Below are 121,429 nucleotides of genomic sequence, written 5' to 3'. Positions count from 1 at the left end.
TAAATCAACAACCTCTGTCCATGAACAAGTATAACAAGTGAAGGTATGGTCATGCAATTTAGCCTGCTGTTTTTCTAGACTAGATAGTGTCTCATTTTATATTCTTATGTTACGTGTTTAGGCTCGAATAAACAGTACCACACGAAAGAGTATTTTAAAAAAAATTTGAAAAATTTAACAAATAATTAATTTCCCTGAAAAAATACTGTAAAAATTAAGAAAAAAATAATAAAAACTTACGGATTTAAGAATCAAGTCCAAAAATAATTCTATAATAATCCACGAATTAAATTTTAGAAGTCTTAATAATGAAATGTTCTAATGAACTCAAGTTCGAGTCCCTACGAAGAATCCAACATGGAAGACGATGACGTATACTGTATCCTTTGTGGTGTTGGAATGTCTGCAGTTCGGTGTACAAACAATAATCCGGTGTTTGAATTAATGAAATGTCTTTGTCCAAGAATTCTGTATGAGCACTCATGTATTTCCAAGAAAAAGACTTATCCTTTAGAATCCAAATAATGCGAATAAAAATTAAATTTTAACTCCAACTGACACAACAGACACTTTCTAGTGTAAAGTAAAAGCCCTAACCGAGAGATATCTCAATAAATAATGATTATACAGTAACTCGAAATGCAAAACAAATTCCCGGAGAGGGTAAACTTTCCAGAACCTTGAGGAAGTATTTACGTATAAAAGCACGTAGTCCCAATATGACCTTGACAAAAACCAATCATTTTACTCTAAGAATAAGATAAAATATAAAATGTTGTTTACTTCTCTCACTTGATTTCTAAATGGGAACTAGGTCAGCGTTAGGTGTTTACAACTGAAGAGTAACGGTCAAACTATTTTCTGAAAAATATTGAGTTTCCAGTTTAAAAAATACATTATTTTGACATGTAATGAAATTAAAAATATAAAAATCAAATATAAATTAAATCCAATATACGAAACAATATTCACAGCATCAAAAGTTTAAGGTCAGAAACAAGGAAAGTCACTGGCCTGCTTCCTTACTTTGACGGTCACTTTTTAATCACTTTATATATTTTGATGAATGTTAAGTTCCCCACGTTATGATGCAGCTGGCAGGTCTGTAGCTCTAAGATCAAATTTACTGGTAAGGAAAAGAGCACGAGATGGGTATAGAATGCGCCGCGTGCTACTCTTATTACTTAAAGCTTCCTGGTTTTGTCAGATCTCATCTTTTTTGTTGTTGGTACCATCTTCAAAATCCAAGTTATATACTTTGAGAAGGTTTTTCAGCATACTTTTTCCATTAACCCGTGTGACACTAATGAGAAATAGTGGGTGCTTTGAATATATGCAACTTAGTCACCTCTGTCTTGTAATTTGTATCAATTTTCCGTGCATGCAGCTATGTAAATATAAGGGTAATAATATTAATCTAGGGTTAATAATGCATAAAGGAAAATTTATGCAGACATGCTGGTTTTAGGATTTATTTCTTAAAACAACTTTCCATTAATTTCAATATGACTAAAACTTTGGTACCAAAGAACCCTTGACATGAACATATTTGTGAAATAGGCTTAGAATACGAGGAGTGTTTCAGCTGCTGAAGGCTCAGAGAAAATGAGGTATGACATGTATAGTATCATAAATTATTTATTTATCATCTATCCTGCATTAGCTCACGAAGTGATACATATTTAGATCCCATAATAATCAGATTTAGATCCCATAATAATCAGATTTAAATCCCATAATAATCAGATAAATAATGCACTTTCACATATAAAGAAATGGCTATCTTTGATTAAACACTCGAAGAGTATTTTAGGCAAGTTTTCTTTTTAACAGCTTCCATAGCAACCACCAAATCTCCATTGCAATTAAGTATGAACTATGTTTCCAATCTTCTCAAAAATATTTTTATTAAAGTATTGGAGGAAATATTTATTATCTTATAATCTACAAACAAATGTGTGCATCTTGGTCTCCATGACAGCCAGGCGAGAAGCATAATTTTCTTTCTTTCCTGAAAACCACTTCAATTAATGCTGTCAGCTTTCAAGAAATGTTCAGTATAATATCATTTTAGTTAATGTTGTTTCATTTAGCCTCCCTAGCGTCCAAGTATCTTTGACATCATCCAGATAGAAACTGGTCTTAATATTTAAAAATAAAATATTCTGGCAATTTCAGTCAAACTTAATTTTAAAAAAGGAGAAATATTTTAGCCCTAACTATAATTGCTGTATGTATGGATTAAAAGAAAGTGTCTGTTAAGGGGTCAAGCAAATACTTTTTCTCTATTAATTAGTTAATTTTTTTCAGCTAATATAGTTGGATATAATATGTTCTATTTCCACAAATTAGAGTGAGATTTTTTAAAAGCCATATGAAGGTTAAAGTTTATAGTTTGGGGTTAAAAAGTTCACCCCACCCCCTTAAAAATTAAATGGTCAGTCCTTGAATTTAATGCGACTGGGAGGAAAAATATCTGAAACAAGTTTAATCTGTATATTTTTTACTCTTATTACTGTTATTTCAATAATTTAATCTAAGCCTTAGTGAGCCAGACTTCTTTCTTTTAGAGTATGTTTCGTTTATCCTAAATAGTTCTTTTCATTGTTTGGAAAGGAGTCAGGAGTTACAACCTATTAAAATATTTCCGTTTATATTATTATAATATCATGTCATTAAGTTTGCAATATATAAGATTTATTTATTCGGGATGAGTATGTGTGTGCACCATAGAAGTAAACAGACAGAGAGCTAATCCTTTTATTCGGAGAGAGAGAGAGAGAGAGAGAGAGAGAGAGAGAGAGAGAGAGAGAGAGTGTCTGGACAAAGTTTATGTTATGATGATGATACAATGTAAACTTTCCATCTATAACACCTTGAGGTGACCCCCAAGATCACATTGCACAACATATTACTTGCTTTATCCACTGCTCTAAAACTGCATATATAAACTGATTTACTTCAGGGAGAGTATATAAAATTGTTAATGAGATCCTCGTGAATATTAATGTTTTGCGAAAACGAGGCTAAGCTAGGCAGATCGAGAAAAAATATGGCGTCCTGAGTAACAATCTGAGCTGTTTGCCAGATATTTCTTTTGCATTCATTGAGAATTTCAAAACGGGTGTCTCCAAAATGAAAAAAAAAATAAACTATGAGCTGATTGCAATAATTAGTTGTAAAAAAAAGAACAATTATTTCAGCACAGACCTTTGAAATTATATCACTGTAGTATAAAAAAAAGCCAGAATATGCACGAAAAAAGGGAGGAAAAATCACACACACACACACACACACACACACACACACATATATATTTGCTTCCCTTTTTGTGTCATTCTCTGACATTAACTTACTACAATGATAGAATGTCAATGGCCTATGATTTAAGTGTGCATTTTTCCTTACGTTTACACACATCAGTATGTTTTATCAACAGTTTCATTAATTCTTATCCAGTCTCTCTCTCTCTCTCTCTCTCTCTCTCTCTCTCTCTCTCTCTCTCTCTCGTAATTTCATTCAACTTGTCCTCTCGTCGTGTTCATTTTACTGGTGTTATCTCTCTTCTCTACCCAGGTCATTTTCATTCTACTGTTTCTATTTATTTTTTCAACGAGATAATAAAGTTCACTTTTTCTGTAATTACTACTCGTACATCAATTCATAATCGCTGATAAATGCGCTGCGTGGAGGTACGCAGAGATTTCGATGACCCCGCTTTGTGGAATGGGACTGTGGGCAACATGGAAACCTGCCATTATAAAACACACATACATACACTCATTTGCTTCATCGACAGAACCTATTTTGCGTTTAGATTTCTCTTTACAACATCATTCAGTTGCAAGAAAATACAAACACACCAACAATCATCCAGTTCTTACCTTAAAATTCGGCCCCTCATCATGACCAATTGCAACAATCCATTTTTTACGAAGCTCCATCTTCCTCACTGATGGAATATGGTGGAAGCTTAAATCTATATGAATTCTGTTATTGCCATTGCACAAAGGAACACAACAATATTCGTCACAATTTTTTCCCTTGCCAGTATCAATTGTTGCAGCCATGGTTGCGAGGTAAAATGAAGCTGGTGCATAGCTTAGCCTCGTTTTGGATTCGTTCACCCAAGGTCACATGAATACATTCTGAGAATGGTCTATTGCATTATGTATTTTATCTCATCGGCGGCAGCAGTACATAGTGTTTACTACTACATAAATTAATGTGAAAGCATCAACATCCACTCTCATGCCGCTTATGCTTTCGGTTACTATTTTGATTTGTCACGTGATCATAATAGGGTGGTCAAGCTCTATTTTTAGACGAGGAAAGCCCTACGTGCTATGTATATTTAATTTAACTTACAGAACTTTGTATTTATATGCTGACCTAGTTCCTGATTGATACAGAATCAGTATGGGTTCTTGTAAACAACTTCTTTTAATTTATTCTTAATGTGTGATTTATTAGGTGGAATCGAGGCCCTATTGGGAATACGTTACAAATACGGGCATCTGTTTTGCGCAGTAATTAGGTTTCATACCGATGTTTAGAGAAATAATCTTAGTTTGGACTTTTTACCTTTAACACTGAAAGGTGTTTTGTTGTGACCAGTTGAGTTGAAATTTTATTTTATGGGATTATTAATTCTTTTCTCTGGGAATATTTAAGTGCTCAGACATAATTTTTGGACAAAGACAATTATTGTAATTTTATTCGGAATTCAAGATTGGATTATTATCTTCTGTGGTTCATAAAGATATGTAGACACATCAAAACTCTACCGGTTATAGTATACGTCATCGTCTTTCATTCTGGATTTTCGTCGGGCGAACTCAAATTCATTTGAACATTTGATTACTGGGACTTCTAATTTTTAATTCTTGGATTATTCTCGGATTATTTTTGGATTTTGATTTTTAAAACCGTAAGTTCTGTTTTTCATTTTTACCTTGTTTTTTTCTAGGGAAATAAATTATTTGTTAAATTTGACAAAGCTTGTTGTCTTCACTCTTTTCTTGTTACTGTTTATTAGAGCCTAATGACGTAACATACGTTCCGTATATACTCGCTTCTACATCGAGTCCAACTGTAAACTTCAGAGATCCAGATCTGTGTCCGTGCAAGTTAGGAGAAATCGGTAGAACAAACAGCATAGACCCTGATCTGCAGACGCATTATGCTACGGAATATAAGGATATTTTTTGTTTGCATTTTGGCTCGACTTATAAGCAAGTACATATGGTATCTCTAAGTTTGGCTGTCTTTAAATATGCAATTTTCAGCCTTATTTGATTGAAAACGGCTTAATTTCAAACGTTTCGTCAGTTCGAATCAATTAGACAAAATGAAAGCAAATTAAAAGCTTTCAGTTTTATGCAGTAGAGCCCCTTTAACTAAAAAAAGACGTATCCAGGACCCGGAAAATATAATAGATTCATTGTTTACATTGAAAATTCGCGCTTTCTTTGAAATGACAGCGTTTGTGATCACCTGGAGATAATCAGGTTAGAAATTATAAACAAATGAATGAAAAAAATCACATGTATGCATTTGTTTACATTCGACGTTTTTGTTTTTAAAATAGCAGGGGGTTATCAACCGACCGGGGGGAATAATATACAATGATCTTGATAAAAAAACACTTTTTTGGGCCACTTTACCTGCGTGGATAGCATACTGACCATCCCTTTCAGAAGCTTCCGGAAATATCTTGCAATAATTAGTAAAGTATGGCATTCTACATTATTTCCGCGATAACGGTGCAAATAATGACGACTGTTGTTATTACTGTTGTTGTTGTTTTAACAAAATTTATTTCAGAATAGGGACAAATATGACGAAGTATGGATGGACAATTTCAAAAAGGTCAAGAAGGAGAGGGATAAGAAAAATATTGAAATTTTGAATCAGGACGACACGTACAAAATTACTGTCAAATTATATACCTCAATCTTTCAGTGACGGTATCTGTCAGTGTAACGTTGCCCTCTTAGTAAGAGGGGTGGTTAATTGGATTTGGCTGGGGTTATCTAGAGGATCACCTCCCTCGATATTATAGCCCGGTGGGAGTGGAAAAATAGAATTTCAACAGAGAACTGAGCAAGAATATTGGGAAACAATATTGCAATACGAGCCGCCTTAGACAAGAAAAATAACAAATTAAACCAAAACAAATAGCAGCAATTCCAATTCAATCTAAATTATGTCAACATAATTTAACAACAGTGTCTAATTTGGATTGATTTCATCATAATAACGAGTGGTGAAAAGAGCGCAATGTCCACGACTGATTGCATCACCTTCCTCCTGTGACCGTGTATCAACGTTTTCCTATTTCCTCGAGCCTTCCTATTCTCTACGCTTTACCCCTTCCTGTTCTTCCTAGTCCTTTATTCTGAACTCGACTTCTTTTTCGGACTTCCGTCTTCAGACTATCCCGTCTCTCCCCATAAAGTTGTACCTTAAAGGACAAAATTACCCCTAAATTTTTGTATGTACCACTTTCTACACGTACATAACTTCCATCATTTACATTACTCAGAAGCATACTAGCTATCCACATTGCATAAATTCTGAACCAGTCCTATAAAACATCACCCTCGCTTCACAGCGACAGGTCATAATTAACACATTAGCGGCATATCTAACGTTACCATATATCTTTACCTACGCTACCACATGCTCGATTACTATTGCATAAAGTTCCCAAAATTCTAGCTCACAGCAATCCCTAACTTACAAGATTATTTAGGGGCCCCGAGTGGCCAAGTGGTCTAAAGCGCTCTCCGTTGCGGATCACTGCCAACTCACCTCTGTCTGCGTAGGTTCGAGTCTCGGATTCGGCCAATGTGGGTATGTGAGAAAACTTGCCAGTAGCTTATCGAGGGTCGGTGGTTCTTTCCGTGGTTTTCCCGGGTTCTTCCTCCACCATTAATACTGGCCGCCAAGTATAGCCTATCGTGTGCTGAAAAATGGCGTTAAACCCTACTACAACAACAACAACAACAACAAGATTATTTAAACATCTCAAAACCAGATATACATATGCGATAATCTTTAGCTCACGATAATCGGTATCGTCCTAACAAATGAAGAAAATTATTTCATATAACCCTATGAAATCCTACACATATGAAAACTTGGATAGCATGCAATCGTCAATACTATCAATGAACTAGTAACGGTAAAATTAAAGAGATATATTGCATAAAAACTCTAGCATCAACAGATTTCCATGAAAATGAATAAACTATACATAATATGGATCCTGGTCACATCAAACACATTTGCATAAAACAAACAATTAAAAAAAAGCTAACGTGGAAAATTAAAATTTACATACCATAATGGTATTCTCTTTCAGAAATTGTGCGTCCTAGCACTAAACCCCGTCTTTTCTTACAAGACAGCCACCTGGTCCCCTTTTCTTGTTGAACGATGAAAGCACTGTTCCTTTTAGGCTTCCTCTGAGCCACTTCCTCTCTCAGGAAATTTTTGGACTAAAGAATTTCGACTAAGGTCGTCACTTTAAATTGACATTACTTTCAAAGTGCACGCCTTAATTTACTCTGGCCAGCAGCGGTTCCTAAATTATCCCAACATAATCATTTCGTCCGTCAGATTTCAAACAGCATAGAACCTGTGAAGTACGGGGCATATCAATTACCCTTTGAAAATGACAATTTTGCATGGGTTACTATCAAGTGGTTGGTAGCTCAACTGTTTATTTTCTCAGTACAGCGTAGCAATGCCCTGTCGAAGCTCATTCAGTCATAAATTTAGCCTTTCAAGTTTTAACACTGACACGGGGTGGGGAATGGTCGAAGTGACCCTTCACAAAGACTTTTCAGGCTTAAATGTGATAAAATGTTAATGTTCAATGCATTCAACTTTAAGGTTCAATTCGAAATTCGACACTTTACAGTCAGCAAGTTATGCATAGTTTCGATTTAAGTAACATATGCTTCAAATTAAACTCAATGACGACTGCCATTTCGTATAAACAGATCTAATTCGGTGAGCAACGCTGGTGTGGTCAGTCTCTTTCTGCGACTTTCGTGGACGATGTGTGAGGAAAGAATATATGGCAGTTGATCACTAGCGAATACGCTATGAAAAATACGCCCTAACAGATAACCGGTATCAATGCGTCAACGTGGAGTGAGATAAAATACATCAGCTCTTATTTCCTGGGAAAAAGGCCATCCCAGGGCCTTCGGGGGCGGGGTGGATCAGAGACATACATACATACATACATACATACATACATACATACAGACAGACAGACAGACAGACAGAGTAACATGCTTAATTATTAGGCATTGCTAGAATGACGAGCTTCAGTCTCACGTCCAGAGTACTCTCTGATACCAAAGTGAGGCTTTGTGTGGTGGTCTTTGGGATAAAAAACAATAAGTGTCCACAACTTAGTGTTACACGACAGGCTGGCCGGTAGGCATGCAGACAGCTAGGAAGATAAATGGAATGAGATATATGTGTGAATGCGTCAATGCGGTGCCTGTGTCAGTCGAAGCAAAGGCGTAGACGTTAACAAAGTAGTTGCAATTGACGCATGTTTTCTTTACTTACCGAGTGTTTATTGTTTACATGTTCAACTTATTCATCAAATAAGATTTCGTTAGGCTAAGTCACAAAGTGAAAAAAAAAAATCTTTTTCTCTCACGATTTGGCTGAAGCTTTGGGGCAAGTTGTTCATTAAGGGGAAAAATTCTGCATTCGCCTAGCTTCTCTGGCACCGTTTATAACAGGGCATATCAGCGAGTAATTATTCAACTCCATAATGGTTACGTAACATTACTGTCATGATTCGTTAACTCGACTAAAATTATTCTCAGGCACTCTTCTTATTCGAGTATCAACAACAACAAAAACGTCCATGAAGGGATGCATAAACGGAATACTTTTCTATTCAAACAGGTCACAATAACCTATATTTAAAGAATACGTAACAGAGAGACAATAATTTTAACAAACATGGTTTTTGCTGTGCTGGTTACGTCCCCTGAATATGCATCTGGCCTCAGAACAAAATTAATTTTCTTACGTAATCTCTGTGGCTCCAAGCAGATGTATGTATGCGACAGCGACCACACAAATGCACACGGCTTCGACAGGCGGGCTAAACCAGGTGAGAGTACCCGATGGATCTTAAACCCTCGGTGAGCTAGGGATTAGGCTGCATCCAGGGCGACTGGGCAGCCTCATTAGGACAGTACTGCCCACCCTCACATAAGAGAAGGTACTAGAAAAGGTGCTCTAAACAATGCCTGCCCTACAGCATCTAACCAGCAAATTATCCTAAAGGCGGTAGAATAACTAAAAATTAAAAAAATTAAAAAGTGGTTAATTTCGGAGCCTGCAACATCCCAACACAAAATAACTAGCTTGCTATCGCAGTGACATTTCTACAACAAGTGAAATATGGTTTGCAGATGAGGGTATGCTGAAAGAAGCCGGAGGAGGATTGCCTTTTCTGGAAGGGAAAAGCTGGGACCCGGGCTAGGCTGCGCGGAGTCAGAATCACGCGAGTTATGCGAGATGCTGAGTGTTGGGCCGACCACAGACTGATCAGGTCGATTCTCAAGGTAAGCTTCGTTTCCACTAATCGCACCGTTTGACATAGCGAGACTGAAACGCGAGTACCACGAGACCGATTCAAAGAAGCATTTGACGAGAATCTCATGGGCAAAGCACCCGTGGTTTATGTGAGCTCCGAGAAGTGGTACCAAATTTAAGAACCTCGTCACAGACACAGCAAAGGCCATTCTGAGACCAAAGACATGCGTGCGTCAGGATTGGTTTGATGAAAACATCAAGCGTATCACTCAGCTCATTAAGGATAAGAAGAAAGCATATATGGAATGGCAACACAACCCAAGTTCCACCTCCAAGACAGGCAAGTTCAAACAATTGAAAGAACTCGGGCGACCCTTCATCCCAAATGGTATAACTTTGTAATGATAAAGTCTGACTGGGATCACGACTGAAATTTCCTTTGCTCTCACCGTATGTGTAATTTGCTAGAATCCCTTCGAAAGGTCAAACTTGGTGACATATTTGGCATTTCCTTTCCGTCCAATACAGTCATCGATTCTAGCCGTTGGAAAGGAATGTGTCTTAGGGACATTGTTTACGTTTCTGTAATCAGTATACATAAGGAAAGTCTTATCTGGTTTCGGCACTTGAATACAAAGTAAACCTCAGTCACTTTTACTTGGTTAGATCAAGTCATTCTCCAGTAAATAATGAAATTCGTTCTTCAGATAGTCTTGTTTGAGAGAATTCATCCTGTAGGAGGTTGTTGCACATGCATAGAATTTACTGTCTCAACGTCGTGGAAGATCTTATTTGTTCGTGTTGGAGTATCTTTAATGCAGCTTTTTCAGTTCGTTCATTTCCAATGGCAGCAGATGCGAACGTTTCAGGTCTAGATTGTCCAAAATGTCTGAATTGTGAAGATTAATCAATTGAAAGTCATTAATATCCGATGTTTCATCTTCCTTCAAATGTTGTGCCGGGGGGAGGGGGGGGGGAACAGGTACTACTAAATGAATTGGATAATTTACATGGTTATATCTGTGAACATGTTCTTTTAACGTGTTAATGAGGCAAAGTTGTTTCTGCTTTCTGCCACTAGGAGTATGTATAATGTAATTCAAGTCACTCCGTTTCTTTTCCATGGTATTAGGACAAACTTATTTAGCCTGAGGAGGATTTTGGATGATAAAGCTAAAACTCTATCATCTGGCTGAGAACTCCTATGTTTTGTATATTTGTCATACCTCAGTTTCATTCATGACTGAAACAAAAAACTGAATATTAGTTCCTCGCAAGCCTTTGACTGACTGTATTTAAATTAAGAGACATAGTTACGAAGATTAATATCCATTTCTTCTTTAGGAACTTCAATGGTTTACGGACAGTATGGCCGAAACAAGTTCAAAAAATAAATACATTGATACTCTTGCACTGACTCCCTACCAACAAACAACATTAACTGGACACCATCACCCCAATCTTTTCCATTCTCAAAGCAACATGACCTAATCATACTCTTCAAAGTCTGATGAAAACTTTCCAAAGCACCATTGACTCTCAGGATGGTAGGCAGAAGATCTAATCTTTGCATACCTAATTCATGCAAGACTTGCTGGAAAATACCAGACATGAAATTGGATCATTGACCAAATGAATGTGTGTGTGTGTGCTTAATTTGGATTTTTAACGTAGCTTTAACAATTTTTCAGTCATGTCACTACGATATCTGCAGTGTGGCAGTTTATAGTGATGTCTACCACTGGGGCATCATGCTGCAGACATGTATCATGATGTCCCACCCAGTAACATTATCCTGAAACAAGGCCAACAAGTCCTAACACTAACCTCTAAATGCTGAGCGCCAAGCGAGGCAGGAGTTAGTACCATTTTTTTATAAGTCTTTGGTATGACTCGGCCGGGTATCGACCTCACACATCCGAGGCGGACGCTTAATAGTGTACAAAACTCTACCAAAGTTTTTACTATGGTTTTAGGTTTTATATTCTGTAAATGAATACCTTCTGAAATCTTGTGCACACACACACACACACACACACACACATAATCGTCAACAAGTGTTGACAGCCTAACTTGGGCTTAGGTAAAGGTCCGACAAATCTTCATTATTCTAATAAATGGATCTTCAAAAGCAGGAACAGATGACATATGAGCTTTAATTATCTTCTGATTGGGTTTTTCTATTATTTAACAAGTGCGACAAGCCCTACAAAACAAATATGCATCTCTTTAATTTTCGGCCTAAAAAAATGATTAAAGATCTTCTGATAAGTCTTAATATAAACCAGGAAGTTCAACTTCAATAGATCAGTTCCTTAATGCATACAAGGTGTGTCAGTCACAAGTGCATTAACCACTACCTTATCTCAAGCTAGGTTATTACCTAGTAAAAATGTCGGCTCTAAATAATCAAAGAAGGCACATCTCCAGTGGTCACTGGTCGCGAATCTAAGTCTGATGACAAACTAACATAATGGAGAAGAACATATCCACTTTCTACTCCCTGTATTACAACACTTTACCTAGAAGACTTCTCAGAAAAGGGCACAGTAACAAATGACTATGAGAAGCTTCTGTGTATCTTAATATCTTAATAGGAGTAGCCATATCTAAATTAAACATAAATGGCATGAATGGATCGTAATTCTTCATAACAAAATCGGACTGGGGTATGAAAGCCCCTTCAACTCAGTCTCTTTTAATACACGACCGTGACCTTGACCTCTTTGAAACAAGAGTATTTAGAACGGCTCAGTTAGAATTCTGTTGTCTATATTTCACCCTATTGGAAACATAAATAATGTGCCCCTTCCTACTGCAATAAGTGGACGCGGGAAGAGATAATGATTTCTGATCCGTCTCATCCGAAATTTGATTCTTCAGTTATACCACTTTGAGACTTGTAAGTACTCAAACGAGACTGAAATGACTTCTTAACAAACGCCTGTTTATAGGATGATATTATTTAGAACCAAAGTACCAGATACTACTAAAATTTTAAATTTTAGAGACAATCTCCAGAAAAATAAATATCTCAAAAATATTAAAAGTTCTAAAATATTCAAATAGTAATTTTCACAATAGTCCATCAAGACACGGTTTTTTTAAATAGAATAAATGTGTTTTCCTGTGTTTTCCTGTCCCCAAATTCAACAAAGAAAGTATAAATAAATCAAAATTTCTCTCATTGCTCTTACACAACTGGAATCTAAAGAATGAGAACGCGGTACTTTAATTTTCTTTTATAGTCACCCAAGGCGCATCAAATAAACAAACCTTAGTTTCTAGAAAATATTCCCGAACAATTAAATTATTTTAATCTGAAATATCTTGACAGTCAACATATAACTTTTCTAAAATTAGTTTTACCCAATCAGTTGCTAGGGCAGTCGTGACATATCCACAGTACAGATGTACCCGTTAGATCACGCTATATTCACTTGACCTTCATTCAACTAGTGCGTGGCGTACTTGACTAAATTAGGTGTTGACATGAACTTGCAACTTGACCATGACATATGAATGGAGAAAGTACAAATGTGTATTCTTCCTACAGTACAGGTCAACCAGAATTAAAGAATTAAAAAGTAAATGGCATTGACCCAAATGACTTAAATAAAACTATTATAAAATACATGATATAGATATCCGTAAAACATGGAAAAACTATTCAAGTATGAACTTTGCCGTTATTCTGTCACTTTGTCTTAGATATCAGATGTGATGAGGCAGGCAAACAAGGCCAGTCCTTGTTGATACATTGTTAAAGGAAGTAAAAGACAGTCCAAATACAACATCTTCCAAGGACCATTTGTCTTCCATTGTATTCTTCGAGGTAGGAGATTTACTGGATCGCTTGCCTTTGAATAAGGGCTCGATATTTCAAGACGTATGCAATTTGTATGTGTAGTAAATGACAAGAAAGTATGGTAGGTGCTCAAGGGTGTTTGATAGTTAACAAGTTGTATCAATTCACTGTGACGCAAGAACAGTGCCCACTGTAAACAATAATGTCTTCTTGATAAACAAAGAAAGCAAACACCGTTTCATATACATGCCGAAATAATGTCTTGGAAAGGCTGGATGTGACACCATACATGCACCCGAAGATGCAGATGTTCCTATTGTGCAGACTGCGGTTGCTGCAGCCACTGAACGAGATGTAATAGTTGCAGCTGATAACACTGACATAATTGTGTTCCTTTGTTATCATGCTAGCATAGAAAGCAGAGAAATAGTATTTCAATCATAACCAAAGCGTACCTCTATGAAAGATGCATACGCAGCAAACATAATCTTCAATGTTCACCAGCCTTCGGTGAATGTCGAGGTTCAGCTTGTATCAATGCTCCTCCTGTGGACTATGATAAGGAGGAGACTGAAGATTATGTGGACCGATGATTTGTATCATTTTGATATAAAAATCTTCCAATGATTTCTTTACAGTCAATATTTATATAGTACTCGAGACAATTTGACAATAATTACACCTGACACCAATGTCGTCAGTGTTAGTATTTGTACAAGTTCAACATTATTGGTTTGTTAAATGATTCCAGTAAATGATATTTTCTCTTATCTTGCCTTAAAAGAATATTGATGTTAAGTAATGTTTATGTGCTTTTACAGCCTGATTAAAAAGTATTACAAATACTGTATGGTATATTATGAAAGTTAGGACCTCTGACAATGTATTTACCTTAATTGAAAGTGAATTAAACATATACAACTTATTATCTTTCTTATTTTTGTTTAAACGTATCATTAAAACAGTTGTTACGATACACCCGATATGGCTTGGCTAGACCACCATAGATTCCAGTATTATTAAGGTGACGTGTTTGGCGCACCTTAGTATTCTTTTAGATATACTTTTTCCTTGCATCGCGTGACGTATACATTCCATGCGCGGTAAATGCGTAATACATGTTACCGTGCGCGACTATATATATATATATATATATATATATATATATATATATATATATATATATATATATATATATATATATATATATATATATATATATATATATATATTAAGGGTCTTGACTAGGACAGCCATTAGAGGGAATCTGTTTGTACGTTTTAGCTGTCGGGGCGGGATCGCCATTATGGTTTGCCTTGTTCGAGCCAACAAGTTGGGTGAATTACATTCTTTTAGTTCGAATTATTATTCAGTTTCGCAAAACACGTTCAATGTTATAATGTAATTACAGAAGTCTAATGTAACAGATGTATATATTAGACAATGCTCACATTAATTTTGGAGGTCGAACTGCACTAATATTATTATCATTTATGATAATGCATTCAGCACATGTTGCAATGAATAAGCATATCATGTTGTTAGCAATATATTGCATATTGTTATTTATGTTAATGAGAGACTACCTGTCCATACACATCATAACATATTTACAGTCTCTACTGAATCCATCACAGATAACAATTATCTCGTAAACAAATTTGCTTGTGCTAAATGAAAATATCTAATTCGATTTTTTGATATTTACAAATATTTCCTTGAAAATATTATAGTTCAAGTCTGTTATTTTTATTTATTGAAATATATGATAATTATTAAAATATCACAAATGTGTTGATAGCTTTCATAGGGACTGGGCAGTTCTTAAAACCATACAAAACTTTAATCAACATTTTATCTTTCTTTCTTTACAAGCATCAAATGATACCTTTCACTACTGTTTCTGATTTTTAATATACGTATCTGAAATTTACTGTCAAAGGTTACAAATAAAATTGAGAGAGAGAGAGAGAGAGAGAGAGAGAGAGAGAGAGATGTTTATGATATGGAATCTGTATAGGCATTATGATTTAGGGTCAACATTGTTCAATGAGATTTTCCTAATGTTGGGTGAAGTGTCATACTGATTATTAAGTAAATATTTAATTAATTATTTAATTAATTAATTCCACTACTTTAAAATAAATAAAGAAAAAGGGGCACCATCTTTTGTGAACAAGTGCTGTAATTTTTGTATATTCTTGTTTTGAACCTCTGAACTTGGATTTGTATGGACAATTATTGGAAAACTTATAACTTGGAAGTGTGCCATTTCACCTTGCTAATCACAGTAGAACAAGCATAACATATATATGAACTTCTGTCTGGGGTAAATGTTAGCCCCAAATGATCACGTAGCACATCTTGAGCAGTTTCTGTCCGTCTCTTCAGTTTTCCATGTAAATTAACTTTGTTGGATCGATTTGCACCCAGGTGAACACCACAAAGCTAACATATATTTTCCGCCATTGTTTAATTTTTTTGCATTCTTTTCTTTTTCTTCCTAATCACGCGTTAACTTAACTGAACGAGAATAATACTACAGAGGGTAGTTCTTACCTGTCTTGTTCGGAGTCTGCTTGTATCACGTGACAGTCACATTCACGCAGCTACAGCCGAGTCACATGACCAAGTATACCGAAAGTTTCGATTGAGCGAACGAGTCGCATCGGATTGGTTGCTCTGTGCAGTATGGTGACCACTAAAATTTGGAAATGTCAACGGTATTTAGGGTTGTGTTATTCTGCTTGGGTTTACAAGTTGTCAAACATAGGATTTGAATCAGAAATATGCTGTACATATCGAAAAAAGAACCCTTCAGCCGATGGGAGCTCAACAGCCGCGAAAAATACCGGTAAGTGTTTAAAATGTACACCAATGTGTGCAGCCAAAATGTATGCTGATAATTGCTGCTTTTAATTAATAAGTGAAATCAGCTCTAACCCCAACATCAATATCATCACGGGTGAAGGGCTGATTTATCGGCCTATGTTTTATCATAACTTTGGTTTAATTCACCAAGAGTGTATGGCTTATGTAATTTGGTAGTGAGAGATGGTACGGTTCAGATTATTGACAGGGATATGAGCATATATGCAGTACTCCTGTTTGTAGCTTATTTTGTCGCTATTATAACTAATATTGAAGATGTTTATATATATATATATATATATATATATATATATATATATATATATATATATATATATAGATATAGATATATATATATATATATATATATATAGAGAGAGAGAGAGAGAGAGTTTTAGCATATCGTGTTTTTTTAGCCAATCAATGGTATGTCATTTGTATATTACAGGAAGCTGTACATAAGAAATATTTCGGGTGTGTTGATATTGGTTAGATTGAAAAGCTCACATGTTATTAATCTGAACGATAATCAGAAAACATTATTTGGAAAGTTGTTTTCTCATATTCAGCTGACTAGGTAAGGATGACTATGTGTGGGTAACTGGGTGTAGATAACTGGGTGCAGGATAACTAGATGTAGCTAGAGTCCGCTGTAGTAAAGAGAGATGAAAGACCGCCAGAAGTACCAACGCGTGTGTGCATGCAAAGCCTGTGTGGTTCAAGTTACCGAGCCGGCAAAGCGGGTGAAAAGCATCATATGAAATGTCAAGTTAACATTGGTCATATGTATGAGAAACGTCATTATAGTGTTTGACTATAAGAGAAATGTCTATATAGTGTTTGACTATAGGGAGAAATGTCATTATAGCGTTTGACTATAAGAGGAATGTCATTATAGTGTTTGACTATAAGAGAAATGTCTATATAGTGTTTGACTATAGGGAGAAATGTCATTATAGCGTTTGACTGTAGGGAGAAACGTCATTATAGTGTTTGACTATAAGATAATGTCATAGTGTTTGACTATAGGTAGAAATGTCATTATAGTGTTTGACTATAGGTAGAAATGTAATTATAGTGTTTGACTATAGGTAGAAATGTCATTATAGTGTTTGACTATAGGTAGAAATGTCATTATAGTGTTTGACTATAAAGAGTAATGTCAGTGTAGTGGTTGACTATAGAGACAAGAGGCACGGTAGTGTTTGACTAAGAAAACGTCATAGAGTTATTGAATATACAAAATAATTACTTATTTGTTCTTCATCATTGTTATTCATTGGATCCATACTATGTACCTTTGTATTTATTTCAGTGTCCTGTTTCTTTATTTTACAATTATTAGTGCGAGAGGATAATACATTTTGTCATTGTCACTCGCATACGTGTTTGTTATTTCTCAAATCCCATTCAGTCTCAAAGGGTGATAACTCAATTACGTTACAACATTAAACTTAAATTCAATGTTAAAAGTGGCATGAAATCAATGCATCAGTGACTACTTGTAGAGATTTCTGCTACTGACTGATATTTATATCAATAAAAAAAGCACATGACATTATAAAGTAAATTTTCAATGCTTCCACCAAATAATAATAATAATATTAATAATTATATAATAATAATAATAATAATGAGGACTTTGTATAGCGCCTAATCTTTAGAAGCTCTAAGCGATTTATAACATTAGACAACACCTATAAGATAAAAAACATATAATAATATTATTACAAAAACAAACACCATGAAATTAGAAAAAACATTAAAAAATAAAAAACATGCTGAGAATATTTCAGGTAGGAAACATTATTAGGTCTTTAAGTTTGTTCTTGCAGTCGAAATAAGTGGGTTTTGAGAGCCCTCTTGAATGTGATCGCTGTGTCTTTGTGTCTAAGTTCAGTGGGCAATTCATTCCACGTTGCTGGGCTTTGGTATGCAAAAGAACGCTGTCCATATGACTTTGTTTTCATAGTGGGAATAATGAATATACGATTGTCAGAAGAGGAGCGTAAGTATCTTGCTGGTGTGTACACGTGGGTGAGATCGGATAGGTATGTTGGACTAGATTCCGACAGTGAAACGTAGCACAGAGAACAAATTTTGTGTTTGATCCTGGATCGAATGGATAGCCAGTTTAGGGTACAGAGCAGCGGGGAGGTGTGCTCTGATCTTGGTACTCTTAAGCATGATCCGAGCAGCTGTGTTTTGAACTTTTTGAAGTTTCTGGAGTAGATATTGAGATGAACCAGACAGAACTGAGTTACAATAGTCCAGTCTTGACAGTACTAATGAACAAACAAGTGTTTATTGGCATCCACTGAAAGGTATTTGCGAATTGAGCTGATGCGTTTCAGCTCAAGATATGCAGCCTTGCATATGTTCATGACATGTTGGTGCAATGTGAGAGTACTGTCCAGAGTAACACCTATGTTTCGTACTGATTGTGTGAATTTAATGTTGGCGTTGCTGATATTTATTGTTTGAGGTAAAGGATGTGAATGAGAAAGTCTTTGTGTTGTGATCAGAATGGCCTCAGTTTTATCATCATTCATCTGCAGCTTGTTACATGTCATCCATGATTTCACACCAGAAATGCACCTCTCTACACCTTGGATGGTAGCATCAACTTCAGTTGGGTGGCTAGATTTGTATATTTGCGTGTCATCAGCGTACGATTGGTGAGACACTGGATGATGATCTATGACACTAGAGAGCGACTGAGTGTACAGAATGAAGAGAACAGGTCCAAGAACAGACCCTTGTGGAACACCACAACATAGATCAACTGGGCTGGAGTGTATTCCATTTGCAGATACAATTTGTGTCATGTTGACCAAGTAGGACTTGAACCACAGTAAGGCTGTATCATAAATGCCAAATACATGCTGGAGACGGTGAAGTAATATATCATGGTCTGTTGTGTCAAATGCTGCAGACAAACCAAGGAGGGTGAGGAATGTAATCTTTTCCGTTATCCAACGCAGAGAGAATGTCATTAACTACTTTAAGAAGAGTAGTTTCAGTACTGTGATAAGGGCGATATGCAGATTGTACATTGCTAAAAAGACTGTTTGAATTTAGATGAGATACAACTGGGATAGAACAACCATTTCTAAGATTTTTTATATGAATGGGAGATTGGACACGGGGCGGTAGTTCTTTAAATCGTTATGGTCTAGTGTTGGTTTCTTCAGCAGAGGTTTTACAATGGCAGTTTTGAAAAACGATGGGAATTCCCCGGATGAGAGAGAGGTATTAATAACATCAGTTAGTGAAGGCAATACTGGATCTAAGCACTCAAGCAGCAGTGATGTTGGAATTGGATCAAGTTAACATGACTTTGGTGCACTCTTCATCAGGACTGTACGTACAAAATCCATAGAGACAGGTCAAATGCTGCTAATGGCTGCCGCTCAAATTCTGTATCCCAACTGTATGGTGACGACGAGTCAATTGAAATTGTAGTGTCAAGCTTATCTCTAATGGTTTGTAATTTGTCACGGAAGAAATTTGCAAACATGTCCGGAAGGACGACTGGAGAGAAGGTAGTTGGAAGTGGTGTTGATTTGTTCCTTGACATTAGCTTGCTAGTAATCTCGAAGAGCTCTTTGCAGCTGGAACTTTCCATGATCTTTGTAGTGAAGTGGGCTGATTTCGCTGCATGGACTATATTTGTGACATTATTCTTAGCGACTTCATAGATTTACTTATGAATAGTGGGTTTGGTGGAAAGCCAGAGCCTCTCAGCTTTACGGCGGTCTCTTTTAGCAGTGCGAAGCTGGTCCCTAACACTGCTATACCATGGAGAACACTTTTGAATTGATTCTCTGCACTTGGTAGCTGGGGCATGTTTGTCAAGCAATGAACACAGGCAGTTATCGAGTTGTTCTGCAGTAGGAGGTAAGCAAGTTGTTAAGTTAGCTTGGATGTCGTGCATTAGTTTGGTTCTATTTATCATACGGAGGTTTCTTTTAGTAGCAGATACAGGTAGAGGGTTAGGGACTGATACGTCAAGATGGCATATAATGCAGAGGTGATCTGATGCAAGGTCACGGGATACCAGGGAGGACCGTAGAATGTTATCATCAGGTCTATGAAGAATTCAGTCTAAAATGTGACCATGTTTATGGGTGGGTTGGTTAACTGACTGTTTGAGATTGAAAACATTAATGGAATCTATGAGTTTTGATGTATTTGAGTTTCCGGGACAGTCAAAGTGAAAGTTGAAATCTCCAAGAATAATCAGGTTGCCACCTATCGAATTTCCATAGTCCAGGAGATTCGGAAACTGCTCCAAAAAGAGAGAGTCAGCCAGCTTGTTTTTTCTACTAGGAGGAGGGCGGTATAGGCAGAAAAAATGGACTGACCTTTGCTCCAGTGTGAGTGTGGTTTGGACTAGTTCAAACGATGTGTGATCGAAATTGAATGTTGTGGTGTAGTTAAGACGTTTTATCATGGAGTTCTTTGTGATGACAGCAATTCCACCTCTGCGAGAATTACTGGGGAACGACTTGATGGAGTAACCAGTGGGTGTTAGATCCGCACACTTGGGTTCATCGCCTCATGTTTTTAGCCATGTTTCTGTCAGGAAAAATATGTCAACATTTTGGTCGTTGATAAAATTAACCATTTCTGTGCGCTTTTCCGGTGGTCCTACTGACTGGGCATTGAATAATGCAATGCGTAGAGGTATTTCTTGGATAGTTGACATAAAGGTTGACGAATTAATAGGGATATGAATTAGGTTATCTAAATTAACGGTCGAAATTTTTTTAAATTGTTGAGCGAAAATAGGGGAGGTAACTGTGATTCTTCTTCCTGTTCTACGCCGGCCACCTTTGAAACAACGTTTCTTTTTTCGCTTCTGTTTACATTTAGGTAATAATGAATGAAGTCCCAGTTCGTTTAGTCTAGTGCACAATGTAGCGTGGAGAGCCAAGGAGTGATCATTTAAAGCAATTAATGAGGGTCCATCGTAGCATAAACGGGTTGACTGGCGAGTATCACGTGATGGCGGTTTGTTCAAAACCAGTGGTGCAAGACAGCTGAGAAAAAGTCTAATTGTTCTCGTTTCCAAAACAAGGAGATGAAGAAACACATACGAATTTAACAGCCAATACATAATGAACACGGCACTAAAAAACGGAACAGCTGCTTTAAGCCGGTTAAGCGATAGCGGCCATCTTGGACATCAAAATATGTTATCCTATACGTTTCGTATGTTATTGGTACAATGTAGAAATGCATTCCCCAAAATATTTTTTATTGCAATATATATTGACCTCAAAATTGAGACAATATCCCTGGACTATGGATAAAGCCAAGACAAAAACCATCCAGGTAATCCTGCTCAAGGCCCAACTTCGATCGTCAGGTCATGTCATTAGAATGGATGGCACCCGCGTCCCCAAAGCATATCATCTTTGGGGAACTGGCACATGGCCGAAGTAACCAATGCCTACCATGAAGGCGCTAGAAAACGGCCTGAAAGACAGCCTAAAGTGGTACAGTCTCAAACCATCGGAGCTACAAAGGACAGTACGGGACTGAACCCACTGTAGTGCCCTCACCCGCAAAGCTTCAGTTGGCCTTGAAAATGAACGCCAGAGCCAGATTGAGGCAGCCCGGGAGCGTCACCACAGGTCAGCATCCCTCCCTATCACTACAACGGATTTCCAATATATCGTCTGTCATCGGCTGTGCAAGTCAAGACAAGGACAGCAGAACCATCCCCATGTCCACAGATCACTGCACAGAGCGAATCTTCTTCAGATTCGAATGACTACCATTATAGTCTGTACATATTTGTCAGTACTGAACTTAACGCTGTGCCCATATCGTAATAAAATGTTGCTTTAAAGTATCTTTACAGATTAACTCACGGTGAAATTCTTGTCAGAGGTTAACTGCATTATTTCCAGAGGATGGACCGTAAACAAAGCAACGTGTAACAGGTCACAAATTTCACTGCTGGATCAGTACCAATACTTCATTACTCGTTGTGCACTGTCGCCAAAATACCGACAACCACACCATAATGTTCATATTCTAAAGAATGAACAATTACCTTTAAATCAATACCATGAATGCCTGAATGTACTCTTGTATAACCACCAAATGAGAGAGGAAAATCCTTTAGAATTTAGATTGGGACTACATTTGTGGGTTCTGAAGTGAAAGGAATAATTTTGACCTAAGCCAACATCTGCAAAGGTGGACTAGAGTTGTTGTTATGGGTTTAACGCCATTTTACCAAATGATAGGCTATACATAGCGGCCAGTAGATTTGGTGGCGGAAGAACCATGGAAGACCTCAAGAAGAAGCATCGACCCACAAAAAGCTACTAGTAAGCTTTCTCATATGCCCACGTTTGCCAAGCCCGAGACTCGAACCCACGCGGAGATTGGCGAGATGTCATTTATATGTAAAGGCGAACGCCCTCGATCTCTGTCACCAGGGGCTCCATAGACAATGGTGAAGGACATGAGAAAAGTTACAAATTCCTTGATGTAAACGTGATTTGAAGAAAAATACTCCGAATTATATTATTCAACAAAGAAAGTATGTCAGTCACTGAATATTTACTCGCATTCTTCGAAAATAATTCGATTTTTAAAACGTTTTGGAGCTTTTAAATTACCAAGGTCCAAAAGATGGAAGTAGAAAAAAAAATTACTCTCATACCATCAATTACCTTCTTTGTTCGTGTTTGAAAAGAAAAAAAAGAGACAATAATCTATAATCTGGTGTTAGAATTTATTCGCTTAGTTTCGATCACAGATATATATTTTTCTCTCAGAGATAGCACCCATATATCTTAAATTGTAAAATTGTACAGTTATAACATTCCAGCACTAAGTCGATAGTACCAATTTATAACAACTTCTTTACAAACATTACTTTAAAAATTTAGTTATCTTTTAATGATTTACAAGGTAAATCAACTGCGGTAATTCTCTCTACTTCAATTCTGGCGACAAAAAGTAAAAGTACCAATGTCATATATAGCGAACAAAGTCAAAATACTCATACTGCATGAAAGTCAGCATATATTATGAGAGAGGTACGACAACTAGACAGTGAATGACGTGCAATAATTTAGCATGCTCAACACATTATGTCACTGCTAAATTGCATGGAACACATTTGTCATCATCACTACATGATTTTGTAAGAACATCTGTTCGAGATCAACCTACACAACTCGATTGGCATATAACCGAATTATATGGTTATGACACAATCTGACTGGCATGTAACCGAATTCAAGGGTTATGATACAATGCGACTGGCATGTAACCGAATTATATAGTCATGATACAATTCGATTGGCATGTAACCCAATTATATGGTTATGAAATAATTCGACTGGCGTGTAAACGAATTATATGGTTATGATACAATTCGATTGGCATGTAACCCAGTTATATGGTTATGATACAATTCGATCGGCATGTAGCCAAATTCAAGGGTTATGATACAATTCGACTGGCATGTAACCGAATTCTATGATTATGATACAATTCGACTGGCATGGAACCGAATTCAACGGTTATGATACAATTCGATTGGCATGTAACCCAATTCAAGGGTTATGATGCAATTCGAGTGGCGTATAACCAAATTCTAGGGTTCACATACAATTCGACTGGCATCTAACCAAATTCAAGGGTTATGGTACAATTCGACTGGCATGTGACGCAATTATATAGTTTTCATACAATTCGATTGGCATCTAACCAAATTCAACGGTAATCAAAGGGCGGAAAAGCTTCTTGTCATTTCAAGCAAACAGAAGCACAAATTACAAGCCCCATTTTTGTATTTACCTAGAGTGTAAAAAAACAAAAATATAACAACAAGCTGAACTAAAAACTTTTAACACTGACCTTAATCTAGGGCATGAAGTGACGTCCGTGCGTACGGCGGATATACGCGAGTTTCTGCCAAGGTCGGCTGGACGAAAATGTGAAACTGCCTCCTTTTATTTCGCAGTTTAGCATAGTAATAGTCTGTTTGAAACTCAAATAAATATAACACCCGTAAAAACCAAAATAAAATTAAAAATACAAAATGCAGGATCTACGTTAAATTTAACATTCACTAGCTTGAAACTGGGCAATGTTATAAGTTATTTATCAACAAAATTAACGTGACAAGGCCTCTCCAAGCAAAAGACAAAAGATGCATGACCTAATAGACAAAGTAATTTTGTAATTATACAAATAGCCTAAAACATGGAACATTGAAAGTTATGGTGGAAATAGAATACTAGCTGATCATAATACAAGAAATATGATTTTTCAAACACAAAATTCAAGCCAAAGCCTTGCATCCATCGACCCGCATGCTTACGGTATGATAGGTCCAATTTATCAACAGCTACTATCTAGGAAAATACAACAGATAGCCAGTCATTCTGATTTCTGAAACTCTGCTTCGTGTTGCAAAAAAAAAACCAATACATTTTGGTAAACGAGTTGATATTCTGTAATAAAAAAGCAATAATTGGTATGCATCGATTGTTTACTTGATCAGTACATTATTTTATAAAACTCACTTTACCAAGCGTCAGGAGACCACAAGAGAAACAAAGGGCTCTCGCTTCTCTAACATCAACCCCATCAGAAGAGCAGTTTGCCACAGGATCTCCTTCCATCCTTCGTTGAAGACACATAAATTGAAGAAAACAGACTGACTAGGTGTCTCTGAACTTGTATAAAACAAAACTCCTAACCACTTGGATCCAGTTACAAAAATAACATTTTGCACAAAATGCTCCTTTGATATAACAATGCAAACATATCGAAATATTACACGCTTTAAATCACAACTTAAGAAAAATAAATAAAGGCTGCCATTTCTATATGTTAAAAAAGTTTTTTTTTTCGAAACGAAAACATGACCAATAAAGAAGCACTATCAAAAACGTGTAATTATTTACTGAATATCATAAACGTTGCTAACGCTAATACATATTCTACCGTGTATAACCTTAAATGCAGCATCAACGGCTCCCTCAAAAGGAAACCAGTTATGGTACCAACCATCTTTAACACATATAAAACATAGTCACGGAAACTAGTTATGGTACCAACCATCTTTAACACAAATAAAACATAATCACGGAAACTAGTTATGGTACCAACCATCTTTAACACATATAAAACAGTCACGGAAACTAGTCATGGTACCAACCATTTTTGTGGTGGTGGTGGTGGGGTTTAACGCCATTTTTCAGCACACGATAGGCTATACATGGCGGCCAGTATTAATGGTGGAGGAAGAACCCGGGAAAACCCCAGAAAGAACCACCGACCCACGAAAAGCTACTGGCAAGCTTTCTCACATACCCACATTGGCTGAATCTTAGACTCGAACCGCCGCAGACAGAGGTGAGATGGCAGTGATCCGTAACGAAGAGCGCTTTAGACCACTCGGCCACTCGGGGCCCCCCAACCATTTTTAACACATATAAAACATAGTCACGGAAACTAGTTATGGTACCAACCATCTTTAACACATATAAAACATAGTCCGGAAACTAGTTATGGTACCAACCATCTTTAACACATATAAAACATAGTCACGGAAACTAGTTATGGTACCAACCATCTTTAACACAAATAAAACATAATCACGGAAACTACTTATGATACCAACCATCTTTAACACATATAAAACGTAGTCATCCCCTGTTCATCACAGTGACCAATAATTACACTTTGGTCCACATGAAAAGATATTAGAAAAGGTTCTTACAATCTTTGTAGCACTAAATATATACGTGCTTATACGACGTATTTTGTGGACAATATAATCATGACATCTCTCTCTCTAAAAAGCACCTATCCTGGAATTCACAGAGTATTAGAGACTATAAATTGCTATGAAAATGTGATAAATACAAAACGCAAAAAAAAAATCAAAGTTAATCAGAGGAACATATCTTCATTATGTGAAACAGCCAAACTATTAGCACCTAGAAACTCTCACATTTTTATTTGAGATTTCCGTCGCATGCAAGTCTTCATACTTGGAAACAGCATTTAGTTTCATGAATACTGCATCAGGAAAAGAATACACAACTATCAATACATTGTTAATATTGAGAAAGAATTCAAGCAGCGGTGCCTATGCGTGGTTATATACGATTCTCGGGGAGGAAGGGGGAAAGGGAAGATAAACATCTGTTTTTATTACATTTCAGATTATGCAAAGAAACACTTCCGAGTTAAAGAAACAAGTTTTATCACCTGACTAATGTGTTGTTTATGTTAATACAACCAACTCATAATATTACGTTAAACATGTAGAGATGACATCATGATGAAATGAATAACATTCATTACGTCATGCAAAGGAAAGACTTACTGACGAAAGCATCCAAATATATTATAAAGTCATGCATGTACACTGAACAGATCCAAAACGTTGGTTATATTGCCATTAGTTGTTGAGATTAATACGAGTGTAACAACGCACACATCCGGTGTTATTAAGTGAAGCAAATTAATGGGTTGGGGGGGGGGGGGGGCTTCAAGGGGCTGTTCACGTAGGAACAAGACACTCCTGTGGAATACAAAAAAACTAATTGTGATTATTCCTCCCAACTTTAGGAACCATTATGTTAATTAGCAAATATCTGATCGATCCTGAAAAAATGTTTACTATACATTTATGTTGTAATATATATCATTGATACAGGTAAAACAATTAAGCTACATCAAGGCACATGTTTCTTCTGACGAAGCACAAAAATACACCCAGTCATTTCAACATTTATTTTTTTTGGGGGGGGGGTTAACACCTAATGAAAACACAAAAATGTATGTACACAAAGTTTGCTCTGACTAGTATTGCACACGACGTTGTCTTAACACGGGACTATCATCACAGTTGTACTAACCAGGTGTATTCTATGCCAGAACATCTTTGAAATAAAAACATGCTGAACAATACTCTGTGAAACAAATTTCCTCTGGTTTAGTATTTAAAAGTTTAAATATGATAAAGTGCAGAATAGAATTCCAACTTATGTTTAAAAAAAGGGGTGAATTACAACAAAGAAAACATATTACTGAACAGTGTTCCATACATGTATGATGAAAGAAGTACTTGTAGCTCTTATACAACTCTGCAATTCGCTACGTTATTTTGACGACTCAGTTTTCTCTTTACGAACATTCGAATTTCAACGACTTTCATCTATGACTTTCTGTAGGCAAATATGGCCGCAATGAGGATATAGGTGATGAATACTAGACAAACAAACGTTTCCAATGGAAACTGCTCAAAGTCATTTGTTGCCAATGTCCATGCCAATTTGGAAATGCCAATCAGGACAAAGCAGACGACCAGCGATGAAACTAGTCTGCCTAAGGTAATCTTCTCCAGAACCAGTCTGCAAATGTCGGGGACTTTTCTCCGTTTTGAACTATCAGCAAGGAAGACAACTGAATTATGCTCTGTATGAAAATTACCAAAATGAACCCCATAAAAGCCAAATCTCTCCACTGACTGGCCCGGTTGGAAGGAAAAATATTTCTGGTTAATTTCCTTGTTACACACCGATTTCCGCGTCAGATCTACTCCTGTCTTGTACTTCTGAAATGCGTCAATGAGTTCCAGGCTTACATCCCCTTCCTGTATATCTTCCAGAAATGTGCCTCCTTTCTGTAAAATGTCTGAGAAATGTTTCAGCTCCTTTTTGTAAGCATGTACGTCTGGGTTGATCTTATTTTTATATTCAGTCACTTGCTGTACCCTGGCGTCTGCCATTTTGTCTATTGCTAAGGTTAAATTTCTGGCCTGGTGACGAATGTCTGTGATGACTTCATCAGAATTTTTATTTATGGTAGCTTCTAAATTGTCGAGATCGCTGAAAGCCTTGTTGACCTGAATGAGGTCAGTCTGTATCTGGTCAAGTTCACACTGAAGTTGCTTGGCGGCGGAGTTCAGTTTCTTTACTAACGGCAGCGTCTCGTGCTTCTTGTGGAAGTCGCACACGCAAGTAATGCAAATTGGAATGTTGCATGTGCAGCAATACATCTGAAGGGGCTCGTCTGGATGATGTTCACATGTTCTCTGTGATGCCAGTGGCAATGACGTATTTCCGGTTTCAATTCGAATTATATTCGGTTTTCTGCTCGTATGTTCTTTGAATAATCGATGCTCGTGGACACAAAATCTGCAAATGTCCAGGTCGCACTCAACACATCTATACTGAGAGACTAACCAGTCCTTGTCACAGATGTCACATGTCCCAAAATATGGTTTCGCGCCAATTTCATCTTGAATGCAATTGATATAGAAATTTGGTGGGAAATCTTTGACTCCTCCCCGGGGCACGCAGACATCAGCTCTACAGGAAGGACAGCGGAACATTCGGCCGGTTGAGGAGGAGCTTCGGACGAAATCCTCCAGGCAACCCATACATACGCTGTGATGACACGTCAGGATCCTTGGGTCCTTGTACTCGTCCATGCAGATTGGACATTGCAGGATCCTCTCTCGCAACCGCTCTATCTTCTCTTCTTCCATCCTGCAAATGTAAAATAATATTATTTTACACTGTTTACAATGTATATACGTAATTTGTATAATGCGATGCGTATCACTGGCTTATCCATATTCACACATTTAAAACAAGCGTCCGTGTGTTGACCTATTCCCTTATCTCGCAAAAACGTTGAACGTAATAACTCTGCTGACGCCTTCCCGTACACGTCTGCGCCAGAGTAATACATTTTACTCACCAAGCTAAGACACAACAACTCCTGAAATCTTCACTTCAAGTTGCTTCACCGCACAGTTCTGGTTCAATGCTTTTCAGTCAATGTTAACAAGACACTTAAGATATATGTTCACTATGAGGAAAGAATTTTATATAAAAACTATTATTTTTTGCGTTATTGAATATGATTCATCTAAATGTCAAACTTATGCAAAACGTTGCACTTATGACACTGGTTATTTGCATATAATTACCATGTTATATTTTTTGATTTATGAACTGCAAGGACAGCATAGCATTATATATCAATTGCACGATTTTTCTCAACCTCGCAGGTACTGAACTGTAACATCATGCTTGCTTCCTGTATGTTCGTATTAAGAAATAAGGTCAAAGGATTCTGGGCATGACTTTTGGCGTCGTTACCTTCAGACATTTGCTTTCAACTTCAATATCTTTAATGAGTTGGCAACTTTCCTGATATGGGAGCAACAATATGAAACGATATGTATCCCATTTCTTCTGTAAACTGAAAAGTGTGTGTGTGTGTGTGTGTGTGTGTGTGTGTGTGCGTGTCCGTGGAGCCGAAACAAATAAATGAACATTAGAATCCGTTTACGTTTTTGCGAATATTCAAGTAGAAGATTGGTATTTGAACATTCATTTGTTTACCTAGAGCTTACAGAAAATGCAAAATTAAAACAATGCAAAGCTGAATTATTCTACAAAGGAACAATTTTTAAATCTGCTAAATCCAATCACAAGGTAATCATAATGTCAGAATCCCACCACAAGGTAACCATAACATCAAAATTCATAATAGTAATCTTGCTCACACCATCATTTTTGCTCACTGTCGTTCAAGTGCTCTTGAAAAGTTGTTGGTTTTAACGCCACTTCTAACACATTTCTGGCTATATCGTACCAAAGAAATGGAGACTATGTTCCGTTCTAAAACAAAACACGCCGAGGCGGCCGACCTGGTCTGACCTGGGCGGGTATCAAATCCGCGATCCTTGGATTACAATTCCGACGCCCTGCCAACTGAGCTACCACGGATTCCGCTCCTGAAAAGGTAACTTGTAATACGACAAGTTGACGAAGAACAATGTACAGACTATGTGTAGTGTGGGATTGTGCATCTTTGATATTTTTTTTTAGTTTAGAATACTGACTTAGGTCCAAGCCTTTTACTTTTACAGCTATCGTTACACGCGAGTGTACATGCTATGGAACAACAATGTAATTATAATGCAAGTGTGAACGATTTTAAGCAATAAAATTGGCTAACGTAAAACTATGTGGTATTAATCTTCGGGAAATACGTTTTGAGAAATACAGTTATTTCATCCTTTGATCTCATAAACGATTTTGCAAAGTAAACATCAATCTGTAAATCAAGTACATGTTTTGGTCGCTCACGCCTCGGTTTCCTATCTGCAGCGAAGAGTCGCTGATGGTTTTCCATTTCTACCAAAATTTCAGCCATGCTAAATATTCTATCATCAATAGCAATTGAGAAGAGTTCATTACTCGTGCTGATACTGCTTTGTGCTGCTGCGTGAAGTTCCGAATAGACACGTATTCGCGAATGCAGCCGTAATGAAATAACTATACCATCACCGCCCCAATACCGGTTACAACAGATATAGCCGCGACAGCTATTCCGATTGTTGTAACTATAATAGTTGCTGTGGTTACAATTCCCGCCCCACCCAGACTAACGGCTCATGTTGCGGAAATTTCATAAACTGCACTGGCGAAAAGACTTACAAACTTGTAGTTCATGAGCAACTTGGTTCTATTGACGATTCCATCGCGCACGTTGTTGCTCTGCTCTGATTATCTACTCCCGTCGGTAACAATGTGGGTCGATTATAATTTTTCTATCAATAATGTGATCGCGTAGTGTAATTGCTCGACAGGCTGATCTTAATCAGGCACAACACGCAAATGCATTTAACCAATTTTTCACTGGTACAACTGTCATACACTTACGGAAATTCTGTCCGAGGAATATTAAAGTCTTCCGTGATTATGCGTTCCTGTGGCGGTGCCTAGTACCACCTTCATATAAAACCATACTGATTACACCATTCAATATCTGAAACGATCGTTCTCGTCTTTGCCCGAGAGCTGTTATATGGGTAATTGCGTCCTTATTGTATAACAGTCGAAACAGTTTTTGTCTTAGTTGAGTCATTGATGGTTTAACATATTCAGTGGGGAATAAAAATGGGGTTCTTTCAGCGGTGAATTCTGCTTCCTCGTTGATAAACAATCCTTGGGTGTTTTCATTCACGATTTGATGTTTTAAAATCCTAATGCAACAATTTTAAGCTGGCTTCGAGTTGATATTGTCACAGCAATGGGGTCTCAACGGCTGATTTATATTTGGCTCTTATCAAGATTATTTTTGAGTGTGTACGAGCGTTTGGTAATTCTATAAACTTGAAGCAGATATTCGTCAGTAAAGGTAAAAAAAACTCACTATCAATATTGGCATCACTGGTCAACTGATTCAACACACCGTCATCAAACTCCCCTACCTAATCACCGGGTCGAGCTTGTATTCGCGCATGACCGTATCGCGGAATGCCTCACATACATCAGCAAGAAGAATCACATCTTTTCCCAAATACAGATCGTGATGGTCACCAAAGTTTCGGCAATCGAACGCGGTCCATACGGATTTTGCATGTACATAATCTTTTTTCTGAAATTCTATCGCGGGACAGACAAGTGAAAGGCGCTTTATGGTTGGCAACTGTGTCTCATCATTTTCAAGTTATCAACTTCAACTTGTCAGGAGTAGTGGTACCATATCGACTGGTGATTCTGACGCGCTCTACCGCCATATTACTAACTCTCTTGTCAAGGCTTTATTTTTTCTACATGTTTTGAGCGCCTCCGATGCCGCAGCTATTGCCTACATTATTAAATGACCATCATACCCAAGCAGGTTATGAAGTACCATGGGAATTCTTATTTAACTTGGTTTAATCCGCAGCTTGAGATTACATGTGATGTGTGTAGTTTATCTGTATGCGCGAGTGATCATGAACATTGTTATCAGTGGAGCTGAAATCACCGACACATATCCAGCAATGATTGGCTTCAGAAAACTCATTAACAGCACCACGGGTTATGATCATATCTGCGGGCGAGTATAGCTCTTTTCGAATCCATTTCGCTGTAAACTTAAGCGATTTAAGAAATGCCTCAAATGTGTTTGGGGCGCTAGCACCATTTGCGTGATAGTCCGTTACGTCTAACGACAGTAGCAGGATCGACATGGAATTTGTTCAGCTACTTGCGCTCTACTTTAATGAACATCAGCTGTTTGCACAGGAATATTTAAACATGAAAAATCCGCAATGACGACAGACGGTACTTATATTTTTCGTTGCACCTCTGTTAACTTTAGAACGTTTTTAATAGATTCTGGCATAATCGTACGTTGCAGTTTTCACCGAGTCCACTACAGTAAAAGCCAGATGTTAGGTGTTAAATAAATGCAGACAATGTGCTTACTTCATCGGTTAAGCAAGCGGGAAAAATTCTTTATCAATAGATAATGAGACAGCGAATCTGAACCATTCATACTGGTCAGCAACAACATATCAATATATGTGCACTCAGGCCAAATTTTGTTTTGTACATGTGGGGATAGTGCAAGCAGACAAAGGATTTTGTCCCAAGCGAACACATTAGAAGCAAAACCAGGGTAACGATTTTCAAACGTGTTGAGTGTGGTCTTAGTAACCTGCATCGGAAATTCTATAATGCTGAGTTGAGTTCACCCAAGTATTCCTGTTATTACCGCGGCTGGTCTGTGTTGTCATTTGCGAGATGTAGCGCGCAAGCAAAATCCTTTAAAACATTGTTGTCGTTTTTCATATTTATGCCTGAACGTGACGGGACATACTCTGGTGTTGATATGTAACACGACAAGATAATAGGTTGTAACGCAGAAATATGCAATTCGACTTGCAAGCATCTGTCGAGAATCTACCCTGAACCTGTGTGGGTATATTTTCCATGGCCTTGAAAATCTTTGCAAACCCTTTATCAATTTCATCATTAATGGCCTGAGTATCTTTAAAAATCAAGATCAAAAGGGGACCAACACAATGCCACGACCTTTCAATTTTCAACATAGCATTGTCTAGTGAACTGAATTTTGATGTGGGGTTAAACGGCATAATCAAGACCACAGAGAGAACAATGTCCAGCTTTATCCCAGAGATGCCTGTACGCTGTAATCTTGATGTTTTCCAGATGCACCTTTGAAAGTTTTATTGCGTCGTAACCTGGTTTGTATCTGTATGGAATGATTGCCACGTAATTTCCTAAAATCACCACGGCGCTTTTGAAACTGAAACACTGGGCCTTCTTCATGATGAACATACTCAGCAACCTCACCGCCGACAGCAGTTGCGATACGACGGCCGTCTTGTTTATCCTCGAACATGCGTGCAATCTCGGCTCACCATTTCACGAAGCTTTCTCAGTCTCACGCGATACAACTTCAAGTCCTAATAACGCAAATATATCGGCTTTTCTTGCGCCTTTTGATATTTGTATGCTGCGCTCGCACCGGGATGGTCATAGTTGTTGTACCGTTGCTGTTGCCGAGGATTGATCCCGAGGAAGTTTTTGTGGTTCCGTTACGCGTCATAATAACTAAAGTATGTCAGCTTTTCGCATACGACTGGCTATTCGTATTCCACGCTCTTGCGCGAGCTGTCTCAGATGAATCATAGTCGGCATGTTTATGTATAAGGGAAAATCTGTTTCTAAGTTCGAATTCTGGCAATATCTTTTATTGTTGTATTTTTACTCCATTAGGATTAGAAACTGTAATCGCTTCAATCCTGGCTATTATTTCGTCAACATTGTCAGGTGTATCGTAAATGCTGTCGGATATTTCTACAATATTAGGTTCGGCGAATCTTCGCACAGAACAATAGTCGCGAACAGACCCACAGGGTCGACAAAGATGATTACGTGATTTGACTCCTATGCCGGATTTAACACATGGTCGAGCACCTACACCAACACGGAACGCGAGCAAATGTGATTTACAGTATTCGTAATGGTAAGATCTGCCACAGAGTTCGCGTTTTCGTCCTAATGCCACTGAATTATATATATATTCTTTAATAGGAAATATTCTTGATCTAGTCTAAACTGACGTGTTACATCAGCCTTTATTGGATTATAGCTGATAATCTACCATTACTTAATTGAAAATCATGCTGTCTCATAAATAATAGCATTACAAGATAAGTTAGTGTCGTGCGAGAAATATATTTTACCACGCGACAGTCTCTGAAGTTTGGTGTCAAAACGATCTTCCTGTGCAAATAGAATTTTCTTCAAGCGGATATTTGGTGAAAAAATGGCACAACTGCTGTTGTAATGATACATCACACCGAGTCGAAGCTCACCTATTGTGAGCTCACATCCAAAACTTTTCAAACGTACTTTAGCCCTTGTTTTTATGCTTGAACCCAACTGTGATTAGCGTGCCATCCCTGAGTATTTACCGTATGGGTTTCATGTCTTTATACCGATATAATACTTCATAGAAATGCCACCATTTCCAAGGTCTTCTATCATTTTCCAATAGTATTCATCATTGCAAACAAATTCAATGCTTTGCATACGTCCGAGTGCCATTAGTGTTTTTATATATTATAATAAAACATCTCTCTACCTGATTTATCCTTGGTTGTCTTCGCCACTGCTAATATATTCCATTGATGTTTCAATGTTATCATCATCATCGAAACATTCATTCGTTTCGTTATCTATACTAGGTGTGTGTGTGATTTGGATTTTTAACGTAGCTTTAACAATGTCTCAGTCATATCGCTACGATGTCTGCAGTGTGACAGTTTATAGTGATGTCTAGCCCTGGGGCATCATGCCGCAGACATGTAGAATGATGTCCCACCCAGTCACATTATCCTGACACCAGGCCGACCAGTCCTAACACTAACCTCTTAATGCTCCTCGCCAAGCGAGATAACTGCTAGTACCATTTTTGTAAGTCTTTGGTATGACTCGGTCAGGGATCGAACCCACGATCTCCCGCATCCGAGCCGGACGCTCTAACCACTAGGCCACCATCTGTATTAGGTGGTCGGGTCAACGTTAGCGACTTTATTTTTTCCTGGCACAATATCATTATTCATATAACATTTGTTCAGATTTTTTTTCTCATAATATTGGCGAAGTGTACATCGTTGCTATTCCAAAATAATTGCTCCGTTGATAAATTTATAAACAAAAATGCTCCGGATATGTTTGAAAAGTGATGCAACTTTTCGACCTCTTCAACAAATCTGTAACACGCATTTAGGCGCAACAACGATTCACTCTTTTCTGTAACGCTACGCACATTCTACTGCATCCCAGAATCAGATTTACTCATAAATTCGTTCAAAATACTATACGTAACAATCTGTGAATGTGATTGTTTAATATAAATATATTATCAGACTAATTCTGCCAGTATAAAATATTCTCAAAATTACTCTGCCTCAGAAAATATACACTGTAGTGGCAATCAATAATCTTATTCCTGCAGCAGTTTTAGTCGCACAGAAAAGAGTAGTATAGCCACAGTGATTACAGGGTGTAGACTGTAGTAAGTGTAGTTCCCCAAAACTAATAAGCGTATTTTCCAAAAGTTAATAACAAGTACACAGTTGTACGCTAACCGATTTTACTATGTAAAATCTTTCACACTAGCATGATAACTATATCATTTTTGTCTCATAGCATACACACTTTCGTGTAACGATCGAGGTAAAAATAATAAAATCATGGGGTATAGAAAGCTTGGACCTTCTCATAGGGATCATATTAATCAACAAAGCCTTTAAGTATCAAAGTGTCCAAAATCAATTAACTTAAACTGGACATATGTCAGTGCGATTTTGATTGTGAAGAAATCGCTTTCCAAAGAAATTTCTATCAGTCCTAGCGTTTAACTGAATTGGTAATTAAGAATTTCTGCGCTATGCTACTTTCCGTCGCCAGCACTAAAATGTCGTTTGACATAAACGGGAATAACAACACCTCATTCCATTTGATTTTACGTCTGAATCACCGACGAATTTACTCAAGACCCCTAAAGTGCCCTTTAGTTAGATTCAGATAACTGAGTTTACAGTGTTTTCAACAAGGCTTGGTGTGTGTGTGTGTGTGTGTGTCTGTGTGTGTGTGTGAGTGTGTGTGTGTGTGTGTGTGTGTGCGTGTGTGTGTGAAAAGATTTTCAAGCTGGCCGTTATGACGACCCTGTGGGGTTCAGATAGCACCATATTCATTTTGGAACAACATATCAACATACTGTAAGAAATTGTATGAAGTTTTATTTTTATTTTTTATTTTTGTGAAATAATGTCGACATAAACATCCGTTCAGAAAATATGATGATAACAAGATTTCAAAAATGTAACCGACATACGTACATTTTCACTCTAAAAGACACAAGTTCAGGATAAAATCAGGTGTTAGGTTTCATGATTTTCTTTTAAGTAGTTTAGGAAAAAAGGCGATAACAAATTATTGATACGTGATGTCGGATGCTGGACTGACGAAAATGCCATAGAAAAAAAAAAGTACGTGTTTATCACACAGAGATTTTGAAGCAGTGCGTGTTTATTACCCAGAAAGAGAGATTTTTAAGCAGTGGGCGTTCATTACCCAGAAAGAGATTTTGAAGCAGTGAGTGTTTATTATCCAGAAAGAGAGATTTTGAAGCAGTGTGTGTTTATTATCCAGAAAAAGAGATTTTGAAGCAATGAGTGTTTATTACCCAGAAAGAGATTTTGAAACAGTGCGTGTTTATTATCTAGAAAGAGAGATTTTGAAGCAGTGAACGTGTATTGCCCAGAAAGAGATTTTAAAGCAGTGAGTGTTTATTATCCAGAAAGAGAGATTTTGAAGCAGTGTTTATTATCCAGAAAGAGAGATTTTGAAGCAGTGAGTGTTTATTACCCAGAAAGAGAGATTTTGAAGCAGCGAGTGTATATTGTCCAGAAAGAGAGATTTTGAAGCAGGGCGTGTTTATTATCCAGAAAGAGAGATTTTGAAGCAGTGAGTGCTTATTATCCAGAAAGAGAGATCTTGAAGCAGTGAGTGTTTATTACCCAGAGAGATTTTGAAGCAGTGAGTGTTTACCAGAAAGAGATATATTGAAGCAGTGAGTGTTTATTACCCAGAGAGATTTTTGAAATCTGGCGACAATGTACGTGTATTAGATGCACATTTCAACTGATAAAATCTAAAGCAATCTAGCTCAGAAGTAATTTTATTCAGAATCCAAACGTCATGTATGAATATTGGGAAAATTCAGTTATAAACTGCTCATATTTGCCTCACTACTTAAGCAGTATTTGCATTTACTTTCACCTGGCCGCCATGTATAGCCTATCGTGTGCTGAAAAATGGCGTTAAACCCCACAACAACAACAACAACAACAACATTTACTTTCACCAAAAAAGTATTAGAATCATACGTTGGGAAAACTAAATGTACTAGCATAAAAATAAAATATTCATGAAGGTATATTATAATCCGACACATACACATGTATTTCAACACCACTACATTGAAAATGTATGCCCCACAAGATAATAGCATCTTTATAAAGACTTGCGAATAACTTTCTCACGGTCTATCTTGAGTGTAAATTACCAATAACATTTGACAAGACTGATATATAGTAATTTTAAGTATTTATCACCAAAACAGACAAGAACTCCTTTTCTTCCGATCGTAACGTCATTAGTTGGCAGATTCAATGTAAAACTAGATCTTTAAACTTCAGATACGACAATGAATACCGCATATATCGGTAAGCGGAATGTGGGCAATGGCCCCTTCAGATGGAATGTCATCTTTTTTATGTTAAGTGTCACGACAAAAGCACAGTGTTCCGAATGAATTCCACTAATTACTGTGCTGATGTACCAATTGTCTTGAATAGGTTCATAAACCAACAGTCTTGATGTATCACAATGATACAATACAAAATATCTTTGAAAGGATTCACAATATTCCCAAAATAGTGTTTTAGTACATAAAACCATTGAGCACTTTGTAATTCCAATAAATAATTTAAATACATGATTCTTCTCAAATTATATCTCAATACATCAATAAATAATTCCACAGAATGAACTTAAAACAGAAATGAATAAGTTCGTTTACCACAAATTTACATAAAAACTAAGATACAATAAAACGCCCTGGATGTGGGTCATACGTTTGCTTCCAGAACATTCTAAGTTTGTCAATAAGGCTAAACCTTGAACTCAGATATCAGTAAACAACTTATTTGTAACTTACAAACTTGACAAAAAGGCCATGAAAACGGTTAGGTATGCCAAACTTCTACCCTCAATTACGGACAAAGATCAAGCACACAATACAAATTAAATGTACTTAAGACAAGTCATAAAACAAAGGCTTTGCCTTATCACTGTGGTGGTATAAAGCGACTAGGAAAACCTTTTCCCCATAATAAACCCTGTGTTTGTTTACCAAATTCTTGCATATCCAGTTAGTTTAGGTGAGGCGAACTTCACACGGAAAGTATTGAATTGCAGCGAGATCCGTTGATACTGAATACAAATCATAGATGACACGAACTTTCCACAAGAAATCAAAGCATTTAAATATGTATGTCATCTAGGACTAAAACAATTGTGTGCATATATGTGTCTGTGTGTTTGTGTGTGTGTGTGTGTGTGTGAGAGAGAGAGAGAGAGGGGGAGAGAGAAGGATACTGAAAATTTAACACTCAGTTGTTGAGAGATAATAATTATACTGACTTGGTCAAAAAGCGAATAGGTGACACTGTAAATGAATATTACGTAGGGAGGAAATTTTAGGACTGTCTAGTGTTTCTCTTTCCCAAACTACAGATTATTCTATTAGGAAAACAAATGCGAAACAGGTAAAATTAAATAAAATTAAAAAGGAAATATTAGAAATTCACAGGGGATTGTCAGATTATATAGCTGGGAAACTCTGGAAAAATGAGAAAAAAGAAAGCAGACCTAGAGGAATCTAGAAGAAGAAAAAATACAAAAAATGTGTTCCATTAAGATTCAAAGCTCGATGGTTTAATCTTGAAAAAAGAAATTTCAGCAATAAGACAATAAAAGGAAATCATTTTAGATAATGGGATAAATATATCAGACCAAATAGATATCCAAGAAGCCCCAAAACAGTTCTGATTGGAATTATACAAAAGTAGAATTATGCAGCTTGATGTCAATCATATTCAGGAAACTCAAAATACATTTTCTAATTACAATATTAAATTTAGTCAAGAGAAAAGAGAATCATGCATGGGTCTACTTACAAGTAATGAATACAGCATATCTCTAAAACGGATCGAAAATGGGAAAAATCCTGGCTCGTGGATTTACGGCAGAGTTCTATAAATTCTTCTGGAAGACTATTGGAGGATTTCTAAGCAGATCAATAAATTATGGATATACTATAGGAAAACTTTCAGATTGTCAGACTCAAGGAGTCATCACATGTCTAGCAAAGGAAGACAATGACAGAAGATATTTTACAAAAACGGAGACCTATTTCACTCCTAAATATTGAATTTAATATAGCTTCTGGAGATACTGCAGCAAGTATTAAAAAGTTATTCTATCACTACCAACAATAATCAGTGATACTCAAAAAGGTTTTATTAAAGGTAGATTCACTGGAGAAAATAACAGGCTAGTACATGATATCATGGATCAACTAGAGAATGAAAACAGATATATCGTTTGTTACTTTAATAGACTTTGAAAAAGTTTCGACTCAGTTAACTGGAACTTTGTGGAAAAAGCTTAATAATCTTATAACTTTGTGATTCAGTTTGTAAGCGGTTTACGCTGTTTTGTAATAACTCTAATAGTTGTGTTATCAATAATGGAAATATGTCATCCACTTTGACTTGAAAAGGGTGTCAACAAGGGGATCCTCTTGCACCTTTTTTGTTTATTATCGACGTGGACATATTCGCCATAATGTAAAGCAAAACGTGGATGTCCGGGGTGGGTGGGTGGGGGCTGGGCTCATCTTTAATGCAAGTGAGTATAAATTAAGTCAGTATGCCGATGGCGCTTATATTTTTCTCGATGGATCTCAACATTCTCTTAAAGCAACTATGCTTACATTGCAAGACTTTTTTCTATACCTGGATTTAAAATGTAACATAACAAAAACAAAGGCTATTTGGATTGGAAACAATTTTTCAATGACAGAATAGGTCCCATTATAAAAATAAACTGGCCTTCTTCTAACTTTACACTCCCTGGCATTGATTTTTCTCTAGACTTAAAATAAATAGTGGAAATTTTTTTTAATTATTGGAAGAAACTAACAAAGGCAAAAATAATACTGGCAAGCTGGATTCAAAGACATCTTTCAGTAGTAGGTAAAGTAATGGTTGTATAACCCTTGTTCTGTCCATATTTATACATCTTTTTCAGCACTTCCAAGTCCATCAGCAAAACTTGAAGCAGAGCCAAATCGTACCTTATTGAAGCTGGTATGGAGTTGAAAATCAGAGAGAATCAAACATGATATACTAGTATCCCCCGAGAATGGGGGAGGATTAAATATAATACACATTTAGTCATTAGGAAGGAGAGTATTATACTAAATTGGTAAGTTCACTATAAACAGTTTTTGGAGTGACGTAATTTTGGCAGCATCGGATTTGAAAGAGGATCCGTAAAATCCAAATGAGTATTTATCCTTGAGTTTTTCAAGTTTTGCATTCCAACTAGAAAGTTCCATCAATACAAATCATGGAAAGATGCCGCCATTGAAGTTCTTAATGGTTTAGTTGATGATCACCGTAACTAAATACCATTTAAAATGATAAAACGAAAAACTGGATGTGACGATTTTTTTAAATACGTTTTATTAATATCCAAAATTCCAAAATATTGGTAGGATGCAATCAAAAACCATTTGGCTCACAAGTTTTATAAGCAGGAGGATAAAAAAAATGAACTTGCAAAAACAAAAGTCACTGAAGTTTGTTTATGAAGACCTTTTTTTTAAAAGGCAAAGAGGCAACACACTGCTAAAAAAGAAACGTGGATAGATTGAATAACAATATAAATAGTGAGGAGTGAGGACTGGTCTCAAAATTATAGCCGGGCGAAACTTTGTACAAACGATACAAAGTTGATCTCTTTTAATTTTAAATTAATTCAGAGAATAATTGTCACTAATAATTTTTGGTAAAGAATTACAATATTAGATGACGACAAATGCACTTTCTGTAAGTTGTGAGAACGAAAGTACTGAAGATCTGTTCTACGACTGCAATATCACTTCAAAGTTTTGGTAACGTTTTACTACACATTTTGCAATTTGTTTTCTATAAATTGTACATTTATCAACAACAACAAAATATTTTTATGAAGTGAACAATTGGACATTTTGTGTAATAGCTTGCTTATTTTTGGCTAAATATTATATTTACACTTGCAAATGCAACATGCAAAATCGTCCCACTTCTGTATTTTTAGCAAATAGTTTGGAAACGCATCAGATTTTTGAAAAAAATATACTGCAAAGCTAAATAAAAAAACAAAAAAACAAGCTATTTCTTCAATAACGGGAGCCCCGAGTTGCCGAGTGGTCTAAAGCGCTCACCGTTACGGATCACTGCCATCTCACCTCTGTCTGCGTCGGTTCGAGTCTCGGATTCGGCTAATGTGGTTATGTGAGAAAGCTTGCCAGTAGCTTCTCATGGGTCGGTGGTTCTTTCCGGGGTTTTTCCGGGTTCCTCCTCCACCATTAATACTGGCTCAATAACGGGACGCAATCATAGACATGTAACTGTGATGCGGTAAACAGGAATCAATAACGTAATGCCACCCATACACTGTATAACTGTGTCAGTCTAAATGATTTGTGTCGAAAAAAATGCGTGTTATATGCATGTGTGTGGGTGGGTGTGTTCTTCTTTTCTGTGCATTATATTTATTGTGGCTTGATTATTTGATAACCAGAATATTTGTGATGGTGTTCTCCGACCCTGTGGTAAACGTTTTACGGGAATAATAAACAAACTGCAGAGAGGTCGCTGAATACAAATCACAGATAACATCAACGTTACGCAACAAATCAAGGCATTTAAATCAGTGTCATCTGGGACTAGCACTGTGTGTGTGTGTGTGTGTGTGTGTGTGTGAGAGAGAGAGAGAGAGAGAGAGAGAGAGAGAGAGAGAGAGAGAGAGAGATTAGTCGACAATCTAATCCCATCCGTTTGTATATCCTTGTGTTAGTACATGTCCAGGGTCGAAGGATGAGATTATGAGATATCCCTGATATCTGAATGGGTCTAATCTGAACCCTACTGGCTGTAAATAAGCATTACAGAATATTTCCCATAAGGTCAAGTTCTTAAGCAATTTTGACAGCCATGGTATCGGTCACATGTTTAACAATAGTAAATATTTTCCCTCATTGCTATACGCTGTCATTTCTATAGTACACTTCTTTCCTATATGCAGGTAGTAAACAAATATCGGTGCCCACACATATGGTTTGTAATTTTTTGCAATCATGCATGACATTGGTCTCAGTGATTCCTACCTGTGTGTGGTAACGCTAGGTACACGGATCCTCTTCCACACAAATAATCCACGTGATCATAATAGTGAAAGAAAAAAAATGTACTTCATGGTGACCGTCCTGCTCCACAGTGAGCACAAAACAAGTGTACGGATTGATGAAACAACTGAAACAATTTCATAATGTATTTGGAGCTTGGAAGTGCCATTTTGGAGAGGTCAGTTTAATGACACCTGGTGTCATGTGCACAAAACTGTGGTCATCCTACTGTATAAATGTCGAATTTATACCGTACCATAAAAAGTATGAGTAATGACTATTTAAGAAACGTACGTAAACTTTTGACCTGGGAGGAATGAACCGTATATATGGACACAAAATCCACCTGAACTGGAACTATTAAAGAAACCATACATACGGGTTCGATACGAAAAAAATTTGGAACACGTCTTCTGTCGTATCTATGATTCAAGTTTCGTGCAAAAACTATTTACAGGATGTGGATGCTGAAACTGAAGACTAATGGATGACAGACTCAACCAAGAAAAGAACAACACGACAGCAATGAAATGTGATGAGCACCCTTTTCTCTGGGTCAAGAACGGACTAATGATTGATATAAGTCATATATGTTACACTCTGAAGAGGTATACATTGTCCTTCCAGACAACTGGCTAGCATTCAAGTAAATTTATTCAAGTATGTGCCACACAGGTCACTGTTTGACACGTACAATTACGAAGTATGACGCCCAGCGTGACTAAAGCTGGATAATGAACATGCGTTTACTTAGGCGCTGAAACATGATGCATTAGAAGTGAATAGAACTGTCTTTAGTTATCACATAACTCTTCCTGGGGTATAGGCGTTTAAAAAAAGCACAATATACATACTTCTGTGATAAAACATCTATTGTGGTCGAGTTTGTGTTCCTCAACTTCGAGATTTCCAAAGCTCAAAATTTCAAAATAAATGAATTACAAATGAAACGTATACAATGTGTACATATCCAAATGCATCCATGTATACATTATGTACAGATCCAGATGTATCTATGTATGCAATGTGTACAGATCCAGATGCATCCATGTATACAATGTGTACAGATCCAGATGCATCTATGTATACAGTATGTACAGATCCAAATGCATACATGTATACAATGTGTAAAGATCCAGATGCATCTATGTATACAGTATGTACAGATCCAAATGCATATATGTATACAATGTGTACAGATCCAAATGCATCTATGTATACAGATCCAGATGCATCCATGTATACGATGTGTAAAGGTCCAGATGCATCTATGTATACAGTATGTACAGATCCAAATGCATATATGTATACAATGTGTACAGATCCAGATGCATCTATATATACAGATCTAGATGCATCCATGTATACAGTGTGTACATATCCAAATACATCAATGTATACAATGTGTACAGATCCAGATGCATCCATGTATACAGTATGTACAGATCCAAATACATATATGTATACAATGTGTACAGATCCAAATGCATCTATGTATACAGATCCAGATGCATCCATGTATACAATGTGTACAGATCCAAATGCATCCATGTATACAATGTGTACAGATCCAAATGCATCCATGTATACAATGTGTACAGATCCAGATGCACCCATGTACACAAGGTGTACAGATCCAAATGCATCCATGTATACAACGTGCACAGATCCAAATGCATCCATGTATACAATGTGTACATATCCAAATGCATCCATGTACACAAAGTGTACAGATCCAAATGCATCCATGTATACAATGTGTACAGATCCAAGTGCATCCATGTATACAAAGTGCACAGATCCAAATGCATCCTTGTATAAAATGTGTACAGATCCAAATGTGTATATGTATACAATGTTTATATATCCAAAAGCATTTATGTATGCAATGTGTACAGATCCAAATGCGTCTATGTATACAATGTTTATATATCCAAATGCATTTATGTATATAATGTGTACAGATCCAAATGCATCCATGTATACAATGTGTACAGATCCAGATGCATGTATGTATACAATGTGTACAGATCCAGACGCATCTATGTATTCAATGTGTACAGATCCAAATGCATATATGTATACAATGTGTACAGATCCAAATGCATCCATGTATACAATGTGTACAGATCTAAATGCATCCATGTATACAATGTGTACATATCTAAGTGCATTCATGTATACAGTGTGCACAGATCCAAATGCAACCATGTATACAATGTGTACAGATCCAAATGCATCCATGTATACAATGTGTACAGATCCAAATACATCAATTTATACAATGTTTATATATCCAAATGCATCCATGTATACGATGTTTACAGATCCAAATGCGTCATGTATACAATGTGTTCAGATTCAAATGCGTCATGTATACAATGTGTACAGATCCAGATGCGTCATGCATACAATGTGTTCAGATCCAAAATGCATCCATTTATAAACCATTACAAATAATATGTATACAGTGTGTACAGATCCAAATGCATCCATGTAAGAGCTACATCAGAATTTGTTGCTGGGACTAATATTCCCATTCCCAGCCGACACGGAATAAAAAATGTGGAGACAACTATCTTATCCCAAAGTATCAGAAAATGATTCACCTGATTTGTAAGTTAGATAAACGGTCTCCAAATGCTTATTCATGATTCATTGTGAACGCTGTCCAGCCGGCGTGTTGGTGAACAGTAAATTTCTGAGATTTAGATGCTTCGATTCATGTTAGCAATGCCGAGACAAGCTGTATTAGAAATTACAATATTAGTAATGAAAAGAAAAAAAAACAACAACAGAAAAGCAAACAAAATAAAGAAATTCAAATAGAAAATACAAGAAACAGACTTTTTGTCTAGCCTGATTTGCTTGTAGCTAGAAAGAAAATCACTTTCACGCTGAGTTTATTCTAAAACCTTTAACAATGGCTTTAATCTAGGGTGCGGCGGGACCGACGGACAAACACTCACACGGATGTCCAGTAATCGGCTTGTCCAGTTTCAACAAAGGTGGGCTCCAATAAAATTAAAAATGCTCATGAAGCTAACTTAAAGATAGAGTTTGCATTGTTTAAGTTTGGTATAAAGTCTTCAGTATTTCGTACAAGCTAGCATATATTTTATTCTAATTTAAACATCCCTCTAATATAAGTTTGTCTATTCCAATCCAAATGTCTCTCTAATACAGCTTCTTCAGTCCATTCTAATCGAAATGTCTCTCTAATATAGTTTGTTCAGTCAGTTCTAATCTAAACGTCACTCTAACGTATGTTGTTTGTTTATTCTAATCGAAATGTCTCTCTGATATAGGTTGTTCGGTTCATTCTAATCTAAACGTCACTCTAATATAGGATGTTCGGTCAGTTCTAATCTAAACGTCCCTCTAACATATGTTATTTGTCTATTCTAATCGAAATGTCTCTCTAATATGAGTTCTTAAGTTCATTCTAATATAAATATCTCTCTAATATAGGTTGTTCAGTCAGTTCTAATCTAAATGTCTCTCTAATATAGATTGTTCAGTTGATTCCAATATGAACGTCCCTCTAATATAGGTTCTTCAGTCGTTTCTAATATAAATGTCTAAGAGAGATTGTTCAGTTCATTCCAATCTAATCGTCCCTCTCATATAGGTTGTTCAGTTCATTCCTATCTAAACGTCCCGCTAATACAGGTTTTTCAGTCGGTTCTAATCTAATTGTCCCTCTAATATAGGTTGTTCAGTTCATTCTAATCTAAATGTCCCTCTAATATATGTTGTTCAGTTCATTGTAATCTAAATGTCTCTCTAATATAGATTCTTCGGTTCTTTCTAATCTAAATGTCCCTCTAATATATGTTGTTCAGTTCACTGTAATCTAAACGTCCCTCTAATATAGGTTGTTCGGTTGATTCTAATCTAAACGTCTCTCTAATATAGGTTGTTCGGTTGATTCTAATCTAAACGTCTCTCTAATATAGGTTGTTCGGTTGATTCTAATCTAAACGTCTCTCTAATATAAGTTGTTCGGTTCATTCTAATCTAAACGTCCCTATAATATATGTTGTTCAGTTCATTTCAATCTAAACGTCTCTCTAATATAGGTTCTTCAGTTCATTCCAATCTAAACGTCTCTCTAATATAGGTTGTTCAGTTCATTCCAATCTAAACGTTCCGCTAATAATGGTTCTTCAGACGGTTCTAATCTAAACGTCCCTCTAATATAGGTTGTTCAGTTGATTCTAATCTAAACGTCCCTCTATTATAGGTTGTTCAGTTCATTCTAATCTAAACGTCTCTCATATACGTTGTTCGGTTCATTCTAATCTAAACGTCCCTCTAATATACGTTGTTCGGTTCATTCTAATCTAAATGTTCCTATAATATACGTTGTTCAGTTGATTCTAATCTAAACGTCACTCTAATATAGGTTGTTCAGTTCATTCCAATCTAAACGTCTCTCTAAAATACGTTGTTCGGTTCTCATTATAATCAGATCTTCCTTTGTCCTACGTGAAGATCTTAGGAGACATGACCTAAGGTATTATCATGATGCTAATTTGATCAGCCAATCAGATGAAATTATATCCTCGCGTATGGGAGACTAAGCACTACGACTGAAGAGCACCACTATGTGCCGAACGATTTGATTCACTTTCCCATTAACAAATGCTGCATTTTCATTGGCTAATTCAAAGGTCACCAGAACATAACCCACTCAAAGTGGCTGTCAGATCTCCACGTATGACAGCGGATATGATTTTTATCGACTGCAAACAACACTAATCAACGCACGATTCATGCATCGTTTTCAAAGAAGACTATGATGCAAGTTAGCAGTGCTACTGTAACAAATGTATTGTTGTATTTAATCACGAGTTCCCACCCACCCCAAAAAAGTGTACTGTTTTGTCGCTGATTATTACATGACGTGAGACATAAGATTCCTTGCTTTTCTAGTAGATCCCATTAGGGGTCGTCCATTTAGTACGTACGCATGGAAGGGGGGGGGGGGTTAACCCAAATGCGTACGCTTGCGTATGAGGGGTGTCTACTGATAACGTAGGTACGCATAGGAAACGGGGTGGGTGGGTGAAACCTCGATAATAATTTGTCTAATACGTAACCTGTTCAACTGGGTTCAGTGGGCGATTGAATTTTAGCGAACACTAGACAAACTTTTAAAAGTTACGCAGCTTATTTCTTTGATGCAGCCAGACATTCAACATCGGTGGACTATCTGTTTTACTAAACACGTTAATATTATTAATCCTTGATCGTTTCTGCGTGAATTAAATACAGACCGTTCAATAAAATTCGGAGGGGGCTGCGTCAAGCGTACATACGCAGGTGGGGGTGTAAAAAAAAGTACGCATGTGTACAGGGAGGGGGAGGGATCAAGCTTTGCCAGATTTTTGAGTACGTACTAAATGGATGGCCCCTTACACATAGCAATAGGTCATGCAAGTTTTCATGATTCAGGTAGAAAGCTAATCATAAAAAAGAAATATATGAAGTCTACTATTTGCTATCTGGAGTTCGCTTTTATGCATTTCTTTATGGCACTACATTGATTGCATAATGCATATTTATGTAAATTTCATCGTCTCATTATTAAATATATAATAAATTTAATTAGTTAATTTAAGCAAAATTTGAGATTAAAATTCTCTAGTTGATTCCAAAATTCTCATTTTTCTAGTGAAAAAACAAACAGCTGAACTAGCAAATTGCTAGTTGTATTAAAGGTCTATATCTAACTCAGGCGTCATAACAACAACCAATGCTCATTTCACCATAATTCAAGTTCTGTCAACTCGCGTAGAAAATCTACTCGTGCAACAAAGATTGCGTGCGATGGGATATAACTCGTGCTGAACTGTTTAAGTATGAGACCCTTGGCATTAGTGGTATATGATTTTTGAAGAAGCTGTCTTGTAATAGTAGCTGCATCAGGCTATTGGGCCTCATTTGGGAATCAGCATTATACCGTAAGTTAAAACGCGGGGAGCCTCAGACGGGAATTGTAATGTTAAAATAGTCAATAGGTTCAAAAGGGGGGGGGGGGGAAACGATAATATTGTTAGAAACGGTTGACCTCAACTGAGTATTTAACATCTTGATGTCAAAATGGGGCCATAAGGGGAATTTAATATTTGGATACATTGTCACATGGTTAGAAGTGGTTGACCTCAAACTGGGCTACATTGTTACATTGTTAAAAGTGATTGAACTCAGATGGCCCACATGATCTCCAACACGCCGTGCATATGTACCTGCGGGCTTAGTGGTTATATACATATATCCGAGATTTAATATAAAGCATTACCTATACCTCGAAGTATGCTGGCACTGTTGGTAAATTTGCATGTATTACATTAAAGCTATAAATAGCTATGATCAAGAAAACACACTCATAATAACACTAAAATCAATGTGACTAATGTAATGCTAAAATTACGAAACTGACCATCTGACTAAATTGGCTTATGCTAAAAGTAGTAGCAAAATTACGAAAATGTACTGGACTCTATCGTAGACTGAGAAAAAGTATAAAAGAAAATGAAAAAAAAACTGGGTTGGACTAAAAGTAGTACTAAACTTCCGAAACTCACACGACTTATCGGAGACAGAGAAAATGTCCGAACGCGTTTTTATAAATTGACCAAGAATAAAAATAGCTCTAACTTTCCAAAATTTAGCTGGACCTCAGAAGATACTGAAACTAACCTGGAACAAATGTATAAAAAAATTGGCTAAAACTAAAACTGAAATTTCGAAACTCGTACTGACCTTAGCAGAGAATGAAAACAATTAAAATACCCTCGAGCGAAAACCAGAGTTAAAAGCAATTTCTCATAAAATGTAAAATATGTACAAATATTTTACAAACTGTCCATCCAGAAATGAAAGGTATAAAATTTACAAATTTAAATTGAAAAAAAAATTGTCCAGACTTTAGCGACGACTGAAGAATGCCTGAATGTTGTTTTAAAAATGCAGTATTTTTTACAGCGACCAACACCGAGTTATCTACTATCCAGTATCAACACATTTACTAACCAACTATACCAAATCAATTTACTATCACTCAAGAGGCAGGAATGTAAAATAAGAGATTAAATCACACACACACACACACACACGCGCGCGCGCGCGCGCGCGCTGGTAGGAGTGCCTAAATACACTATACACACAACATACATATACACTATCAGACAACAAATTAAGGATGGTTAAAACATTTGGCGCTTTTGTATGTTTACCATCACAAAGGGTGTCGGCCAATTTGTGTTAAGACACGTATTAACGCTCACATTAACTTTGAACTTGTTTGAGAAGTCAAAATGTGGGGTTTTTCAATTATCAATTTCAAACTTTGTTTTCCGAATTAAAATTTTCACATTTTCCTTTTTAATTTTAGATTTTCGAACTTCATCTTTCTCAATCTTTTATCTATATTAAGATTTAAAATTTCATTTTTTAATTTTAATTTTCAATTTTTTCACTTTTTATTTTCTTGTTTCCAATTTCATTTTTCATTCCTATTTCGATTTATGAAATTAGTTCCTGAAAATTATTTCTCTTAAATTTTCACTTCAAATTCTTATTTTCATTTCCACAATTTCTTTTCTCAACTTTAATATTCAATATTTTATTTTAAACTTTCATTTTCAGATATTTGTTTTCCAATTCTTGCTTCCACAGTTCATTTCCAATTTTCATTAACACTTTTTTGTTTCTTCCATTTCATTTTTTCGTCTTTCCTTTTTCAAATTTCACTTTTTAATTTTGTTTCGATTTCTTCTTTCGTTTTAGTTAAACATTTTGAATTTTCATTTCTAGATTGAGTTTTTAAATTTCAACTTTTTAAAGATTTTCATTTAAACTTTGGTTTTCGGATATCTGGTGTTCAATATTCATTTTGACAATCAACTGTCATTTTCATTTATTATTTTTTTCGTTTTCTTTTATTTGTTTTTAACATTTTTACTTTCAGTTTATTATTTTGAAAATTGATTTCAAATTATGCGTTTCACATTTCACCTAATTTTTATTTTTGTAAAATTTTTGGTTTTAATTTTAATTTTAATTTATCATTTTTAATTTTCATTTCCAAAATTGTGTAGTTGTCAATTTTCATTTCTTTATTTTGATTGCCAATTTAGTTCGGTGATGTCGCTTTGTAAAAACGTGTTGTGCCTAAACGAAAGACTGATAAAGATAAAGTAAAATTTTATGTTCGAGATTTAAAACGGTGATTTAAGTTACATAGTCTTCTGGATCACTGCCATCTCACCTCTGTCTGCGTGGGTTCGAATCTCGGGCTCGGCCAATGTGGATATGTAAGAAAGCTTGCCGATAGCTTCTTGTGGGTAGGTGGTTCTTTCTGGGGTTTTCCCGGGTTCTTCCTCCACCATTAATACTGGCCGCCATGTATAGCCTATCTTGTGCTGAAAAATGGCGTTAAACCCTATAACAACAACAACATAGTCTTCTACAAACATTAAACAAGGTAGGGAGAAAGGAAATTATGCATCGTACATGAAATGTTTATACTTGTGAAGAAAATTACCTTCTGTCTAGCTGTACAATGCGAACGATAATTTATTGACGGACTTTTCAATTAAAGAACATTTTGTTTTCTTTATATAGTATAAGCATGCCGACTGTGATTCAATTAATCATGTGCTGAAAAATAACCTTAAACCCAAAACAACAACAACAACAGCTACTAAGTGTTTGATTTCTGGGGATCTCAAATACAAATCTGAAATAGGGACCGCTCCGGTGACCTAGTGGTTAGAACGTCCGCCTCGGAAGCGGGAGGTCGTGGGTTCGAACCCCGGCCGAGTCATAACAAAGACTTACAAAATGGTCCTAACAGCTGCCTCGCTTGGCGCTCAGCATTAAGAGGTTAGTGTTAGGACTGGTCGGCCTGGTGTCAGGATAATGTGACTTGGTGGGACATCATGCTATATGTCTGCGGCATGATGCCACAGTGCTAGACATCACTATAAACTAGGGGCCCCGAGTGGCCGAGTGGTCTAAAGCGCTCTCTGTTACGGATCACTGCCATCTCACCTCTGTCTGCGTGGGTTCGAGTCTCGGATTCAGCCAATGTGTGGTATGTGAGAAAGCTTGCCAGTAGCTTCTCGTGGGTCGGTGGTTCTTTCCGGGGTTTTTCCCGGGTTCTTCCTCCACCATTAATACTGGCCGCCATGTATAGCCTATCGTGTGCTAAAAAATGGCGTTAAACCCTACAACAACAACAACACTATAAACTGCTACATTGCAGACATCGTAGCGATGTGACTGAAAAATTGTTAAAAGCTACGTTAAAATTCCTAATCACACACACAAATCTGAAATATATTTAATGGCGTATCCAATTTCGTATACTCCTAGGTCTAGACGTATACTAGTTCCAATCTACTCCTAATGTGTCTTCATCCAAATCATCTACTGTTGTAACTTCCAAACACCTTTACTAGTTTGAGATTTAAAAAACAAAAATAACAAGCTAAATATGTTTTTACATGTATAGTTTTAAAATAAAGAGGGTCATGTTAGTTCAATCGTTGATGGTTTCAAGCGTACACTGAATAAAAGGAATACCTTTAGAAAATTTAAATAAAGCCGCTCCTTTAGACACAGAAAATATTTTAAATCTGGTCGACTGAACACCTGACTTAATTTTAAAATAATTTTGATTTTAAATACATGTATAATTAATTGTGAGGTACAAGTAGATCTAAACTGTGTGTGTGCATCAGGGTTACATTTTTACAATACAAATATACGCTTTACAATAAATAAGTAAATAAATAATCCACTGTCTCAACCACCAACTCTCAAACACGGCGTATCTGACTTGCCAAATCTTAAACACACATAACTTCCACCCATTTAACTCTAACACACAACTTGCACCCATTTAACTTTAACACGAAACTTTAATAAAGATCGCCATAAAAGCGCTGCCAGTGTCACACCATCCTAACGAATGTGAGACAAAAAGGTTAATTTGTAAACAACGAAGCAGCTGTAATTAATCGAATTAGAGGAAGAAAAACTGACACAGTAACCAAACTCGGAATAGACGATTTAACAGTAGAAAAACAAAACTGAAATGGTACTCGTAAAACGCAGGTTAATAAGGATTGGAACACAATGAAGATTACTGATAAGAGGCGCAAAAGACACTCTTGGGAAGGGTCCTTATCTATACATGTCTTAAAGGGATGATGCTCATGTGCGTGTTACATAGGGTAATGTTATAAAACACGCATACGCGAGTTTAAGGTTTTTCCTTGGAAAACACCTGGTGACCTTTGTACAAAGAAAGATTATTTTAACATACCGTTGTCTTTATCCGACCTTACTTAACTGGCGATCGCGTTTATAATGAAAAATTTCGATAAACGCATAATTTCTTACTTAAAATATATGATTAGGCAAGTTTCGTGTTCCGATTCCTGCGTCTTCGTTTGGGTACATAATGTTTTAAATATGCTCATTTGGAAACATGTAAATGATGAATTTTGTTAAAATTCGTATTATTCCTGCCAGGTAATAAACTGGTAAGTTTGCAAATGGTATGAATATCCTATTTGCTCCATTTATTTTCATTTTTTTTTTCTTCGTAACTATTTTAACTATAGATAGGTTGTAGCTAATCATCCATGAGTCTTAATACCACTACCAAATATATCACTATCAATTTAAGAAAGTATTCCAATTTAAGTTCTTTATTGGCACAAAGTTGGCTTCTTGCAATATATATATATATATATATATATATATATATATATATATATATATATATATATACACAATCTGTGAGGTGTCTCTTTTCAAGTTTCTATGCTAATTCATTCAAATTTCCCCGTGATTAGTCATTCGAAATAAAAGGTGATAACGCATCTTCGATTTGATTCAGATTACATAGCTTATAGAGTCTATGATTTCTATCTGTGGTTTCAAATTTCAATTTGTTGAGACAAACATCTAAATTTGGCAAGGGCCCATCTCTTTTTCTCCAAAGGAATGCAAATTAGGTATTTTCCATCGGCTTTGAATATTCTATACGCGTCTAGTTTGATGAAAAATCGTATTTGAATGTATTGATAAGCTATCCATTTCATCACAGTTCCAACGACAAATTTACTCCATATTCAGAATCACTCTACCAAACATCTGGAAAACCAGGATCTGAAACCATCCTTTTCAGATTCATCAGCCAAAACCCATCTAACAAATAGATAACAAAAAAATTAATAAGAATATTTGGTGAATTAATAGTTTTATACCAGTGCTTTACAATTATTTGTTGTTTTATCCACGTTAACAAAATAAGACCCAAGTTAACCATATGTGGCTACATTTGACATCTGAGATTTACACCCAAAATATCTTGAAGACATTCCATATCAACATATTCGACATTTTTTGCACTATTCACTCTGAAACTCCATATCTCACCAGCATATATACAAGTACCGAAAAAACCATTAAGTCTAATAAATATAGCATACAACCTGTGTAGTCCACGAATTAAGCATATATAAGTACCGTCACAACCACCACTTCTAATAAATATAGCGTACAACCTGCATAGTGTACAAAATAAGCATATGTAAGTAGTCAAAATCATCAAGTCTAATCAATGAAGCAAACAACCTGCATAGTGTACGAATTAAGCATATGTAAGGCCAACCGTCAAAACCATTAAATCTAATAAATATAGCGTACAACCTGCACAGTGTACGAATTAAGCATATGTAAGTACCGTCACAACAACTAATAAATATAGCGTACAACCTGTATAGTGTACGAATTAAGCATATGTAAGTACTGTCAAAACCATCAAGTCTAATAAATATAGCATACAACCTGCATAGTGTACGAATTAAGCATATGTAAGGCCAACCGTAAAAACCATTAAATCTAATAAATATAGTGCACAACCTGCACAGTGTACGAATTAAGCATATGTAAGTACCGTCACAACCACTAATAAATATAGCATACAATCTGCATAGTGTACGAATTAAGCATATGTAAGGCCAACCGTCAAAACCATTAAATTTAATAAATATAGCGTACAACCTGCACAGTGTACGAATTAAGCATATGTAAGTACTGTCAAAACCATCAAGTCTAATAAATATAGCATACAACCTGCGAAGTGCACAAATTAAGCATATATAAGTACCGTCACAACCACCAATAAATAGTGCGTACAATCTGCATAGAGTATGAATTAACGTTGGAGGAAGGTTTGTCTTTTTGTGTTTTGTTACATTATATTTTCAGTTATAGAGTAACACTTACCAAAGTAAACTCAATTACCTATGGGTAAGATTCATCGCCATAAAAAATGGCGGCTGGATGTTGATATTCGCACCTAAAAGTCATGACTGTGTTATTAGCATTTATCTCGATGCCATATCTTTTACAATAATTTGTCAAACTATCAAGCAAGCATTGAAATTCAATACAATACCATCTGCAAATAAAAAATGGAACATAGTAGTTTGACGCATTTCATTGGTATCAACATTTTTTTTTTTTGTTTTGACATGCAGCTAAATCACTAATAAATAAAAAAAGCACCGCTGACAGTGGTTCACCCTGCTTTACATCAATACTGACGTCAAAACAATCAAAATATCAATTGAACTTCTAACAGAGCTCTTGACATTCTCAGACATTCTTCGGAGCATCCAAGCAAACTTCATACCTACTTCAACTGTACATAATTTACACCCAACGCCATTGCTATATACCATGTCAAATGATCTATGACGTCCACAAAAGCCACACGGGGCGTCTGCTTTGATGACAAATAAAACATCTTATTAGTAACAGAACTAAAAGAACATACAATCGACGGTACATTTTGTTGGACTGAAAACCAAACTAAAACTTATTTATAACTTGATACTTCAGCCTCTAGTTCAAAACTACAGAAAACATGTTCATAAAGATTCAAATAAAAGTAACACCACGAAAATGTTCAATATTTTTCGGATCGCCCTTCTTGAACTATTATTGCTTGAGATAATTCGTACTCATGTGAACTATTGAGTCTTTCCAAAAATATAGACAAACATTTCGATTATCAATCCATCAAGCAATGCACCTGTATTGGTCTTTAAACTGTGTTCTGAATTTCCATTTCTGTTCAAATCGTCAAAATCCTAAGTTTATTCCTCGTATTTCTTTTTAGCTTTCCGGAAACGTTACTATGTTTATAATATTCATTCAACCATGATTCTCATATGTATTACCTATTTTTGAAAATTATGAAGACTTTTTGCCACAAATCTCAATTAAAATACCATTTATCTGCTTGTCTGCTTCGTTTCGTTTATAATCTGTCTATCGTCTCAATGTAAAACTACATATTTGATCCAACTCAGCAGTCATAGTTGATTTTTTTTTCTTTTGATATAATTTGTATTGTTAGCCCATTTTTTCAAACATTCTTTTACCAAATTGTAATTCTTACGTTAAAGCTGATTTCAACATTCAACTGATATGTGCATGGTCGCTGAAACAGTAAAGGCATTAACAAAAAAATCGATTATTTGATCAAATTGCGTGGATGATTTAGCCATATCATCAATTATTTGATCAAAGTGTGTGGATGATTTAGCCATATCATCAATTATAATATTATCCGGCTTTTACTTTTCACTCATTTAAATCTCTGACGTTTGTAACTTTCAGGAACAGGTTCTTACCATGTGTATAACATGTATACAAATATGTTCTATTTCTGGTATTGTACTTGTTTCACTCATCTTCCGCCAAGCCAGTGGCATTAGATATATGCTTGTCGCTATCGGTATGTCTTCATCAACACATTATGATATTCTGGACTTAAATTCACCAATCACATATACATTCCCTTTATCCTTATCACCTTCCAAATTATCTACAAGGTCGATATCGGTCTCTTTTATGAAAAAGCATAGTAACTGGAATCTTCTAGAGGCGTATACACTAAACGAAAAACATATCAGTCCGATTGATCGTACTCACAGATATGTTCTTGAAACATTTAACAATACAAATACCATAATGATGTGTCCATGCCAATTCAATTACATTATTATGATGTCTCCAAGAAAATGTAATTGCATCATATTTTTATTTTTAAAAAAATAATCAACCCTACTGGGGTTTTTTTCTTGATCTCCCTCTGATTGGATAGGTTCTTTTCTTGGGGCCGAAATAAACTCAAATTCATTCTTTCTTTTGTATCTTGTTCCCCTAGCTAATACAATATCACGACCTCTAGTAAATGAAAAAGAAAAATGACCTTGTCTAGAAAGTCCTTAAAGATTCCAAAATAAGATTGTATAGGGCAATGTTTGTCCTTCTTGTGGGTCCTAATCTTTCCAGATTTTTCAATCTATGTAACGACTTTCCTTCACTATACCTGCTGTTCTGTTGTTTATCTTCGTTTCCATGTTCCACGTTTGAACCATTTAGCTTCACGAACATTTTCTGCTTGTAAAAAGTACATTTTGCAACGACTGGTCGTGATTTACGAGAATCTCTTTCTTCGGATCCGATTCTATGAACACGATCAATCGGACTATATATTGGGACGTCTCGCCCATTCCATGTTTCTTCTCAAGGGTTGAGCACTTTGAAAACAAAATCCTCTTTTCCCCTATTTCCAAAGCCGAGAAGATATTCTCTAAAGGATCAACACTGGATATCACAAACGTCTTAATCATCAGATTACATTTATCCACCGTCTTAATCATCAGATTACATTTCTCCAACGTCTTCAACAACAGGTTACATTTCTCCAAAGCCTTAGCTGCAAATTTTCTTTTGTTTATTTCACCTTGTGCCATTAGGAACATGTAAGCCATCTTTTATTACCACCACAGCAGCATTATTGGATCTCAAGTTTTTAATTAATGACCAGACAGGCATGATAAGAAGCATTTTGGTGAAAAGCCCATGTCAGTATGACAATCCGTTCAGATGGTGCAGTGACTAGAATGTATCTGGTTGATTCAAACTGTTGGTAGCAGTGGCTTTTAGAGCGAAGCGCCACCTGGGAAGCAGTTTGATATTTGCCGTAAACAATCGAAACACGGTGAGCTTTTTGACTGCAATAAGATACCGAATCTAAACAGTGACTATTTGAAACTGTCATCAGGCACGTATATGTTACTGCGTCATAATTTACTGATGTCACAAGGACTTGATGATGTGTCTTCTTTAAGTGTAACATGAACAGTAGTTTGAGCTATTAAAACCGAATGATTAATCCATTTTTTATTATAAGTTGCGGGAATAATGTCATAAATTAAAAATGCAGGTTTTTCGTTGATGGGTCAAACGTCATAATGCTATTTTTACTCCTGTATTTTTAAATGTTAATTTATTCCTCGCACATGTGCTAAATATTTGTCTGCATAATAAAAATTCTTCAAGGAATCGTATCCATTCGGCTGGCATCGGAAAGAGACGAGATGACAGGTCTACGTCACTCTCCGGAAATGTTACATCAAGCGGTTACATTTTGATCCATCCCTTGACTAAGTGTCGTCGCCAACTTATCAGTTTGGGTAGTATCATTACAACTATCGCTCCAATACTCCTCTCATGTTCGGAATGCTCTCATCTCTTACCGATTCTAGGCGAATAACTTCGATTCTCTGACGTGGTCATGCATGTGCATTTACTCATATTAAATTCAATATTAATTGTTGTTCTAAAATTTAATAGTAATATAGTTTAATCAAAGTCTATTCAATCCTGAATATTGAATGATCTGCATCTTAACTGCCATTAAGAAACTTCCAGACGAAAATGATTGATCGCTATAGACCTTTACAATGATGGTCAGTTACAACACTGGGTCAAGAAAAGAGCACGTCGGTCTAATTGTCGCAAAATAGTACGATTATTTGTTTGAACATCGCGGTTTTCATTGTGACATCACAGCGCACTACATTCAGTCTGGTTTGTAGTGAATCACACTTTCTAAGCTAGTCCAAAAATGTCCACATACTTTAACATCGAGTTTTGCCGTATGTATGTGTCGGGGCGTGTAAATAATGACGTTCCGATGAAATATGATGTATGAGGATCCAAATACAGTGAATAATCACCATCTAATGGTATGTGTAATCAAATTCTAAAAATACGACACCCGTGACTAAAATAGTCGGTACTAAACTCGTTTACTTAGTGGTGTTATTTGCGCAACAGTGACGTCATTCGACTTGTCTAAATAATTATTGGAAGCTTACACTTGTTATCTTACCTAGTCAGCAAAATCTTCCCGCTCTGCACTGAGTCATTTCAGCGAAGGAATGCAGCAAATCAAATGCGATAGAAACTGAGTGTAAAGCAGTTATCTGCGTACGATTTCGTCGAGGAGGCCTTTTTATGAATTTGCAAGCAACATGGTGCTCGGTTAATTAAATCGAAAAATTTGAACCAGACCAGAAATAAGCGAACAGTATATACAGGTTGCAAGTGCCATGATTGATTCATAACAAAATGTAACCTTTTAGTAAAAAGAATTGTGTGTGAATTTATCCTATTTGTAAATGAAAGAAACTGAGATTGTTCTATTGATGCAATTTCATTTTTTTTTACAGACGACTTATAACCACTCAATATCGAAAGTGGAACTGACTCCTGTGGAGCGGAATAGAAAGCACCTGTTTCCGATACATCTAGCTCGTAGGTTTCATCAGAAATATATATAAATTTTAAGTTCCCGAATGTTTAATAGGATGGAGTTTCCATATGTTTACTATCAGCGCTAAATTAGTACCTAGAGTCCCACAGCGGTTTATCATACAAGATGGGCGTAATCCTGTGTGAGAAATGGAATTACATCACAATTAATACTTCCGGTTCAGTACCCACGAATGTAGTTCTAGTCTATTTTTAGAACATTTTTTCCTCTCTCATTTTGGTGGTGATAGAAGAGTTTTATTTATGCATTTTTGGTAGGGATTTAAAGGTAACTGTTTATTCTTGATAATATGAGCTCAGGGTGTTGTTGTCTGTATGTATTTTGGCGACAGTGCACAGTGAGTAATAAGGCCTTGGTGATGATCCGGGAGTGAAATATGTGTTCTGTTTACATGCTGTTATGTTGACAGTCAATCATCTAAAAAAAAGAGCTGGTCAACCTTTGACAAGAACTTCACCGTGAAGTCATCTTTGAAGGTATTTTAGATTAACATATGATTTGCATTGATTGTCACACAGTGGAAAGGTCAGTACTGAGAAACAAATGTAGAGACCATATAGTAAAATTAATTGTGTACTATGTCCAAATATGAGATTCTGTAGAAAAGTCACGAGGTATTCCGAATGGCTCACTCTTTACAGTGGGTTACCTCCCCTTAAACGCCGGATTATGTCACTGCCACTAAAATGCGAAATCTGCTTGAAACATGCTAAAAGATTTGGTTTTAATTTTGCTCCATTTAAATCTGCTGTCGATATAATTTGCCAGATGTAATGGATAAAATTGGAACACTTAAGCTGTGACAAAATTCATGGTCAAAGTAACAATAATGAATTTCAGAATGATTTTGACTCCAGGAAAGCAAACGTTTAGTGCGAGCTGTGGCGTTTTTTTGTGTGTTTTGTTTTGCTTGGTTTTTTTCATGGCAGGTACGGTCGCATTAGTTGACTGATAATCATCTTTCAGCACGTCATAATTGAAAAACCCGTGTCAAGTACCTGAAGTCGTGACGTTTAAATCATGACGTCATTTTACTTAGCATCAGAATGTGCATCAACAATGGTGCAGGTTATGCGGACAACATTACAGTGATCATGTTGGTTGGTTGGTTGACTGTAAGATTTTACCACACACCAACTTATGCGAACAACATTACAGTGATCATGCTGGTTGGTTGGTTGACTGTAAGATTTTACCACGCACTAGCTTATGCGAACAACATTACAGTGATCATGCTGGTTGGTTGGTTGACTGTAAGATTTTACCACGCACTAGCTTATGCGAACAACATTACAGTGATCATGCTGGTTGGTTGGTTGACTGTAAGATTTTACCACGCACTAGCTTATGCGAACAACATTACAGTGATCATGCTGGTTGGTTGGTTGACTGTAAGATTTTACCACGCACCAGCACTAAAAGACTATATAGCGCGACAAGAATGGTTATATAATAAAAATGTATGTATCAAAAATGTTTATTACCAACTAGCGAAAAACCAAATAAAACATGACCACGAATTGGTGAGGATAATATATGAAGGTTCCCGATCAACATGGGATGTAAATAGTGTGTATAAAGGGTAATTAGACAATGAAAAATAAATTCGGTGATTGACAGTATACATATTAGTTACAAAATACTCAAAGGAAATTGGGTTGCACACTGCTATATTTTAGAATAAAGGTTAACTTCCTGCACGAATCTTAAAATACAAGACACATCTTCCATATCCAGTGCTAAAAAAATCCGACAACCCGACACCTGGCTTGGAGAAAAAAATATACAATTTACTTGAGAAAACTTGAATCGCGCTAATGAAATGCAGAAAGTTATTTTTAAGATATTGAAAGACTAATAAATTTTTAATATGTGTGTGAGTTGGATTTTTAACGTAGCTTGAACATTTTTTCAGTCATATCGCTACGATGTCTGCATTGTGGCAGTTTATGGTGATGTCTAGCACTGGGGCATCATGCCGCAGACATGTAGCATGATGTCCCACCCAGTCACATTATCCGGACACCAGGCCGCCCAGCCCTAAAACTAACCTCTTACTGCTGAGCGCCAAGCGAGTCAGCTGTTAGTACCATTTTTATAAGTTTCTGGTATGACTCAGCTGGGAGTCGAGCCCTCGAACCCACGACCTCCCGCATCCGAGGCGGACGCTCTAACCACTAGACCACCGGAGCGGTCAATACATTGTTTATATATATACAGTGGAGCCTCGTTAATCCGGACACATTCGTTCCCAGCGAATATGTCCGGATTAACGAGTTTTCCGGATAATTGAATCATGCACATTTTTTATTTTACGATATCATCACACCGTATATATGTACATGTATATGCTAGCTTTAAATGTAATGTACTGTATATTTAATAATGGTTGAAATAAATTAATGAATACATCTTGTAATTTGTCTTTATTTCACATTATTATAACATGTGCTTGTACGTACATATACAGTAAATAGAAGTTTAGACAATTAACACATCGAACACATCACACTATGTTCATGTACATGTATGTACTGTACATACATTTATTATGTCAATTTCCTGAAGAAGTCTGTAACCTTTGTTTGCCTGGATTCTTTGAAGCCCTATACTGTCCACAGCTTAAAAATGTCAACTGTATTTGCACATCAAACAATAAACTGTGATTGTTACATACAATTGGTAAACAACAAAGAGGCTTAATGACACTTTTAATTTATTTACCATATGTTATGTCAAAAAGCGTGGACGATTTGATCCCAGTGTGTTTATTTAATTATTAACACCCCCGTCGGCGACTAGCTAAAACAGACATTGTTTATACAATCGCTGGTTACAATATGGTCATGCTACTTCGTTATTGATAGCTGCCATAGATTCTCAAGGGCTTCACTACTGTGTTCTATGTATTATTCCTCTGATTGTATTTTCACATACGATTTTTCGAATTTTCTTATTTTTGGACAGATTATTTCCGGATTATCGAGACAAGTTTTAATGTAATTTTACACTTTGGTCCCCGATTTTGATTTCCGGATCCGGAACGCGGATTTCTAGATTAACGGAGCAAATTAACGTTTAGGAATTCCGTTCCCGTTGAATTATGTCCGGATAGCGAGGTTTCCGGATAAACGTTGTCCGGATTAACGAGGCTCCACTATATATATATATATATATATATATATATATATATATATATATATATATATATATATATATATATATATATATATATATATATATCCACCCACCCATGTAGGCCCTTTAGCCTTATGAAGATTGTCTTCTTATGATCCTTCTATCGAAAACTGTAAACTTTGTGTACCAAGTGAAGCATGTGACCTATGAATGGGGAACATATTGCCTGGGTTATCTATAATTAGTTCGAAGGAATGACACAATACTATTTTTGGATATTTATGTTCCTTACAGACACCAGTCAGAACCAGTCGAATGGGTACCGGAACTGTGCCCGCAGTCTTTGCAATCGGTTCAGTGATGTGTGACCGAGCAATCGGATTAAGGCTAGCATGTATACTCAAGAAGCTGTTTATTGAGTACTTTACTGTAGTAATCTGGAGAGTTTAGGTGAAACGCGAGGGGAGGGGGTATTATAAATAATATCAGGATCAAACTTGGCCCATCAAAGCTTTTGAGTCCGTCCTTTGGTGAAGCTATGATATAAAGGAGAGCGCGACTAAGCAGTTATTTCGGCTGAAACACATTTTGATTTATGTTATTCTCTTCTTTAATTGCTTTTGCGTTGTTAAAGATGTTTCAAGTTAAAGTTTAATGAATAATAATTAAGCTGCCCCTTGCTCGTGCTTACAATAGCGTAACGCAACATTAGTTAAATATATTAAGTGGCACCTATGAACAACCTCACAAGTGTAAAGCAAAACTGTATAAAGCCAGATAGACTTCAGATGCTAATGAATATAAACACTGCTAATCCAGTGACTAAGGACATTAACAGAACAATTAGACAATAGCTGACAATGTTTGTCTTTTGATATTTTAACTACAACAATTGCAACGCTATGACAAATTGTGGTTTTAACGAAAATGAGACAATTTTGGGTATATTGAAATTTGAATCAGGAGTTGTGGAATTTGAGACAGGGCTTGTGACTTTCTTTTCTAAATTCAACAGCCCTGTGGCTGTATATAAAACTGTTTTAGTATCATTTGCATGTAGTGGCAGAATAAGTACAAGTCAAATCATCTGAATAAAAAGATGTGTTTGATTACACTTTACAGAAGCTATACGAATTTACATTGCTATTGGAATATATAATATAGTTTATCTACGACATTTGATAGTTCAGACAGACTATATACATTAGAAAATACTGCTTTGGATACTCTAGAGGTGAACAAAGAGTTCGGTTCAGCAATATATCTCACACGGAAACAGCGATGATGTATGTAATACGAGTTTAAATGTATTGATGATAAAATCTTACGCTGCCACCAAATTCAGTCTGAAATTAAATCGGGAGAATACACTAGTCCTATAAATGTAAGACATAGCACATGCTTTTGTGCTATGTTTTACTATCCAAATAACGGCCTTGTATATCATGTTCCGATGTCGGTTGACATCGGAACGAGTAGTCAACGTTTCAGGAATATCTCACACACTTGGCATCCTATATCGACACTCTGTCACTAATTTATGTGTAATTAATATACTTATTGTGCTGTCTTTATCCTGGTGGAATCAAAATATGACACTAGCAAACGGACGCATTTTCATGTTCCGTTGACATACATTTGAATTTGTTGCAATGCGACGGCAGTCGAGGTACGCCGAAGTATGTTCAAGTGGGTTCATGTGGAGAACATGTTTCTTGAACGAAACGAAACGTTGCTTACAGTTCCAATAGACATAATATATTTTTATTCGTTTCGTTAAAGAATAATATTTCAACTTAACCCGATTTCGGCATTCCCGGCTTTCATGGCTTTTCAGCCAACTGAAATGTAGGCCAACGAAACTTTAAAACAGGTCCATTTCTTTTGTGAGAATTTGAATTTATTAGAAAAGAGACACCAGGGTAAGTAAAGTCTGACAAAAACTTTATAACTTTACTTTGTAGAAAAACGTTGTTATTCGTTGTCAATTGTGTGTGATATTCCTGAAAATCCGACTTCGTTACATTGTTAGTAGACATCACAACATGCTACACAGCGCCGTTAGGCAGTAAGACCCATCACCCTCCAGAACAAAAATATCGGGTGATGTGTCTTACGTTGTAGGACTAGAAAATACACCAGCTTTAATGGAAACTACTTATTTGATCAGATACACGGTATCAACGTATTATACAATCAAAGCCTTCAACAAGGCAGGTTACATGAAACTAAGCCCGAGACTGTATTGTGAAACATCAATTAGTCTTGAAAGTACCCCTTTTTTAATTCGAAGTTTATGTCATCATACAAAGTAGTCCGAGTTTCCTCTAACCATTGCTACCCTTTTTTTTATATTTGGACATTCCAACTGACGCTGACCCTACACCCACAATATAAACGTCCAAATATCAAAACTAGGGTGGCATGGGTCAGAAGAAACTCGGACTACATACAAAGAACCAGGTATGTTAACGTTCAACATTAAACAAATCTAAAGGGGGTAGGGTGGGTGCAAATTAATGTTAACTTTGCTTTGCATAGGATATAAGCAAATAAGAGTTTTATGACAATATAATTACACCAGTGATGTTATACATATGCATTTTAAGCTCTAGAACTGTAAAACATACTGCCTTACTGATGTAATAAATGACCTTAACAGTTTCCACCCCATAGGAGCCCCAAAATACGAAACCCGTGTTTATTGTTAATGAGAGTCTTATACAGGAATTTAATAAAAATACAAAAACATAGAGTGATGATAGTGAACTTCTTACCTTGTAGAATTGTGGTCAATTTTCTTTCAGGTGTCAGGCAGACCTAATTATTCCTGTCATTCATTCAAATTTGAATAAGCATTCACCCCTTCGGTCATAAACTACAAATAGCTACAGAACCTGATAGCATTATACACCGAGCGTCTGGGTAATTGCGATCACATTCCGTCTGGTTAGGGCTATTTGTAGTAACGTACGGAACGTTTACTCAAATTGTGTCGGAATACTAGGAAAGAGCAACTATAAGATATAAATTCTACTGAGCAAAAACAAAAATAGTTAAAAAATCGTATAATTACTATGTTCTCGATTCAGTATTTTTGCCAAAAACATTTGCCATTTGCTGCATCTATATATCTATCACACACACACACACACACATCTATCTACATATCTATCTACATGTGTATATATATCTGTCTGTCTGTCTGTTCCCCACCTTCCAAAAACATACATCTTAATATACATTAGTCAAGATTATATCCGTAATTTTCCCACAACAGCTACTATAGATTCCAATCAGATTATTTTCACTTATATTTGTTGGTTGGATTTTGGATTTAATGTCTGTGGCGAATACATCGATCGAGGAAATTAAGCTGGTAGATAATGTTATTATTTTTCTTCATTTTTATTTATTTGATTTTTGTAGTCCCAAAACGAGTAAAGCGGTTGCAAGAAAGAAAGGCATATATTCTGCCAATTTATTCTCAAGGCAAATTCATTTCCTCTGTATCTTTTCTATATTTGCCATGGAATCTGTGTATGGAGGACTGGGAATTCCCTGTGCTAACTTTTTTTTTTTCTTTTCTTTTTTCATATATGTGTACCAAATACATGGCAACTTGATGATTGTGTGTTTGTGTTGGTATATATACTGGACACTCATCAACATTAGACTGTCTCGTCTGGGGTGACTCGTGAAGAGGAATACTATTATGTTGGAAAACTTGTTACTCAAGATCCTGCAACTTTTTTTTAAATTTAATAACCCTTTAAGTGGCGCTCTACAATTTTGCATTTTGCATATGATTAGAATTTTAAAGAATTTCCAATGATTACCGCTCCGGTGGCCATGTGGTTAGAGCGTCCGGTAAATTGTACTTATTAAAAAAAAAGAGCCGATAACTTATTTTTACATTTTATATATTTGCAAACAACTTCACCTTACATACGTCACTTTCTCAAAAGTATATAACAACTTGATTTGTCGGGTAATGACAGCACGGGTTCCCACGTCGTGTGCAGACTATTCCTGTATTTTTGGTTACTTAAAGACACGCATAATTTGATTGGAGAAAGTTCGGACAATAAGCCAATGAAACCCAATCTAACAATTCACCGAAAGGATGAACTTGTTTCAGTTTCCAGGATCGTGGACGATACCGGTTGTAGCTTATTAATAGTGGCAGAATCAAAGTTTGAAATTTTGTCACTTCCTTCTAGTTACACTGAATGTATTCAGAACTAATGGTTGCTTATCTAGTCGTTTGTATTATAGGTTTGTACCTTAGGTTTTACTTGTTCTTGTTTAAATAAACTGGCAGCACAGTTATTCAGCACAAATTACGTGCTAATTGGGCCGAACCATTGGTTAGCAAAATAGAATATATGAAAACGGAATGTTTTCTGCATACTTTGAGTGTGCTGAAATTAAAAAAAGGACCCATCTTTATGATATCTTTTTCAAATAAGTTCACAGGAAGCATTCAAACTTAAGCAACGTCCTTCCGGTCCGACTAAACACCCCAAGACTGTCCCAAAACACTCATTACCCAATAATACATACAGTATATGTAATGTTATTTGTTTTTGAAGAATAACTGCAGAAGGCGTTCTACACTATTTATTAAATACAAGACATCAGTGCAGCTAGGAAGGGGAGTAAAGACTGCCCCAAGAGTATGTTTCCCATGGAACATAAACCCTAGTAAATGTGTAACATAAACCAGCTGTTGGTGTGTATCAGTTCTAATCCATTGTAGAATATCAGATTACTTTTACTGTCAAGTGATATTACAAAGCTAATTAGATTAAGACTTACACTACAAAATATACAATTAAATAAAGTCAAATAAAAAAAAGTAATCGGTATAATTATGCATTGTATAATTACCGTTTACCGTCAGTAGAGTTTTTCCATTGTTAGTTAAAATTAAATGTTTCTGCATAATTTGATTTTGCATAATTCAAAAATGATTCCATCTTTATGATATCACAAGAAGATTTCAAACATGCATCATCCACCATTTTTAATATTGGTCATTGATCACTTTTGCAAATTCTTGACCCAGTGTAAAGACAGGCTGAACTTGACACATTTCTAGCAGATTTTTATATAAGAATGTGTTGTGAACATCCAGCTTTTAGAATAAATTTACTTATGTTAGGTATGTCTGATACATTTCTTTGCATTTATACCAAGTGTCCCACCCCAACATTTTTAAATGAAATATCATATTATTGAGTTTATGCAAAAGTTAAAATTACATGTTACTCTTAAATGGAATGTGTCTGAATAATTTGGGTTTGCAGGATTCAAAATTGAACCTATTTTTATGATATCTTCAAATAAATTCATAGGCATCGTTACAAAACATGCACTATCCACCATCTTTAGGTCTTTTGTCTCTTTTGCAGATTCTTGACCTGTGTTATTACATGCTGAAATTTTCCTGTATCTTACATATGGTTATAATGAAATGCTTGTGAATATTTTAAAAATTAACCTTTACTAATGTCCATATCTTTCTGAAGCTTTTCTATGCCTTTTTTTATAAATCCCTCCCCCATTGGTTTTTCATAAAATACTATAATTTTGAGTTATACACAAGTTGAAATTATATGTTACTCTTAAAATCAATAGTGAATCTCTTGTGCCTATACTAAATATGAAGATTTTCATTTTAATACCATTGTCTCAGAAAACAATATTACTTACAGTTTAGACAGATTGTTTTCAATTATCACCCTTTGAATCAATTGAGTCAGCTTGGAGCACTTCTGCTGGATCTGCCCTTACATTATTGTGAAGCACTGTATACAAACTAAAACTTGCTCTGAAAAGTGAAATGTCTGAAGAGAAATGTGTAATGCCTGATGTATTTTGCAATATAAATGAAAGAAATAATGACATGAGACAGTGGGCAAATATCATGTATGGTGACATTTGCAACTATTTAATCTCATAAGTAGTTATAACTACTTCCAGAATGGAAACATCGATAGAATATTGTATAGTACACCGTATTTGGAGAACAAAATTAACATGAAAGGAGAAATACTGTAGTCAAATCTGTAAATAAAGTAAATCAAGCTTATGTTATTTGTTGTATGGAAGGGGTTGTCATAGGTGTCAACTTGTACTGTTTACCCGTAATTTGTATGTTTTTTTCCTTTTTTGTCAGTGTATGGCTGTACAACCATTTTGTATGTTTTTTTCGTAAAATTTTTAAAATTTGAATTGTTTTTTTTTATTCGTTTTGTCTGTATCCGGGACTCTTGGCATAATTTTTTTAAGCACGAGAATTCATTGACACTGTGGTGACCAGACACAACCAATAAAATCATACTCAAAACCATGCTTTTCCTTTGATAATGAAACCAGTTTCTTTCATGGCTCAACTCCCATGTGTAATCTTGTCATTTATCGCTCGGAGATTAGACGCTCACTTGGATTCTAATATTGACTAACTACCTGTGTAGTAAGTATGTTTTCTTATTTTATACATTATTATTTTATTATTTATATTTATTACTATCAAATGCTTAAAGTTTGCATCAATTTTCATACTTTACATAGTGTGGCAATCATGTTGGTGTAACTGTAATTCGTCCGACCTTGTGGAGATAAAGTCGATTTACTAAAAATTTTAACAATATACTAATTAAAAATAAATGCTCTACTGATTTTAGCACCAGCATTTTATCGTGCTGTTATAGTTTTGAGTTAAGTTTGTCATATAGGTAATGCAAACAGGAAGAAGCATTGCCATAATGACGTTTGTAGTACAGATACTGAGTGACTCAAAAATATGTAACACTGCCAATTTATATCAAGTTTGTGACCAAAATCGGCACACCATATTGCAAATTCATAACTTTTCAAACACCAGATACGCAATTTTAATACAAACAACAGCTTATGAGGTATAAACTTCCGGACTGCTGCTTTGTAAAAATATTTATTTCTAGATTTAATTTTTGGATAGCTCCTGGCGTAATATCTTGGGGTTTATGGGGACAAATATAAATTCGTAACATATTTGTAATTGAGATCTTCCTCTATCACATGTCAAATTTAAATTTTTTAATTATATTTTTTTATTTCTCTCATCTAGTTGAAATATTCCATCCATTACATGGCTGAGCCTAAATCAAAGAAACGCAAGCTTGAAGACACTGACCGAGGATGTGGCAAGTTTCAGGCTGATTGGATTAAAGCCTTCCCAGGCACTGTAGATGTATCCAAGTTAGGATCTTCACATGTTTTTTGTAAAATATGCAGTAAGGGCATTAAAGTGGTGGTGTCGAGCAGATATGATCTGAAGGAACACTTCAGGGCAAGGGGGCCTCGAGTGGCCAAGTGGTCTAAAGCGCTCTCCGTTACAGATCACTGCCATCTCACCTCTGTCTGCGCTGGTTTGAGTCTCAGATTCAGCCAGTGTGGGTATGTGAGAAAGCTTGCCGGTAGCTTCTCGTGGATCAGTGGTTCTTTCCAGGGTTTTCCGGGTTCTTCCTCCACCATTAATACTGGCCGCCATGTATAGCCTATCGTATGCTGAAAAATGGCATTAAAACCCACAACAACAACAACTACAGGGCAAAACTGCATGAAAGAAATGTTGAAATGAAGAAGGGAGCATCCGTCAAGAGCATCTATGCTTAGCCAAAGCAGGAAGATGATAGTGTTATAAGTAAAAAGAATGAAATAACATTTCAGAAATGTAAATAGTTATGTAAATTTGTGTCATAATAATTTGTGTATAGCATCTGTTGTTTTAAAACTGTTGATCTTATATAATGTATGAATACATTTTTTCGTGTAAGTTTTTTTTTTTCTTTGTAAGGTTTTTATAGGTCTGGCATACAGGTTTTCATCTCAAGGGGTTGACACCTATGGGTTGTTGAGAATGGGTGGTATACATATATGACTGAGAAAGGACAAAAGTCTTGCGTTGGAAATAGATTTCTTTTGACTACCTGTTTTATACTTTGCTTTTATATCCATCATAAAAATATCAGATACATCTTCAACTGAGGAACACTAAATGTAAACACAAAGCAGCTGATACTGCGACAGAGGAATTTGCAGAAGTGTAATGGCTGATGTACTACATGACAGAGAATGGCAGCACCCATGAAAATTGGCTCAGATAAGCCTGTGTATATGCCCTTACAATAGCTTAGTGATTCCCAGTCACATTTCTCAGTATCACCCATTGAGTCTCTAACCTTGAAAATACATTGCACAACAAAGTTGTACCAAAATTTTATAATTTAGTATAATGACTGACAATATGTTTATATAATCTGATTCCTTGGAATAAGCATCAGATTTATCATAAAATGAAGTTTTTGAACGCAGTATACAGTATGTCATACTGTTGTCATTGCTTACAATTTTTATGTAGCCATATGCTGGAAGGAGTAAATTTTGTGCATTTTGAAAAATTCATTTGTTGTTTATTTTCACTGAGTATGTTGTGAAAAAAGCCAATTGTCAAATATGCTAAGTATAAGTAGTTGACCTTTCAACCATGACTACCTTTGGATGTAATATTGTCAGCTGTTTACATATGAAAACAGAGAATGTACCAGGTATAATGAGGTTGCCATTTTGAGAAAATGTTAATCTTGATTGACAGCTCCCTCTATTGTCAGTGTCTGTTGCCACTGACCCACATTATAGACTGATTCAGACCATACACCAGTACATGTATCACTTTGATTGTCCCGTTTTAGAGCATGTAAAATGGTATTATGTTTTCTTTTGGATTTAAATATGAAATTTGTATTTGTTTAAATGTTTTGTTTGACATTTCTAATTATTTTCCAGGTATGCTGTGCAGTTTAAAGCTGAATTTAAGGAAACAAAACCCAGATTTTACATGAGTTAATGGCGTTGTTTTATATCATGAAAGGAAATAATATAATATTATTTATCTTTCATCTGCAATTTGATATTGACTTATTTTCAAAGCAGTTCCTTTACAGTTGTGAAAATTGAAATAGTTTATATGTTTTGAGAAATAATAAAATTACTAACACTGCCAAGATATTTTCTTTATTGTAAACATTGAAAAGTTATTTTGGTGACAAAAAACCCTAAATGATATAGCTCATATCAAGTTTGATCTGATTTTGGTAAGAAATTTGCTAACAACTATCGTGTAAATTTAAGAGTTGAAAATCAGTCTTTTACATTCTCATGATGGGGGGCCCCGAGTGGCCGAGTGGTCTAAAGCGCTCTTCGTTACGGATCACTGCCATCTCACCTCTGTCTGCGGCGGTTCGAGTCTAAGATTCAGCCAATGTGGGCATGTGAGAAAGCTTGCCAGTAGCTTCTCGTGGGTCGGTGGTTCTTTCCGGGGTTTTCCGGGTTCTTCCTCCACCATTAATACTGGCCGCCATGTATAGCCCATCGTGCTGAAAAATGGCGTTAAACCCTACAACAACAACAACATTCTCATGATGTCTTTTTGAAAACAGTAATAACTACTAACAAATCTGGTAAATGTACATATATTCCATTGTTTTTATTATAATATTTCACATGACCCTAATAAACCAGTGTTTAGATAAGTCATGTGTGTGATGGTTTGTGCCTTTTGTTTGCCTACCAACATGGCTATTTCATTGAGTTGGTATGCAGATTGTGTGCTTGTGTCTTGTCTTATCATATCTGTTCAGCATACCTATATATTTTGTGGTACTTGTCTTTTTTTTCTTGTATGTGTTGATTTATGTTTTATTGCCATTTCTTCATATGTTATGATAAGCAATACAACTATTATTATTATTATTTCTAAGTGACTTACTTTAATTTATTCATTATTTCTACTTGGTAAACTTCATGATGAGAACATTGTGTGTACTGATTTGAGTTCGTATTATTACTTTATTATTGTCATATGCTGTAATCATAAACTGATAAATATGTTTTGACAGCATTTTCTTTTGCATCTGATGATTATTGTCAACAAATTATATTAAGATGTTTGATTACTAAAAAGTTTTGATGTTAAAGTTAAAATGCTAATATGCATTTTGAGAGAGATCAGATCAAATTAATTTTCAAAAGACATACAAGAGATTATGAAAATAAATTAAAAAATAAGTACAAAAATTATCATATAAATAAAGATGAAACATGATCCTATTAAAATTTATGGCTTCCTTGTTTAGTTTTAATTACCACATACAAAAATATTTTATCTCTATATAAAGTGCACAAACCAATAGGGAAATTTTTTTTAAAAAATAATAAAAAAATTCCTTGGATACAGCTCTTAAAGTGCTGACTATTACCATGGATTTGAAGTTGAAACAGTGAACGAAATTTGGAAAATATTTTTGCATGTATAATCTTACCTATTATTGTAACCGCTCCGGTGGCCTAGTGGTTAGAGCGTCTGCCTCGGAAGCGGGAGGTCGAGGGTTCGATCCCCAGCCGAGTCATGCCAAAGACTTAACAAAAATGGTACTAACAGCTGCCTCACATGGCGCTCAGCATTAAAAGGGTAGTGTTAGGACTGGTCGGCCTGGTGTCGGGATAATGTGACTGGGTGGGACATCATGTCTGCGGCATGATTCCTCATTGCTGGACATCACTCTAAACTGCCACACTGCAGACAGCATAGCGATGTGACTGAATTTTTTTTAAAGCTATGTTAAAAATCCAAATCACACACACAGATATCTATTATTGTGATGTGCGTGTGTGTGTGTTTACCAGATATTTTAATTTTGCCTTAGACACCCAATATGCTGCTTTATTTTTCTGACACCACACACTTTTTTGTATATATCGTTGGTCAAACTTAGCGTGAGAAGTAATCCTGTTTAGGGTTTAAGTTAATCTGCTTAAATATCCATATTTCAAAATATGTGTCAATGCTAAGTAGCAGTTGTATGGGACAAGGCTAATCCCTGTAATGTCTAACAAAAGTAATGTTTGAAAAAAACAAGTTTTTGCTTCATAAATTACCATAAATCAAAAATATGTTTTTGCTTCATGAATTACCATATAAGAGCAAATGTAACAGAACAGATTTTGCATTGTTAGTTATCATCAGTCTAGAGCAAATTAATATAAATGTTTTTGCTTCATAAATTACCATATATATTTAGAGCAAAATGTGATATAACAGTTTTTGCTGCATAAATTATAATCAGTCTAGATCAAATGTAATATCTTAAGTAAAGAATTTCTGTCATTGTTAACAGAGCATTACAATATTTGCAGGTCACATGACGGTGACAGTTTTCAAGCTATTATTATTGTCTCATATAATTTGCCATATACATTTTTATGGTTCAGAATATAAAAACCTCTTAAATAGGTATATTTTTATTGAAAAGATTTTTAGGACTGATACATTTTATTCTTAAGCTTGCATCAGGTATTTGTGGTATCATTGTTGGGATTGGTGGTGGTTTTCCCCAGATATTGGGATCATATTATGCAGAATGCATTGGATATTACCAAAAAGATTTGCAAGATATTAAATCAACCCTGAAGGGACTGATACAAAGGAAGACATCAACTTATTGGTTACAAGAGAGGAATTGAGTGGGGTGGTGTCAGACAAATTGTGTGACACTATTTGCCAAAATGAATATAGGTTGCCTAGAATTTTACAACACATAATGAATATGAAAATTATTATCTGTGGGGCTTTAACTTGGTTCAAAACTTGGATTCATATAATGATAGAAAATGTAAACAACCCTAAAGCTCGAAATCTATCAAGTATAAAAGAAACTTTTGGTCTTGTGGATCCATTTAGAAAATTAAATACAAGATTAAAGAGATATACATGGAGAAGAAAAAGTCCTTTAAAACAAGCTAGGCTGGATTTCTTGTGTCAGAATCTCTTATGCCAAATGTAGGAAAAGTGACAATTAAACCGACAGTTGAACCAAGTTATAGGTCTGACCAGTCCATGACAATATTGCATTTGTGTTCAAATAATTTCTCAAGGTCACACAGTATATGTCCATAAAAACTTGTTCATATTTTCCCATTCAAATGCAGTAACCTATAAGTACAGTGCAGATAGATTTCATATCAGGTTAAGTTACAGTGGGTGACAGAATGTACATCATCAGGCATAACATTTTTGGCGGATTTGGATAAAATGGTAAAGATGAAAATAAAACAGAGATGATTAAAACTTGTTTAAAACATGGGGAAGGTGATCCTTAACACCTACTGGTAAAATACGAGTTTTGAAAACCTTAATTATTCGTAAGTTGAATCATTACCAAAGATTCTACAAAATTTTATCAGGGTATTAAATGAATTATTTTTCTCCATTATATGGAAATCAAAAGTGGACAAAGTTTAAAGAGAGGTTATGATTCAAATTTTTTATAAAGGTGGTTTGGCAACAATACATATTGATACAGTTTATACTAGCTTTGAAAATAACATGGATTCACACAGTTCTTCTACCTCACAGAAAACTGGTAAATTTCTTTGAATATGAAATATGCGAGATTAAGTACCTGTCCTTATTAGGAGATGAAAATGGGTTGACCTTATAGAAGATGACGAAAAATGTTTCTTGTCATGATGGCTTGGAAACTGCTAACAGTTAATAGAGAAAAATATGCCCCGGATGGAACATGTTATGAAAACAAGTTTATGGATGAACTCCCTTGGTAGGATGAACAAGGTGCCCATTTTCTGGAAATGGTTTGAAAATAATGTAATTTATACTGGTGATATGCTTACAAATCAGGGCACTAGTATTGGTTTTGATGATAGCTTTAAAGGTAAATATGGTCTTGATATAAATTTCCATGCCTTTTAGGGTATAATTTAGTGTGATTTCCATGCCTTTCAGGGTATAATTTAGTGTGATTTCCATGCCTTTCAGGGTATAATTTAGTGTGATTTCCATGCCTTTTAGGGTATAATTTAGTGTGCAAGTCCTTCGGTAAAAAGTTACAGTTAGATATAAAGACACTGGTCAAACGGTTTATCCCTTTCCATTTTGAAATTATATTTTATAATATTAAAGAATGTAAAACCTATTAGAAAATCACTTTTAAAAAAGGATGTTAAACGAACTAGTGAAAATAAATGGACTGACATTTTCAGTTTGAATATGGATATATGGCCTGACATATATATGCTAAAATTTTTAAAATAACATGAACTATGCATGTTTAATAACATGAACTATGCATGTTTAATAACATGAACTATGCATGTTTAATAACATGAACTATGCATGTTTAATAGCATGAACTATGCATGTTTAATAACATGAACTATGCATGTTTAATAACATGAACTATGCATGTTTAGTAGCATCATGCAAGAGTACAGTATGTTATTATGTTTGCATTGTAAGTTAATAGCTATTTCAATTAAGTCTGATTTGATGGTAAACAAGAACAAAAGACTATACTATCACAAAATCTGTGTCAAATAGATGCTGAATATTTGTATTTGTCTGTCTAAAAAGAGATTGTATACTCTATCAATGTGTGCACATTTGCTTACATGTGTGTGTGTGTGCGTGTTATTTTTTCTTGTACTGTTTTTATTGTTCTCAGACTGCATGAGATTGTTAGGTGACCGTGGGATGGTTCCCCAACCCAATCCAATGGTCAGTCTATTATGGGGACAATTAAAAAAAACCGAATAGCAATGTATAATAAAATCAAGTGTAGAAAATATGCACTGACTTATTCTTTACATGGACATCAAGAGGAAATATTATGTCATGTCATGGAAATGCTTGGCATGTCCTTCACCTTTGCATAGAAAGTGATTGTATGTTTCCAGTAATATAAATTTCTTTGATGAATATCAAAAATCTATTTTAATGATTGATGTTGTATTAGGATAGAATTATTTTTCATTGCCTTTTCAGATTTTATTCTTCGGAATATTTAATTTCTGCTGAATTATTCACATATAGAGAGTAAATAATTTGAAATTATAAATAGAAAACTGGTGTAAACCACTATGTACAATATTATCTATTTTACTCTAACAGCTCACTTCACATGTGGGGGCCCAAAGTGGCCAAGTGGTCTAAAGCGCTCACCATTCCAGATCACTGCCATCTCACCTCTGTCTGCATGGGTTCGAGTCTCAAGCTCGGCTAACATGGGTATGTGAGAAAGCTTGCCAATAGCTTCTCTTGGGTCAGCAGTTCTTCCTGGGGTTTTCCTAGGTTCTTCCTCCACCAGTTATACTGACCACCATGTATAGCCTATCTTGTGCTGAAAAATGTCATTAAACCCTACAACAACAACACTTCACATATGGCACATTGAGTCACTGAAGCTGCACATGTGTAAAGGGACACAACAGCTGAATCATCATCAGATCAGATTGATGCCTTTTCAAGATCAGGACTTGTACCATAAACAATTATTTTTAAAACCACTGTTGATGCTTGTAGTTTAGTCATATCATTAAGATGGGACATTCAGATTGTCATGATGTGTACTATGGCAATGTTATTGAGATGGGACACTTAGACTAATGCTGTGTAGGGTAGTCTTAAGTCATGTCATTCAGATGGGACAATCAAAATGATGATGTGCAGAGTGGTCATGTCATTCAGATGGGACACTCAAAGTGATGATGTGCAGATTAGTCCTGTCATTCAGATCGGACACTCAGGCTGATGCTGTGTAGTTTAGCCATGTCATTTAGATGGGACAGTCAAACTGTGATGCTGTGTAGTGAAGTCATGTTATTGAGATGGGACACCCAGACTATGTTCCTGTATAGTGAAGTCATGTCATTGGGATGGGACACTCAGTGATCATATATAGTATAGTCATATCATTCATTGGGACACTCAGTCTGTGATCCTGTATAGTGTAGTCATGTCATTGAGATGGGACATTCAGTGATCCTGTATAGTGCAGTCATGTCATTGAGATGGGACACTCATTGATCCTGTATAGTGTAGTCATGTCATTGAGATGGGACACTAAGTGACCCTGTATAATGTAGTCATGTCATTACAATTGAACACTCAGTGATCCTGTATAGTATAGTAATGTCATTGAGATGGGACACTCAGACTGTGATCCTGTATAATTTAGTCATGTTATTGTAATGGGAGACTCAGTGATATTGTATAGTCTAGTCATGTCATTGAGATGGGACACTCAGACTGATGAAGATCAATATTGAGACTTGATTGAATATGTCAGTTCTTTTTGTACATATCCTGTCTATCCTTTCTATTTATGTCCAGCATGTCTGACCATATGTTCGAAATACTGCCATAACAAGGTAAGAGGATCATGTATGTGACCCTGGAAAAACATTCATGCATGAATAATTTTGCCCATTTTATGTATTAAAAATACAGGAATTCAAGCACTTTTTGGGGGTGGGCATTGATGTAGAAAATGTAAAATATCCAACTTTTGCACACAAAACGTATACCCTTCACATGCATCTTTCATATTTTTAAATTGAAAGGTTTAGTTTTACGTTAGATGATTACTTGATTATCAGTTGTAATGATACTTTGTTATGTATATCTATTTTGCGTATATTATTTTTATAATAATAACTTGTAAGAGCCATTTAATAAATGATATTTTTATTTCTAAGATCCTATGAATGGGTTGTGTTATGTTTATAAAGAGTATGTGTATAAAAGCATGCTATTTCATGCATAAAATTTCCAAGGTGGACACTGGAACAATGTAGTAAACATCACATGATCCAAGGATTTGTACTGTAGAAAGGTCAAACTGCACTAGTTTCTGATTGGTTAGAACTGGAACAGCTTGTTGACTGTAAATGAATTATTTTGTAATATTTTGAGGATTTACTAAAAGCTTGGAATTACATCTTAGAAAAAAGCGCATTAGTTATTGTGTTGTTAGCTTAACATATCTTTCTGTATAAGTGATGTAGAATGCTGAGTCAATAGTTGTGGACTTGTAAGAGATACGTTGAGGATCTTGGTTTATTTATTTAAATTGATTATTTGTTGGAATTGCATTACTGTGAAAAACGTTATTTCAAAGAGATTCAGATATTAATAGCTAAATGAAACTATTGTGGGTTTGTTCAAAGGATATCTGGAATTTACCATAATGTTAAAAAATAATTTATTTTGGCTTTACCGTGAAATATTCGAGGACATTTTGAAGGAACTTTAAATTCACTTGAAGACATTTGGATTTAAAACTGATTTCTTCTGTACTGTTGACACATAAGTACATTATATAAGAATAAATTTACTTATGTTTCAGGTATGTCTGATACATGCAGCATTTCTGTGCATGTATACCAAGTAGAGAGGTCAATTTAAATTGTACATTATGGTTATGATTCAGAATACCTTTGAAATTGATAGAACATTTTAGTAAATAGGAATTCATACCATATTGTAAGTTATTAATTTTAATTCTTTCACTTTGTATTTTAGGGAGATAAATTAATATTTTGGTTGTGGCTCTTGTTACATAGATCTTCATCATCATCATCAGTCTCTTGACCTAGTGTGGTTGTGTGGTTGTCGAGGCGCTGAGCTGCTGAACATCTGACCAGTTCCGTCCACTTGTCTCGATCATGTGCCAATGCTAGTGTCTCCGCAAAACTTTTCCAGGTCCATTCTGTGATGTTGTCAGTCCACATAGGGCTTAGTGTTTTAAAATGTAAACAAACTCCTTCAGGTTTATTCCTAGTGAATTCATAATTCAGATGGTAATCTACCATCGATACTTGCTTGTAAGTTGGGTCCAACTTCAAACTGTACATATCTAACTCATCTGTTACATGATGCACCGGCAGATCTGGGTCTATTCCATTTTGATAGGCGTAATAAATAGAACAAACAAGCGGAATATGCAATGTCAGATCATAGTCTGTTGTTCAAACTTTTATTGCAGTAAATATGATAGTCTTAAACCATATAAACTGATTGAATTGGAAGTATGCACACAAGTTTAAACACTTGAATTTAAAATGACCCCTTTACTTCCTGTTGCAGCTGTCAATCAAATATCACATCACAGAAATGAAACAGACCTCTGATCAATCCACTTGATGTTAATTACAGTGTTGTTACTTCTGGTAAATGTATTGTTTCTTCCAACATAAACACCGCATTACTCTGATATCAGAGTCCATTTTATAGATTAGTAGGAACTTGTCCTGCAATGAATCGTAAATAAATAAAGTTGAAATTTTTAAAGAAATGTAATAGCACTTGTGCATGTGCACTAGAGTAGGTCACTTAAGTTTCATGAGTGTAACACTTTGATCTCTTTTATCAAGTGTGTATGAAATCAGAAAATTTAGGTCAAAGTCTTTGTACAAAAGCACATTCAGTTCTAATTCTTTTATCTTTCAGCTGAATGAAGTATAAATACCAGCATCATATCAACATTCTTCTTAGAAGAGTAACCATTCTAGATGTATACTGGCACTTTTCTTGTGAAAGATGACCCTATCAACAGAAGATTGGATTGTTCTTTATCTAATTATCACAGCTCTATCTGCTTTGGGGGAGGGATCAAAAGGAGACCAGTCATTTGTATTCTACAACTGCAACAGAGCCTGCTTTCGTGAGAACTGTCTTACTGATTCAAAGTTTAAGGAGCCTTTGTCCCTGCAGCTAGTCAAGTGGAACTGTCAGGATGAATGCCACTATCAGTGCATGTGGACAACTGTGGAGGCGTTTCAGAAAGATGGCACCCCCATACCACAGTTCTTTGGGAAGGTTAGGAGTTATTGTAATCCTGCAGGAATGATCAGTGGAGGCAATCACAGGCATGCTAAATCATTGTATAAATGAACATTTTACGCTTATTACATACATAATTTTAAAATAAGCTTTTGGGGTATTATGATCATCTCCATCTATTCATCCATCTGTCATGCAAGTTGTTTACTGTATATACTCGCGTATAAGTTGTTCACGTGTAAGCCGACCCCCAACCTGAACAGGTATAAACACTAAAAAGTGCATGACCCACATATAAGCGGACCCACAAGTCCGAGACATATCAAGATGCACGAGGTAAGTTCTAAATGCCTTTATTTTAGGCAAACTTATATTTTAAAAATATTATATGTATACTTATCTCAAGGTTGACGTGCATGATTATTAAAAAGAAATGGTATAAATTTGCTTGAAAAGTAATTTATTTTTCTGTTTTCTAGTTGTTTCTGCCTAATTTAGATTTGTGTATAATTTGATCAGACAGTGACAAGAATTCAGCAATTGCAAGTTGCTGTAACACTGCCTTTCCCTCTTGACTCGATTATTGTTTCTATATTTATTATTGCATTGGACAGTTTATATCAGTGCACGGGTAATTACATTTTTACTTTGCTTTGAAATTGTAAATACCTAACTCATTAAAATGTAATCCTAGTATGACAATACAATGAAGAACAATACAGTTTGATTCAACGCTTGCAATTAGGCTACTGAACATATTTACAAAATTGCGCCACCGCATGTACATTGTAGAGTTGATTACACGCTGAATTAAGTACATCCCTTGGAGTCGAATCATGGGCACCATTGCACAAAACTTTAATGATATCTCCAAAATACAATAATGAAGTTTCAGAAATAACGCTTAGAAAATAATGCTAATACCATAAAAGCTGAGTTGTAGTTTGCTTTGATGTAAGCGACGTTACACCATACCTGTCAACTTTCACGCCAAGAGGGAAAAAACCTCCCGATTTTTGTGGTCGCTCCACATCTACCTCCTGATTTCATAATATCTTCCGATTTTTACATAGAACTTACGCTTATTACATTATGTCTTCGATTTTCATTTCTTCTAAACAAGAAAAGTCCTACATGTTCTGTTGTATCACCTGTGAATTATTGTTGTGACGAAATAATTACTTTACTAGAAAGAAGTTGCTTCTTCACTAAATAAAATGTCAAGTTTAAAGATTATTTACGTAAATTAATGATTTTTTTACCTCTACAACAATACAAAAATAAACCAGAAGGAAAAAACCCACAAAAGTAAAATCGTCCACAGTTAATTTCAGTCCCAAGAATGATCACTACGAATATTTTAACTCCATATGCTATAGTGCCATTCCCACGAAAGAAACTTACACACGTGAACACCTGTTATTTTTATACCGTATATACCAATGTTAATTACCATCATTAAATTAAAAGAAGGAATGAAAATACATGCCAAGCAGCAAATGTGTACTCAAAAAACTAATTCAGAATACAGTACATGTTATATAGTAAACAATACTAAATGCTTTACAAGTTGACAATAAGGGAATAAGGTTGGATATATAACGAGGGCAAAATAGTTGCCACATGTACGGTTCCTATGAGGCTGCCTATTTAGGTACCTTGCATTCAACAAAATTGGGTATCCTTTATTGCCAATCAATTGCTGATGCTTGCATAACATACAATAGTGTAGAACGTGGTTTCTTTGAATTACGATGGAGGGCCAGACGTTTTCACAAAATAGTTGCATCAATAAGGATTAACTTTTAATTAGTCACGCTGGTTTTCTTGCTTGTTCTTTTTTTTTAAGACTAATCTTTAGCTACTGTGCAGTTTGACCACAGCTGACCAGAATATGAAAATAGGACAATACGGGGGGAAAATATGACGCGTCACAGGGAGAAACTGTGAGTCATTTTGCGAATTTCACGCATATTGGACCAGGAAGATCGATCAATATTTAGTGAAAACAAGGCTTTAAAATAACCACAAAAAACCTTGTGATTTTAGGTCCCAATCTGTCTTTTCTTCAATATCCCTACTTGGCTTTTGAAACATTCATAGGTATGCCTTACACCCTGTTTTACAAAACTATGGTAATCGTGCTAATATTATGGAATAAAAGGCAATTATACATCAATGTACTGGTATAGTTGCCGGTCAAAATTCCCTCTTAACACAAGCTAGTTTCAGGGTTTTAACGATAAACTGGCCTGTACTGCTGTTGCAAAACGACAGACAAATTCGCCGACTATCAACATAGGAGACACCAAAACATCAAGTTTTCCATTGTGTGGAAAGTTATGATGTTTGTTCAGCCAGAACACAAAACTAAAATTGATTGATGTTGATCTTGGTCTTCTGTATGAGAATTTTAGCCTTTATTATTACCACTTTTCGTGAACATGTAAATTATTTTACCTTTTTAAAAATATTACCTCAATTTGTAGGATTGCTTATATCATTGAAAATGAGGAACTTGTGAGCGCGTGATTCAGCGTAAATGAAACAGCTATTAAGGTCTAGCTGAAATGTTATCTGGAAGAATGCAATTTGGTCGAATCAATGAATAAAGTAAAATCTGCATCTAATATGTTTGGGAATAAATAAGGATTTAAGTGATGCTTTGCAGTGTGTAAGTATTGTAGATTATAGTTCAGCTGGTCGCCCAGGTAAACTCAACCAGCCTGTGAATTATGAAGTCTATATTTACCTTTATTTAATTTCATGTTGGAGAAATCAGTAAATATGCACATGCAAAATAATAACAAAAACAATCATAGTACTTTATTGTTGTTGTTGTTGTTGTTGTAGGGTTTAACGCCATTTTTCAGCACATGATAGGCTATACATGGCGGCCAGTATTAATGGTGGAGCAAGAACCCGGGAAAACCCCCAGAAAGAACCACCGACCCACGAGAAGCTACTGACAAGCTTTCTCACATAGTACTTTTATAACAGTTTAATAATTGTCGGGTTACTGAAAGTTATAATTTTTACATGCCTATGTCTTAGGATATGGAAAAAATTATTTTTTTGTGTCCCAAGATTTACAGCCATTGCAGTAGTCATCAAAAAGACCTAAAAACTGTCAAGTTTAGACATTGGCCTGCTGATAAGCTGACCCCTCTTCTTCCAGGCGTTTATTTTCTCCTTAATTATTCGGCTTATATGTGAGTATATATGGTAATTTCCTGGTCTATCCGTACTCTTCATGGACATAGCCCCTTCATCATAACTTGGGAATTATTTAGTTTCAACATATAACTATATATACACTTACTAAGCATTAAGAAACAATATTTTTCATATATGCAGTTGACATTAACCCATCAACTGGGTCATAACTTTGATCATATTCAGACCCCCACATTTCTTTATCACATACATAACCACAATAATGTATGAAATTTCCATGCTCAGAATTTTTTAATTTATTTATCTACTCAATTATAAAGTTGGCACACCTGCCAAATTCCTCCCTGCAGTTTCGTCCCTAGAAGAGCATGCAAAACTGCTCTAGTAGTAACTAAGAATTGATGGGATTTATCACCAATAGCTCTATCCAAAGGCTGAATAATTGTCTAACTTTTGTTTTCACAAGCAGATGACCTTTTAGCACTTATGCTGCTAAAACTACAGTGTGACCGCGCTATAACACAGTGGTTGGTTTCCATACAACCTGACTGTGTTATATACCAAACCATGCTATAACCAGCCAAGTCACTTAACTGAAGAAATGATGCCTTTACCTAAAAATGGCAGTTTCATGGGTGGGTGGAATGGTAATGAAAGCAGGCACGAAAATATACTTTTGAATAAATGAAGACAAATTAGTCTGAAATACACTTGTATATTGATAACTTACATTTGTGTAGTACAATCCATAATCCATTACCTACTGCACATGTATATAAAAAATCCATGAATGAGTATATATCATAAGTTATAAAATTCACGTATCAGTCACATCTCGTTAGAAACCAAATATCCCTTATATAAAAGGATTGGTAGTCCTCATTTGAACTACATTCAATTGTCACTAAACAATTCAATACAATATTGTTGCTAGTAGCACATGGCTATAGTTGTTTACTTGCTATATGTACATGTACTTAAATTGGCCTAGATTTTAGTCAGCTGGAGACAGTTATTATCTTGCTGAGGCTACCCAGGGGATGAGGCTATTCATAGGGAAATTAAAACGTGAACAAATTAAAAAGTTTAACATCTTTGCAAGATATCCCATCTTCAGTTAATTTGACAGATATCTGGTTTCAAAAGACAGGAAATTTAATTCACGATTCATGCCACCATTGGTAGTGACCTTAAGCATAAACCTTTTTCCTGTAAACAGGAAACTTTCACAGCACAATAAATGTGTTACAGTCACTTGGGATAATGCAATGATCCATCAGATTCCATTGATTTTATTTTATGTTTAATGCTGACTTTCTTTGATGAAAGGTTCTTTATTTTTATTGAAGATTATGTTCAGCTTTCTTTGATGAAGGTTGCATGTGTCTACTGTTATTGAGGTCACTGCCAAAGGACAGCTTTGGAAGACCAAACAAATGTCCATTTATTAGGGTGGCAACATCAAATAATTGTAGAATATTGAGACTGATTTTTTTTTCATTTGCTTAGTATTTATACAGAATGAATGGTGCTTCAAAGGTAATCAGTTTTCTTTGAAGTTTCAGCAAAACTATTTTTCTGGGTACATTTAAAAAAAAAAAAAACAATTAGCCATCATTTGGTTGATCATAGCAGTTAATGTTCCTGCCTTCAGTGAAGTTGGTCAATTGTAGCTAGTCTCGGTAGCATGACTATTGGATAGACCAACAAATTTTTAACAAATTTCTGGTAGCAGCATGATGCTGCCTGCCGTACATGCATCAGAAATTTTAAAAAAAATCAACAGATGATGGATACACAGGTGTTCTGTTCTGACAGGGATTACTAAAGTTTGTGAGAGTTCTGAAGGATTTAATTGAAAAGCTGAGTAATTTTACTTACCATCCACATACATGGTCAGTTTAAATATGTTAAAATCTTAATTGCTAGCAAGTGGCCAATAATCTTTCATCTGAAAGATCTGTTATGAATTAGTTCCTCATCCAGGTGGTATTCACTACCTGAAAAGTCAACAACAACAAAAATGTGGAGATCTCACAGCATACAGTACTCAGGCCAGGTGTCAGAAAAAGTGGACTATGATATAACAATATGCTGTTAAAATGGTTTTGTCAGAATGAATAAAGAATTTGTTTATGTAACAATAGTTAGATTCCAGTGCATTTTATATCAAGTTTGCGGCTTTCTTCCTAAGAATTTCTCCACTTCAAACCCAAGATTGTATATTTAGGTTTAAAAACCGGCAATGTCACAAAAGACAACAAAATTGCCAGATGGTATACTTTGTAGCCAATAAGGAAAAAAATTACAATTTGTGACATTGGCAAAGCTGAGGATGATCCCTGAATAAACTTTTACGATGTTATTTTTCATACTTTTAAGATTTGTTTCTTCGTGTATGAGAAATATACATGTATATTAAATTTTGGGACCCATTAGATAAGGGGAGACCAGTGGTATCTTATTAAAAACACTAAGTATTTTTGTGTGTTACTGTTTGTATCTAATACACATACTTTGAAGTTCTGTCCACCTCTCCAAGTTTACACTATCTGTCACTCCATTATGTCTGCTAGGTATCCTATCTCTGTTACATTACCATTTCATATCTCAAACTTGTATCTGGTTTCTTTTCTTGTTCTTCTGATTATGTGCACTATATATCTCTACTATTTTCTTGTATCTATCTCTGTGTGTATATGTACAATCATAATCCCACTTTCCTTACATACAGCATATGATTGGCTAACTATTACCAAGAACAGCCCCTTCCCCCAGACCATACCAGAACTAAATGGTGCTGAAACAGCATTACATATGACCCAGTTACCCAGGTTTGTCATGATGCTGACCTAGTTACCCATATTTGTCACTGCTTCACCCACATCCATCCCAGATATTCATGTTTTTAAAAACTCTCATACCAAACTTATATTAGGTAGAAACCTGATATTGGTACTGCTTTTGTTATTTCAGACTTGTATATTTTACTTTTTCCCTCATTTTAAAAATCCGTTTGGTCATAGTGGGCTTGCACTGTAGTCAAAAGACATGGTTACCATAGTATCTCTTGTAACTTGGCAGGATTTGTAGGTATATTATAATGTGTTAGGATCAGTCGAGTATTATCAAATAAACATATTTTACTCTGAATTTTTTTTTTCTTTCTGTAGTAAAGTATTCTTTTTCATGGTCATGAAAAATTAAATTTCCTAAAAAGAAATTTCATTGATTTAGAATCTCTCTGAAGACTGTTGCCTTTAATAAGATCTGTGGCAATCTGGCAGTAAACATTATTTTTTCAGCAAGTTATCCTTTTCTAACTTTTTGCCATGGTACTTTTTATATTTGTTCATTCTTTTTTGTTGCTAAATTTTGTAGGGAATTTCCCAGATGCTTTGATGTCTGTACTTTCACTTATTTTTTGTGCATGTGTCATTTAATACTTTGTTATAAAAAGAGATGTTACAACTTAGGATATCATTTATTGTACTTTGTAGACATAAATAATAGCTTTTGAATTTAGATCTATTCCTTGAAGGGCAGGGCTGCATATGAGAAATGAAACAGAGGGAGTGAATGAAAAAAATAATGCAGGTATGAGTCTGCATTAACATGCCATATATATTTACTTACGAATCAAGTCAAACTGCAAACTCACAGATCCAGATTTTCTGTCACATAATGCACCGGTAGATCTGAGTCTGTGCAGTTTGTTAGGAGCAATTAGTAGAACTAATAACATGGACCATTACATTATGTACCAGCAGCTCAGGGTCTATGTTGTTTGCTTTTGAACTCAACTTATAAGCAGGAATATATGGGTGTTTAAAGTTTGTAATTAGTTGAGGTTTTTTATGTTTCAGTGGCCTTTTGTAAGGTTATTTGGAATTCAAGAGCCTGCCTCTACGTGTTTCTCCATTTTGAATTTGCTCAGTCATCTGATGATCTTTAGATACAGGTCTTTGGTTCGATCCACTACTCCATTGTACTATGTCTGGCATGGCATGGCTTTGGTGAGTTATGTCCCTTATCACTGCTTTAAAAAAAAAAACTTGAGTTTTTCATCAATGTTTGTTGTAATGTTATGAAACTTACTTTTGACATCAATTATAAAGTCACATAAATTGAAATTTCCTAGTATTTGTTTCCATTTTCTTGTCAAGACTGAAACACAGCTACATTTAATTTATTCTCGTATATCTCTGATTTTATATTTGTTTAATCATTAGGGGAGTAAATATTTTTATGCCTCACCATGACATTAGTAAGGGCATACAGTGTTACCATTGTCCATCCATCTGCCCATCCATCCATCCATTACACCTTGGTTAAATTTTACATTTAGCAAGCTTCCTGCGGTCATGGAAATCCTGGAAAAGTTTGTAAATTACAGAAAAGCATTTCATTGGCTTTGAAGAGTTTTTAAATTTTAAATAAGTCATTCCAAATTTTGGAAAAGTCATGGAATTTGGTTACTTTGCTTTTTCATTTGCCAACACAGAAGTTTTACCAACCTATCTAACTTCGATAATGGATTTTCTAGAGTAGGTTCCCCTAATCTTCACAGCAGATAACATCCAGGGATCTTAATGCTTTTCAGAATCATTGTACTTATGGCACTCAAAAGAGAATGATCTATCGAATAGAATGAAGTGTGCCCAAGGGCAGCTGTAAAATATGTTTTGGTGTTAATTTTACATGTTTGGTAAGTATTAGAGGTCGTAAATTTATGTAGTAGGTACTCTTGACACCGGTAAAATGGTCTTGGAAAAGTCATGGAATTAGATTCTTAAAGATTGCAGGAACCCTGTTTAGGTCATGTCACTGTTTTTGGGCATTCATGTTCCATGAAGACATTTCTAGTTTTTACAACAGCTTGTCTTGTACAAGTGATTTGGGGCCACTCTGCACGTCAGTTACATGCAGGATTTTAAAGTTATTATTGCTGAATGGTTTATTGTTTAGATTTAATTCAGTCATTTAAAGTTATGGGAAAAAATAGAAAGTTTTGGCAAATGGCACTTTTATTTTTGGCATCAAGGAAGATCAATTCAGATAACCATATTAAAAATGAAATATTGCCAGAAATTTGAAATAAACCTTGCAGTAATCGTTTTAATGCAGCCATACATGATTTGTTTGATACAAATAATAAAAGTCTTCAATACAGATTTGTCAAAGAAAGTATTAAGTGTTGAAAAATTGGGAATTTTGCCTCAGTTTTCAGTCAATAGGGCAGTACTAAACAATAATGGATGTATTGTTTATTGTGTGGTTGATTTGGATATCTAATCCTTATTTAATTCATCAGCTTGCAGGCAATGCTTGGTTCTGGTCGACTATCTTTCATTCCAAGGATACAGCATTCACGGAGGTAAGTAGGAATGTGTGTTCTTTTAATTCATCTGTGAGAGCTCTTGAACAGATTTATTCAGTTTTCTGTCTCCATACTTTCAGAGTGCAAGACTTTGTACTTGCTGTTTGGTAACATGGTGCAAAATGGTTATTATTTATTTTTGCACCTTAATGGTCCCTTTTAGGTAGTTCAGTTTGAATGATCCTGTTAGTTATTTTTATACCCCACCACAAGAATATATGGTGTAGTGTTTAAATGTGCACATCATCTCATGAGATCATTCCTTTCACCGTAACTTGTTGCCTTTCTTACTCTCCTTTTATGTACCACAAGCAGTTTTATTTAGCCTTTCTTTGTAGACGGCCACACTTTAGAGAATATGTATTGTTATTGGATCCAGGTGTATGTGTGTGATTTGAAGTTTTAAAGTAGCTTTAACAATTTTTCAGTCATATCGTTACCATGTCTGCAGTGTGCCAGCTTATAGTGATGTCTAGCATTGGGGCATCATGCCACATACATGTAGCATGATGTCCCACCCAGTCACATTATCCTGACACCAGGCTGACCAGTCCTAAAACTAACGTCTTAATGCTGAGCGCCTAGCGAGGCAGCTGTTAGTACCATTTTTATAAGTCTTTGGTATGACTTGGTTGGGGTTTGAACCCCCGACCTCCCACATCTGAGTTGGGCACTCTAACCTCTAGGCCGCTAGAGTGGTTTGGATCCAGGTTCAATCCTGAATTTTCCTCAGAATAGAAAATGTTCTCTTCTGAATCTGCTATGAAGTTTATATTGTTTCTTGCCTGTGGATTGATTCAGGTTGATGACTGCCTTCCAGAATTGCTTAAGATTTGCACTTTCTAGGTCAAATTTATGAAGCTCTTCTTAAAACCAACTGCACAACTGGGCAGAATGCACATTTATATCCCTTCAAACTTTATTCCAACCACTGACATTCCTGTTTCCATCCATTGCTGAATTTTGTTTGATAATTTGGTGGGCTGTATAGATTTTGGCATTTGAACATTGGGAGGTAACAAGTGCTTAGGTATTTATACAAGCTTTAAATATTGAATCCAGACTGACCCATTGTATGCCACTTGACTCTTTTGTAATGACATACTGACCGTATTCCATTAATATCTTTAATCCTTTGCAAATTACTTCTGGTCACACATAGTATAATTCATCTTTATAAACTTCAAATATTGAAGCTGAATTGATTCTGCAGAAAAAATCCAAGTAATGTTAATTGTTCTATGCTGTTTGAGCTCATTAGTAATCTAACCATATTCCATGAACTTCTTTAATCTTTTCTGAATTATTACTAATTATGCATTGTATAATGATTAATTTTAGTTTATTTTCTGTCAAATTAGCAATTAAAGTGTCCTGTTTGTATGAGTCTGTGGTCTTAACCCTTTACCTCATGGAGCACAGTGACAAAGTGCAGCTCGCTATAAATAGAACACATGTTACCTAGTCAACGGCATACGCATAGCCTGCCTGTGAACTGTTAAGCAATGTAGTGTATGTTACGTTTAACAGCAATTTTAACCATTTTACATTTTAGGTAGACATCTGTTATATGTGGAACAATTTAAGAGTAAAGTCCGATTGTTATAGCTGTGTAATTATTTCTCACAGAAGAATATTTTATGTGCTTTAAAATCGAGAGAGAACTTGTTCACCGTCATGTCATTGAGGCTGCGTGACCGCCTGTAGCTGCCATTTCCCATACTCAAAATTTACACGTTTTTCGTCTGCGTCTACATCACTAAGTCATCTGAATTTGATAATCAATAAAAACTAATTGCTGCTTACATAAATATCAGAGCCTTTACCAAAGTTATTGAATCTTTCGTGGTTGTGATTCTAATCGTGAAAACTTCGTAAGTACTGAATGAAATCCTGCCTATGAACTGTTAAACAATTTAGTGTATGTTAAGTTTAACAACAATTTTAACCATTTTACATTTTTGGTACACATATATTATATGTGGAAAAATTTAAGAGTAATGTCCGATTGTTATAGCTGTGTAATTATTTTTCACAGAAGAATTTTTTTATGTGCTTCAAAATCTTGAGAGAACTCATTCACTGTCATGTCAGTGAGGCCGCGTGACCAACCGTAGCTGCCATTTCCGATACTCGAAATTTACAAGGTTTTCGTGTGCGTCTATATCACTAAGTCATCTGAATTTGATAATTTATAAAACCTAATTGCTGCCTACATCAATATCAGAGACTTTACCTAATTTATTGAATCTTTCGTGGTTGTTATTCTAATCGTGAAAACTTCGTACGTACTGAATGAAATCTGCGGCTGCCATTTTGGAGACTGGAGATTATGACCCAGTTACTTTAAATAGCAGATATCGACCAGGGCATGAATAGCAACCACATGATCTGACATAATTGTCATTTGCAGAAATGAATGTAATATCTAATAGGGGGGTTTTCCCCAAAGGTGGCGCTATGAAAACTAGCTCAAAATGGCTGATGTTTACAGCAGGCATCAAAAGGCGCTTCCATGCGAATCTTGTAGAGGCGTCAAAAGGCACTTCCATGCGAATGGAGTAGAGGCGTCCAAAGACGCTTGTATGAGGTAAAGGGTTAAACTAAGTAACAGAAAAGTTTTTAAAAAAACCAATAAAGTAAATTTCTACAAATAATTTATTTCCATTGTATACAAAGTGAAAATTTAAGAACTTTAGCATTGTGAATTAAATCGCAACTAATCCTAAAAATTCTATCACAGGTCAAAAAGTATAGAGTATTCCAAATGAATTTCATTGGTGTTCTAAATGAATTCCAACCTTGAATGTGCAAATATACCAATAACCTTGAATAGTGATGATGTGGTAACAGTCTTGATGTATCACAATTATGTAATCCAAAATGCCCTTGAATGAATTTACAATAATCCCAAAAGAGTGATTTTGTCCAAAAAGTATAAGTGAGTACTTTGTAACTCTAATGAATAATTTAAATAAATAAATCCTCGCAAATATTAACTGAAACATGCCTTAAATTGATTCCACTTAGACTAATGTTAATATATGGAATTAATAATTCTATTTATCACTATAGAGCTGCTAACCATCATGATTTTTGGTATGAATTTCAACCTCTTGGTAGCAAGTCGCAGATTTATGCCACATGAAAAAAAATAAAAAATTCTCAAGTGGCTTAAATCAGGAATAAAGTATCCTTTATCCCATTAAGTGATATTTGTAATATCAGTAGTGGGGCTATAGCTGTCCCGCAGTATTAGAAAAACTACATCCAGTTGGTAGAGTTTGCCCTGTAGCGTGCATTTTAACATATTGTAAACTATATTTGTAAGAGAAGTTTTACAAATAGTTGGGAAGAAAACTGGGACCTAACTAGAATTAAATTTCAATAAAATGGTGCATATGCATAGCAACTGTAAATTCTTGTAAACACTGAAAGAAGACAACTTATTCAAAGAATTTGATTAAGATGAGATTATTATATATTGGTAAGTGTTGTTAGATATACCTATGAATAATTCTTTGCCTGAAACCAAGGTTGAAACTGGGTGAAATCACTGAACATGTAAGTCAGTTCATTGAAGACACATGATCCTAGACTGGTCCCCTGTCATACTAGTCATACAGCGTAAGACACATCACCCGATAATTTTGTTCTGGGAGGTGATGGTTTCTTACTGCCTAATTAATGGCGCTGTGTAGTATATTGTGATGTTGACTAACAGTGTAACGAAAGTCAAATTTTCAGGAATACCACACACAACTGGCAACCAATAACGACACTTTTCTACAAAGTAAAGTTATAATGTTTTTGTCAGACTTTACTTACCCTGATGTCTTTTCTGTAATAAATTCAGATTCTCACAAAAGAAATGGACCTGTTTTCAAGTTTCATTGGCCTACATTTCAGTTGGCTGGAAAGTGACAAAATAAAAAAAAATATATTATGCTTATTGAAACTGTAAGCAACGTTTCGTTTCATTCAAGAAACATATCCCCCACATTAACCTACTTGAACTTACTGCGGCATACCTCGACTACCGTCGCATTGCAACAAACTCAAATGTATGTCATCAGAACATGAAAATGTGTCCATTTGCTAGTGTCATATTTTGATTCCACCAGGATAAAGACAGCACAGTAAGTACATTAATTACACATAATTTAGCGGAAGAGTGGCTGCCAAGTGTGTGAGATATTCCTGAAACTTTGACTACTTGTTCCGATGTCAACCGACATCAGAACACGCTATATAAGACCATTATTTAGGTAGTAAGACATAGCGTTAAAACAAAAACATGTGCTATGTCTTACGTTGTAGGACTACGGTTGCTTACAGAATGGGTAGAGAACTAGGTTAAGTAAATCCCAGTTTATCTTTTTTTTTTTTTAATTATAGGCTATTTCAACAGCAAACAATGTCGGATACTTTTAGAATAGATGGGTTTAGAAATTATGAGATATTGAAAAATAATTATAATCGTACTTTATAGATATTTTCTTCATTTTATATTTTTCCGTGCGTGCAATGCCACCACTAATTAGAAGAACTGTTCACACCGAGATATACTTGTTTGAATGCTTGTTCCTGCAACATAGACATTCTACAGCATCGGATTTGGATAAATTTGAGTAAATTTGTTCCATTTAGTGTGATTTTAAACCTTCAGCATCACAGCTTCTGGATTAATATGTTATGTAATTAGGCTACAGTTAGTAAACAAATGTCTTCACTCTCAAGGAAAAAGAAATGTATTCCCCAAGAAGTGAAGCATTGTTTGGAATATACCAAAAATTGGCCTTTCTTCAGCCATGAAACATATATATCATAGTTTTGATTTACCACATTAATATAGTTTAGAATGTCTTTGAATGAAACCTCACTAATCCCAAAGTAGCATTTTTGTAATTCCAGTTAGTTATTTCAAGAAATGATTCATCTCAAATTGTGACTGCTCCATTGGTCCAAGTGGTTAGAGCATCTGCCTCTGATGCGGGAGATGAAGAGCTCAAACCCTATTTGAGTCATACCAAAGACTTATAAAAATGGTACAAGCAGCTGCCTTGCTTGGCACTCAGCATTAAGAGGTTAGTGTTAGGACTGGTCAGACTGGTGACAGGATAATGTGACTGGGTGGGACATCATGTTACATGTCTGCTACATGATGCCCCCAGTGCCAGATTTCACTACGAATTGTCACACTGCAGACATTGTGGCAATATGAATGAACAATTTTTAAAGCTATGTTAAAAATCCAAATCACAGTCACGCACACACACCTCAAATTATGTCTGAACACAACTAAAAATATTTCAACAGACTAATTTTAAAATAATAATAAATAATTGTATACCTAGTTTTCTTTATATACATACCATCACCTGACCTGTGATGCAATAGTATTTTCTGGAAATCTGATAATCTCAAACGGAAAAATCCATTAATTCAAAAACAAGGTGAGGCCATGAACTTAAATCCAAGCATCTTTTTAAAACATGACAAAAGTGATGGTAGCCAAAACCTACCCTCTAGTCACAGATGACGGTCAGGCACACATATGCATAAGTACATATACTGATGGGCACATATGTACATACTATTTATGTATGTTCTTGAGATACCTTTCAATAGTAATTTTTATTACAGATGATGGACTATTTCTGTGCCTTTTCCATCATCTTGTACAATGTTTTCATCCTATGTTGCAGGTGAGTATTTTATTTAAACATTTGAATATGATAATTCATTCAGAAAAGGGTGACCTTTAAGTAATTTTGACCTAATTTTTAACTGCATAAAGGATATGTTTTATACAACTCGTTATAACATTTATTCATGAAATTGTTTCCTCAGAGTTTTTTAGATCTTTAGTTGTAAAGGTTTTGTTTTACTAAATTGTATAAAATTAAAGAATGCAATATTGGATGGAATGTGGTTGGGATTTTGTTTTTGACCCCACTTGGAAGGTCATGGTATGAACATTATGTTAATTTATCATACTTGATTTAAGGTAGCTGGTATGTTGTTATGCTCTTTTATCTCTGACACCTCATTATTTTGTTTTGAAATTACGTTGTTATGTGTGATGGGAAAAATCTCCATCAATAGTCTCTCTAATTGATGGGCCCTACATATAAATGCACGAACCCTTATGATATCAACTTGTCAGTCAGTTTATCTATTCAGTTTAGCTCAGCAATTCTTTGTCATTAATCCATTCCATGTGGTAGATAAACTGACGGGTACATTAACATATTCCTTTCATACATTTCATCTTTGCAACTCCTTTTTTGACAGAGTTACAGCCCTTTTCTTGTTGATAGTTTAGCTTGGGAGCTGTTCAGTGTATCTTAATGAAATTTTGGTGTGAACAATGTCTGATAGGTGTTGATGTGACTTTTTGAGCTTTTTGGCTTTTTGGCGTTATTTGATATTTGAGTTATGTCTTGTCATTCAGTTCCATATCTTTACTTTGGCAGTTGCTTGTAATCAGCATGACACAGGACACATTCAGCATATCCATAATCTTGAGGTAATTTGGTGTGATCATTGTCTAATAGATATTTAGGTGCCTTTTATGATTTTGTCTTTTTCTCTTAATTCTTTCACAAAGTTATGGGCCTTGTTCTTTGATTATCTTTGTTTTAAATGTCTCACTGTAAGTTGCCTGTTATAGACTCATCATTTCTTGGGAATGTTACAACATATTCTAATGCCATTTGGTATACTTGTAGCTGTACAGATTCAAGTTTGTGGTTAATTAAGACATTTATTTCTTGCCATTTATCTTGAGAATTATGGCCACACAGTTTCTTTTACACTGCAGCATCATTTGTAACTCTTTATTTTTAAATTGCATTATAATCCCATCATATAAAGGATAACTCCTTCTAGTCATCTTATGTATATATTTTTTCTTCGAATTTACTGTATTTAATGTCACAGTTCAAACCGAGAACATAATTAATCACCTTAAATTTGTGCATATTTAAACTTGATGTCATTTGTAGCTCACATGACTGTAAACCCTGTTAGTGTGGTATGGCCCGTTGCTTGTCATGTATCCATTGTCACATGACTGTAAACCCTGTTAGTGTTTGGTATGGCCCTATGCTTGTCATGTATCCATTGTCACATGACTGTAAACCCTGTTAGTGTGGTATGGCCCATTGCTTGTCATGTATCCATTGTCACATGACTGTAAACCCTGTTAGTGTTTGATATGGCCCTATGCTTGTAATGTATCCATTGTCACATGACTGTAAACCCTGTTAGTGTTTGGTATGGCCCTATGCTTGTCATGTATCCATTGTCACATGACTGTAAACCCTGTTAGTGTTTGGTATGGCCCGTTGCTTGTCATGTATCCATTGGCACATGACTAAACCCTGTTAGTGTTTGGTATGGCCCTATGCTTGTCATGCATCCATTGTCACATGACTGTAAACCCTGTTAGTGTTTGATATGGCCCTATGCTTGTCATGTATCCATTGTCACATGACTGTAAACCCTGTTAGTGATTGGTATGGCCCTATGCTTGTCATGTATCCATTGTCACATGACTGTAAACCCTGTTAGTGTTTGGTATGGCCCTATGCTTGTCATGTATCCATTGTCACATGACTGTAAACCCTGTTAGTGTTTGGTATGGCCCTATGCTTGTCATGTATCCATTGTCACATGACCGTAAACCCTGTTAGTGTTTGGTATGGCCCTATGCTTGTCATGTATCCATTGTCACATGACTGTAAACCCTGTTAGTGTTTGGTTTGTCCCTCGGTTTGTCATGTATCCATTGTCACATGACTGTAAACCCTGTTAGTGTTTGGTATGGCCCAATGCTTGTCATGTATCCATTGTCACATGACTGTAAACCCTGTTAGTGTTTGATATGGCCTTATGCGTGTCATGTATCCATTGTCTGCTATGCTTTTGACATTGGTCTATTAATATCAGTGACTCTTTACTTCTCTTGAACTCCCAAACCATTTTGATTTAACTTGGTAGGGATTTTTGTCCCAAACCATTTTGATTTAACCTGGTAGGAATTTTTGTCCCCAACCATTTTGATTTAACCTGGTAGGGATTTTTGTCCCAAACCATTTTGATTTAACTTGGTAGGGATTTTTGTCCCCAACCATTTTGATTTAACTTGGTAGGGATTTTTGTCCCAAACCACTTTGATTTAACCTGGTAGGGATTTTTGTCCCCAACCATTTTGATTTAACTTGGTAGGGATTTTTGTCCCCAGCCATTTTGATTTAACTTAGTAGGGATTTTTGTCCCCAACCATTTTGATTTAACTTGGTAGGATTTTTGTTTAAACATAAGACATACTTAAGTAACTGGCTGGAAAAACGACTATCAAAAAATTTGTGTTTATTGGGATCAGACATGTTAGGAATGTTTTTCAGGACATTTTCAAAAATAATTGGAATGGATTCTTTAACAACAGTATGATTTTCATACCAGTCAGATAAAATAACCTATTTTTGACTTCTTTTCATGCATAGCTGAGCCAAATTTGATATATTCTTAATAGTAATGTTTGTTAGAACATGCTTTACCAAAAATGAGTGATTTCTAGCCAAACAAACCAAAGGATGAAGACAAGAATAGATTTCTGAGCTGGTTTCTGGAATATTTCCTAAGATCAAAGATGGTTTTCATAACACTCAGGTGACAAAAAAAACCACACAAAAAACAATGATTTCTTCAAGTAGATTGAACCAATTTAATCAAGTTGGTGGGTATAGTTCTTTGGTAACAGATAGAGGGCATCCCATCATCAATGTCTTATAAGCTTTTGCTGATGGGCTGATGTGTCATAAACTATGAATGTTGTTTTTTCCAGGCATTTTTAAGTTGTTGGGCCTGGCACAGTTCTCTTCAAGCTGTTATAGGTTGTTGCTTTGGGTGTCATTGTTCTAAGAAGTCCATTATAGGTTTTGGTGACTGGCAATGTTCTTCCTAGGCATTTATAGCTTGTTTGGCTTGGCAGTGTTCTCCCCATGTCTTTATAGGTTGATGGGCCTGGCAGTATCCTCCCCATGTCTTTATAGGTTGCTGGGACATCATGCTTCAGTAATTAATTCCAGTATGTGACAGCCCCAAAATCTCACAACAACCATTGATTTTAATAACAAGAGTCTTTTAATTTATATAAATCTCAAGAGACCTACTTAAGCAAGAAGTCTAATTAAAATATTGTTCATTGAAAGATGTGCAGAGATGATAATTGATAAGTGAAGAACCTTGCAGTTGGTTTTGGGTGTCAATTACAGGGTATTAGAATTTGTCAAGTAATCTATTTTCAGTTTGGTAGTTTTACTGCTATGCCAATTTTCTTTCCAAATCAGATACCATGCCATCTGAATAAAAATAAGTTTGTAATTTAAAAAAACACATCAAGTTTTGTTCAAAATAATGTCATAATTACATCAGACATTGAAATATATAGAGGAAATTATCACTTTTTATGGTTCATTTATTTTTAGAATACACATTTATATCTTTACCACATTACTGAGAAATATTATGCATATAAACTAATACCAGACAAGAAAACTAAAATAACCTTTAGATCCTGTAGCCCCAGAATTTACTAAAATTAGGGTGTGTAATTAAAATCAATGATATATATATATATATATAATAAAAATGTGTCTAAAAGTTGTTAAAAACAATCCCAACAATGACTTTATTGAAAAGAGTCAAATCATGGTCAGTGAGCTACAATCGTTAAGGATTTGAATACTGTTAATGGGAGAATAGGAAAATAAATAATTTTGAAAAGAGGTTAAAAATCAAGGCATTAAAAGACATTGATTCTGCTTTGTTTTATAATACTGAACAATCTTAGTTTGTTTCCTTTAATTGTTGATCTTGATTAGAATATACCTTTAAAATTAATTACTCTAAACAATTGAAGATGAATTTTTTTATAATAAAAGGCTAATAGATTTGTAGAAGACGAATCATGTCTTTGATGAGAATGGGTACAGACTGCATTGTATAGACTGGCTTAATGTCTTTGGAAAATCCTGGGGAGAACCATGATATTGGCTGCCATTTGTAAAGAATGGCATCAGCTTAAAACAGTATGTTATGAACTACCAATGAATTTCAATCAAATTTGATTTTTATTATCAAAAATCTTTTAAAAATGTTATTCTAAATAGCTCATGATGAATTTATCTTAAGTTGACAGAGAACTGCTTTGTATTTGATTTTTACTTATGGTCTGCCAGGTGAGTGAACTCAGGCAAAACTTTGGCCTATTGTCATGTAAAATACAGATAAATTTTGTATGGGGAAGTCCTTGGTTGAAAAGTAAGGATTTATGAAAATTATCAAGAAGCCATTTTGCTTCAGGGATCAATCAGGTACTTTTTTCTGATTGTCAGGGTATTTGGAACAGACAAATGGTGGAAGCCATTGTGTCTAGGACTGCTTCTGCTGAGCCTGTTTGTTCAACACACAATCTACATGGCATTGGTCAAGTTTGACTATGGATACAACATGCAAGTAAATGTGGTGACAGGTGAGCAAAAGAGATAACATTCTCTAGTCTTCCAGTATTTCATTTATACCAACATTTGTTTGATACAAGCTTGCAACTTGACAAATTTTTGTTTATACTTGGATGCTAAGAAAGTAAAGACAAACACATTACTTAAATTTTTCTGGCTCTGCTGGTCATAGACCAGAAGAGTTTATGGGATCGCCTCTGGTTCATCATCCAGTGTCTGATATGAGGCTGTCTGCCTTTTATCACTATTTCACTATTCTTCTTCAGCTACTTGAGGACTGTCATGAAACTTGACACACACACACACACACACACACACATACACACACACACTTTTATTTTTGCAAGTCCTCCTGAATAGATTATATTATCAACATGGGGTTTACACAAAAAGACTTCTTACAATATCTAGTTGGTTCTGGAAATGTTGATGATCTGACATCTCATAATATGGTCACCACAGCCAACCTGAAACTCATCTAGTTGGTCCTAATTAAAAATGGTGCCAATCTGACATACACTGTTGCTCCCACAGCAGCCATCTTGAAAACCTTTCTTGCTACTCCTTCAAATGGAAAGTCAGCATGGGATTTTTGCCTGAAAACTTCTTGCAATGTCTAGTTGGTCCTAAAAGAAAATGATGTTGCCCAGTTAGCTAATAGGGCTGCCCGAGTGACCATGTTGAAGATCTTGTAATAGCTACTCCAATTTAATATAAAAAGTCCCTTGAACAGGAGTTTCACCAGAAGACTTTTTCACTTGGTCTTAAAAAAATTGTGCTGATTTGATATCCAATATAGCCACCACAGCAGCCATCATAACAAATCTTATTGCTTTTCCAACTGGATTGGAAGTTAATTTGTCTTTTGATTTTCACTAAAAGACTTTCTACAATGTCTTGTTGTTTCTAAATAAAATTGGTGCTGGTCTTACATCCAGTGTGACCACCATCTTGTAAATTTTTGTTATTGCTGCTTCTTCTAAATGAACAGTCATATCAACATGGCATTTCCACCCGATGACTTTTTAATGATTTCTAGTTAGCTCTGAATGAAAATTATGCTTGTCTAAACACAGTCACCATGGCACACAATCTTGCTACTAAATGGAAAGTCATACTGACATGGGGTTTTCACCAAAAGACTTTTTATTGCGTCTGTACTGCCATTAATAAAAATGAGGTGGTTCACAAGTGACGACCACTATCATATTTTTCCATAATATAAAGGTATGAATGAATAAACTATTTATTTTGGTTTTCGCTTATGGACCATGTGAAAAATGAGAAAATGCAAGTCTATCAGCATTCATTTGTACCTTGCATCTCTATAATGGTCAAGTATTGACTATGTCTTAACTCACATTTCTGCTTCAGTGAATGCATACACTGATTGACATACACCACAATGACTATTGACATACACCACAATGACTATTGACATACACCACAATGACTATTGACATACACCACAATGACTTTTGACATACACCACAATGACTATTGACATACATAACAATGACTATTGACATACACCACAGTGACTATTGACATACACCACAATGACTATTGACATACACCACAATGACTTTTGACATACACCACAATGACTATTGACATACATAACAATGACTATTGACATACATAACAATGACTATTGACATACATAACAATGAATGTCAGCCATAAAATCTTATGGCTGCTGAACAGATGGTTATATTAACATGGTTTTCACTGTAGTTGGTCCTGATTTAAATAATGCTGATTTAAACTCCAAAATGGATACCTTTAGAGCCATCGTAAAACTCTTCATGTGGCTTCTTCTCTTGAACATATTCTTGTATCAGCTTTGGCTTTCGTTAAAATACCTTAAAAATAATCTGTAATTGGTCTTGAATGAAAATGGTGCGCATCTAGAAAATCCTGTTATCACTACTTGTCTGCAATGAATTGTAGCATCGGCATAAGGTTGTCACTCGAAGCCTTTTACTGTATGTAGTGGGTCTTGAATGAAAATGGTGAACACCTGACCAACACCATATCCATGCAAGTCATAGGTGACTGTTTACATTTTTGTACTTCTTCAAGCTTTAAAACACAGTGAATTTTACATATGATGCAAAAGAATTTTTTAAACCAAAGGCTTGTAATATTGGTACTAGCAGATGTCTCGCTTGGCAATCAACACTAAGAGGTTAGTATTAGGACTGGTTAGCCTGTTGTCAGGATAATATGACTGGGTGGGACATGATGCTCTAGTGCTTGACATCACTAAACTGTCATAGTACAAATGTCATAGCAATATGGCTTAAATTGTTAAGGCTACATTAAAAATCTAAATCTTGTTTTTCATTTTTAATGATTAAGTTGATAGTTAGCACTCTATCATTGATTGTAACATCAAAGTTCCTTAGTTCAGGTTTTTATCTCTGACAGTTTATGAGCATGGTAACACCAACCAGTATGAATGGATTTTTAAAACCCATTTTATGCATATATCTGAAGAATATCTTGAATGATAACATCACTTTAAACGAATTAATTATGGATTAAACCAAACATTGCATGTAGGTATATCTTGCCAGTATCTAAGATGAGGTCAGTAATCTTTTTAATCATGATATCAGGTCAAAGACCATAACAGAGAATTTATTTTACTGCATTTGGGTTCTTAAACATAAAAGAAGATATTTTGTTGACAGATTTTGGTGTATTGGAGGTTCTCTGGAATATCTGCGATGAATGAGGTCACTGCTAAGGAATTAAAAAGAATAAAAGAAGAGAAAATATAGACTTGCATAATTGTATCTGGTTTGGATTTTATTCAGGAATGCACATTTTCAAGCATGAATGCCCTGAAAGCTTGAAAATAAGCTGCAGTTTATATTACTCATTGGTGATATTTGTTTGGCTCATTTCAAAGGATGGCTTAATTTTAAGTCCAGTTTTTGGTAGGCAATGGGAAAATGGTTTCTTTGTATCTAAAATTACTATTGTAAACATCTGAATGAATTTTAGATTCATACTTTTTATTGCAGCATAAATGTGTAGCATATGATGCCTTAGGCAAATACATGGTCACTCTTTTCCTTAGGCAAATACATGGTCACTGTTCCTTGGGCAAATACGTGGTCACTCTTTTCCTTGGGCAAATACATGGTCACTCTTTTCCTTAGGCAAATACATGGTCACTTTTTCCTTAGGCAAATACATGGTCACTCTTTTCCTTGGCAAATACATGGTCACTCTTTTCTTTGGGCAAATACAGTGTCACCCTTTTCCTTGGGCAAATACGTGGTCACTATTTTCCTTGGGCAAATACAGTGTCACTGTTCCTTGGCAAATTGAGTGTCACACTGTTCCTTGGGCAAATACATGATCATACTGTTCCTCAATTCTGAAGGCAATTTTTTTTTTAAGGGACATATTTGTTTTCAGGATAAATAATGAACCAAAAAGGATGCATCTTGGTTGTAAAGGATCAGTATTTGGGGGACATGGGACAAAGCATTGTGGAACAACCTCAATCTTGCACTCAGAGTTTAACACAGCAGCATCTATAGAAAACGCGTTAATTCTTTGTTAATTAACAAATGCTTTTACAATTAGATTATCACAAATTTTGACATCTGTCTTATTTTCTGTGAAGACAAATGTTTCTTCTATACACATTAACTTATGTACATATATTAGGCAGCTTTTTTTATACTGCTTTCTTTTGATTGTAATGGGAATTGGACAGCTTATTGTTTAGGTATAGTGTAGGCTTACTTCTTCGATATAGTGAATTAAGAATTTTAGGTTACAAGTATACTCATAAGATCATGAATTAGACAATGAAGAACAAAAAGTCTGCTTGCTGGATATATTTATTTAAATTTATCATAATGCTGCATAATGAAAACAGTTAGCAACAAAACATTAAATATGCTGTTGTTTCTTTCAGGTCTCATTAATTTACTTGGTTGGTTAGCCTGGTGTCTATGTAATCGAGAGAAGATCTACATATGGAAATGTGTGGTGTCAATTTTGAGCATAAATCTTTTGCTGCTGTTAGAGGTGCTTGATTTTCCTCCACTCTGGTGGATCTTTGATGCCCATTCATTGTGGCATGCTGGGACAGCACCACTTGCACTACTCTGGTACAGGTAAGGATGTAATATTATAGATAATATGAGAAACACTTTCCTTTGTTAAATTCTCATGCCCCATTCTCACCCCTTCCCTCAACCCCTCCCAAAATATTATGATGTGGCATCAAGCCTTGATCATGTCAGTTCATACATTTTTAAAATGCAGATGTTGATCTTTTTTTTCTTTTCCATTTTTAGCTCTGTTGATCATAGGCCAAAAGAGTACTGTGTGGTACATGTTCTGTCCATCAATCTTTTAGCACAGATTTGTTATAGTTACTCCTCCTGAACTACCTGAAGGATTGTGATCAAACTTTACACACACATTTATGACCTGATATGGTTGATCCTAGATGAAAATGATGCTGCTTGCACATCCAATATGGCCAACACATCATCCAACTTGAAAATCTCATTATCACTACTCCTGAATGGATGGTACACCGCTCCGGTGGCCTAGTGGTTAGAGTGTCCACCTCAGATGTGGGAGGTCGTGTGTTTTATCCCTGGCCAAGTCATACCAAAGACTTACAAAAATGATTCTAATAAGTGCCTTGCTTGGCACTCAGCATTAAGAGGTTAGTGTTAGGACTTGTTGGCCTTGTGTCAGGATAATGTGACTGGGTGGGGCATCATGCTACATGTCTGCAGCATTTTGCCCCAGTACTTGATGTCACCTGCAGACATCGTAGTAATATCCTGATTCACAGTTTTATTACCATATCAATGGATAGGTACATTTTATTACTTTTTCTTCACTGCTTCATGGCAATTGAGTTTATATTACCATTGATGGAAATGGACTCATACAAGGTAGGAATAAATACTTGCTGCAGAAACCTTTTTTAAAAGTCAGATTTGGAAGACTTTAAAAATCTAATTTTTGAATCTTCAGAACTTGTAAACTCCATGTTGATTGGTCCCATATAAATCTGTTACATCATTCACAAATTATTTAGCATAACACTGTTAAATTCACTAAAGTGAAGCAGGTGTTACATCCCACCCACCCCACACACACTTCTCTTGGTTTTTCTATAGAAAAATGAGACAGCAAGTGTTAGAGATCTATTTAAAAAAATTAACATAAAAAGGTATTTTAGTGAATGGAAGAAATTGAATTGACTGATGGTACCACATATAGTGTTCCGATTATCGTTTATAAATGATCATCATTTGGTTGAGCAAACCAATAAGAAAATCGATTGTGAAACTCCATAATTGATTGTGTGTAAAGGGAGACTACTTCTTTTTAGTTGTATGCAAAGTACAAAGTTTAGTAAAACTCCAAGCCACAAAAGTTGATTTGAATTATTAATTCCCTTCACAGCTACAAATATAAAACCATTGGACAATTCATAGGTGCAAAAGTTCATAATTAGGAAAACATTGTCATGATTACATGACTAAGCTGTTAAATTGTTGAGTTAATAAATTTAAACAAATTTTGATAATTTGTTTCATTTTAAATGTAAAATCCTTTGTAGCATTTTTCAATAATGACAAACAAGAAAACCGTGTCCTTCTATACTTTAAATTATAGACACGTCACATGAATAAAAGGATTTTGGGGGATTGCAACAGTATTTCATTTGCATAAGACTGATCAGCCATAAAAAGTTGCTTTCATTTAACACAGATGTAGAACAAAAATAACACACAACACAATAGATTATCTGATTAAAGTATACATGTCATTAAAAGAGATTATTTCTGTACATTTATTAACATTTTGAACTCTTGATCAAAGATATAACTATAATAAACAAATATTAAAATTTGCCCTTAATAACCGATTATAATCGATTATCAGTTGGTTAAGTGAAGCCGATTATCTAATATGAAGTTCTGACTGATTACCATCACTAACCAGACATGACACATTTGCACATTTAGTCATTGAATGATAAAATAATTTTTAATTTTCTAAAATATGGATGTGCATTATTTGGAAAAAGTATGATAATATTTTGTAGTGCATCAGTTTAATCTTGGCATTTACAGAGTGTATTTTCTAAACTTTTGTTAGTCATAGAGAAATGAAATTTGTTAACCATAACTCTTCTAGAATAAACTGCTGTAAATGGGACGGTAAAATGAGAATAACACCTTAAATAAGAAAATCATGGTGGCTCACTTGTTAGCATGCCATCATTACAACTGAAAGGGTGCAGGTTCAAAATCCTGAGATCAAATCAGCCCAGACCAACTACCATGGTGTATCCTTGGCAAGGCTCTTACTCCACTTGCCTTGTCACTAAATAAATTATTTGCATTTCTGTGCCCTAAAACACCAGACCAAAGCAAAATAACATAATGAATTTCAGTCAGTAGTTTTTCACCATGTTCTGCTTAATATATGCCATTTTGTATATCTCTTAATTGTTATTACATAAGGCAGAAGAAAAGGAAAATTGAATTTTATTTTAAATCCTTTACCCTTATGGTTGAGTGCTTGTTATTTTTCTTTCCTTTCTTTCCTTTTGTTTTTTTTTCTTCTTCTCTTTTTCTGTCATTACCTGAATCATCTCAAGGTATCTCTTTTTAAAACCCAACTCAATGTTTTGAAGGATTTGTAATTTGTAATTTGTTCACCTGTACCAAGCTTAAAACAAAACCTGAGTTTGCAGTACTTGCAAACCTCTTCATGACACTTTCATTAAAACTGACTGTATTATTGGTTGATCAGTATTTTCTGCACCATTATTTCTGCAAACATTATGAAAAAGAAAAAGAAAAAAATACAAGTTTTTTCCTGTTCTTGCTCAAGTTTCTTGCAATGTGGCTTAAAAAAAGTTGTTATTAGGATTCATAATACCAATCTGTCAAAACAGGTGTTTGGACCACTCTGGTGGCCTAGTGGTTAGAGTGTCTGCCTTTGATGCAGGAGGTCATGTGTTTGTACCCAGTCGAGTCATACCAAAGACTAAAAAAAAATTGATACTAACAGCTGCCTCGCTAGGCGCTCAGCATTATGAGGTGAGAGTGAGGACTGGTCAGCCTGGTGTCAGGATAATGTAACTAGGTGGGACATCATCACGCTACATGTCTGTGGCATAATGCCCCAGTGCTAGACATCACTATAAGCTACCACACTGCAGACGTAGTAGCAATGACTAAAAAATTGTTAAAGCTATGTTAAAAATCAAAATCACACACATACAATATATGTCTTTAGTAATGGATTGTCTGTTTATTCTTCAATGCTGTCACACATTGCAGCAATCAGATTAATTATAAATAGATATGACGTGCACCAATAAAAATTCATTTTCTGCCAACTTTTTAAAATCCCTTGTCTACTGATTATGAGTAACCTACCAGTTAAAGAATTGAATTTTGTGTCAGGGCAGAGTTATCATTGAAAAAGATGCGTTTCAGATGAAGCTTTTCACTTTCATAAATGTGAAAGATGTAATTTCATTAGTGAATTAAAAGGTCAACAGAGCATGACCTTGTATTGGTGCCTGTCAGATCTCCATTATGTTGGAGATTCTTATTGAATCAGATTGCACATGGCAGTCAAGAGAGCCTTCGTCAAGGGAGGTAAGGCACTCAGTATTTTTACACTAGGTGACTATGCATTAACAGTAACAAAACATTTCAGCATTTGGGTATGAATAAATTGTGCTTGAAAGTGGATTTTTAATTTACATATTTTGGTAAACAATATATTGAGGATTTATTTGATATTTGCCCATCATTAAATAATGGCATGAGTCGGGATGATTTTTCTTTGGATTAGTTGGTATAGGGGAAACAAACATTTTAATATGAGCCCTACCTCTTTATCTTTTTCAGTTTTGTGATTGATGATGGCCTTTACCTCATGTCCAACACAAAGGATGAAGAAGAAAAGAAAACAGTGTGATCTGCCTCCATGTGTAATGTTTCTATAACACTTACTGAAAGCAGTGTGATCTGCGTCCATTTGGAATATTTCTTTGTCTACCAACATTTAGACTGTGTTTGTGACATTTGTTGATATGCTTCAAGACAATGTTGTTTTTTATTAACAATGACACCCACCATAAATAATCAGTCCATATACTAGTAGTTGCTAGCAGTGGTGGATAACTATGACAGACATAACCCGAACTGGATATTTGTAACAAAAACTGACATCAATTTAGTATTTATTATAATGTACTGATTTAAACTCCAGTTATTTTTTAAAAATTACCTTAGAGGAGTTGATTAGCATTTTTACAATTATTTGTGACAGAGAAAAAAGCCCCCCTACCAACATTTCACATGGTTTCTAAGGATAGTTTGAAAGCAAACCAGTTGTATTCTATAATTGTTGCATATTCAGGTGGGCTTGGTCTGGATAATTTTGTGATGCCATCTGTTCTTAAATATTGGAGTTGCTTGTACCAGTTTTCTTTTTAAAATAAAATATTTTTCTTAAAAACAAAGACAAAACTCTTTTTATTTATATGTATGAGACATCCAGTATAGCTACCATAGTGGCCTTCTTGAAAATTTTGGTATCACTACTCCTCCTGAAAGGATGGTCATGTTGAAATTGAGGATGTTGTTAAGAGACTTCTTTTGGGAGCACATTAGCTTCGTTGATAGAGCATTGGATTTGTAATCCAAGGGTCATGCGTTTGATAACTGACCAGGCTTGCCTGGTTAGGCTGCCTCAATGAGTCCTTAGGAAAGGCACTTAACTCCGACAAGTAAAATGGAATTATTTGTTATATCTATTAAAGACTGATTTTTATGTGATAATAAATTGATTGAGTAAATAACTATCTTACTACATGTTAGTTCACAATAATGAAATCTAAATGTGACCATTAAGACAGATGTAAAGTTACTGGACAGAAATGGTAAGTACACAGTTGCCCTGTCTCAAAAGGGCAAAAGATGAAAAGTGCCAAGTTACATTCCATAACCTCAAACAGCTCTAATGTTACTGAGTGGAAAAAAATTGTAATAGAAAACAAAAAATACTAAGCCTTGACCTTGACCTATATATAATGTCAAGCATAATCTTCTAGTCAAGCAGATGAGTTTTATACACCCCTCTTAAGTCCAGCATTTTATGTTGTGAGGTTGTATGTCTCTCTGTTAATATTTATTTGTCCAGACCATATCGTTGTAACTTGTACAGAGATTTTCACCAAAATTAGTCCAATTATACGTCATGACTAGATGGTTTATTGTGCACTACTACCAGGCCATCTCCCTCAGGGTCAAGGTCGCTGCCATGGAAAATTTAATTATATGACTTGTAGCCTTGTCTAGAGTACAACATTGTGATGAAACTTAAACTGATTATTTAATTTAATTTAATTATTTAATTACTGAATCAATTACTGATGGTGTCATCTACCCTAGATATGCAGGTCAAGATCATGGCAAGGAAAAAGATAATTCTGTGAATAGTGTCCTTGTCAGTTAGCATCATTAATGGGGGGGGGGGGTAAACAAGTAGGCAAGGAGTCTGTGGGACTGAACCCCAGTGAGGGCCCACTCTTGTATTTTGCACTTTCTAGGGCATAATGTTAAGCATCTAGCTGTGAAGAAAACTTACTGTATTAAATGTTCCAGATTGTTTATGAATCAATTATGGCTTCCAAAGTAGCCATTTTTTTACTACTCCTAAATTGGAAGTCATGTTGCCATGTGGTTTTCAGCAGAAGATTTCTGATGATGTCAAGTTGATCATGAATGAAAAATTGGCCAATCTAACCTCTTTTCTTTAATTCCTGGAAATTCTATTTTGGATAGGAGGGTATCAGTTCCTTTGAGGGACTGTTTTTTTTTTAAATTGTAGACTCCTCTCCATCATGAGGTATGGCAGATATGCAGGGAAGGTATATTGATATGACCAAATTGTTTACCATTCCTCTTGTTTCAAATTCTGTCAACCCAACTTGCTTCTAGTACGTGAATAAATGTATCCAACATTTTTAATCCATTGCATTTTAAAATGATTTTCCTCAACATGCAATCACTTTTGGAACCCCATATGAAAGAAAAATTCTTGACTTTATTCTTTCGTCTTCCTAGCTGTAAGATTTGACAGAATTGCAAAAATGCTTTCTCCTTATCAAATATAAGGGGTTTTCAATAGTTTCATTTCCATAGATCTGCATTAAAAATTCTTATTAATACTGACTTTTTTTTAAAGAGGGTAACAATTAGCTTAGAACTAATCTACCTTTCGGTCCTTATACAAAGGAATTTATTTATTTTAGCTGCATCTCTGAAGCCACTGGAAATATTAGGTTTGGAAGAAGGAAATAGAGTGGGCATTTCTAATCTCAACTGGAATACTATTCCAGAGCAAAGTTCAGAGTATTGGAAACTTTTTAAAAATAATTCCTTATTTGGTTTGGGAATTTTATACCGTTTGGTAGACATGGATTCAGGTGGGGAATATTGGCAGGTAGCCTATACTAGAATAGTTATTGTAAATATTCAGGAGCACTATTATTGGATATCCTGTACATTAATTTGACTTTTCTCATTTTTAATTATGTAATAATTTAGATTTGTGTGAAATGTTATCCCTCAAGTTTTGGCTCTCTCCAAAGTACACCTAAAAGGTTTAAATTCATGTTCCTTCTAAGGAAACCTGTTTGTATTATGATAGATTCCTTTACAGCTGTCTTAAGGCAGGTATGTCATGTTATGGCATCAATCCATCCATCTATTAACATTTCCTTGTCCATCCCCTAACTTTGTGCATTTTTAGAGACCTTTTCCATCCCCTTTGTGCATTTTTAGAGATTTTCATGAAACTATCTCATGCATATATATTGCATACCATATCCTCACTCCCTGTATCAAGGTCAAGGTAACATCAAGGGAAAATATCAATTAGTTCATTCAAATATACAAGTAGAACCTTTGAACCGCTCAAGATATTTTAATGAAACTTCTACCTTTTATGTATGTTATCCATACCCCCTTGCCACAAGCTTAAGGTCACAACAGTGGAAAAACACAAGTCAGTGACCTATTTCCCAAACTGTCACTTTCTAACTCTTGCATCTATTTTGATGAAACTTCACTCAGGCTAACAATTTATTTGTATTTTAGTCAAGTCCTTTACTCATGGGTCAAGGTTATTAATAGGGAAAAGGAATAAGACTGTCATATCATGTACCATTTGTGGACCTCTTTCCTGCTTATAATTTAGCATAAATCCTGAGATGATTTTAGAATTATCAAAATTAATTACTCTTGTTGATATTTGACTGCCTAGTAATATTGCAGCGTCATTTACAGGTGGCCATGTGGTCTAAAGCACTCGCCTTTACGAATTACCACTATCTCATCGATCTACATGGGTTTGAGTCTCAGGCTCGGCCAAAGTTACTTAGCTTATTGTAGGTTGGTGGTTCTTACTGGGGTTTTCACAGGTTCTTCCTCACCAATTATCCTGGCTGTCATGTAGGCTTACCATGCACTGAAAAATGACATTAAACCCAAAGCAACAGAAACAGCACCATCTACAGTTTGTTTAACCACTCTTTTCATGGTCTAATTGAGGAAATCAGCACTGCATTTAAGGAGTTCTATAGCTGGAAGAATGATCTAGGCTATGAAAGGGTTTTTCTACATCAGGAAGAAAAATTGCTAGAGAATCTCCTTTTTGCATGCCATGTGACATCCAAAAGTAACAAAATGGTTTGACCGTCTCATCAGTTTTTAATGAAACCTGCCTTGCTTTCATGAATAATCCTGTGGAGAATTTTCTTTATTCTCAGTAGTTTTTCTGGCTATCCTATTGTATGTATTTAGTAAACTGATTGGTCTCTAATGAACTATGCCACTCAGTCTTGTTCCATTTTGTGATTAAGGATATTATAAAGAAATTTTGTAAGCTAGGCAGTCTTCTATTTTGGACACTGAAGTCAAAGGCATTGATATAATTATTCTTATAATGTTGCCAAATTATTTGATAATATTCTAATACCATCAGGACTTGCAAGTTTAACATGGCATAGATTTCATTTGTAATAGCAGTTGGTATGGCGTTGATGGTCAGAAGAAATTAACCCAGGCTTGTGATGAAAGTTTTGTCTTTTCATTAGGGTGAATCAGAAGACTCCAGAACAGTAGATTGCCCCATACATACTGATTATGTCCACTGCTGCCTGCTCACTATATTTTTGGTTAACATCTTTAATGTCTAACATCATTTACACCAAGAAGATTTGGCTAGTGCGTTATGATTTGGCAAGCATTTGGTTTTGATTTGTGTCTTTGAGCTTTATAGTTACTTAATTTAGCTTAAGATTTTTTAGCATTTGTTTTGTACTTGTGGTGTACGGCGTGACATTTTATTTTATTCATTTTTACCCATTCATAGGGCATTATGTTTCAATACGGGTTGTGTGTTTTTACAAGCTAAGGATAGGTATGCTGGTCATACTTCCCTGCCCTTGTGTAATTGAAGTCTACTAGGGTTGCCATCCTTCCCAGACATGTCCTTTTCTGTCCTTACGTCTCTATACAGATACTGACATACACATGCTTCTGAATGCCTTCTTTTTTAGAAGTTCAAATATAGTAACCATATATCTATGGACTTGTCTTGATCCATTTTATTGTCCCTTTTAAATCATTAAACTCCCCTTGTCTATATCATCATTTGTGCTAAATGTGTACATGGTAAGCAGGTTGCACACCACTTTTTGAAATTCATCTATTATGGTTGGTTATCAAACAGTTTTTTTATATAAAATTTAGCTTCATATGGCCTTCCTTAACTATTTACCTTATTATTAGAAAACATAACCTGGGTTTTTTGTGTGCTAATTTTATAGCTCCTAGCTTTCATTAAGCATGGTTGACCTGTTTATTTTACATTGTTTTCTGTTCTGAGCTTTAGCTTTGCTTCTTTTTTTAGCAATTAACCTTGTGGAAACACCCAAGTATAGTGATGTTTCACTGGAAGTTTTTACTTTGTTAGCATGGACATAGTCATACATTACCCTGTGTATCCTGTTTGTGCATCCAAGTGGATTGTGTGAAAACAAAAATTCCTTTCACATTATTAGGAAAAGAAAAGGGACTATTTCTAGCAAGTTGTGGGTAGGTGGGGTCACAGGAATAAAACCGGCATGGGAATTGCACAGGGACCCCATGAATGGTCCAATTTCTTGCATCAGGATTTCCACCATTTAGTGGACAAATTGAGACTGATTTTTAACTCTTACCTGTTCGCAGATACATCAAATTTATAATGGGACACCCATAAAGAAATGGAGGGTCTGATTCTTCAGGGTTCATGGTCAAGGGAAGAATCAACCCTCCACAATTTGGAAATAAGAGCAGTGTTCTTAGCTGTTCAGAGGTGCATCCACCAAATAAGAGGTCACTGTATGATGGTCTCCACCAACAACATACCACTTGTACAAACCTCAGGAGATATGGAGACATGCATCCACATTCTCTCTGCATGGAGGCTTGGAACCTCCTTCAGTGGGCAACTTGAGAAGGAATTATCCTCCAGGCTCACCACATTGCCATCAGGAAGAATAATTTGGAAGACAGTGTTTCAAGGAAAGGGAAGATTGTCTTCACAGAATGGTCACTCTACCAATCGGTTACAGATTCAATGTTCCAACTTTGGGGAACATATTTGGTGGATTTATTTACCATCAGACTACAACAACAAGCTCCCTTACCAAGTTTCCACAGTCCTTACAGCCTGAAGTGGGACCATCTGTTCACTTTCACACATTTCAGGATGATACCTCAGGTCCTACACAAAATCAGGCACTTCACTGCTCAGCTGATTTATGAATGCCCCTCTATGACCCCAGTGATCATGGTTCAGTGATCTTCTCGATCTGCTGATGAAACATCCCTGGAACTTATCTCAGAGGAGGAACCTCCTATCACAACACTTGGGCTTTCTCCTGTACAACCACACAGATTCTCCACTTTCATATCTGGCTCATCTCAAATCTCTCTGCAAAGAAAAGATTTTGATCAAGTTGCCAAGTGCATCATTCAGCCAGGGAGAACCTCAGTGTCTAAGGTAGATGATGCCAAATGGAGAACCTTTGGTGATTGGTAATGTTGGAAACAGGTCAGTCCTAGCTGTCCCTCTGTGAGTGCAGTGGCAAACAATGGTTCATTTTTACTGTTAAGGGATAATGAGCAGCCATTTCAAACACACTCAAATTTTCTAAGGGCTCAAACACCAGGACAGATTCTCACTTAGTAGACCTAAACAGGCATTTCAAAGAACAGAGACCAGTATCTTGCTCTCTATTGTCTAAATGGAATCCTATTGTCTTGTGCTCTCTAAATACCCCCACACACACACACGAACCTTTGGGTGAAGCTTCTTTTGAGAACTTTACCATCAAGATGGTTTCTTTGTTTCATTTAGCATCTATGAAACAAAAGAGCGAGCTTCATGCCCTATTCATAGAGTAGGGCTTTATCAGGTTCGGTGGGAATTATGAGTCAATTTCTCTCCTTTGCCAACCAGGTGTTCTAGAAGAAATCCAGCTTCCATTGGTTGCTTGACTCCAGATTGAGATCCCCAGTCTCTGCTATGTCTGTGCTGGGGATGGTCATGTTAGACTTTTATGTCCAGTTATAGTTCTGCATTTTTACCTAGCAGCCTTTAGAGGAAGAAGGAAGTGTGGGAAGCATCTTTTCATCCCTATTAAAGGTTCAAATGATATTTCAACCTCAACCTTTTCCCAGATAATGTCAATAGCTATCATGAGAGCATACCAATCCCTTTCTGATAAGACCGGTCTTTCATGAAAATTAAAGCCCATGAGGCTTGAGACATTGCTACCTCATAGGTCTGAGTAACTTGTTCATCTTTGGAGGATGTGATGAAAGCCACATTTTGGCACTCTCACACTATTTTTGCATCCTTTTACCTTTGATCATTAGCCAACCAAAGACCCAATTGTCAATGCTCAGAAAGTGGACCATGCAGATTCCTTCCTGCAGTAGTATCCTGCTCTTGAATGAGAGTGAGAATTCCTTGTATTTGTTTTTATTATCTATCCTCCTACCATACAAACTAATTCAGTTATGTAATAGCAAAAGGTATGATAATTAAAATGTATTTTCTGAAAGGGGGGTATAATTTTAATGATGTAATACATACTTGTTGCTATTGCCAGATTCCCTCCTACTCCCATACAACATTGATGCCCCACAAAGTTGATCTGCTAGCTCATGGGCATTCTAGTGTACTGGAATCTACTGGTTCACACTGATGGGAGGACCAAATTTCCTTGTACACTTGGGTTATTGTCCTCCCACATAAGTACCATCTATGCAATACCAAAAGGTATTACATCATTAAAGTTAGTTCTACCCTCCCCCCACAAAAAATCCCTCACATTTTTTAAAGTACTCTTTGTACCATTTATTTCCTCTCCATCCATTTTAGACTTGTTCAAGACTGCTTTCTAAGTTTCATTTCTCTAAGCTTGTAAAGTATTTACCATTTTTCTCTCTCTGCTCTATCCATCTTGCTTTCAGTACTGGTCAAAGACTTGAAGACTGTATGCACTGGTCTGCTATCCAGTATGCATCCAGCATCCATCTATTAGCAACAATTCATTATCACTACTCCTAAACTTTAAAAACACTTTCATCCCAAAATCTTGTCATAAATGAAAATACTGTCCATCTTTCAACTCAACATGGCTGCCATGGTGGCCATCTTGAACATATTGCCATTGCTACTTATGTTAAACGGATGATTGTATAAACAAGTGGTTTTCACTAAAAGACCTTGTAATACATAGTTGGTTTTTAAATGAAAATGGTGCCAACTGGATCTTCAGTATGGCCACCTTAGTGACATTGAAAATCTCTAATGTACCTCAGCACAGATGGTCATAATGACATGGGATTTTATTAAAGGACTTCTTATGGTATCAAGTTTTTAATGAAAATGATGCTGACTGGACTTCTAATGAGGCGGCCATAGTGGCAATCTTTATAGTATTATCATTTTTCTTTAACAGATGGTTGTATTGCTCTTCAATGGATGATTGTATTGTCATGGGAATTTACTTAAAGACCTCATATGCAGTTGGTTCTAAATAAAAATTGTGCCAATATGACCTCCTAAAATGGCTACTACAGTGGTTGTATTAAGAAATCTTAGTTCAGCTACTTCTCCTGAACAAATGGTTCTTCTGGTATTTTTTTCATGTTTTTGTTTCAAAACTACACTTTTTTTCTTGCAATATGTACCAGAGTTATTCCTAGCTGGCTTTGTTTGAATGCTCATCCGACCTCCAGTTTTCATTACTCAGCAGTTATCAAGGATAAAGGCCTGGGGTATATGAAATGATCTTATTATGCATTCCTAGAAATTATTTTTTACTAGAATGTCAGTCTCATATATTTCTAATTTCTATGCTGCCCAAGTTACTTTCATAATCTCCTTTTAGTGTTACTATTTCTCCATGTTTTGTTCCTTTTCCACAAAAGTTCTTATTTTCTAATATGCCAATTTATGGTTTCACTACAGTTTTTATCAGTTTCCTTTTTGTTTCATGATCAAGATCAATGTATGCTTCCACATATGCTGCAGTTGTATATTCCCATCAAAGATCTTTTGTTGTCTTCACGTTTGGACTGGAAGTCTTTCATATGCTTTATCAAGATTGTCTTATCAATCTCGATATTGATTTCATGGTGATGGATTTTTTATGGAGCATTAATTGATGTTACTGAAATTTAATGACACTAAAATATTATGATTTAAGGTTGAAGCTTGCGGTAATAATGCTGTTAGAATTTAATAAAGTGTTAGATTATTGCCTTTTATTTTATGCAAGGCAGTGATAAACTCAGTTTCCAAGAAAAACAATTTTGGAATACTTGAAATATATTTTCTCTGCCCCATCAATATACATTGATAGCAATATGGTCAAGAAATTTCAACTAATTTTAGTTGCCCACTTTGGACTAGTGGTAAGTGTGACTGTCTTGCATGAACAAAAAACCAAGTTCAATTCCCACAATGTGCACATAATTTCTTCATCATTGTTGGACTAGTGGTAAATATGACTGTCTAGCATGAAAAACAAACCAAGTTCAATTCCCACAATGTGCACATAATTTCATTCTTTGGACTAGTGGTGAATATTGCTGTCTTGCATGAACAACAAACCATGTTCAATTCCCACAATGTGCACATAATTTCTTTATCATTCTTTGGACTAGTGGTAAATATGACTGTCTTGCATGAACAACAAACAAGTTCAAAGCCTACAAAGTGCACACATAATTTCTTCATCATTCTTTGGACTGGTGGTAAATATGGATGTCTTGCATGAAAAACAAACCAAGTTCAATTCCCACAATGTGCACATAATTTCATTCTTTGGACTAGTGGTGAATATTGCTGTCTTGCATGAACAACAAACCAAGTTCATTTCCCACAATATGCACATAATTTCTTCATCATTCTTTGGACTAGTGGTAAATATGGCTGTCTTGCATGAACAACAAACCAAGTTCAGTTCCCACAATGTGCACATAATTTCTTTATCATTCTTTGGACTAGTGGTAAATATGGCTGCCTTGCATGAACAACAAACAAGTTCAATTCCCACAATGTACACATAATTTCTTTATCATTCTTTGGACTAGTGGTAAATATGGCTGTCTTGCATGAACAACAAACAAGTTCAATTCCCACAATGTACACATACTTTCTTCATCATTCTTTGGACTAGTGGTAAATATGGATGTCTTGCATGAACAACAAACCAAGTTCAATTCCCACAATGTGCACACATACTTTCTTCATCATTCTTTGGACTAGTGGTAAATATGGCTGTCTTGCATGAACAACAAACCAAGTTCAATTCCCACAATGTGCACATACTTTCTTCATCATTCTTTGGACTAGTGGTAAATATGGCTGTCTTGCATGAACAACAAACCAAGTTCAATTCCCACAATGTGCACACATAATTTCTTCATCATTCTTTGAACTAGTGGTAAATATGGCTGTCTTGCATGAACAACAAGCATGTTCAAAGCCCACAATGTGCACACATACTTTCTTCATCATTCTTTGGACTGGTGGTAAATATGGCTGTCTTGCATGAACAACAAACCAAGTTCAATTCCCACAATGTGCACACATAATTTCTTCATCATTCTTTGAACTAGTGGTAAATATGGCTGTCTTGCATGAACAACAAGCATGTTCAAAGCCCACAATGTGCACACATACTTTCTTCATCATTCTTTGGACTGGTGGTAAATATGGCTGTCTTGCATGAACAACAAACCAAGTTCAATTCCCACAATGTGCACACATAATTTCTTCATCATTCTTTGAACTAGTGGTAAATATGGCTGTCTTGCATGAACAACAAGTATGTTCAAAGCCCACAATGTGCACACATACTTTCTTCATCATTCTTTGGACTGGTGGTAAATATGGCTGTCTTGCATGAACAACAAACCAAGTTCAGTTCCCACAATGTGCACATAATTTCTTTATCATTCTTTGGACTAGTGGTAAATATGGCTGTCTTGCATGAACAACAAACAAGTTCAATTCCCACAATGTGCACATAATTTCTTCATCATTCTTTGGACTAGTGGTAAATATGGCTGTCTTGCATGAACAACAAACAAGTTCAATTCCCACAATGTGCACATACTTTCTTCATCATTCTTTGGACTAGTGGTAAATATGGCTGTCTTGCATGAACAACAAACAAGTTCAATTCCCACAATGTGCACATACTTTCTTCATCATTCTTTGAACTAGTGGTAAATATGGCTGTCTTGCATGAACAACAAACAAGTTCAATTCTCACAATGTGCACATACTTTCTTCATCATTATTTTTAATGTGCTGCTTTACCTTAAATTAGGATGCAGAATTATGCTGCTACTGATATTTTCTGTGTGAATATGCACAAAACACTGCAGAACATAAATAGTAAACAGCTGACATTATCATGCAGGATACAGCAAGAAATCTGTTATACAGTAAAACCTGTCTTGAGAGACCACTGCTATGAGAGACCAGAATCTTTGTGCACAGATTTATTGATTATAATGTGTTGTGACCAGTTATGAGAGACCACATGTCTTGAGAGACCATTATTTTTGGCAGAAGGGGTGGTCTTTCAATACAGGTTCTACTGTACCTCTTTCTAGTCAATATGTTTGAGCATAAAATGAAAAGAAAAAATTTGCTTGCTCAAAGTGAATAATGGATCTTTTTCTTCTCATAGCTGAACTTAAGAATTTTTCTCATGGTTTTGCCACTTGTGAAAATACCGAGGTTTTTTTTTACCCACTTGAAGAAATATAACCATTAACTCATTCAGCCCCAATCCCACCTGTAGGTGTGATGAGGCTGTACCCTACTTCTGAGCTCTGCAGCATCAATGTCATTTAAGATACACTAAAGTGGGTGGTATTACAAAAAAGCAGACAGATATAGCTCTACAATGATACCAAATAATCTGGACGTTATAGTTGCACTACAAAATACAGAGGGAAAAACCTAAGTTTTTCTAGCAGTTTTTTTTTTCTCACCAAAATTCACCCGTGGTCATAATCTGATTTTGTGTCCAGATTTTAGACCTGTTGGCCTCAGATCTGAGATAGACTGGTCTGAACTGCACACAGACAGGTGAACATTTGCAAAACGTAGGATAAGGTGGGCATTTGGAATAAAGAGTGGTCTCGATATGAAAATGATGGGTCCATTAAGCCAAAAAAAAATCTTACTTTTACCCTTCTGCTGATGTGCGAGCAAAATAACCAATGGAAAACAATGTTTTTAATACAATTAGGCATTAGGCTAATGGAAAATCTGTTGGAAGTGGATGTATTAGGATGTATTAAGAAACAGCCCCTAAAATGTGTTTCCTAATCGCATTTCAGGCGAAAACAACAAAAACCTCCAGGGCTGAATGAGTTAATAACTTCTATCAAGCCACTTGTGAAAATACCGAGGTTTATACCTCACTTTAAATGAAAGTTTTTGGGCCAATCTTCAGATGATAATCTTCTCACGTAACTTATGGATGTCAGTGAAATTACTTCAGACTTTAATATGACATTAAATGTTGTTTTTCTCAATATATTTGTTTTGGTATCAACTTTTACTAACTTCACAGTGAGAATATATTGTTTAATGTGTTTTAAAATTTTTACTTGTATTTTAATAAAGAATGATTGAAATCTTACTTTGAAATTTTCTGAAAGAAAGATCAAGCCATCATTCTGGAAAAAACAATAAAACCTTTCTTCCTGACCACCTCAAAATTAAATCAATCTCTATAACAACCATATTTCATCCTTCCCTTTAATGAAACAATCATCAATACTTAAACTATCTCCCTAGTGTATTGCTTTTCCTAAGACTGTGTTTATGTCCCAAGTGTACCACCTTTCCTAAGTGTGTTTAAGCCATGTCCCAAGTGTACCACTTTTCCAAAACCTGTGTGCATATAGATTTTTAATTTGAAGGTTTTAGTCTGTGATATTTGACTTGTGTTTAATGATTGATCTTATGGCAATCTACAGACTGACAAGGAGAAACGACTGGATAAAGGCCTGGTTGATGTATAGAAAACATCATGTACAACATAATAGATAGATCTGACATGCCACAAGAAACAGTATTAGGGCTCCCGATGTTTTTCATCTGCATGATTGATAAAGTGGATAACATCGGCTCATTTTCATATATTTTTGGCAAATTGAGAGCCTCCTGTACCTGGCATTTCATCTTCAGTGGATTGCAGCAAACAGTCGAACCCAAAGTCTCTTGTGGAACAGTCACATCAATTACAGATGTCCTTCAGCCTCTCCAAATGCTATGTCCTCTAATAAAAAACAGCAAGAAATTTGTCACCTTCATCTATATCAGGCATGGGCAACTTCCCTCAGGGCATGGTCTGTTTAAGTGATTTTTAAAGTCACAACTTATGATGTAAATTAATGGATAAAATGAGGTCATTGGCCAGATCCAGCCCACAGGCCATATTTTGCTCACCCCCGATCTACACCATGTTTGGATGTACCCATGAAGATGTACCTTGTGGTGGAATTGTCCAGTGGTCCATCATAGAACAGCATGTCAACAGTACAGTTGGAAAGGCAAATAATCATTTGGCCTCATCCAAAGAAATCTTGGAAAATGCCCATCAGATATAAAGTAAAATGAAGGTCTTGTCAGATTTCAACTATAACATTCCAGTTACACAAGGGATTCGTGTAAACAATATCTTAAAGTTGAGTTGGTCTGAAGGTTCAAAGTTTATCAGTATGTTTGACATAACCAAAAACTAAAAAAAATATATGCAAAGTGGAACTTCACCGTAGAAGAGGAGGGCATCACTAACAATGTATAGCAATGCTTCCAAAATATGCTGTGCTCAAAGGTCAAGGGCACAGTATGGTTTTACATGGTGGTTTAGCTATTTTCAAACTGATTGTTTCACATGCAACAATCTGGTGCCTGGCTAGAAAATGGCCACACTAAACTATAGTATATTACAGTATATTTTCATTAATGTCATGAACTTTCTGGTCTGCTTTGATACTTCTTGCATTGTGAAGTGTAAATTAAACTTAGGTACCAATAAATAATTTGTTATAATAATGTGTCATGTACCAAAGCCATGAAGCATATATCATTTTCTTTTACAATTCTCATTTCCACTTTGTAACTTTTAAATACTAGATTGATTGTAATCTCATCATGCACAAATGATTAGCCTTATTATCAATTGGAATGTCCTCTAATTTTTTCGATCATGTTTAAAAAGTGACCATTTAAATTGACCCGAGTCCTACACTTGTTATAGCATAGAATAACATGGTCACTTCACAACAACTCTTTTACATGTCAGCATTCACACAAGTATAAACAAGACATAGCTATGAAAACTAAATTCTACACAATACATAGCTATGAAAACTAAATTCTGTGCAATACATGGCAATGAAAACTTAATTATATGCAATACATAGCTATCAAAACT

The 121,429-nt window shown here is 35.5% G+C and overlaps 2 protein-coding genes across 8 annotated transcripts; one reads left to right on the top strand and one right to left on the bottom strand.

Annotated features, from left to right (window-relative positions):
• Positions 1 to 23,004: 23,004 nt before the first annotated feature.
• LOC149779451 (E3 ubiquitin-protein ligase TRIM63-like) lies at positions 23,005 to 65,440 on the bottom strand. Its single transcript, XM_089940119.1, has 2 exons — positions 65,306 to 65,440; positions 23,005 to 28,806 (listed from the first exon to the last, which is right to left on the bottom strand). Exon 2 carries the CDS (start codon positions 28,803 to 28,805, stop codon positions 27,471 to 27,473), a length of 1,335 nt encoding a protein of 444 aa, XP_089796245.1. The 5' UTR covers position 28,806; positions 65,306 to 65,440; the 3' UTR covers positions 23,005 to 27,470.
• On the top strand, positions 64,345 to 107,858 carry LOC149779450 (GPI-specific phospholipase A2-like PGAP3). 7 transcript variants are annotated; one of them, XM_089940124.1, is made up of 9 exons: positions 66,635 to 66,806; positions 78,996 to 79,134; positions 79,882 to 80,250; positions 87,258 to 87,407; positions 88,706 to 88,768; positions 94,418 to 94,479; positions 99,178 to 99,314; positions 103,247 to 103,448; positions 107,235 to 107,858. In XM_089940124.1, the coding sequence occupies exons 3-9, from the start codon at positions 79,972 to 79,974 to the stop codon at positions 107,302 to 107,304; spliced, it is 963 nt and encodes a 320-aa protein (XP_089796250.1). In that variant the 5' UTR covers positions 66,635 to 66,806; positions 78,996 to 79,134; positions 79,882 to 79,971; the 3' UTR covers positions 107,305 to 107,858. The 7 variants fall into 7 exon arrangements, with proteins under 7 accessions (XP_089796253.1, XP_089796254.1, XP_089796250.1 ...); XM_089940127.1 differs by lacking the exons at positions 66,635 to 66,806; positions 78,996 to 79,134 and adding an exon at positions 64,345 to 64,450; XM_089940128.1 differs by lacking the exon at positions 78,996 to 79,134 and having other exon boundaries at positions 66,603 to 66,724.
• The last annotated feature ends 13,571 nt before the right edge of the window (positions 107,859 to 121,429 follow it).

This window comes from Sinohyriopsis cumingii, chromosome 17 (assembly GCF_028554795.1).
Source record: "Sinohyriopsis cumingii isolate HCF-2022 chromosome 17, ASM2855479v2, whole genome shotgun sequence".
In the NCBI taxonomy this organism is placed as follows: Eukaryota; Metazoa; Mollusca; class Bivalvia; order Unionida; family Unionidae; genus Sinohyriopsis; species Sinohyriopsis cumingii.
The sequence above is the reverse complement of the archived record's forward strand: the minus strand, read 5'-3'. Positions and strand labels throughout refer to the sequence as shown.

Excerpts from the sequence above, each read along its gene's own strand:
- LOC149779451 (XM_089940119.1), bottom strand. The coding sequence starts at position 28,805 with ATGGAAGAAGAGAAGATAGAGCGGTTGCGAGAGAGGATCCTGCAATGT.
- LOC149779450 (XM_089940127.1), top strand. The coding sequence starts at position 79,972 with ATGACCCTATCAACAGAAGATTGGATTGTTCTTTATCTAATTATCACA. Across the intron at positions 87,408-88,705 it reads TCTGGCATGGCATGGCTTTG|CTTGCAGGCAATGCTTGGTT; the intron begins GTGAGTTATGTC and ends TTAATTCATCAG. Across the intron at positions 94,480-99,177 it reads GTTTTCATCCTATGTTGCAG|GGTATTTGGAACAGACAAAT; the intron begins GTGAGTATTTTA and ends TCTGATTGTCAG.